The 144,179-nt window shown below is 40.9% G+C and overlaps 1 protein-coding gene and 1 long non-coding RNA gene across 2 annotated transcripts; both read left to right on the top strand.

The window, feature by feature from the left end:
• Positions 1-77,065: 77,065 nt before the first annotated feature.
• Positions 77,066-101,355, top strand: LOC140106534 (uncharacterized). Its single transcript, XR_011850802.1, has 3 exons — positions 77,066-77,140; positions 97,122-97,216; positions 100,794-101,355. It is a non-coding gene; the product is annotated as an uncharacterized lncRNA (long non-coding RNA).
• Positions 101,356-128,355: 27,000 nt separating this feature from the next.
• GHITM (growth hormone inducible transmembrane protein) lies at positions 128,356-137,661 on the top strand. The gene is made up of 9 exons (XM_072129462.1): positions 128,356-128,516; positions 131,768-131,937; positions 133,234-133,336; positions 133,454-133,565; positions 134,071-134,212; positions 135,433-135,541; positions 135,733-135,921; positions 136,428-136,599; positions 136,889-137,661. Exons 2-9 carry the CDS (start codon positions 131,809-131,811, stop codon positions 136,974-136,976), a joined length of 1,044 nt encoding a protein of 347 aa, XP_071985563.1. The 5' UTR covers positions 128,356-128,516; positions 131,768-131,808; the 3' UTR covers positions 136,977-137,661.
• The last annotated feature ends 6,518 nt before the right edge of the window (positions 137,662-144,179 follow it).

Here is a 144,179-nt window from a genome sequence, read left to right as displayed (position 1 = left end):
AAGAATAAATATAAACACATACCTTGGATACAAGAAGATGTTTTTCTTTCTTAGAAATTTTTTTTTCACTGCACTCCCATGGGAATCAACTAGAGATGAGCGAACATACTCGTCCGAGCTTGATGCTCGTTCGAGCATTAGCATACTCGAAACTGCTCGTTGCTCGGACGAATACTTCGCCCGCTCGAGAAAATGGCAGCTCCCGCCGTTTTGCTTTTTGGCGGCCAGAAGCAGAGCCAATCACAAGCCAGGAGACTCTGCACTCCACCCAGTATGACGTGGTACCCTTACACGTCGATAGCAGTGGTTGGCTGGCCAGATCAGGTGACCCTGGGATAGACTAGCCGCTGCCCGCGCTGCTCGGATCATTCTGTGTCTGGATGCCGCTAGGGAGAGAGCTGCTGCTGGTCAGGGAAAGCGTTAGGGTGTTCTATTAGAATAGTGTTAGGCAGGAGTGATTCAACAAGAACCCAACAGCCCTTCTTAGGGCTACAATAACGCTGTGTTTTGCGCTTAGTGACGCACATATCCATCGCAAAGACCGAAGTGGGAAAATTTATTAGGGGTTGGATTTCAATTAGGCAAAGTCTGCCATTTCCTTTTTTATTTTACGTTTATTTTTTTAATAACTCAGCGTCATCTCATCTGGCATAGCAGTGTGCTTTCATACTTGGCTAGAAAATAGCCATAGGAGAATCCAAACGGCTTACTTACGCCTACAGTAGCGTTATATATATATTTGATTTCTGGTTGATCTGCTGGTGGCTGAACTTGCTGCAGTGCATCTACTAGCAAATTGTGAGCAATTTGTAGTGAGAGTTGCGACCGCTGTGTTTTGCGCTTAGTGACGCACATATCCATCGCAAAGACCGAAGTGGGAAAATTTATTAGGGGTTGGATTTCAATTAGGCACAGTCTGCCATTTCCTTTTTTATTTTACGTTTATTTTTTTAATAACTCAGCGTCACCTCATCTGGCATAGCAGTGTGCTTTCATACTTGGCTAGAAAATAGCCATAGGAGAATCCAAACGGCTTACTTACGCCTACAGTAGCGTTATATATATATTTGATTTCTGGTTGATCTGCTGGTGGCTGTACTTGCTGCAGTGCATCTACTAGCAAATTGTGAGCAATTTGTAGTGAGACTTGCGACCGCTGTGTTTTGCGCTTAGTGACGCACATATCCATCGCAAAGACCGAAGTGGGAAAATTTATTAGGGGTTGGATTTCAATTAGGCAAAGTCTGCCATTTCCTTTTTTATTTTACGTTTATTTTTTTAATAACTCAGCGTCATCTCATCTGGCATAGTAGTGTGCTTTCATACTTGGCTAGAAAATAGCCATAGGAGAATCCAAACGGCTTACTTACGCCTACAGTAGCGTTATATATATTTGATTTCTGGTTGATCTGCTGGTGGCTGTACTTGCTGCAGTGCATCTACTAGCAAATTGTGAGCAATTTGTAGTGAGACTTGCGACCGCTGTGTTTTGCGCTTAGTGACGCACATATCCATCGCAAAGACCGAAGTGGGAAAATTTATTAGGGGTTGGATTTCAATTAGGCACAGTCTGCCATTTCCTTTTTTATTTTACGTTTATTTTTTTAATAACTCAGCGTCATCTCATCTGGCATAGTAGTGTGCTTTCATACTTGGCTAGAAAATAGCCATAGGAGAATCCAAACGGCTTACTTACGCCTACAGTAGCGTTATATATATTTGATTTCTGGTTGATCTGCTGGTGGCTGTACTTGCTGCAGTGCATCTACTAGCAAATTGTGAGCAATTTGTAGTGAGACTTGCGACCGCTGTGTTTTGCGCTTAGTGACGCACATATCCATCGCAAAGACCGAAGTGGGAAAATTTATTAGGGGTTGGATTTCAATTAGGCAAAGTCTGCCATTTCCTTTTTTATTTTACGTTTATTTTTTTAATAACTCAGCGTCATCTCATCTGGCATAGTAGTGTGCTTTCATACTTGGCTAGAAAATAGCCATAGCAATAGGATAGCATCGTTTGGTTTTAAAAACTAAAAAACACAAAAAAAAGTTAAAAAAAAATTAAAGTTATAACTCTCATTTTCAAAATGTTTAACCCGAGGGCTAGGGGTAGAGGACGAGGGCGGGGACGTGGGCGTCCAACTACTGCAGGGGTCAGAGGCCGTGGTCCTGGGCGGGGTGAGACACCACCTGCTTATGAGGGAGCAGGGGAACGCCGCAGAGCTACACTCCCTAGGTTCATGTCTGAAGTTACTGGGACTCGTGGTAGAGCACTGTTGAGGCCAGAACAGTGCGAACAGGTGATGTCGTGGATTGCCGACAATGCTTCGAGCAATTTGTCCACCAGTCAGTCTTTCACGCAGTCCACCCATGTCACCGAAATCGCCACTCCTCCAGCTCCTGCACCTCAGCCTCCTCCCCCCCAGTCTGCCCCCTCCCAGGAAAATTTGGCATTTGAACCGGCATACTCTGAGGAACTGTTTTCTGGACCCTTCCCACACTCACAAACCACTTGTCCGGTTGCTGCTGAGCAATTTTCCGATGCCCAGGTTTTCCACCAGTCACAGTCTGTGGGTGATGATGACCTTCTTGACGTAGTGGAAGAAGTGTGTAAAGAGGTGTCCGACGATGAGAAGACACGGTTGTCAGACAGTGGGGAAGTTGTTGTCAGGGCAGGAAGTCGGAGGGGGAGCAGACTGAGGGATCGGAGGATGATGAGGTGACAGACCCAAGCTAGGTTGATAGGCCGGGTGAACATAGTGCTTCTGAGACGGAGGAGAGTCCTCGACCAGAACAGGTTGGAAGAGGCAGTGGTGGGGCCAGACGGAGAGGCAGCGCCAAATGTGTCAACTAGTGAAGCTCCCGTGGCGAGGGCTCCTGCGGCGAGGGCTAGATTTTCAGAAGTCTGGAGGTTCTTTAAGGAAAGACCGGATGACCGACGGACTGTGGTGTGCAACATTTGCCAAACCAGGATCAGCAGGGGTTCCACCACTAATAGCTTAACTACCACCAGTATGCGCAGGCATATGAATGCTAAACACCCCACTCAGTGGCAACAAGCCCATTCACCTCCGGCCGTGCACACCACTGCTCCTTCCCCTGTGTCAGCTGATAGTCAGCCCCCTGCCCAGGACCCTGCCACAAAAACCCCATCGTCGCCTCCACGATCCTCCACAGCATCCACCAGCGTTCAGCTCTCCATACCCCAGACGCTGGAGCGGAAACGCAAATATAGTGCAACCCACCCGCACGCCCAAGCCCTTAATGTCCACATCTCCAGATTGCTTAGCCTGGAGATACTGGCCTTTAGGCTAGTAGAGACCGAGGCCTTTCGCAACCTCATGGCGGCGGCCGCCCCTCAGTATTCGGTCCCCAGCCGCCACTACTTTTCCCGATGTGCCGTCCCAGCCCTGCACCAGCACGTGTCAGACAACATCATCCGTGCCGTGACCAACGCCGTTTCTGACAAGGTCCACCTGACCACGGACACGTGGACGAGTGCTGCCGGGCAGGGCCACTATATATCGCTGACGGCACATTGGGTTAACTTGGTGGAGGCTGGGACCGAGTCTGACCCTGCGGCTGGTCATATACTGCCGACGCCGAGGATTGCGGGGCCTACCTCGGTCCAGGTGTTTCAGGCCTACTATGCCTCCTCCTCCTCCCACCCCTCCTCCACCTCCTCCTCCGAACTACCATCCGTGGGCATGGCGCCATCAGTCGGTAGCTCTAGGCACAGCAGCAGTGCCGTCGCTAAGCGACAGCAGGCGGTGCTCAAACTGCTGAGCCTAGGCGATAAAAGGCACACCGCCCAAGAACTATTACAGGGCATCACGGCGCAGACTGATCTGTGGCTGGCACCGCTGAACCTGAAGCCAGGCATGGTTGTGTGTGACAACGGCCGTAACCTGGTGGCGGCTCTGCAACTCGGCAGACTGACACATGTGCCATGCCTGGCCCATGTGTTAAATCTGATAGTTCAGCGTTTCCTCAAGACATACCCCAATCTGTCTGATTTGCTCATGAAGGTGCGCCGCATCTGTGCGCATTTCAGGAAGTCCAGCACAGATGCTGCCACTCTCAGGGCAGCGCAGCGCCGCCTCCAACTGCCCGCTCACCGATTGTAGACTGCCAGATGTCAACTTCCACCAGAACTGGTAGTCAGGTCAGTCAGCTTCCTCAAGTCTACAATGAGGAGTGGACGTGGATGTCTGATATCTGTCAGGTGCTGAGTAACTTTGAGGAGTCAACACAGATGGTCAGTGGCGATGCCGCCATCATCAGCCTCACCATCCTGCTGCTTGGCCTGTTGAAAAACGCTCTGATCAGCATGAAGTCGGAAGCTTTGCGCTCGTCACAAGAGACGGGGGAAGAAGATTCCCTTGTTGATAGCCAAAGCACCCTTAGGTCTGTTTCACTGTTCAGCGTGTATGGGCAGAAGAAGAGGAGTTGGAGGAGGAGGAAATGGACAGTCAGGCCAGTGAGGGGAGTGAATTCTTATGCGTTGGTACTCTGGCGCATATGGCAGATTTCATGCTAGGCTGCCTATCCCGTGACCCTCGCGTTCAAAGAATTTATTCCAGCACCGATTACTGGGTGTTCACTCTCCTGGACCCACGGTACAAGCAAAATCTTTCCACTCTCATCCCTGGAGAGGAAAGGAGTGTGAGAATGCATGAATACCAGCAGGCCCTGGTGCACAAGCTGAAACAGTATTTCCCTTCTGACAGCGCTAGCGGCAGAGTGCGTAGTTCTGCGGGACAAGTAGCGAGGGAGAGTAGGCGAGCAGGCAGCTTGTCCAGCACTGGCAAGGGTACGCTTTACAAGGCATTTGCCAGCTTTATGTCACCCCAGCAAGACACTGTCACCTGTCCCCAGTCTCGGCAGAGTAGGGATGATCTTTACAGAAAGATGGTGAGGGAGTACGTAGCTGACCATACCATCGTCCTAAATGATCACACAGCTCCCTACAACTACTGGGTTTCAAAGCTGGACATGTGGCACGAACTGGCGCTGTACGCCTTGGAGGTTCTTGCCTGCCCTGCCGCTAGCGTCTTGTCCGAGCGGGTTTTCAGTGCAGCTGGTGGCATCATCACCGATAAGCGTACACGCCTGTCGAATGACAGCGCTGACAGGCTGACGCTTATTAAGATGAATAAAGCCTGGATTTCTCATAATTTCCAATCTCCACCAGGTGAAGGAAGCTCAACCTGAATAATTTATCCACTCCTCCTCCTCCTCATTTTCCTCCTTCTCCTCCTCTTTGTACAGTAAAGCAGAGGAAACTGGCTATTTTTTGACAGGGCCCACTGGCTCTAGCTATAGTACTTTATGCATTTAATTTTTCTGGAGGGCCACCGACCCGGTCCTCTGTTTTAAACAATTTTTGGGAGTGCCACATACAGGCACTCAATCTATTCAATTTTTCTGGAGGGCCACCTACCTGCTCCTCTGGTTTGAAAACGTTTTTGGACTGCCACATACAGGCACTCAATCTATTCCATTTTTCTGGAGGGCCACCTACCTGCTCCTCTGGTTTGAAAACTTTTTTGGACTGCCACATACAGGCACTCAATCTATTCAATTTTTCTGGAGGGCCACCTACCTGCTCCTCTGGTTTGAAAACTTTTTTGGACTGCCACATACAGGCACTCAATCTATTTAATTTTTCTGGAGGGCCACCTACCTGCTCCTCTGGTTTGAAAACTTTTTTGGACTGCCACATACAGGCACTATCCAAATTAAATTGTCTCCATAGCAGCCTCCACACGTTGTCTCCATTGCTACCTCCAAAAGTCGTCCATATAGCTGCCTCCATACATCGTCCCCTTATCAAACGAGGTGTGTCAGGCAGAAATTTGGGTTGTTTTCATGGATTCCACATCAAAGTTGTTAACTTTGTCGCCACCCTGCTGTGTTATCCACAAAATATACTGGCAAACTTTTATCATTTACCAATATTATTTCAGCGCTTCTTGCGCATCTGTTTACATTCCCCTCACCCGCCATATCCCAAACTTATAAGTACGCTACTACACTTAACTTGGTGCAGGCTGGGACCGAGTCTGACCCTGGGGCTGGTCATATACTGCCGACGCAGAGAATTGCGGGGCCTACCTCTGTCCAGGTCTCAAAGGCCTAGTATACCTCCTCCTCCTCCCACCCCTCCTCCACCTCCTCCGAATTACCATCCGTGGCCATGGCGCCATCAGTCGGTAGCTCTAGGCACAGCAGCAGTGCCGTCGCTAAGCGACAGCAGGCGGTGCTCAAACTGCTGAGCCTAGGCGATAAAAGGCACACCGCCCAAGAGCTATTACAGGGCATTCCACATCAAACTTGTTAACTTTGTCGACACCCTGCTGTGTAATCCACAAAATATACTGGCAAACTTTTATCATTTACCGATATTATTTCAGTGCTTCTTGCGCATCTGTTTACATTCCCCTCACCCGCCATATCCCAAACTTATAAGAACGCTACTACACTTGATCTTATACAAAAGGTTCTTAGAAGTGCTGTTTGGGGAGTAGCCTAGAGACAGGGGCTTGGATTGGCGAAAGCTCACCTGGCAGCAGAGCGCCAGCTCCATGCGCATCATGCGCTTCTTGCGCATCTGTTTACATTCCCCTCACCCGCCATATCCCAAACTTATAAGAACGCTACTACACCTGATCTTATACAAAAGGTTCTTAGAAGTGCTGTTTGGGGAGTAGCCTAGAGACAGGGGCTTGGATTGGCGAAAGCTCGCCTGGCAGCGGAGCGCCAGCTCCATGCCAAGATCCAACTAACATTGTTTTAACTGCAGCACCTTTAATCTACTACTAGTTCACTGCCTCCATACATGGTCCCCTTATCAAACGAGCTGTGTCAGGCAGAATTTTGGGTTGTTTTCATGGCTTCCATGTTAACTTTGTCGCCACCCTGCTGTGTAATCCACAAAATATACTGGCAAACTTTTATCATGTACCTATATTATTTGAGCGCTTCTTGCTCACCTCCTTTGGTTCCTCTCTGCCACCCATTGGTTTGAAGCCTGAGTCCATTTAGGGTATGTCGCCATGCCACTCTCTAGCCTGCCGCTGCTGCCGCTGCCTCTGCATGCCGTCTCCTATAGTGTCAGGGTCAATTATTGGATGTTTTAGATGCTATCTAGCTTCATTCTGTCACTCTGTCATGGCCATGCTGTTGCCCATAATTTTGGCATAATGGTGCGATTAAGCAGCCTCAGAGGCATCCATGCATGCTGCCCCTGCTGTTTCCTGTCCATTTCCGTGGTGTTTCCATCCTTTTCTGAGGTTCCCAGGTGTTTGGCCAAGCTTCCCTGTGCAGAGCCTTGGTCCCCTTGAAAAATGCTCGAGTCTCCCATTGACTTCAATGGGGCTCGTTATTCGAGACGAGCACTCGAGCATCGGGAAAAGTTTGTCTCGAATAACGAGTACCCGAGCATTTTAGTGCTCGCTCATCTCTAGAATCAACACTAGACTGGTCACTAATATTGGGAGCTGATAATAATTCAGATGCTTCATCAGACACAGGGCTTGGAGCTAAGGATGTGGTGGCTCTTGGCAAACTGCCAGTGGTTGCTGAAGGTGTAGACGTCCTTGTATTTGGGGTACGCTTTGCAATTGATGGTCTCCTCATCGTTTGGCAACAGGTTTCTGCTCATGTGATAGCTTGAGTGAGATTTAACACTTGCACCTTATAGTTTGCAGTGCCAAGGCATGCTGGGAATCACAAGTGGTTCATATGACCATTAGAAGCTACTCATCACAGATGGTTTGAGCTTGTGATAATTCGGGCGCAACAATGCGCCAAAAAAATGGTGCAGTAAATATACTTAGGGCGCGTTCACATGTTGCGCTTTAGTTGCGTTTTCATTGCGTTTTAATCGCATGCGTTTGTAAACGCATCCTTTATTTTACAAACGCAAACGCATGCACTCATTAGTTCATTATTTCAAACAGCTGTTTAGCCAATATATTAGTGCAAACGCACCTCCTGTATTTTTTGCTGGATGCGTCTGGTCCTGCTACTGTGTGCTCTTAAAGGAGAAGTGTCTTATTGAAAATTGTTTGTTCATTTTGTGCGTGACTTTTTGAATTGTCAATATTTCGCATTATCTTTTGATGTCCGCCATGCATCCCTTATTTATGGGTGGAGTGGCTATTCTTATGGGAATGGCGTCAAGGAGAAGGAGAATTCTGCAGGTATTTATTTTCCCATTTTGTTTAAAGTTTTTTGTTCTTAATCTGCTATTTGTACCAACTATTGTGTAAATGTTTTTTTTTATTTTTTTTTAAATGTAGAAAAAGCATTTGCAGCGTCTCCAGCCAAAACGATTATGGATCCACCCTCTGCTCCAGATAAGGGATACGCATGGTCATTTTTGTAAAATATTTTCTGAGCTGCGAAGGTAATTTTTTTTTTTTATTTAAAAACATAGATCTTAATCTCAATTTTTTGGCTTAATACAGGTATCCTCTTAAATTCAAGGCATTCTGTCGGCTAAATCTCATGCAGTTTGACCTTTTACTTCAGTTGTGCTCTTCTGATTTATCCAAGCAAGAAACTGTAATGCGTTGTCCTATTTCTGCAACGGAGCGTTTATTAGTTACTTTGCGGTAGGTTTTGCTTTTGGTTTTTAATGTGTTTAAAAAGTAGTAATTCCTTAAAATTATGTGCCCTTCTTAATTTTGCTTATTGTTTATTTTCAGGTTCCTTGCAACTGGCGAAAGCTATGGCTCCCTGCATCTGCAGTTGCTAATCGGGAAAAGCACAATATCCTATATTGTTAAAGAAACTGCCGGTGTCATCTGGCAAAAGCTTCAGCCCATATTTATGCCCTTTCCCGATGTGCAGGCATTTGATTTAATTTCATCTAACTTTTTGGCTAAAACCGACTTTCCCAATTGTATTGGGGCTCTCAATGGCAAGCACATACGTGTCATCCAGCCCCCCAATTCTGGATCCCAATTTTTTAATTATAAAAAGTTTTTCTCCGTTGTCCTGCTTGCATTGGCTGATGCTGACTCAAATTTCATAGCAATTGAGATGGGGTCATATGACAGCACCAATGACTCGCGCATTTCGGAGACCAGTGCAATGGGGAAACAATTAATAGGGAATCACCAGTCTGCCTTTGGTGTTTATTGGGGATGAAGCTTTTGGCCTTTCATCCCATTTGGTTCGTCCATTTTGTAACAGAGGAATTAAAAATCGTAAGCGCATCCTTAATGCCAGACTAGCCAGAGCACGCAAAGTTATCGAATGTGCATTTGGGATCCTGGCTGATCAGTGGCGCATTTTTCGTGGTTCACTTTGTGTTCATGTGGATAATGTGGATATTTATGCAAAAGCCTGCTGCGTTCTTCATAACTTCATACGTCACCCCAATTTTGAAGCTATGATGCAAGTGCGTAGAGAGGAACCTTTAAGAGAAACCACCAGGAACATTTGTAATTGCCATATTGTTTCGGGGTGGCTTGTTCGTGATGAATTAACAAATTAATTTTGTAGTGATGCAGGTGCAGTAACCTGGCAGTATAGCCAACTTTAGTTGTTTTTTTTTCTTTATATTTGTGTTCTTGCATATTTTTATGTATTTTTGTTCAAATAAACTGGATTTTGTGTTAGTTTTGTTTATTTAAAAATATATGTATTTCAAATAGATTTGTTATTTTTCTACCTCGGTGCACATGTTTTTTATACTTCTTTCCTGCGGCTACATACTTATCTTCTGCCTATCCCAGGTGACATTGCGCACTTACACCAATGATCGGAGGTTACTCTGTTTTCACCTTCTATGTTTCACTGTAAACTGTCTGCACATGCTCTGCATGTTCCGACATTTTTCACTGCTCTACAATGTACAATTATTGGAGAGCAGTGTATTGGACTTTAACCAGCGTTTTGAGTCGTTATTTTTGAAGTTTAAATATTTTAAATACAAAAAAAGTTTCAAAATATAAATACAAAATTTTTGTTTTTTAAAAATAAAAAAAAAATTAAAAACAAATTAGGTTACAATACATGGATATCTTAGTGTGTTCCAAAGCTATCCTAAAATTATAGTGATACAGGCCAGATTTGGAAAATGGTGCCACCTTAAGGTCAAAAGAGTCCCGTAGCGCGAAAAGTTCCTACATTTGTTACATTTCTCTAATTTTCTCGTCAAATTTTTTTAATGTTCATTTATCCCAAATTTTTAATATGAATTTGTTTAAAAAAAAAGTAATTGTACAAAGAAATTCAAACAATAACAGCATTTATTCAAGTTTGATAGTAAACATATTCAAAATTGTATGTTCCCTCACACATATTTTTCACGGCTAAGATTTATATTTGTAATTTCAATACAATCTCAAATGTGGGCTATAAAAAAATAGTCTTAAAGAGGCTTCAATATTCTTTACAATGACAAGTATGTACACAACATTATTCCTTTTTCACTTTGATATGGTCAAATAAATAATGTACACATGATCATGGTACAGATATTGATGAAAGGACAAAATTACTGACCAAACATAATTTAAAGAGAACCCGTCATGCAAAATGACCCCCTAATCTAAATATATTTTCATAAACTGCCATTAGAGAGCATTGCCTCTATCCCTACATTGTCCCTCTACATGCCTGTAAACCAAAGCAATGAGGTCCTAAAGCTGTATGCAAATGACCTGTGAAAAGTCCAATGAGTCATTAGCATATTCAAGCTGTTTGGCTTATTCATTAGTGGAAGGCACAACCACACCCCCAGCGCTTGACTGATAGCCTGTGTAATGATGTGAGGCTGTATAATGATGTGATGGCTGCTCCATGTGCTTGCTGCTGGCCACATCCCCTGCTGCCTGTGTGTGTATAGGAGAGATACAACAGCTCCAGGGTGCAGCCATGTCAGGTACTTGTGTAGCTGATGTCTGTGTCCCACAGGAGGATGCAGCATGTCAGCAGATGCAGCACACAAACTATGCTTTACTATACATTACACACAGACATAGAGGAGAGGGGAGGAGAGGGGAGGGGTAACAGGGGTGACATCACTGCCTCTGACCATGTGACCAGACTCATTTGCATAATAAAGAATAGATGATTTTATAATGATTCATGTATGAAATAACTAGATAAAGGCTGGGATGGGATCCTTGTGAGCTGCTCCAACAGGTAGTAGTGACAGGAATAGTGACACAGACCTGATGACAGGTGTCCTTTAAGACCTTAATGTTGATTATAATAACAGAAGTGACAAAGCAACGTATTACAAAATATAATTTATGACATAAAACCTAATACATTTTGTGAGATGGATAATTTATGAAGCACATCCAGTTTATTAAGTGCTCAAAAAACCATAGATAATGGTTTCCTCTGACCATGGGGCTCACAATTAAATCAGCCTCCCAGTATGTTTAGAAGTGTGAGAGGAAACTGGAGGAAACTGGAGGATCCAGAGGAAACCCAGGCAAACACGGAGAGAACATCAAAATTAGTAGCAATATATGACATTCCTTCATCAGGACCTTTTTGCCTGGTCCAGCAAACCTGGGTCATCGGCTCAAAAAACACTATTAAAAAACAATTAAAGTTAGACTGTCACCATGGTGCACAAGATAAGTTGTAAGTTAAAGATCAACATCATATTGTAATGACAGTGCTTAATCTAGTCAAAATGTGAAATGTCAAATTTCAAAGTAGAATGTAGAAATTGGTTTTCCTTGATAATGAATTCCATAATGACAGGCTTAATTTAAAATTATTATTTCGTTAATGCATTATTGTCAATCAGATATGTAATTAACTGTGATTTGTAAAGCTTGCATGTTGTTTAAAATGTACCTTTTAAAATGTACCTAGCGGAGGTGAAATGTGAAACAGATAGTCAAGGGAGATATGTCCTAATTCACTGCCTTGTTTACAGTCAACCATACACTATCCTGAATATATATGCTCCGAACCGGGGACAGAAAAAATTTATAAAAACTGTTCTCAGCAAATTAAATAACACACACAAAAGAAATATTATTGTGGGAGGGGACTTCAACGCAATAATAAACACATGTTTAGACTCCACAAACAAAGGCCCCGGAATCAAGAGGAGACCATGTATTGAGAAACTTATAAAAGAAATAGACTTACATGACGTATGGAGATACGAACATGGAGAAAAAAGAGACTTCACGTTCTTTTCCAACCCACATCAGAGCTACTCAAGGATAGATTACTTTTTAGTGAACAGACCATTAATAAACAAGACAGTGAAAGCAGACATTATGCCAATGACTTTTTCGGATCACTCTCCAATAAAACTGAGGATATCCGTTGAAGGTACGTCGGTGCTCGGTAGAACTTGGAGACTGAACTATACAGTTCTTAAAAAATTTAAAAAAAGGATAGAGGCGGATTTAAAAAACTTTTTTGAAAAAAATATAGTCGGATGTAACTCACCAACGCTTTTGTGGTGCGTCCATAAGGCATTCTTCAGGGGGCATCTCAAAATGCTAAATTCCTATATGAGGAAAGAAGAATCAAAAAAACGGGACGCACTCATAAAACGTATTCAAACATTAGAAAAATGTCAGAAGATAAATCCAATCAAAAGTACAGCAGATATAATCACATTCTTAAGGCAAAAAATTAAGGTACTATCTCTTCAAAATTATAGAGAAGCATTACGTAAACAGAAGCTACATAAATTTGAACTAGATGGCAATAGAAATAAACTACTGACTGATAAACTTAAAAAAGAAACAACGGACATCAAATTAGAAAAGATTATAACACCAGATGGATCTGTAACCTATGACCCGCAAAAAATAGTAGCCAGTTTTCAAAACTTCTACTCGGGTCTATATAATTTGGAGACGAAGGGCGAGGTATCTAAACCAGACACACACGCTATCGAGGCGTTTTTTAAGCCATTACTTCTACCAAGCATAAACCAACAGCAAGCACAAGAACTAGAAGGGGATATCACCTTACATGAAGTTAAATCCACAATAAAGAGACTTAGAAGGGCGAAAGCACCAGGCCCAGATGGCCTAATTAATGAGTACTATTGCCAGTTTACAGATATACTATCCCCATATTTAGTGGAGATGTTTAATGAAATAAAACGTACTGCAGAAATACCAGAGGAAATGCTAATAGCCAAAATAATAACCATCCCGAAAGCCAAGAAAGATAGCTCAAAGGTAGAAAACCATAGGCCCATATCTCTTTTAAATGGAGATATTAAAATTTTTTCAACAATATTGGCAACAAGGCTAGCAAAAATCATCCCAGGTATAATCTCAAACGATCAATCAGGGTTCATGCCCGGCAGTCAAACCAGAGATGCGTGTCGCAGAATAATTGATTTGATACAGGTCGCAGAGATGGAAGGGACCCCCTGTGCAATCCTGTCGATTGATGCAGAAAAAGCCTTCGACAGGGTGCACTGGGGCTTCCTGAAAGCGACAATGGAAAAATTTAACTTTCCGGAGGGCTTTATTAATACAGTCTTCAGTTTATATGGCCGTCCCTCAGCTTTTATCAGCGGGCTAGGGTTCTGTTCTAAAAAATTCACAATAACCAACGGAGTACGCCAGGGATGCCCGCTCTCCCCTCTTTTATTTAATATCTTTATCGAGCCTCTCGCTGAAGCGATTCGATCGAGTAAAGAAATAAAGGGGATAGGTATACAAAAGTCGGAATACGTAATTGCTCTATATGCCGACGACATAATTTTAACGTGCGTAAACCCGATTAGCTCATTAACGGCCTTCAAATCACTTGTCGAAAAATTTGCGTACGTATCGTATTACAAAATAAATGAAAGCAAAAGCAAAGTAATGCTATTAAACGGGAACAAAAATAGTGAAAGGGAGATACGAGAGAAGTTTAAGTATGTATGGTCTGCTGATGGATTTCAATACCTCGGCATACAACTGGCTGACACACCCAAAAACATTATTTCAAAAAACGTGGCGGAACTAAGCTTAAAAATAAACAATATTATAAACTATCTGCAAAAACATCATCTGACATGGCTAAATAAAATAGCAGCAGTCAAAAGAAACATAACTCCAACCATCTTCTACTATTTCAGATGTATCCCTTTAATATTCCCCAAAGTAGTAATAAACAGGCTACAAAAATATATTGATAGGTATGTCTGGAAAGGGAAACCCCCGAGGCTTCCCAAAAATACACTCTTTGCCCCTAGATCTTTGGGAGGAACAGCTCACCCAAATCTTGAGCAATACTACAACGCAATACGTATAGAGCCTTTAAAACTCATTTGGGAAAATTTAAAGAGCAAAAAATGGATATCTATAGAAGAGGATGTGTTAAGAAGAACTTCCTTAAAAAGCTTGATAATTGGTGACTGGCTGGGAGGTAAAACGAATCTGTCAGCACTAGATTCCACAAAAGCAATGCTGACGGCATGGCACCTTTACCATACAAAAAGGAAATCAACCCCCCTGAGGAGGCAAGAGATCAGATTAGAAGTTCTAAGTTTATGCATTCCAGATATGTCATTGACGAAATGGGAACAAGGGAATATTCACCTGATAGACGATATCTTTAAAGAAGACACATTAATGTCTTTTGAAGAGATCCTCTATAAATATAACATCCCAAAGAGTGAATTTCTCAACTATAAAAAAATAGAAGCTTTTTTAGATTCAGATATTATACAATATAAATTACACCTGGATAACTCAAATCTGCCAAATTTCATAAAATATCTGAACACAGGAAACAAAAACAAAGGGGGAATTTCAATAGCTTATAGGGACATATCTATCGCTAGTTATTCCAACAGCAAATTAACCTATATGTCAAAATGGGAAGCAGACATAAGGAAAGCCCTCCCATTAAAAGCCTGGCTATCCTCACTAAATGAAGTATTTAAAAATTTATACTGTCTTAATCATAGTGAAGGCTTTTATAAGACGATTTCTAGATGGCACTTGCCCCCTAATAGGTTATCAAGGATTTATGATACTTACTCCAACTTATGCTGGAGAGGGTGTGGGGAACCGGCGGATCTCTTACATCTATTATGGAGCTGTCCATTTATTAAAAACTTATGGAGGCAAATGGCTAGTCTGTTTGAAGGGCTGTGTAAAAATAAACTGCCCCTTGAACCGGAGATATTCCTTCTTAACATTTTAGGGGAAGATATCTTAACTACCAAGGAGCACAGAGAAATTTTCTTTAGATTATGCGCAATAGTTCGCACTGAAATTTTCAAGAATTGGAAAAACAATTCTATACCTATGGTAGAAGATGTTATTCAGATGATGAATAAACTAAAGGAATGTGAATTGTTTATGTATAATGGGGACGTAACAGATAAAAAGAAGCCACCTAAATGTTGGGTACTGTGGTCCAGACATGAGTGACGAGCCAATCTTTTTCTTTTTCTTTTTTCAATCTTTTTCCTTTTTTTATGTATATCAGAGATAAAATGCATTGTAGCCTAAATGTTTTTACTGAAATGTATTGACTAATTTTGTATGAATTGATTCTTATATATGTTCTCTTTTTTGCTGGATACAAATAAAAAAATTAAAAAAAAAAAATAAAAAATAAAATGTACCTTTGTCTATCTCCTGATGTATGCCAGGGTTTCCGGTTCACGGACTTTAAGGTCGCTATACCTTTTTTGCAATTGTCGTGGTGATATATTGGTCCCATACTTCACATTTAAATGTAGTGAGATTTTTTCCCAAATTTTTGTTTTTAATCCTCTTTACTCCTTTATTTCCTTCTTCATAAGTATGTTCATCCATCATTCGAATCATGTTCTTTATGATTTTTGTATGCATCGGCTTAGCTCTTTTTTTTTTAACAATCGATTCTATAAAGCAACACGTTTGCATTTTAAATACATACAAATCCTCAAAAATGTTTTTTTTATACTCGTAATATAACATTGTATGTGACCTTGATATTTTTATCATGTATTCTGGTTGTAGAACTATGACAATTTGAACTTACATTACTGTACTTATGAACTAGTGTATGCTTGACAAAATGGTTTGTGTGTCCTTTTCCTTATGCAGCGATTGGTGTTGTTCTTTTTCTCTTTTTTCTCTTATTCTCTTTATGCATGATCACTCTTACAACAAGATTATGTTTATGTCTCATTAAATGTTTCTAGCACAAAAATGTTTGTGATGATGTTTTTCGGAGTAATTTCAAAGACCTGAGGACCAAGCAAATCTTTACAAAGTTTTGTTGTTGTGGGTTGTGGCTGTTGTGGTGGGGCTAGAATATTCAAGCTAGTTACGCAGAAATATTAACCTCTTAACGCTCAGCGTCCGATATATCGGACGCTGAGCGCAGTGACTTAGCGCTCAGCGTCCGATATATCGGACGCTGAGCTGATGCCGGTTCAGCTCAAGATCTGATCCGAACCGGCAACGGGAAAGACGGGGTGCCGGCTGTGACTGATAGCCGGCACCCCAGTGTAACACCCGCGATCGGAGTTGTCTCCGATCGCGGGTGCTTAACCCGTTAAATGCCGCGGTCAGCGCGACCGCGGCATCTAACATGTATCTGGGGGATCTTTCCCCCACGATCGGCCCCCCCGAACCGTTTTCGGGGTGCGCCGATCGTTGCTATAGTAACTCTGGGGTCCGATCTGGACCCCAGAGTTACCTGCAAGAATTGCCAGTAAGATGGCGTCTGTGACGTCATCTTACTGGCACAGTGCCAGCCTATGCAAGTGCATAGGCTGACACTGATAATACTCTGCAATACATGAGTATTGCAGAATATTATCATGAAGAAGCAATCAGATGATTGCTTCTTCATGTCCCATGGTATAAAAGTGAAAAAGTAAAAAAAAAAGTTATTCAATAAAAAAATAAAGTCATAAATCACTAAAAATGCCCCAAACCCCCAAAACATATAAAGAGACATATAACTCAAAAAAAAGTCTAAATCATAACACAAACCCCAAATATATAGTATCACCACGTCCGTAACAACCCGTAGAATAAAAGTAAATCATTATTGAACCCGCACGATAAACGCCGTAAAAAAAAACTGTTATAAACCCTCCAAAAATTATGATTTTTACCTTTTCAATCCCACAAAAAATGCTATAAAATGTGATCAAAAAACCATATGTACTGCGACATGATACTGGTGCAATGTACAACATGTCCCGCAAAAAACAAGCCATCAACCAGCTCCGTAGCCAAAAAAGTAACAAAGTTATGCCACTTGGAAGACGGCAATACATAAATGATAGATTTTTCCCCACATTAGGGTTTTGTTTGACAAATTTAGTAAAACGTAAGAAAATATATTCATGTTTGGTATCCCCGTAATCGTATCGACCCATAGAATAAAGATAACATGATTATTAGTCTATACGGTGAACACCAAAAAAAAAAGAAGTAAAAAATCCAGTACAGAATTGATGCTTTTCTACTCCTGTCCTCAAAAAACGTTCCTAAATTTTCAACAATAGGTGATACAAACCCCAAAATGGTAACATTGGAAAAAGCATCTCATCCCGCAAAAAAAATGGCATCACATGGCCCCAATAACGAAAAAGCGAAAATTTTATAGCCTTCAAAAGGGGCCAATGAGGAAACTAAAATCCTGGCAGCTGCAACGCCCTCCTTCCCTTCTGCGCCTCGCTGTGCCCCCATAACACAAGTCACAGCCACATGTGGGGGGTCTTTGTACTCAGGAGAAATTGCAGAACAAATTGTATGGTGGGTTTTCTCTTTTTATCTTTTGGAAATGTGTAAATTTTAGGGCTAAATGAACGTATAAGGGAACAATATGACCATTCTAAATTTCACCTCCATTTTGATTCAATTACTATGAAGATCTCAAGGGGTTAACAATCTTCGTAAAAGCTGTTTCTGATAGCTTGAGGGGTGCAGATTTGAAAATGGGTTGGTTATATAGGGGGTTTTGATGCTAAATATGTAAAATTTCACTCAAAACTGTATTTATCCCCAAAATAGTCAATTCTGAAAATACGGAAAAGCGCTATTCTACTTGCAAGCCGCGTGACATCAAAATAAATTATCCAGACATTTCAGAAATTATGAAAATGTAAAGTAGACAAATGGGAAATGTTATTCAGCAACTTATTTAGGTGGTAAATCGATCTGCCTGAAAACGCAATGATTTTGAATTTCGAAAATGGCAAATTTTTCCAAAAATTTATCATATTTTCTTTTTTTTTGTAAATAAATGCAAAACTTATCTGCCAAAATTTACCACTAAAATGAAGTACAACATGTGGGGAAAAAACAATCTCAGAATCGCTTTGATAAGTAACAGTGTTCAAAAGTTATAACCGTATAAAGAGACGCAAGTCAGAATCCAAAAAATCGGGCTGAGCCTTAAGCTACAAAATGGCTGCGTCCTTAAGGGGTTAAAAACTTAAAAAGGAAAGTGTCACCAGCCACACAGACTGAATAGTCAGGGTTCGAATATACACTCACCGGCCACTTTATTAGGTACACCTGTCCAACTGCTCGTTAACACTTAATTTCTAATCAGCCAATCACACGGTGGCAACTCAGTGCATTCAGGCATGTAGACATGGTCAAGACAATCTCCTGCAGTTCAAAAATATAAATCTGACGGGTCACCTGAGGCTTTCAATACTTACAAAAAACTTACCAAAATCTGTAAAAAGGAAATCAAATCAGCCAAAATACAAAATGAAAGACAGTTGGCTAAAGATAGCAAAACAAATCCCAAGAAATTTTTTAGGTATATCAATGCAAAAAAATGGGTCACAACAGGTTGGACCCCTTTATTCTGAAAATGGGGCATCGGTGACTGGAGACCAAGAGAAGGCGGAGATACTTAATAGGTTTTTTAGCTCCGTTTATACAATAGAAGAGAGAACTTCTGACTTGGGTGGTGGCAGTGCGGGTCATGCACCCTGTAATATAGTAGACTCGCTGAATGTAGGCATTATCCAATCTAAGCTCAATAAAATCAATGTGTACAAAGCTCCTGGACCAGATGGGTTACACCCCAGAGTTCTGTTATTGCTGTACCACTGTCTAAAATCCTCAGGGATTCCGTAATTTCTGGTGTGGTGCCAAGTGACTGGCGCAAGGCAAATGTGGTGCCAATATATAAAAAGGGCTCTAGAACTTTGCCAGGCAATTACAGGCCTGTAAGCTTAACTTCCATTGTGGGGAAAGTGTTGTAAGGGTTAGTAAAAGACTACATACTGGAGTATGTGACATCAAATAGAATAATAAGTGATAGACAGCATGGGTTTACTAAGAATAGAAGTTGTGAAACTAACCTTATCTGCTTCTATGAAGAGGTGAGCAGGTGCCTGGATGGAGGAGCAGCTGTGGATATTGTGTTCTTGGACTTTGCAAAGGCATTTGACACTGTCCCTCATAGACGCCTACTGGGTAAAATTAGGGCTATTGGTTTGGCAGAAATCATTTGCAATTGGATTGAAAACTGGTTGAAGGATCGTATCCAGAGAGTTGTGGTCAATGATTCCTACTCGGAATGGTCACCAGTTATGAGTGGTGTACCTCAGGATTCTGTGCTTGGCCCACTACTATTTAATATATTTATTAATGATATAGAGGTAGGAATTAATAGCACTGTGTCTATTTTTACAGATGACACCAAACTGTGTAGTGTAATACAGTCTATGGAGGATGTTCATAGGCTGCAGGGTGACTTGGACAAACTAAATGTTTGGTCATCCACTTGGCAAATGAGGTTTAATATGGATAAATGTAATGTTATGCACCTGGGGGCCAATAATCCAATAATGCTTGTTGAGAAGGACCTGGGGGTACTAGTAGATCATAAATTGAATAACAGCATGCAATGTCAATCAGCTGCCTCTAAAGCTAGTAGGATCATGTCATGTATCAAAAGTGGAATGGACTCTCGTGATAGGGATGTAATATTACCACTATACAAGGCACTGGTTCGGCCACACCTGGAATATGCTGTCCAGTTCTGGGCACCGGTCCATAAAAAGGATGCCCTGGAGCTGGAGAGGGTTCAACGTAGAGCCACAAAACTGATAAGGGATATGGAGGGTCTTAGGTATGAGGAAAGATTAAAACAACTAGATTTATTTAGTCTGGAAAAGAGACGACTACGAGGGGACATGATTAATTTATATAAATATATGAATGGACCATACAAAAAATATGGTGGTAAGTTGTTCCAGATTAAATCAAATCAAAAGACGAGGGGGCACTGTCTCCGTTTGGAGAAACCAAGGTTTAATCACCAGAGGCGACAGGGCTTTTTTACTATGAGAACTGTCAATCTGTGGAATAGCCTGCCTCAGGGGCTGGTCACAGCACGGACAGCGGAGAGCTTCAAGAAGGGTCTAGATGCCTTTTTAAACCTAAATAACATTGATTGTTATGCTATATAGGATTGTTTCCCCTAAATCCCTTCCTCATCCAATCCCTACCCTTCCTTGGTTGAACTTGATGGACAAGTGTCTTTTTTCAACCGTATACTATGAAACTATGAAACCGAGCATCAGTATGGGGAAGAAAGGTGATTTGAGTGCCTTTGAACGTGGCATGGTTGTTGGTGCCAGAAGGACTTGTCTGAGTATTTCAGAAACTGCTGATCTACTGGGATTTTCACGCACAACCATCTCTAGGGTTTACAGAGAATGAGAAGAAAATTCAGGCTCGCTCACCACCAGGTGCTCAATCCAAAAGAGGGTCTCCACTCTTGTAGCAGATAGTAAGAGGAAAAAGGAGTAAATCGGCACTCACTGGGTCCGTTTAAAATTCTTCAGTAGTTTTTATTTATCCGAGATAAGGACAATACACATAACGGCAGGTACAAAGATAAGGTGCTGTACACAGGTTACATGTTACGCGTTTCAGACCATTAGGTCCTTAGACATAGATATCTATGACTGGATTACCAATTCTGAACGGTGAACATGATGTTAGAGGCTGATGCTGCAAATTTTTAGAAAACCAAAAAGATAAGCCAAATGTGGATCTTTGGGTGTTCCATTGGAAAAAATTCCGCCATTCACATATCTTCCATGGATGAAACCTTTCACAAATGACCATTGAGTGTCACATAGGGTATCCCTTCAACATCTTACAGGCAAAACTCGTTTTCCTTTTTGTCCGTGGCTCTTATGTGCAAGCTAGGGGACTAGGTGGCAAGAGGCAAGATTTATTCCAGCCACCTACAGCCACGAATGTATGCTGATGTCCATTTTTTTTTGGTCTGTGATGATTTGAATGTTTTTTCGATTGTGTTTAATAAATATATAATTGGACTTACCTTCCATACTTTGACTTTCATCACTCGTAGTCTGCATTTGTAAAGATATTTGTCTAATGCTGTTGTCTTCGCCTGACGTTCTATTTAGAAATTATTTAGAAAAGTGACAATATTTTGGTGTTAAATTGTTTACAAGTGTGCATGTTTTTTTTTTTTTTGCTTTGTACAGACCTGTTTAGACCTCTACAGTTTCTGACATTTCTCCTATTGTTTTTCTGGTTAAAACTGATCACATTAAACCTTCTGTGTGTTTAATTTGTCTAAATCTGATTCCCCAAGTGTGTATGTTATTTTGCAAAGTGTCTCTCACAATAATCTTTAGCTTACCTGAATTTGTCTGTGCAGAGTGTCTCCTGTGCGCTCTTTCTCTGTCTCTTGCGTTGTTCATTGTGCGCCTAATGTATAAAGTTTTTGATGTCACTTGATCGCTATTTCGTCTTTCATGTGCGCCAATCCTGCGCCGTGCAGGCGCCTTTTTATTATTACTGATGCACTTAGCGTGTAAACGCCTTGGTGACTCAAAATTTTGAGTCTATTGAGTTAAACTTCCATTAAAATTCGATGTCAATTTTATTAAGTTAATAATTTTTCTATTTTTAGTTACTTTCGACAATGGCTTTGCGCAAGTTTAATTCAGGCGCACAATGGGCGCATAAACAGCGCAATAGACAAAAAAAATACCACAAACCAACCAAAAAAGGGACACTCCCTAAAAAAAATAAATAAAACCAGCACATGGAGTTGAAAACGCGGCATAGGACAATACAGAAGAGTGCCTGGAAAAAAATAAAAGGTAAGATTACACTATTAACACACATCAAAACATGTAGAATAATAATAATTTAGTAAAATATTTAAATTCACATAATGTGATTGACATGTTTTTTAGACACCAAATTATTCAAAAAAACAGAAAAAAAGGATATCACATTCCCACTGATGTTTGTACATCAACAGCAGCAAAATGAGGAACGGCCAAGAGAGTATGTTTTGACTCGTATGCGTAGAGAACGCATCTTCAAGCCAAGACTATTGGTATCTACACTAACCAATGATGAGCTGATACAATCATGTCGCCTATCTTACAGTGCGATATTGGAACTCTACCAAAAAATAAAACCTTACATTAAACCCCAAACTAAATGTACTCAGGCTATACTGGGAAAATTAAAATTAATCGCTGTACTCCATTACCTGGCTACTGGTTCCTTTCAGCATAGTGTAGCTGCAAGGTATGACTTCTCACAGCCTACATTAAGCACCATGATCCACAAGGTTGTGAATGCTATAAATGACATCAGCATACAATACAATGCTTTTCCCGAAACTGAGACCCAGGTAAGGAACAACAAGGAAGCCTATTTTTTGCAATTTGGATTTCCCAATGTATTATGTTTGTTGGACTGCACTCATGTGGCATTAGTGCCCCCCAAAGATACCGAGAATTTATATAGAAATCGGAAAATGTACCATTCCATTAATATTCAAGTGGCCTGTGGACCATGGCTTAATATTGTTGATGTGGTGGCCAAATACCCTGGAAGCTGTCATGATGCTTTCATCCTGGACAATAGTCACTTGGGACAAGCATTGTCAGAAGGAAGCTATGGAAACAGAGTGATACTGGGTAAGTCACCATTTTAACAGCTATAACCCTTTACTCATATTTTATTTTTTTAAATGTAATGACGTTCAAATTGTTGTTTGCAGCAGATAATCGCTACTCACTCAAGAAGTGGTTGATGACACCGTATAAGAACCCAGTGAGTTTGGCGAAAAAAAATATAATAAATGTCATCGTAAGACAAGATCCAACATTGAGCGCCTCTTTGGTTTACTCAAGTCCCGCTTCCGTTGTCTGGATATTTCCGGTGGTGCGTTGCTTTACAAACCCGAGTTTGTTTTCAAAATTATAATCACATGTTGTGTTCTACATAACATTGCGGTAAAGCATCACATCCCCATTACCCTAGCTGAAGATCTGCGGGAACAGGTGAAGAAGACACCATTATCACAAGGTGAAGAAGACACCATTATCAGTGTGGATGGGCAGCATGTTACAGTGTAGGAGACCTGTTAAAGAAGGAGAGACGGGTCACTAAGGGGAAGGGGGGAGGGGGTGGTGTGGGGGCATGGCCACTGGTGGGGTGGTTTTTTTTTCTCTTTTTTCTAACTTTTTTTCTTTTATTTTTTAAATGGAAACCAGAATTTTAACCTGGAACGTCAGAGGCTAGTGACTTTGAGGTAAAGGAGTCTTGGATAGATAAAAATGGTAAATTTATATTTCTATATGGTGTGTTAAAGGGCCTGGAAGTTATACTTGCTTTTGTTTATATCCCCCCCCAGCCTCATTAGAAGTGATTTATTCCCTTATAAAATGTATTGGTCCTAGAGTACATTGTCCCCTATTAATATCAGGGGACTTTAACATTGTCATGGACGAAGGGAGGGACAGGATTAGATTACCTCAGACTACGGTAGTGGGAAATGTGGTAACAGGGAAATTAGCCCGGCTATGTGAAAATCTAGGCTGGATAGATATTTGGCGGAAGCTGTATGGCAACCGAAAAGCCTTTTGAGTCGCACATATCAAACATTATCCCGTATTGACATATGCCTGTCTAATTTTGCTTTCTTTAATCTAATCCGTAAAATGGTATATGAAAATATTATAACATCTGACCATGCTCCAGTCATGATTATTTTGAAAGCAGGGGCCCAAAATCACAGGAGATTCAAGCTGAACCCTTATTGGATTGGTATCCTTAAGGGTATGCTTGATATTAAAGAAGCTGTGCAACAGTTTTGGGAATTAAATATTAACTCGGCAAATAAAGGTTCAATATGGGATGCCCTAAAACTACATCTAGGCAGTAAGTATAGGAGGGAAATTAAACAGGCAAAGATTCAGTTTAATCAGCAGGAATGCAATTTGGAACAAGAATTAAGTAATGCTAAAGATACATTTTTTGAGACGCGGTCAAAGTTCTGGCATGTACACAGGCCCTAAAAGACTTTATGAGCGAAAAGGCCCAACATAAAGCCTTTTTTTTGCTCTCAAACTCAGTTTATAGAAGGTGGGAAACCTGGCAAACATTTAGCTAAATTAATTCAGGATACTGGTGGTAAGAACTTTATAACGGCCATAAGGCGAGAGGATGGTAAAGTGACTAACAAACAGGAGGAGATAGTCCAAACGGTGAGGAATTTCTATCAAGAATTATATAAATCGGAAGTGACATTGGATATAAATGAAATTAAAAAATACCTAGGGGGGATACAATTCCCCAAAATTTCAGAATCCCAAAACCAAATGCTAAATGGCCCTATTACACTATCAGAAATAAATACTGCTCTGGAGTCCTTTGGCAGGGATACTTCACCAGGCCCGGATGGTTTTCCCTTCAGTTTTTATAAACAATATGGGGAGACCTTATTGCCTAGACTTTTAGAGTTCTTCGAAGAAATAGTAGAAGAAGGAAAAGTTACCAGGTTGATGGCTGAGGCAGGGATAGTCCTGATCCCAAAGAAGGATAAAGACCTAGTGGATATGCAATCATATCGACCCATTTCACTGTTAAATACGGATATCAAGATTTTCTCCAAAATACTGGCAATCAGATTGCAAAACATCATTAAAGATATCATTCACGGGGATCAAAATAGATTTATTCCGGGCAGAAGCACCGTAGACTGTATTCAGAGACTCTACCCGGCCGTCGACCTGGGTGAGGGGGGGCTCCCTCCATCCTGTCATTGTATGTACAGCACCCCAACAGCAAGAATACGGATAGGCAATAGTGAGTCAGAATCATTTTATCTTACCCGAGGAACCAGACAGGGGTGCCCATTGTCACCCCTGTTATTTGCAATATATATAGAACCCCTTGCCATTAAAATTAGAGAGGAAATAAAGATACCCGGAGGGGGTTGCGGGGGTTTAGATGATAAGATCTGCCTATATGTGGATGACTTAGCCCTGTTCCTACGTGATTCTCCCACCTCGATCCCAATTGTCATAGAGACAGTGGAGGAGTTTGGCAGACTCTCAGGTCTTAAAATAAATTGGGGAAAATCCATGATACTGGCTTTAGATCCACTGGTAGAAAGTTGGGCAGCTGAAAACACTATCCTACCCTGCGCTAAGCAATTTCGGTATTTGGGAGTAGAAGTATCTAATAAGTCGGAAGAATTCTATTGTTTAAATCCTGCACCGTTAGTGGGCACAATGAGTAAAAGAATTGATGGATGGAATAAACTCCCACTCTCCAAAGCGGATAAGATAGGGCTCATTAAGATGGTGATTCTACCACAGGTGCTATACTTCCTGGCCGCTTTGCCATTTTGGATCGAAGAATCTTTCTTCAAAATGGTTGAAACAATGTTAAACAGTCTGATCTGCGGTAGGAAGAGGGTAAGGCTGAAGATAGACTTTTTTTTACAAACCAATAAGTGATAGGGGATTGGGCCTTCCCTTTTTTCGGGGCTATTATCTAGCAGCACAGCTCGGTCGCTTAATCTTTTTCTCCTTTTAAACTGATACCATAACATGTTCACCTGTTTTGTGTTATGAACGCACTGCTGTTATGTGATAATTTGTCTTTTGTAATAAGGTTGAAATAAATAAATATTTTGTTTAAAAAAAAAAAAAACAACCAGAATTTTCTTTTCAAGAAAAATGGAAAAAAGACTTGAATAAGCATTTCACAGATAAATAATAATCCCTTGTATTTGCACTTTCCAAAACTACACCAAGATATATTAACAATTGAAAAATGTTGTATAGGTGGTAATATACACATAATACAACACAAATAGAGATGAGCGAGCACTAAAATGCTCGGGTACTCGTTATTCGAGACGAACTTTTCCTGATGCTCGAGTGCTCGTCTCGAATAACGAGCCCCATTGAATTCAATGGGAGACTCGAGCATTTTTCAAAGGAACCATGGTTCGGGAATAAAATGTGTTATTTAATTGAAAAAGAATGTCTTATTCTTCACTGTTCCGCGCGTATATTATCTCCCGACAAGTTAGCAGATGTGAAGAACAGTGAAGAATAGAATAAAAACAGTGAACACAGGATCATTTAAGTGAAAAATGCAGTGAAAAACACAGTGAAGAATAGATTGCAGATGTTCGGCACATCTGCTTACTTGTCGGGAGATACGCTGTCCCGGGATCCGCTCCTCTTCTTCCACTGAGGTCTCCCCGATCTCTCTGCCCTTCCCTATTTACACAGCTGAAACCCATTCAACTGGAGACCCCATAAAAAAGATAAAACTTGCTTTCCTTTTATAAGCTGATTGCTACCACCACACTTCTGACCATCAGACCCAGGTCCTTCTTCCTCTTCCTTGTCCTACCATGAAATATGAATTAGATTGTAGGAATCTTGTGCAAGTTTGATCCCTGTTCATGCAGCTTGACTTGCATCCAGAGTAGGCTGCAACATGCTACAAGTGCTGCCAGGGAAGAATGCAGGTATCCAAGTATGTCCATGGTTACCCGCAATCTTCATTGATTTTGTTTCTTGTAGCGCGGGCAGCAGCTTCAGCGCTGTCTCCCTTTGCAAGCTGCTGCCATACGCGATCGTGAATATCCACGGACGCTTGTGATGGTGAGCTCGCAATCTTTTAGAGTTTATTCTTCTACTCAAGCAGTCAACAGCTTCAGCTCTGTATCCTCCATCAAGCAGCTGCCACACGAGTATCCAAGGACGCTTGTGCCCTTGGTTACCCACAAAATCTTTATAGCTTTTCTTTCTTTAGCACAGACAGTGGCTTCAGCGCTGTATCCTCCTGCAAGTGATCGCGGGTATCCAAGGACGCTTGCGCTGGTAACATCATGTTTACCCGCGATCGCATATGGCAGCAGCTTGCAGGAGGATACAGTGCTGAAGCCGCTGCCTGTGCTAGAAGAAAGAAAAGCTATAAAGATTGCCCCTCAGTACTGTCACTTCTTTGTTACTGTCACTACAGTATTCCTCTGCAAGCCGCTGCCTCTGTTAATTATTGCAGCATCTTCATTATGCTCCTGAAAGCCGCTGCTATGTGCGATCCCAGGTATCCAAGGACGCGTGCGCGATATATCTAGCACAAGTGTTACTCTCTATCTATACTATCTTCGGCTTATCTTTATCTACCTTATCCTCTACCCATCTTTGAATAGGCTCCCGCCACCAGTTGCAGGTGGGATTCATTTATATGTGCTGCTCCCCGATGTCTTTGTGCTGCTCCCCGACATCTCTGTGCTGCTCCCCGGTGTCTCTGTCCTGCTCCCCGATGTCTCTGTCCTGCTCCCCGATGTCTCTGTCCTGTTCCCCGATGTCTCTGTCCTGTTCCCCGTGTTCTTCACATACTATTTTGTTCGCACCGTTCTGCGCGTATCTCCCGACAAGTAAGCAGATGTGCCGCACATCTGTAATCTATTCTTCACTGTGTTTTTCGCTGTGTTTTTCACTTAAATGATCCTGTGGTCACTGTGTTCACTGTTTTTATTCTATTCTTCACTGTTCTTCACTGTGTTTTTTTAATTAAATGCTCGATCTCGAGCAGGGGAAATACTCGTCCGAGCAACGAGCCGTTTCGAGTACCTTAATACTCGAACGAGCATCAAGCTCGGACGAGTATACTCGCTCATCTCTAAACACAAATATTACACAAAAAATATATTGGCTTCAAGCTTATATACTTCTTAACCCGTTGACGCCAAAGCCATTTTTCATCTTCCTGACACGGCCCATTTTTTCAAATCTGACATGTGTCACTATAAGTGGTTATAACTTTGTAACACTTTTTAATAATTTTGAGATCTTGTTTTTGTGACACATTGTACTTCATGTTAGTTGAAAAACTTGGGTGATATGTTAGGCTTTTTTAATGAAAATAAACAATATTTGGCCAAAATTTAGATAAATTCTCGATTTTCAAAAAAAAAAAAATCAGCTTTTTCGACACATAATCATAACAGCAAAATAACTAAATTTTAACAAACATTAACTAACATTTACCGAATGTCTGCTTTATGTTGACAGGGTTTTATATGCGTATTCTCATTCCTGTAGCTTTAGGTGCAATTTTTCACATTTTCATAAAATCTTGCTATTGAGGGACCTATACAAAATTGTAGAAAATAGCGCTCGGCACAATCCAATTTCACCGATCGTGGTGCAAATCAGTCATACAGCACCGTTATATCACTGTAGCGGATTCCGATGATACAATCTTTTTACTTATTGGCACTGCTGGTGGTGCTCAGCTAAATAGACAAAAGTCCAATGGATATTCAAATGCAACAGAAAAGGAAAGCGGCACTCACCATTGCTGTGAACGAAGTATATTTCTTTATTTCGGGTGCATAGTACAGGGAGGAGCGGGACCGTGGCGACGAGTCGTTTCGCGCCTACTGGCGCATCATCAAGCCAATGACGTCACACACTCGCGCGGCGCTTCTTATGTGCGCGGCTGCCGGTGTGTGTCGCCATAGGAACAGTATACAAATAACAAGAAACATGTGTGAAAACATGGTGAGTATAAAAACAACAATACAACAGTTTTCTTTTTTTTAAAAACATAACAGGATATTATGCATGTATATTCATGCTGATACGTGGCAGAGAAAATCGCAATCATCATTTGTTTTTGAGTGTAATTTCACATTTTTTGTGTCTGCGCTCGGCCATAGATCTAATCATATCTGGCAGCAGCAATTTAATTTTTTGGGAGGGTATATAAGCATTATAGCGGGATTATTTCATAGGAACACACTATAGTCATTCATTTCATTCAATTCTAGAGCACCAGTGGCGTTAAAGGCAATGATCTGCCTGCTTTCCTCTCTCAATAGACTTAAGTTCCTATTTCCTCCGGAGGGGTTAATTTTAACCTGTGTGATGCCTGCAAATCTCAAGATTTCAGGGTTGCCATCATGGCACTTTCTGACATGCCCTATGAGTCGAGGACAACCATTCCCTGTGGTAATTGATTTAAAGTGCTCTCTAAATCTAACATACAGTTTACGTATAGTTTTTCCAATATAAAACCGTTTACACGGACAAAAAATGAGATAAGCAATGTATGTAGATTTGCATGTGATGAAGGAATCAACCCCCCGGGATATACCTCCAAATTCTATTGATTTTAACTGACTGTTGAAAGTGCAAAATTTGCATGAGCCACATTTATGATTGCCTTTTGGAATACTTTTTTCTAACCATGTTGGTTGTGTGGTGGAAAATCTACTTTTTACCAATGCTTGCTTAATCGTGGGGCAGCGTCTAAATGCTACCACGGGATGTGTGGATGTGATATCTTGAAGTTGGGGATCTTGTCTTAAAATGTTCCAATTTTTTCGAATTGCCTGTCGTATGATACCTTCACATGGACTGTATTCAAAAGAGAAAGCAATTTTTTTCTCGTTTTTTTTATTTCTTTGGTGACCACTGTTTTTTCTCCGTCCCCTACCGTCAGACAGTACGGCTTCCTGGGAAAGATTACTAACCTTTTGATATGCTTCTTTTAACACTTCACTAGGATATCCTCTATCTAACAAACGTTTAGTTAGATCTTTTGCCTGATTGATAAATTGAGTCTCCGTGCTATTAATTTTTCTAAGGTGGAGGAACTGACTATATGGAAGACTAGTTTTAGTGTGGATGGGGTGAAAACTGTTAAAGTGTAGCATGGAGTTGGTGGCTGTGGTTTTTCTAAAGGCAGATGTACATAGCTCTTCTCCCATCTCTTTTACTTTTACATCTAAAAAGTCCAATTCTTTTTCTCCATATACAGCTGTGAATCGCATGTTCATTTGGTTAGTGATGTTCAGATATTCGACAAAATTAAAAAATTGGGTGCGGGTGCCTTCCCAAACTATGAAAATATCGTCCACATATCGTAAAAATACCTTTGTGTTCGTGACAAATGGATTGTCCAGAGAAAAGACACAGCGGCTTTCAAAACAAGCCAAAAATAAGTTAGCAAAGGTACAGGCAACAGGAGTGCCCATAGCTGTGCCCGTTCTCTGGACAAACCATCTGTCATCGAACACGAAGGCATTATGGGACAACACAAATTGCAGACTGGAACACACAAAATCAATATATTGTGGGCTTTTTTGAGCATTTGTAAGTATATCATGAATGCACTGTACTCCCAATTCTTGGGGAATGCGGGTATATAAACTTTCGACGTCAATAGACGCCAGTGTGTAAGTATTGCTCCAGTGTATGTCCCTGATGGCCTTCAAAAAAGAATTGGTATCCTTTAAATAAGACGGTATGTCTGTAAGTAAGGGGCGGAGAAGCCTATCTAGATATTGGGACAATGGCTCGGTTAAAGACCCGATCCCAGCTATGATGGGTCGTCCTGGAGGTGCCGACATTGATTTGTATACTTTTGGTAAGAAGTACCATGCCGGATACTTTGGGCACTCTGGTAGTAGTTTTTTGGCCATGTGTTCTGAAAGAATCCCATTTTCAACACTCCTCCTCAAAAAAGTCCGAAGTCGGGCTTGATATTTAAAGGTGGGGTTACCTTCAAGAGGAGTATATGTCTTTAAGTCCTCCAATTGCCTGGAGGCTTCAGACCTGTAATACTCTGTGGTCATAATAACCACGTTTCCCCCCTTGTCTGCCTGTTTTATGACAATATCCCTACGGGATTTAAGCCATTGCAGAGCCTTACTCTCATCGGTGGTTAAATTCTTTTGTTCAGTAGGATATATGAGGGCTTTGACATCCTCTTTTACACGTTGGCAAAATATATGGAGGGGAGAACCGGCAGACAAGGGGGGACAGAACGTGGATTTAACACCTTTTTTAAATGTTTCTACTTTTAGAGTATTCTCCTCTACAGGAGGGGAAGCAGGATCATCAAAATTAAGGAGACATTCAATAAGGGGAATATCTAGTTGTGTGGGTATCCCCGGGGGGAGAAACCCAGGGGACCCACAGTCACTGGTATTTCACCTTCTTTTCTAATGGGATCATAATTATCCCGATCATGAAAAAATTTTTGAAGATTCAACTTCCTTACACCTTTTTGTAGATCGATATCAAATTGGATTGGATTTAAGCCTTTTGACAATAATGATAAACATGCATCAGACAGTATTAGATCAGTAAGATTAATAACATTATTCATGCAATCATTGGATGTCGGAGAGTCAGCCACCGATAGATCTGCATTGGGAACACGTTTTTTTTTATATGGTTAGTGTGGTTAGAGGTTCTAACTAGAGATGAGCGAACATGCTCGTCCGAGCTTGATGCTCGGTCGAGCATTAGGGTACTCGAAACTGCTCGTTGCTCGGACGAATACTTCGCCCGCTCGAGAAAATGGCAGCTCCCGCCGTTTTGCTTTTTGGCGGCCAGAAACAGAGCCAATCACAAGCCAGGAGACTCTGCACTCCACCCAGCATGACGTGGTACCCTTACACGTCGATAGCAGTGGTTGGCTGGCCAGATCAGGTGACCCTGGGATAGACTAGCCGCTGCCCGCGCTGCTCGGATCATTCTGTGTCTGGATGCCGCTAGGGAGAGAGCTGCTGCTGGTCAGGGAAAGCGTTAGGGTGTTCTATTAGCTTACTGTTAGGCAGGAGTGATTCTCAAAGAACCCAACAGCCCTTCTTAGGGCTACAATAACGTTCTACTTTTTTTATTTTAATTTGCATCTAGTACCATTTTGTGAGGAATTAGCAGGGGGACTTGCTACCGTTGTGTTTAGCTCTTAGTGGCACACATATCCATAGCAAAGACCGAAGTGGGAAAATTTAGTAGGGGTTGGATTTCAATTAGGCACTAACTCAGTGTCATCTCATCTGGCATAGTAGTGTGCTTTGATACTTGGCTAGAAAATAGCCATAGGAGAATACAAAGAGCTTACTTACGCATACAGTAGCGTTCTATATATTTGATTTCTGGTTGATCTGCTGGTGGCTGTACTTTCTGCAGTGCATGTACTAGCCAATTCTGAGCAATTTGTAGTGAGACTTGCGACCGCTGTGTTCTGCGCTTAGTGACGCACATATCCATAGCAAAGACCGAAGTGGGAAAATTTAGTAGGGGTTGGATTTCAATTAGGCACTAACTCAGTGTCATCTCATCTGGCATAGTAGTGTGCTTTGATACTTGGCTAGAAAATAGCCATAGGAGAATACAAAGAGCTTACTTACGCATACAGTAGCGTTCTATATATTTGATTTCTGGTTGATCTGCTGGTGGCTGTACTTTCTGCAGTGCATGTACTAGCCAATTCTGAGCAATTTGTAGTGAGACTTGCGACCGCTGTGTTCTGCGCTTAGTGACGCACATATCCATAGCAAAGACCGAAGTGGGAAAATTTAGTAGGGGTTGGATTTCAATTAGGCACTAACTCAGTGTCATCTCATCTGGCATAGTAGTGTGCTTTGATACTTGGCTAGAAAATAGCCATAGGAGAATACAAAGAGCTTACTTACGCATACAGTAGCGTTCTATATATTTGATTTCTGGTTGATCTGCTGGTGGCTGTACTTTCTGCAGTGCATGTACTAGCCAATTCTGAGCAATTTGTAGTGAGACTTGCGACCGCTGTGTTCTGCGCTTAGTGACGCACATATCCATAGCAAAGACCGAAGTGGGAAAATTTAGTAGGGGTTGGATTTCAATTAGGCACTAACTCAGTGTCATCTCATCTGGCATAGTAGTGTGCTTTGATACTTGGCTAGAAAATAGCCATAGGAGAATACAAAGAGCTTACTTACGCATACAGTAGCGTTCTATATATTTGATTTCTGGTTGATCTGCTGGTGGCTGTACTTTCTGCAGTGCATGTACTAGCCAATTCTGAGCAATTTGTAGTGAGACTTGCGACCGCTGTGTTCTGCGCTTAGTGACGCACATATCCATAGCAAAGACCGAAGTGGGAAAATTTAGTAGGGGTTGGATTTCAATTAGGCACTAACTCAGTGTCATCTCATCTGGCATAGTAGTGTGCTTTGATACTTGGCTAGAAAATAGCCATAGGAGAATACAAAGAGCTTACTTACGCATACAGTAGCGTTCTATATATTTGATTTCTGGTTGATCTGCTGGTGGCTGTACTTTCTGCAGTGCATGTACTAGCCAATTCTGAGCAATTTGTAGTGAGACTTGCGACCGCTGTGTTCTGCGCTTAGTGACGCACATATCCATAGCAAAGACCGAAGTGGGAAAATTTAGTAGGGGTTGGATTTCAATTAGGCACTAACTCAGTGTCATCTCATCAGGCATAGTAGTGTGCTTTGATACTTGGCTAGAAAATAGCCATAGGAGAATACAAAGAGCTTACTTACGCATACAGTAGCGTTCTATATATTTGATTTCTGGTTGATCTGCTGGTGGCTGTACTTTCTGCAGTGCATGTACTAGCCAATTCTGAGCAATTTGTAGTGAGACTTGCGACCGCTGTGTTCTGCGCTTAGTGACGCACATATCCATAGCAAAGACCGAAGTGGGAAAATTTAGTAGGGGTTGGATTTCAATTAGGCACTAACTCAGTGTCATCTCATCTGGCATAGTAGTGTGCTTTGATACTTGGCTAGAAAATAGCCATAGCAATAGGATAGCATTGTTTGGTTTTAAAAACTCAAAAAAAAACAAAAAACACAAAAAAAAAAAAAAAAACACAAAAAAAAAAAAAAAAAAAGTAAAAAAAAAAATAAAGTTATAACTCTCATTTTAAAAATGTTTAACCCGAGGGCTAGGGGTAGAGGACGAGGGCGGGGACGTGGGCGTCCAACTACTGCAGGGGTCAGAGGCCGTGGTCCTGGGCGGGGTGAGACACCACCTGCTGATGAGGGAGCAGGGGAACGCCGCAGAGCTACACTCCCTAGGTTCATGTCTGAAGTTACTGGGACTCGTGGTAGAGCACTGTTGAGGCCAGAACAGTGCGAACAGGTGATGTCGTGGATTGCTGACAATGCTTCGAGCAATTTGTCCACCACCAGTCAGTCTTCCACGCAGTCCACCCATGTCACCGAAATCGCCACTCCTCCAGCTCCTGCACCTCAGCCTCCTCCCCCCCAGTCTGCCCCCTCCCAGGAAAATTTGGCATTTGAACCGGCATACTCTGAGGAACTGTTTTCTGGACCCTTCCCACAGTCACAAACCACTTGTCCAGTTGCTGCTGAGCAATTTTCCGATGCCCAGGTTTTCCAACAGTCACAGTCTGTGGGTGATGATGACCTTCTTGACGTAGTGGAAGTGTGTAAAGAGGTGTCCGACGATGAGGAGACACGGTTGTCAGACAGTGGGGAAGTTGTTGTCAGGGCAGGAAGTCCGAGGGGGGAGCAGACTGAGGGATCGGAGGATGATGAGGTGACAGACCCAAGCTGGGTTGAGAGGCCGGGTGAACACAGTGCTTCTGAGACGGAGGAGAGTCCTCGACCAGAACAGGTTGGAAGAGGCAGTGGTGGGGCCAGACGGAGAGGCAGGGCCAGAGCTGGTGCATCAGCGCCAAATGTGTCAACTAGTGAAGCTCCCGTGGCGAGGGCTCCTGCGGCGAGGGCTAGATCTTCAGAAGTCTGGAGGTTCTTTAAGGAAACACCGGATGACCAACGGACTGTGGTGTGCAACATTTGCCAAACCAGGCTCAGCAGGGGTTCCACCACTACTAGCTTAACTACCACCAGTATGCGCAGGCATATGAATGCTAAACACCCCACTCAGTGGCAACAAGCCCGTTCACCTCCGGCCGTGCACACCACTGCTCCTTCCCCTGTGTCAGCTGCTAGTCAGCCCCCTGCCCAGGACCCTGCCACAAAAACCCCATCGTCGCCTCCACGATCCTCCACAGCATCCACCAGCGTTCAGCTCTCCATACCCCAGACGCTGGAGCGGAAACGCAAATATAGTGCAACCCACCCGCACGCCCAAGCCCTTAATGTGCACATCTCCAGATTGCTTAGCCTGGAGATGCTGCCCTATAGGCTAGTAGAGACCGAGGCCTTTCGCAACCTCATGGCGGCGGCTGCCCCTCGGTATTCGGTCCCCAGCCGCCACTACTTTTCCCGATGTGCCGTCCCAGCCCTGCACCAGCACGTGTCAGACAACATCATCCGTGCCCTGACCAACGCCGTTTCTGACAAGGTCCACCTGACCACGGACACGTGGACGAGTGCTGCCGGGCAGGGCCACTATATATCGCTGACGGCACATTGGGTTAACTTGGTGGAGGCTGGGACCGAGTCTGACACTGGGGCTGCTCATATACTGCCGACGCCGAGGATTGCGGGGCCTACCTCGGTCCAGGTGTTTCAGGCCTACTATGCCTCCTCCCACCCCTCCTCCACCTCCTCCTCCGAACTACCATCCGTGGGCACGGCGCCATCAGTCGGTAGCTCTAGGCACAGCAGCAGTGCCGTCGCTAAGCGACAGCAGGCGGTGCTCAAACTGCTGAGCCTAGGCGACAAAAGGCACACCGCCCAAGAGCTATTACAGGGCATCACGGCGCAGACTGATCTGTGGCTGGCACCGCTGAACCTCAAGCCGGGAATGGTTGTGTGTGACAACGGCCGTAACCTGGTGGCGGCTCTGCAACTCGGCAGACTGACACATGTGCCATGCCTGGCCCATGTGTTAAATCTGATAGTTCAGCGTTTCCTCAAGACATACCCCAATCTGTCTGATTTGCTCACGAAGGTGCGCCGCATCTGTGCGCATTTCAGGAAGTCCAGCCCAGATGCTGCCACTCTCAGGGCAGCGCAGCGCCGCCTCCAACTGCCCGCTCACCGACTGTTGTGCGACGTGCCCACGAGGTGGAATTCAACACTGACCATGTTATCCAGAGTTTACCAGCAGCGCCGAGCGATTGTAGACTGCCAGATGTCAACTTCCACCAGAACTGGTAGTCAGGTCAGTCAGCTTCCTCAAGTCTACAATGAGGAGTGGACGTGGATGTCTGATATCTGTCAGGTGCTGAGTAACTTTGAGGAGTCAACACAGATGGTCAGTGGCGATGCCGCCATCATCAGCCTCACCATCCAGCTGCTTGGCCTGTTGAAAAACTCTCTGGTCAGCATGAAGTCGGAAGCTTTGCGCTCGTCACAAGAGACAGGGGAAGAATATTCCCTTGTTGATAGCCAAAGCACCCTCAGGTCTGTTTCTCAGCGCATATCGGAGGAGGTGGAGGTGGAGGAGGATGAGGAGGAAGAGGAGGAGAATGTTGGTGAGACACAAGAGGGGACCATTGTTGAGTCCTTTACTGTTCAGCGTGTATGGGCAGAAGAAGAGGAGTTGGAGGAGTTGGAGGAGGAGGAAATGGACAGTCAGGCCAGTGAGGGGAGTGAATTCTTACGCGTTGGTACTCTGGCGCATATGGCAGATTTCATGCTAGGCTGCCTATCCCGTGACCCTCGCGTTCAAAGAATTTATTCCAGCACCGATTACTGGGTGTTCACTCTCCTGGACCCACGGTACAAGCAAAATCTTTCCACTCTCATCCCTGCAGAGGAAAGGAGTGTGAGAATGCATGAATACCAGCAGGCCCTGGTGCACAAGCTGAAACAGTATTTCCCTTCTGACAGCGCTAGCGGCAGAGTGCGTAGTTCTGCGGGACAAGTAGCGAGGGAGAGTAGGCGAGCAGGCAGCTTGTCCAGCACTGGCAAGGGTACGCTTTACAAGGCTTTTGCCAGCTTTATGTCACCCCAGCAAGACACTGTCACCTGTCCCCAGTCTCGGCAGAGTAGGGCTGATCTTTACAGAAAGATGGTGAGGGAGTACGTAGCTGACCATACCATCGTCCTAAATGATCACACAGCTCCCTACAACTACTGGGTTTCAAAGCTGGACATGTGGCACGAACTGGCGCTGTACGCCTTGGAGGTTCTTGCCTGCCCTGCCGCTAGCGTCTTGTCCGAGCGGGTTTTCAGTGCAGCTGGTGGCATCATCACCGATAAGCGTACATGCCTGTCGCCTGACAGCGCTGACAGGCTGACGCTTATTAAAATGAATAAAGGCTGGATTTCTCAGAATTTCCAATCTCCACCAGGTGAAGGAAGCTCAACCTGAATAATTGATCCACTCCTCCTCCTCCTCATTTTCCTCCTTCTCCTCCTCTTTGTACAGTAAAGCGGAGGAAAATGGCTATTTTTTGACAGGGCCCACTGGCTCTTGCTATAGTACTTCATGCATTTAATTTTTCTGGAGGGCCACCTACCCGGTCCTCTGTTTGAAACAATTTTTGTGAGTGCCACATACAGGCACTCAATCTATTCCATTTTACTGCAGGGCCACCTACCTGCTCCTCTGGTTTGAAACATTTTTGGGACTGCCACATACAGGCACTCAATCTATTCCATTTTACTGCAGGGCCACCTACCTGCTCCTCTGGTTTGAAACATTTTTGGGACTGCCACATACAGGCACTCAATCTATTCCATTTTACTGCAGGGCCACCTACCTGCTCCTCTGGTTTGAAACATTTTTGGGACTGCCACATACAGGCACTCAATCTATTCCATTTTACTGGAGGGCCACCTACCTGCTCCTCTGGTTTGAAAAATGTTTGGGACTGCCACATACAGGCACTATCCAAATTAAATTGTCTCCATAGCAGCCTCCACACGTTGTCTCCATTGCTACCTCCAAAAGTCGTCCATATAGCTGCCTCCATACATCGTCCCTTTATCAAACGAGGTGTGTCAGGCAGAAATTTGGGTTGTTTTCATGGATTCCACATCAAAGTTGTTAACTTTGTCGCCACCCTGCTGTGTTATCCACAAAATATACTGGCAAACTTTTACCATTTAGGGATATTATTTCAGCGCTTCTTGCGCATCTGTTTACATTCCCCTCACCCGGCATATCCTAAACTTATAAGAACGCTACTACACTTGATCTTATACAAAAGGTTCTTAGAAGTGCTGTTTGGGGAGTAGCCTAGAGACAGGGGCTTGAATTGGCGAAAGCTCGCCTGGCAGCGGAGCGCCAGCTCCATGCGCATCATGCGCTTCTTGCGCATCTGTTTACATTCCCCTCACCCGGCATATCCTAAACTTATAAGAACGCTACTACACTTGATCTTATACAAAAGGTTCTTAGAAGTGCTGTTTGGGGAGTAGCCTAGAGACAGGGGCTTGAATTGGCGAAAGCTCGCCTGGCAGCGGAGCGCCAGCTCCATGCGCATCATGCGCTTCTTGCGCATCTGTTTACATTCCCCTCACCCGGCATATCCTAAACTTATAAGAACGCTACTACACTTGATCTTATACAAAAGGTTCTTAGAAGTGCTGTTTGGGGAGTAGCCTAGAGACAGGGGCTTGAATTGGCGAAAGCTCGCCTGGCAGCGGAGCGCCAGCTCCATGCGCATCATGCGCTTCTTGCGCATCTGTTTACATTCCCCTCACCCGCCATATCCCAAACTTATAAGAACGCTACTACACTTAACTTGGTGCAGGCTGGGACCGAGTCTGACCCTGGGGCTGGTCATATACTGCCGACGCAGAGAATTGCGGGGCCTACCTCGGTCCAGGTCTCAAAGGCCTACTATACCTCCTCCCACCCCTCCTCCACCTCCTCCTCCTCCGAATTACCATCCGTGGGCATGGCGCCATCAGTCGGTAGCTCTAGGCACAGCAGCAGTGCCGTCGCTAAGCGACAGCAGGCGGTGCTGAAACTGCTGAGCCTAGGCGATAAAAGGCACACCGCCCAAGAGCTATTACAGGGCATTCCACATCAAAGTTGTTAACTTTGTCGCCACCCTGCTGTGTAATCCACAAAATATACTTGCAAACTTTTACCATTTAGGGATATTATTTCAGCGCTTCTTGCGCATCTGTTTACATTCCCCTCACCCGCCATATCCTAAACTTATAAGAACGCTACTACACTTGATCTTATACAAAAGGTTCTTAGAAGTGCTGTTTGGGGAGTAGCCTAGAGACAGGGGCTTGGATTGGCAAAAGCTCGCCTGGCTGCAGAGCGCCAGCTCCATCCCAAGATCCAACTAACATAGTTGCAGCACCTTTAATCTACTACTAGTTCACTGCCTCCATAATAATAATAATAATAATCTTTATTTATATAGCGCCATCATATTCCGTAGCGCTTTACAAATCATAGGAAACAAATACAAATGTATTGTAACAGAGCACAACATTTGTATGGAACAACAGGAGTGAGGTCCCTGCTCGCCAGAGCTTACGGTTTATGAAGATGATGGGGTAACACGAGGTAAAAGAATATTTAACGGTCAAGCCATTCTTCTTAGGGAATAGAACAAAATATAATAAATGGAATTGCTGTCGCTTGAACCACTCAGCCGTCATCTTATATACCAGGTCCAGGGTGAATGGGACTGCAGAGAAGTCTGGTGCCTGTTGGTTGCTGGATAACAGATGGGAGGACGACACAGGACGGGTTAGTAGAAGAGTTAAAACTTCATGCAGTTAATGAGTGTTATAGGCTTGCCTAAAGAAATGGGTTTTAAGAGCACGTTTGAAACTTTGGAGGTTAGGTATTAGTCTGATAGTCCAGGGCAGAGCATTCCATAGAATTGGTGCAGCTCTAGAGAAGTCTTGGAGACGCGAGTGGGAGGTCCGCACTAGGGTAGAGGTTAATCTAAGATCACTGGCGGATCTAAGAGCACGGGTTGGGCGATAGACTGAGATAAGAGAGGAGAGGTAGGGGGGTGCAGCATTATACAGAGCTTTATGGATGAGGGTTATTATTATTTTAAACTGTATTCGAAAGGAGACTGGCAGCCAGTGCAGCGACTGGCATGAACTGTAAGCTGTGTCAGGCAGAATTTTGGGTTGTTTTCATGGCTTCCATGTTAACTTTGTCGCCACCCTGCTGTGTAATCCACAAAATATACTGGCAAACTTTTATCATGTACCGATATTATTTGAGCGCTTCTTGCTCACCTCCTTTGGTTCCTCTCTGACACCCATTGGTTTGAAGCCTGAGTCCAATTAGGGTATGTCGCCATGCCACTCTCTAGCCTGCTGCCGCTGCCTCTGCCTCTGCATGCCGTCCCCTATAGTGTCAGGGTCAATTATTGGATGTTTTACATGCTATCTAGCTTCATTCTGTCACTCTGTCATGGCCATGCTGTTGCCCATAATTTCGGCATAATGGTGCGATTAAGCAGCCTCAGAGGCATCCATGCATGCTGCCCCTGCTGTTTCCTGTCCATTTCCGTGGTGTTTCCATCCTTTTCTGAGGTTCCCAGGTGTTTGGCCAAGCTTCCCTGTGCAGAGCCTTGGTCCCCTTGAAAAATGCTCGAGTCTCCCATTGACTTCAATGGGGTTCGTTATTCGAGACGAGCACTCGAGCATCGGGAAAAGTTCGTCTCGAATAACGAGTACCCGAGCATTTTAGTGTTCGCTCATCTCTAGTTCTAACCAATCAGAGTCATAATCAGTGTGGTTAGTGTCATTTTGGCAGTCCTGTCTAGGAAGGTTAGTAGGGTTACATATGGAAGCGCAAGCACTTATCTGTCCCGACGCCAGGAGACTTGTTTCCTTTTGCGATTCTGGTACCATGTTCTTCTTCCTCCGTCTCCCCCTCCTGATGCGTTTTCTAAAGGGGCCACAGTTGGAGTCGTTGGGGTATTCATTACATTCCTATGGAGGGAGGAATTGTCTTCTTTTTTTTCCTTACGTGCATCCTCTTTGTTTTTCTGGGAATCCTCTGATGCACTGGAATCAGATTCAGTGGTCCAGAAATCTGTATTTTTTGGGCGTTTTCCTTTAGGATGTTTACCTCCTTTTCTGTAGTTATATTTCTTGATAGGTCCCCATTCAAAAATAGTACCTTGTTCAAAATCCATTTTGTCTCTGACGAACTTATCTCTCTTTTTTTCTTTGACCTCCATTTGTGTCAACACAAGTTTTTTCTCCAGTTTTTTTTATAAATATAGTGAATTGATCTTCTCCCAATCTAGTTTTTAATTCAATTTTTGCTCTGCAGAGTTCATCCGTTATTTTTGAGTATTCCATCTCATTTCTGCTCATGACCAATCGCATTAAATTAAGTGAGTGTTGTAGATGTAGTTCCTTCCATCTAGCAGTAAATATTTGGTCATCCTGATATTGGGCAGGTGTTTTAAAAACTCTTAGACCTCTTGGTACGCGATTGTTATCGCTATATGATTTCAAGGAGTGGTTTGTCCAGAATAAACGGATTTCTTTGTCTGCTAATGATGATACCCGATGTTCTAGGGTCTTCGTGCTCATCATCTGCAAGTTATCTTTGATGTTACACTGTTCAAAGAAGGCTCCCGCATCCTCCCTCCCAGTACTCAAAAGCAGATTTGCTCAGATTTGAAATCACTTTGAGAGGCCTAAATAATAGTAAAACTCCATAAATGACACTATTTTAGAATCTACATTCCTCAACGTATGTAAAACAACTTTTAAGAAGTTTGTTATCCTTTTAATGTTATACAGGGGTTAAAACAAAATTGTGTACAATTTTGAAATGCAGATTTTTTTTTTTGCTAAATGAATGTGTTTTTCAAAAAATATACAACTTTAACTATTTAAATTTATTACCATCTTTTGGGGAATTTTTATAGTGGATTGTGTATTAACCCCTTAAAGGAAACCTACCACTTGAAGTGACAGGTTTCAGAGCTGGTGCCGGAGCTTATTTTTGTTAGTGTTTTAAACCGCTGTATTGCGGTTTAAAACACTTTTTAAACTTTAACAAAAATAAACTCCGGCACCAGCTCACCCTGAGCTGTTGCTTGGTATTTCCATCTGAAACCTGCCACTTCAAGTGGTAGGTTTCCTTTAACGACGCAGGTTTTTTTTCACTCATTTCTTGCTCTCCACCTTCAAAAATCCATAACATTTTAATTTTTCCGAGTACAGAGCTTTGTGCAAAACAAATTTTACTTTCCCGCGATGTCATTTATTATTCCATGCCATTCACTGGGAAGTAGGAAAATTGAAAAAAAAAAACGCATGTGGTCACGTTCTTGTGGGCTCAGTTTTTACGACTTTCACTCTGCGCTCCAAATAACACCTCTACTTTATTCTTTGGTTTGGTACAATCACGGTGATACCAAATTTATTCAGGTTTTATTGTGTTTTAATACATTTTCAAAAATTAATTGAATGTGTACGAAAAAGGAAAAAAAATTGCCATCTTCTGACTTTTTCATACTTTGGTGTACAGAGCTGTGTGATGTGTCATTTTTTGCGAAACGAGACAACGTTTTCATTGCTACCATTTTGAGGACTGTGCGACATTTTGATCACTTTTCATTAAATTTTTTATGACATGTAAAAAGGTGTAAAAAGGTGTAAAAGTCGCATTTCGGACATTTGGGCGCCATTTCTGGTCTCTGAGGTCAACGCCGGTTATAACCGTCTTATACCGTTTATAACCGGTTTATATTTTGATAGATCGGGCATTTTGGGATGCGGGGATACCTAAATGTGTTGGTGTTTTGTACTGTTTAGTATACTTTATATGAGTTCTAGGGAAAGGGGGGTGATTTGAATTTTTAATATTTTATAAATTTTTTTAACTTTGTTTTTTTCACAATTTCTTAGACCCTCTAGGATCGTTCCTACCATATACTGCAATACAACGTCATTGCAGTATATGGAGTTTTTGCATGTGGCTCATTGTAACGAATCTTCTGAAACCATTCAGCCTCGGGACTGATAAAGACCCGAGGCTGTCATAGCAACCGATTGCCGCCCCCCAATGACGACGATAAGTGTCGCCCTCTACTTTGCCAGCGACAAAGGAGAGCTTAACAAGAGTTTAAGAAGAGGTGCAAGCCTCGACCACGGGTGATAGCGATGGGTCTTTGCTGCAATATGCAGCAAAGCCCATCTCTGTATGGAGAGGGCTCAGCCCGTGAGCCCTCTTCATACACCCTTCATAGCTCTGCGGAGGATATATCCGTCACAGAGCGTGAAGGGGTTAATGCTGTATCATCTGTGTTGACAATTAAGAACTATCCCCACCCCTGGGACCTTCTTGGTGGGACTTTGCATTAATGCTATACCAACTGTGTTAGATAACACAACCCTATTTTTTTACTTTGGGTTTCTGATTAGATTGTATAGTATCTGCCTTTGTTATTCTCCACTTCCCAGAATATGAATTGTTCTTATACAGTTTTTGTATAGAATTGAAATTTTGTATCCTTATAAAGAGGAGGTTGATGGAAGGAGGGAGAGGGGAGGAGAGGAGAAGGAAAGATGCCACCTAAAGGTAGTTCAAGAAAATCCTTGGGGTCCAGCTCACCCAGGGATAAAGATAAAAACTCCATCAAACTAGATAAGTATTTAAAATCTCCTCCCAATAAGAACACTAAGACTGGTAAAGAAGTTGAAGCAGGAGCTAGGTTCAATGTTCTACAGAATGATAACGAAGATGAGAGAGAAACTAGCAACCCAGCAAAATGGGAGGAGATTCTGGCTGCGGTAAAAAAAAAACTTAACAATTGAAGGTATACAGGATAAGATAACCATAACAAGGAATGACATTTGGCTTATTAGAGAGGACTTTAGTCAGATACACGGTCGCGTACGAGAACAGAAGGATAGAATTAGTAAGATAGAAAAAGTGACTGAGTCTAATAGGAAGGATATTGCCAAAATAGAAATGGAAAATAACATATTACAGGAGAAAATCTTCAATCTAGAGGACAGATCTAGACGTGCTAACGTCAGATTAGTTGGTTTTCAGAAAGGTGTCGAACAGAAGGATATTGTCCAGTTCGTTCATACATGGCTTATAGAAACTCTGGGTAAAGAACATTTCCCACAGGGACAATTGAGAGAGCCCACCGATTGGCTGGACGTAAACCAATTCCGGGATCTCACCCTCACATGATTTTGGTTAAAATGTTATCCTCACGGGATAAGGACTTGATCCTCTCTGAACTTTGTAAGCGGGAGGAGACTCTATATTACAACTCTAAAATAGCAGCATATCCCAACTTTTCAATAGCTACAGTGCAAAAAAGAAAAAGCTTTTCAAATTTGAAAAAGAGACTGGCACAACATAATATATCATATTCTTTATTACAGTATATCCAACTAAACTCTGGTCAATTTATCAGGATAAAAAACTATATTTTTTACTTCCCCAGAGGAGGGATTAAGTTTGAGATTTGACATTGCCAGGAGGTAAGATTGATGCAGACATATCTGCACACAGGAGGTTTTTGGGGTGGGAACTGCCAAGGGGGGGGGGGGTTATTCTTCTTACTTTCTCTCCCTCTCCCCTTTCCACACACATAATAGAGTAGAATGTTAATATGGTGCAAATTATTACATGGAATGTGTGGGGATTAGGAGAGAGGGAAAAAAGATGTGTCGTATTTGATTTAGTGCAGCGTCATCTCCCTGCTATAGTGTGCCTTCTGGAGACTCATCTCACCAAGGACACACTTAAATTGGTAAAGAAGAGATGGTCCCTCATTGAGTTTCATGCTACATTTTCAACCTACTCTTGTGGAGTTAGTGTATTTATTTTGTTCTCATCTAAAATCGACTCGAGTGGAAGATATGTCTTCTTGTATGGGAAATTGTGTGGGGTAGTATGTATACTTGCCTTTCTTTACATTCCTCCTCCCTTCTCTTTACATGTCCTAAAAACATTATTGACATTTATGGAACAAGAAAACAATTGCTCAGTATGGGCATTTGAAGATTACAACTGTGTTATGGATATGTCATGAGATAAGATTACCAAGGGACATGGCAGAGCAGCAATACGGAACCCCACTATCAAAGCTTTGCAGCGAAATTGGACTCCATGATTTGTGGAGAAAGAAGTATGGGGATAGAAGGGCTTTTTCATGCTTTTCAAGTTCAACAGGGTCTATGTCTTGGATTAATATCATACTGGCTACAGAGAATTCATTGTCTTATGTCAAAAGCATGAAATACGAGGTGGCCAGTATGTCTGACCACTCGATGAATGCTCTGACACTGGATATGGAAGTTAAGGGTTTGAAAAGGCTCCCTAAACTTAACCCTCATTGGTAAGTTATATTAGAAAAGGATGAACAAACCAAAATGGAGATGCTGAGATTTTGGCAGGAGAATATCAATTCTACGCAAATCATATCATGCACTTAAAATCCATACTAGAGCATGGTGGTTGAGGGAAATAAATCTCTGCAGGAAGGAAAGTAATTTGGAAACAATTGAAGCTCGCAAAAAGGGAGTATGCTAAATTTATGGAAAATAAGGCACAACAGAGAATTTTCTTTAGAGGACAGAAGTATTTCTGTGAATCTGGTAAAGCTGGGAAGCTCTTAGCTAGTGTCGTACATCATCAACAAGGGTATCACAGAATAGAGTGCATACAGAAAGAGGAAGGTGCCTTAATGGGTACCACTGATGCTATTCTGAAGACCTTCGTAAAAAAATTTTCTACCTTATACACAACCCAACATAGAATTAGCAAAAAGTCTCTAAATAAATATGTCTCTCACATCCCGCTGTCTGTACTCTCCATTTCAGAAATTGAAATACTGGAACAACCGTTGACACTGGACGAAGTTAATGGGGCAGTTAAATCCTTATCCAGAAATACTAGTCCAGGAATGGATGGATCCCGATTCGAAATATATCGAAGGTTTGGTGATGTCTTGCTACCAATGTTGTGTTCAACAGCGGTTTACGAACAGGAACATTGAGCAGGTCGATGAGAGAGGCCTTAATAGTAATAATCCCAAAAAAAGGGAAGAACCCTCAGGAGAGAGAATCTTATAGGCCTATATTGTGTTGACCACCGATATTAAGATTCTGGCTAAGGCACTATCATTGAGGCTTCAGGGAGTGGTGAGCGAACTTATCCACTCGGACCAAAGTGGGTTTGTCCCGGGCAGACTTCTGTCGTCTAATTTAGAATGACATTTTATGAATATTCAGTTTAGCCAGGCGATTGGAAGCCGCTCAATCCTGTCGTTGGATTCGGTGAAAGCCTTCGACAGGGTGGAGTCACCCTTCTCATGGACAGTTATGCATCGCATGGGCTTTGGGTTAAACTGCTTTATAGTTGTCCTATGGCAAGGGTGATGGTAAATGGTAGTGTCTCGGAAGGCTTTCAACTTACTAGAGGCACACGTCAAGGATGTCCATTGTCCCCACTCTTGTTCAATCTATTCATAGAACCTTTGGCATGTTAAATTAGGTCGGATCCCTAATATAATAGGTTGCAATTGTGATGGGAAGGCAGATAAAATATTACTTTATGCGGACAACATTTTATTATGTTTGGGAGAATCCAACAAATCCATTCCTAGGGCCATTTAAGTAATACAGGATTTTGGGATCAACTCAGGGCTAGAAATTAACTGGGCTAAGACGGTGTTGCTTCCGTTAGATAGAACTAAGGTTGATAGGAGAAACAATCTTTTAGTCCTGGAACATTCACTGAGATCAATCTCATCCCCCTAATCACTAAGATTAGATCTAAAATATCTATTTGGGTAAAACTACCCTTATCAAAAATGGATAGAATTGGCTTAGTGAAAATGGTGATATTGCCCCAATTATTGTATGTTCTTTGCGCATCCCCGGTGTGGATAGAAGATAAGCTCTTCCGACTGATAGAGAGACTATTAAACAAACTGATATGGGGCAGGAAACATGTTCGAATTAAGATTAAATATTTATATAAAGGAAGTAAAGAAGGGGGTCTTGCTATACCTAATTTTAAATTATATTTCCTTGCGGCCAAAATTCTCTTTATAAATAGATGGAGGAATTCTGATGCGGTGTGTAAAAACATGAAGCTGGAGCAGAAAATGTCCTTCTTTGAGATAATAGAAGCCGGGTTACTGGGCACTAGAGGACTTAGGAGAACACCAATGTATCATTTAGTAAACTAGAGTTGGAAATTCATCAGGAAGATTAGTATTAGAGCAAGCGCGTTAGTCTGTACACCGATTTGGCATAACCACAATATACAATATCGAGGAGTTTTTTTAAATTATAGATACACAGATTTGGGAGCTCTTGGGTATCACTAAAGTCAAACAGTTATTTAAGAATGGAGCACTAATTCCTCTGCACAAATTACAAAGTAGATATCCTATGGGGAACAGGTTTGCTTTTCACTATATGCAAGTATTGGATGCATAGAAAAAGTCCAAGGATAAAATACGATTTATTGTTTCCTTTGACAATATTTTTGATAAACCTTTTTTTGATTGTAAAGATAATCTCACTGTTTCTAAAGTATATAAAATATTGAACACATTTCATTTAATGTAGAAAAACAATGGGAAAGGGACACTACCTATAATACGGTTATTCACTGGTCAGAAGTATATCGTAATATTGCTTACTCCTCTCTAAATATGAACCACAGGATGATACAGTTCAACTATGTTCACAGACTCTATCTTACCCCTGGTCGTCTGGTTAAGATGGGTTATAGTTCAGAATGTCCTAAGTGTAATGAAAGGCAAGCTGATTTCAAGCACATGAGTTGGGGTTGTCCAGCTCTTGAAAATTTTTGGTTTGAGGTACATGTTTCAATAACTAATATTTTGGGTATTGTGTTACCATGCTTCTTTGAGGTATTAGTGATAAATGATAAATGATCAAAATCCATTGCGGAGTGTAGGGCTCTGACGGGAAGAATTAGGAACTATGAAAAAATATACTATGATAAAATGGGGTCCACGGATAGATGGGGGGAAATTTGGAGAATAGTTGGGCAATACTGTTGACTTAAAAAAAAAAAAAAGACACTAACAGCGGGTCGATTATTATAATTTTTTTTCTTCCCCCTTGGCAGATTGGGGGTTGGGCAGATGGATTTCATATGATGTTTTAGACAGATGGATGTAGGTGTTTGTAGAATATTAATAGATATTGTCTATTGTTCTGTGTATTGTTAAATGTAACTTGATACAAATAACTATACTTGGTGTCAAAGTGATTATTCCCCAAATACGTCACTCAAGGGACACCAGACGGACTTGATGATACTTATAAAAAGTGATCTTTATTGGCGTCATCCAGGTTGCAGAATACAGGATACAAGATACTTGCACAGGTTATCAGTCTCATGTCCATGTCAGTCAGTGTATCAGTGAGAGTATGTTCTGGAGATGGCCGGGAGGCTTCCATCTCTTTCGTAGCTCTTCATATGTTGTTAAACATTATACCTGTTGTCTCTTCTCCATGTGTCCAAGATGTGAGAGCACAAGAGGATGTAACAGCCTCTCGGTATCAGCCGCCATGACACTGTCTGTCTGTCCGTCATATATAGTCATAGTAGAGGTGGGTCTTGTAGTGTTGGACGTTCTGTGTTCCTATATATTGTATTCATATATATTGAGGCTGGATGTAATGTACATCCCTAATTGTGTATGTCACAGCTCGTGTATGGCCATCAGTTTAACTCTTCATGGTCTAACACTGATGAATTTGTGATAAATAATTATTTAACAGTGTTCAGTCAAGTTCTTTTCTTTACAAGGTATAAAATGTGAAAATGGAAAATTGGAAAACTCTATGTTATTTATGTCATCTATGTAAGAAAAATAATTAAAAAAAATGTACAAATTGTTAGTGGCTAAAATACCAAAACGCTCCACAAAGTTAACTGTATTGACACGCGCCATGGCATTGAAGGGAAGGTGCGCCATTCAGAGCAGATTTGCATTGTTACTTTGTAATGGTTATACAATCTTTTTTATAGGACATATAAGGGATTATGTTCTGCCTGATTAGATGCACGTTACAAATACTTAATTTTACTAGGTCTTTAGGTTTTGATGAGATTTTATTAACTCTTGAATGTATGGAGGAAAAGAAAACCATCAATTCTGATTTAATATTTCTTGCATTATTTGGGAACCATACCATGAAAATAATATCCTTTCTTTACTCTATAGATCACTAAAATTACTGTGTTATGTATTTGCATAGTTTTTCATATATTTGTACAATTTTACTGAAGAAAAACTAATCTAGAAAAAATCTCATATTTTCGTATCAACATCTTTTCAGAGACATAGGGGCTTTACTAAGTTACATTTGTTGTGCAGTGCACCTTCTTCGGGGCTTAAATGGCTTGCACAGGTATTTAAGAAGTGTGTGCGCTGGGATTGTGGTGCACGTGACCCTTTTTGTGGCGCAGCTCCGCTGGCTTCCATGCGACACAAATTGTGGGGGGGGGGGGAGGCGCGCCGTCGGACAGCCCAACTTGTTTGGACAGAGCCTGGTATTTAACTTATAAATTGTGTTGCACGCCTAAAGTTAAAGGTGAACCACAAAAAAGATGGTGAACTCTGTCAGACCTGAGTGGGAAAGCAACACATGATTTCAGGCGCACAATCTTAGTGAATCCCCACTTGCTGCATTATAGACAGACAATGCACTTTCATTCAACTCCAGTGACCTAGTAAGTAAATGTGCCCCATAAATGTAATATTTTTGGTTGACAAAGCTGGTTTAGGGCTTATTTCTGGTTTAGGGCTTATTTTTTACATGCTGAGTTTTCTTTTAGGTGGTACCTTTTAGGTGGTACCAGAACATTTTTGTGAAGGGATTTTAAAAAATTTTTTTTGTGATTTTGTGGTTTTTGTTCTTTATTAGATATGTATAGACTTTTATGTTTTTTAATTAATTATTTTTATTAAAAGAAACTTTATTTAATGTTGAAAAAGGAAGAATTGAAATACTGATCCCCTAATACACTCACTGATGTTCCCTACCAAAAAACAAATTCTTATTTGAGGGTAAAAAGGGAAAGAAGAGAAAGGTCTAAAATGTAAACTTGATTAGAAAAGTAGTATTTTGTGATGTATTTCACATAAAAGTCTTCACATTGGTTTCTTGTACCACTTTTTGAGACTTTTTTGTCTCAATTGAGCCATGGGAGGGCTATAAAACAATAAAACATTTTAAAACCACTTTCAGTACTCCCTTGTCCTGCAGTGCCATTTGTCACTCCCGTGCCCTTGCGCGATTACAAAAGTACAGGCTTCCATCTAAACAATGCCCTGCTACTAATACAGCATCAATTTCAATCTGTAAGAGGCACACGTAACTAGTCGGGAAGGAACCGCCTTTCTCTGTAACCAGACATGGCTCAGCAATGCTTGTATTGTGGGAGGAGATACATTTCTATTATTTTTACAGATCCCTTAGGCCAGTGGTGGCGAACCTATGGCACGCGTGCCAGAGAGGCCACGTAGAGCCCTCTCTGCAGGCACGTGTACCATCTCCTGAGTGTCTCATCAAAGTCGGAGCTCTGGCCAGGATTTATCTATTGCAGCCCAAAGCTGATCGGCTCTGCTCTCACTAGTGATGCCTTAGTGAGACAGTAGCAGCTGATCAGTGCCTGCCCCTCCTCCTCTTCAGCCCGGGAAGACAAGTACAGAACGAGGAGTGAGAGTCCACAGAAGGAAGCATGCAGCATCAGAGAAGAAGATAAGAGGCCAGGTGCTGCTGGGGCTGATGTGTGTGCTTTTCACATCAGTAGTTCAGTTTTAGAGCTGCAACTGCCTTCAGAGGTTCTGTCAGGTGGCTTTGGGACATTAAACCGACTATAGATAACTGTGATTTAGTGTCCCAAATCGCACAGTATCACAGCTGTGTGTTGGCACATATGTACTGGTCTGTGTCTGAAGCACTCATCACTTGCATCAGACAGCCAATGAAGCCAGCATAGCTTCACAGCAGGCAGCACATGCACAATGTAACCGGGTGCTATGCTGCATCACTGGCCACACAGTGCATGTGATGAGGCAAGTATGTATGTGGCCACAGACAGCTTTCATACGTGTGATCCCAAATCCACCTGTGCTCACACCTTCCACCCCACAACAACCACCACTACCCTACAGATCCCCTGCCAAATTGGATTCCCTAAACTTTAACCCCATAACTAAAAATAGCGCCAAAAGATTAAAATACCACTTTTTAGCCATTTTGCAACATGTAATAAAAAGTGATCAAAAGGGTCCTCAAAATGGTAGCATTAAAAACATCTGGTCATCTCGGAAATAATTACACTACACACAGCTCCGTACACTGAAGTATGAAAAAGGGTTTTTTTTGTACAGGTGGTTTCAAACATATTTAAGTTTAGTATCCCCGTGATCGCACTGACCTAAAGAATATATGAGACATGTCATTTGTGGTGCACACTGAATACTGTAAAATCCAAGCCTTTTTCAATTTTGCTGCATTATGCAGAAAACAAACCCTAACAAAGCTCTTTGTATGGAAAAATAAAGTAAGATTTTTGAAAGTGGGGAGTGAAAAATGAAAATGCAAAAACAAAGAAGGGGTTAAGATGGTCCGTAAGCAGGCTAACTTATAGTCCCCCAGTCCCTTCCTCTAGTCAGGACTGCTGTCACTGTATGGGGGTAATATTAATCAGTATATGACGGTAATACAGTATTCATCACTATATTAGTTTCTAGTATAGTGTTATTATTGGTAATGTTGGCCTTTCTATAGTGATCTTTATAACCAGAATTATGCTATTTATGTGGTTGTAATGGTGGCGTCATGAAGTCAAAGTGTTATTTGTCTCTTGTATAGTGGTATTGTGTGTTGGCACCTTGCAATAGAAACGTCGGCTTTGGTTTGCAGTTTGGGCACTCGGTCTCTTACTGCCTTAGGCCTAATATACATTCAATCCCAGACAACGCCTTTAAAGGGGGAGTGATTTTAATTTTTTTTAATTTTAAAGTACCTTTTTAGTTTTCTTTCCCTACTCCAATACCTGGAAAGGATTGAATGTAATTATTAAAACACTTATACCATAGACAATGCAATATACCGTATTTTCTGGACCATAAGACGCAATTTGTGATGGAAAATGGGGAAAAAACAGTGGTGCATCTTATAGTCTGGATGTAGCTACAGGAGGGAATGGAGGTCACCCAGCTGCGCTCTGCCAGCTAATGCTGGCAGTAAGCCCAGCACTTCACAGTAATGCGCAGCGGCTGTGCTGAGTGTCGCTGCGCTCCTCTCCTCTCAGCCCTCCACTGCTGGAGGGGATGGATGGCAGCACCCCACTGCCCTCTGCTAGCTCTGCCATCCTCAGGGCAATGATATTCATGATAATTATGACAGAGCAGCAGCAGGAGCGCAGCAACAGTGGAGAGAGAGAGAGGGGGAGGAGAAACTCACTGACTCTGGCCAATTCCCGCTTGGCTTGTAAGTAGCCCGGGAGGCTAGGAATGAAGACTGAAGGCTGCCGACAGTGTGTGAAGAGAAGCCTGTACAGTGCTGCAGTGTCTGACCTGTAACTTCTCTCCCAGCACAGGATCAGATAAGTCATAAGCGCTCCCTTCCCCCAGGCCTCTGCTCTCCCTCTCCCACTTGTTGCCTGGTTTGTGGCTGCTGTCCCCCTGGTAGATTGTAAGCTCTTGTGATCATTGTACAAGCACTGTCACCACCTGTGTCCCCTCCTTCTCATAGATTGTAAGCTCTTGTGACCATTGTACAAGCACTGTCACCTCCTGTGTCCTCCCCCTTGTAGATTGTAAGCTCTTGTGACCATTGTACAAGGACTGTCACCTCCTGTGTCCCCCTCCTCCTCATAGATTGTAAGCTCTTGTGGCCATTGTACAAGCAATGTCACCTCCTCTGTCCACCTCCTCCTCATAGATTGTAAGTTCTTGTGACCATTGTCACATACACTCATACCTATTTAGCCCTGGTAACTACGAGACCCCCTGACTACATGCCAGCATAATTCTATCTAAAGATAGACGACGGTGCCCGGGAGAGGAGTAGGGGGTGAGCGCTGCTCGCCCTTGCCCCTCTCCAAAGAGAAACATGGCTGCACCGCCCAGTTACTTTATTTGGGGAAAAAAACATTTTTCTTATTTTTTTCTCCTCTAAAACCTAGGTGCGTCTTATGGTCCAGTGCGTCTTATAGTCCGAAAAATTTTCTTTGCAGTGTCTTGGGAAATAACAGTTTTATTAATCCACCATGCCACAAGGATTGGCAAACCTGGATGCTTTCATTTCAACCTCTTCAATCTCCTTATGGGGGTGCAGTTTCATTGCTTTTACTTTTAATGAAAATGAAAACAACCTCTCAGATGCTGTGGTCGCATTTGAGTGGCAATTCTTGCGCATCAGTGGTCAGCATCTGCAGGTGGACATTTGCGAATGAAGTAGAGCCAACCGCCCAGTCTCCTTATCCATCTGTGTGCGCTGACCTATGCCTGGTGTTGCTAAGCAGTTAATCGGGCATCCAACTGGCTATGGAGTATGCATACCTCCTGGTGCATTACTGCCTAGCAACACCATGCTCAGACAGATGCAAAGACGGGGGCAGCCAGCTTCAAATCATCTGCACATGTTGACCATGCAGGCATGAGAATTGCTTAACGTGGTTGAGTAGAAGAGGACAAAGGGGCGAGCGGATAGGTATTTTTAAAATTTGAAATAGATGAATGAAGGTGTGGTTTCCCGACAGTGAGATGAACCCCTTCTCACTGGATACTCCTATGGGTACGGGACACTGTTCTGCAGAGAGAAAGGTAAACGTTCATCCAACTTTTATTTTTATTGGAAACAGCCATTTTAATTCTAAAAATACTTGGCAATGTGCAGAATACTCTCTATGGGGACATGCTGGAGCCAGAAAAAGGGCTCCTGATGACAGGTTCCCTTTAAACATGGGATAATATGGAAGTTACAGGAACAGTAAAAGGGGGCACTTAAATGAGAACACAACCAAAAGCATCCTACAAATGAACATTGTTTTAGGACATGGGCTAGCATTTTTTTCTAGAACTAGTACACATCCCCATTTATTTCTGGTATGTAGACACTCTCTGTAATAACGGTCAAAGGGAAGAGGGCACCGTTAGGAATTTTGCCCTGAGCCAAGAGGACTTTAGTTAATCCACTGCCTAATAGCCCCATAAAGACAAATTAATGCAAATAATGAAGAGTAAATACCTTATAATCTGCTCTCAGAATTCACTTCAACATCTAAAGGATTAAACAGCTTATATCCTTGTTATTAGAGATGGGCGAATTTGTTAAAATTTGGTTTGTCCCGATTCGCCGAATTAATTGAAAAAAATCAATTCGACCTGAATCATGACGAATCATGTTAAAAAACAGGTATAGCATGGAGGTGGTGTCAGCAGCAGCAGCAGGAGCCCACAGAGTGGCACAATTATATAGTGTGGAGGTGGCGTCAGCAACAGCAGCAGGACCCCACAGAGTGGCACAATGATATAGTGTGTAAAGTGGAGGACAATTCCAGTCCCTGGTAAAGATTGTAGGAGGCAGATAGAGCAACTGGCAGCAGATGTGTGGCATCACGCGGGTGGCAGCACCAGAATAGTGGCTGAGACAGGTAGTTAGAACCCAGCCTCATTTCTAAACGTTTTAGGGAGGCGTCATGGCTGATCTAATCTGATGTATAAGGCATTGGTGCATTGAAATTCTGGCCGATCCAAGCATGATTCATCTAGACAAAGGTCAGTCTCTCCACATTACGGGTGGACAAGCAGGTTCTCCTTGGGGCAACAATGGCCCCTGCCACACTGAACACCCGCTCTGATGCCACAATACTGGCCGGGACGGAGTTTTCTTTACTGCAAACTCCGCAAGTTGCGGCCACACATCAAGTTTGGCAGCCCAGTAGTTCATGGGATCCTCCACCTGAGGTGGTAAAGTGCTGTCCAAGTAGGCCACCACCTGCTGGTGCAGGATCTGCTCCATGTCCTGCTTCTGCTGGTGGTGCTGCTACTGCTCCTACACCCCCAGCTCCCCACAGCAGACGTGGCAGTAGTACGTGAGTGACAGCCAAGAATCTCCTGAGGTTGGACAATGGCGCACAAAGGCAGCGGCCAACTGCGTGCACAATATTTCTCTATAGTATGCCAGTTGTTCCACCCTCTCAGCAGCTGGAAAAGGGTCCAAGAGGGTGGAGAGCAAAAAGTCATCGCTATGCCAGATGTTGACTATTCATCTGTCACTAGTTAGGCAAAGCAGCATGCTGCGGGCCATCTGCGCAAGTGACTTTGAGGGACTCCCGGCCTCCACCTCCACTGTATACTACCACCGTGCTTCTGGGTCATCTGCCTCATCTTCTACCTCCTCCGGATGCTCCTGGACCTCCTCTCTTGTCACCGGAGTGGAAAAACCATTGTGCTCCAATGTCCTCCTCCAGTTCAGCCCCCACCGGACGCATGTGGCCATGAGATGTAGTCTACACTTCTCCGACGATGATGAATCCCTTGTTATACCCGGCTCCCAAGTGCAATCGGCTACATCATTGTCAATTTGCGTTTCCCTGTCACTGGTACTCTCCTCAATGGTGTCATTATGCACAGCCTGCCTACTGCACGATGTCTGCCCCATCTCTTCACTGTCAAGCAGCTGCTAACTGCCCTCAAACACTTAGTCCTCGCTGAATAGTGGCGCTGAGCCCAGAACACCTAGTAGCTTTCTGGCTGAGGGAAATGAACAGGACAGAGGCTGGTTGGGGACAGGTGAGGTCAGCTGACCTGCTCCTGGGCCATGCCAACTAATCATTGTATCTGACGAACCCACGGACTCCTGGCTGGGGTTGTCAGATGTTATATTTGAGGAATTGGGTGAGTTAGTGAACCAATCAACAACCTAGGTTGTTGATCAACACACTGCCGCTAGATGACAATGGCAGTTCTGGCCTCACAGAGTCACCCCTGCTGCGACGTCCCCTTACTGTGCTGCGACCTCTGCTTGCTCCACCTGCCACCTGTCTGACATAGTGGTTAATCAACTACGTGGATTTGACACTTAATTGTTGCTCTGAACTTTAGCAACAAAAAGTATTGGAATTTGCATTATATAGCTACCCCACAAAGGACACCCTGTAATTGGTTCGAAAATCACTCCATGAAGTACATGAATTTGACACGTATTTGTTGCTCTGAACTTTAGCAACAAAAAGTATTGGAATTTGCGTTATACAGATACCCCACAACGCACAACCTGGGAGAGGAGCAGAAATCACTCTATAAACCAGGTAGATGTGACATGTATTACTTGCTCTCAACTTTAGCAACAAAAAAATATTGTAGTTTGCGTTATACAGATGCCCCAAAACGCACACCCTGAGAGTGGTCCACAAATCATTACAGCAGCAGTGTGGATATGAAACAGATTTCTTCCTATTGGATTCAGTAACTATAAAGAATTGCTATTTGGGGTATACAGATCCCCCTAGACGCTACAGACAACACATGCAGTGTGAAGTGCCGAGATTGAAAATGGTTGGTTTATATAGGGCTTTGTGACATCACATAAGCCTGCCGGTCGCTGATTGGCTTACAGGTCTGCAGATGTCATTGAGGGTGTTCATTTCTCCTTCCCAGAGTTCTCTGCCCCATGCAACACATTGTGCTTGCGCCCATTTAACTAAAAAAGAAAGGAAAAAATAACTTTGTCCCCACAAGGCAGCGTTAATTTTGGGTTCGTGGCGAATTAAATCTTCTGTGAAATTCGTATCGAATTCCACTTCGTTCGTCTCTAATTGTTATCATTGACAGTTTAACCAGGAGCTTAGCTGTCAGTCTCAACTGGGTCTTTGTGGTCATGATGCAGGCAAAACTTCTGTGGAGGTTTCGGCAAACAGAGATTCTGAAGTGACTCCTTATCTTACAAGATTTGTTTGTTCAGAGTTCAGTCCTACTGCTATACAACAATATGTTTTTTGTAGCACTAACCATCTTTCACCTGTGTCAGATTCTCTACGCTCTCTCTGACCACACTAGCATGCATCAAACTGGTATCAGTTATTTTACATGCTCTCGTAGAATTCTTGTCACATTTGCATCAAAGTAATAAATGTTCTATTTTGTACACATTGCAACTCACACACACAGGGAAACAAAAAATGCATGTCTGTACTGTCTAGAGTTTAGTTCAATACGATGACAATTCACATTTGACGGGAGTGTGAAAATCGCACATGGGCAAGAGGTCTAAGTGTATTAAGGTGAAAAAAGGTCAAGACTAAACCTTGTTATGTTGTCTATTTGTTTACTGAAGACTATTTTTAAATAAATGAAATCTATTTAAAATATTGCAGCTTATTTTTTTTTTCAGGAAAAGGGTAATTAAAAAGAGATTTGCATAGTCAAATCCCCAAATAAATGCAGACAGGCTTGTGCTAACAAGAAGCGTTTGCTGAAAAGAACTCTATTCTATAGTCTACTATTCTTGCAACTTGCTTCACTGATAATATATTGATCTGGTTGTAAAGTTTTCTACATTCCAAGTAGGTGAATTTACTTTGAAAATTCACCTTGTATTAGCTCTTTCTATGGAGATAAATGTTCCCTATAATCTGTGCTTCTACTGCTTTGCTTTTCAGCTGGATTGCTGGGCAGTAAGTTAACTATATGCAAAAAATATCTTATTTTTCTAGAATATAAAGTTTTCTAATGTCAGATTAAATGTGCTTTAAAAATAAGACTAGTGAATGTTGTAAACAGTTTTATACAGATTTTTGGTAAACAAAGTCAGAAAATAGCCAGTTGAAAACATCTCACTCAAAGGGGCACATGTATCATAGTTTTGTCTCTCTGAGGTGAATTTTTTTTTGCACCTTATGTATGATCCTATCTTTTTACTTGTGATTAGAGATGAGCGAGCACTAAAATGCTCGGGTGCTCGTTATTCGAGACAAACTTTTCCCGATGGTCGAATGCTCGTCTCAAATAACGAACCCCATTGAAGTCAATGGGAGACTCGAGCATTTTTCAAGGGGACCAAGGGTCTGCACAGGGAAGCTTGGCCAAACACCTGGAAACCTCAGAAAATGATGGAAACACCACGGAAATGGACAGGAAACAGCAGGGGCAGCATGCATGGATGCCTCTGAGGCTGCTTAATCGCACCATTACGCCAAAATTATGGGCAACAGCATGGCGATGACAGAGTGACAGAATGAGGCTAGATAGCATCTAAAACATCCAATAATTGACCCTGACACTATAGAAGACGGCATGCAGAGGCAGCGACAGCAGCGGCAGGCTAGAGAGTGGCATGGCGACATACTCCAAATGGACTCAGGCTTCAAACCAATGGGTGGCAAAGAGGAACCAAAGGAGGTGAGCAAGAAGCGCTGAAATGATTTCCTATGTGAACAAACGGTTGACGGTATATTTAGTCGATAACACAGCATGGTAGCGACATAGTGACCAAGTTCCATAACGTATCTGGTGAAACACCCAGTCGTTTGATAAGGGGACGACATGTGGAGGCAGCCATGGAGATGACTTCCATGATTAAGAGCGACAGTATGGGGCATCCATATTGCGCTGCTAAGATTGCAACTTCAGGTCTCCAGCATGGCGGCGACAGATGGACCGAGTTCCATTATGTATCTGGTGAAACACCCGAAAATGCTGCCTGACACAGCTCGTTTGCTAAGGGGATGATGTGCTGTATATCCTCTCGCGCTCCAGCGTCTGGGGTATAGAGAGTTGAAAGTTGCGCATGGAGACATTGGTGGACGTTGTGGAGGATCGTGGAGGCGAAATGGACAGGAAACAGCAGGGGCAGTATGCATGGATGCCTCTGAGGCTGCCTAATCTTGGGATGGAGCTGGCAGTCCGCTGCCAGGCGAGCTTTCACCTGTCCAAGCCCCTGTCTCTCGGCTTCTCCCCACCCAAAATGGGCCTGGGGACCAGAAGCATTTACTTTGAAAAAATTATAATTTTAAAAGCAGGTGGGGGCTACAAACAGCACTTTTAAGAACCTTTTGTATAAGATCAAGTGTAGTACTGTTCTTATAAGTAATTGGCTTGGTTATGGCGGGTGAGGTGAATGTAAACAGATGCGCAATAAGCGCTGAAATAATATCGGTAAATGATAAAAGTTTGCCAGTATATTTTGTGCATAACACAGCAGGGTGGCGACAAAGTTAACAAGTTTGATGTGGAAGCCATGAAAACAACCCAAAATTCTGCCTGACACAGCTCGTTTGATAAGGGGACGATGTATGGAGGCAGCTATATGGCAGCTATAGAGATGATGTGTGGAGGTAGCAACGGAGACAACGTGTGGAGGCAGCTATAAAGACGACGTGTGGAGGCTGCTATGGAGACAATTAAATTTGGATAGTGCCTGTATGTGGCAGTCCAAAAAAGTTTTCAAACCAGAGGAGCAAGTAGGTGGTCCTCCAGAAAAATTAAATAGATTAAGTGCCTGTATGTGGCACTCCCAAAAATTGTTTAAAACAGAGGACCGGGTAAGTGGCCCTACAGAAAAATTAAATACATAGAGTACTATAGCTAGAGCCAGTTGGCCCTGGAAAAAAATAGCCAGTTTTCTCTGCTTTAGTGTAGAAAGAGAAGGAGAAGGAGGAAAATGAGGAGGAGGAGTGCATACATTATTCAGGTTGAGCTTCTTTCACCTGGTGGAGAATGGAAATCCTGAGAAATCCAGGCTTTATTCATCTTGATAAGCGTCAGCCTGTCAGCGCTGTCAGTCGACAAGCTTATACGTTTATCAGTGATGATGCCACCAGCTACACTGAAAACCCGCTCAGACAACACGCTAGCGGCAGGGCAGGAAAGAACCTCCAAGGCGTTCAGCGTCAGTTCATGCCACATGTCCAGCTTTGAAACCCAGTAGTTGTAGGAAGCTGTGTGATCATTTAGGACGATGGTATGGTCAGCTACGTACTCCCTCACCATCTTTCTGTAAAGATCAGCCCTACTCTGCCAAGACTGGGGACAGGTGACAGTGTCTTGCTGGGGTGACATAAAACTGTCAAAGGCCTTGTAAAGCGTACCCTTGCCAGTGCTGGACAAGCTGCCTGCTTGCCTACTCTCCCTCGCTACTTGTCCCGCAGAAGTACGCCTTCTGCCGCTAGCACTGTCAGAAGGGAAATACTGTTTCAGCTTGTGCACCAGGGCCTGCTGGTATTCATGCATTCTCACACTCCTTTCCTCTCCAGGGATGAAAGTGGAAAGATTTTGCTTGTACCGTGGGTCCAGGAGAGTGAACACCCAGTAATCGGTGCTGGAATAAATTCTTTGAACACGAGGGTCACGCGATAGGCAGCCTAGCATGAAATTTGCCATATGCGAGTCCCAACGCGCAAGAATTCACTCCCCTCACTGTCCATTTCCTCCTCCTCCAACTCCTCTTCTTCTGCCCATACACGCTGAACAGTGAAGGACTGAACAATGGTCCCCTCTTCTGTCTCGCCAACATTCTCCTCCTCCTCCTCCTCCTCCGATATGCACTGAGAAACAGACCTGAGGGTGCTTTGGCTATCAACAAGGGAATCTTCTCCCCCCCGTCTCTTGTGATGAGCGCAAAGCTTCCGACTTCATGCTGACCAGAGAGTTTTTCAGCAGGCCAAGCAGCGGGATGGTGAGGCTGATGATGGCGGCATCGCCGCTGACCATCTGTGTTGACTCAGCACCTGACGGATATCAGACATCCACGTCCACTCCTCATTATAGACTTGAGGAAGCTGACTGACCTGACTACCAATTCTGGTGTTGAAATCTGGCATCTGGTGTTGACATCTGGCAGTCTACAATCGCTCTGCGCTGCTGGTAAACTCTGGATAACATGGTTAATGTTGAATTCCACCTCGTGGGCACGTCACACAACAGTCGGTGAGCGGGCAGTTGGAGGCGGCGCTGCGCTGCCCTGAGAGTGGCAGCATCTGTGCTGGACTTCCTGAATCGCGCACAGATGCGGCGCACCCTCGTGAGCAAATCAGACAGATTGGGGTATGTCTTGAGGAACTGCTGAACTATGAGATTTAACACATGGGCCAGGCATGGCACATGTGTCAGTCTGCTGAGTTGCAGAGCCGCCACCAGGTTACGGCCGTTGTCACACACAGCCATGCCTGGCTTCAGGTTCAGCGGTGCCAGCCACAGATCAGTCTGCGCTGCTCTTGGGCGGTGTGCCTTTTATTGCCTAGGCTCAGCAGTTTGAGCACCACCTGCTGTCGCTTAGCGACGGCACTGCTGCTGTGCCTAGAGCTACCGACTTATGGCGTCATGCCCACGGATGGTAATTCGGAGGAGGAGGTGGAGGAGGTTTGGGAGGAGAAAGAGGCATAGTAGGCCTTTGAGACCTGGACCGAGGTAGCCCCCGCAATAGTCGGTGTCAGCATTATATGACCAGCCCCAGGGTCAGACTCGGTCCCAGCCTCCACCAAGTTAACCCAATGTGCCGTCAGCGATACATGGTGGCCCAGGCACAGATGATGTTGTCTGACGTGCTGGTGCAGGGCTGGGACGGCACATCGGGAAAAGTAGTGGCGGCTGGGGACCGAATACTGAGGGGCGGCCGCCGCCATGAGGTTGCGAAAGGCCTCGGTCTCTACCAAGCTAAGTAGTTTGGAGATGTGGACGTTGAGGGCTTGGGCGTGTGGGTGGGTTGCACTGTACTTCCTCTTGAGCTCCAGCGTCTGGGGTATGGAGAGCTGAACGCTGCGCATGGAGACATTGGTGGATGCTGTGGAGGATCGTGGAGGTGAAGGTGTGGTTTTCGCACGTTAGGTGTTTGGGCCGGGGTCCTGGGCAGGGGGCTGACAAGCAGAGGCAGCAGGTGACACAGGGGAAGGAGCAGTGGTGTGCCCGGCCGGAGGTGAACGGCCTTGGTTCCATTGAGTGGGGTGTTTAGCATTCATATGCCTGCGCATACTAGTGGTGGTTAAGCTGGTAGTGGTGGAACCCCTGCTGATCCTGGTGTGGCACAGGTTGCACACCACAGTCCATCGGCCATCCGGTATTTCTTTAAAGAACCTCCAGACTTCCGAAAATCTAGCCCTTGCCATGTGAACTTCACTACCTGAAACATTTGGCGCTGATGCACCAGCTCTGGCCCTGCCTCTCCGTCTGGCCCCACCACTGCCTCTTCCAACCTGTTCTCGTCGAGGACTCGCCTCCGTCTCACAAGCACTTTGTTCACCCGGCCTATCAACCCAGCTTGGGTCTGTCACCTCATCATCCTCCGATCCCTCAGTCTGCTCCCCCCTCGGACTTCCTGCCCTGACAACAACTTCACCACTGTCTGACAACTGTGTCTCCTCATCATCCGACATCTCTTTACACACTTCTTCCACTTCGTCAACAATGTCATCATCACCCACACTACGCGTTTCGGGAACGAACCGTTCCCTTCATCAGGTCCGATAATATATTCTGAAAGAATATTTAACATAAAATTGCATAAGAACAACGGTTCAATACGTACATAGTATTAAAAATAGTATAAAGTACATATATTATAATAATAAAAAATGGAGGGTTAAATGGATGCTTAAAATATTATTATGATGTTAATTTATATACAAATAGATAAAAGTGTGGCCACGTAATTATGACATGAAACACAAGTAAAATGCATCAGGTTCATGGAGAATAAAAGTGGCAGTAGAGAAGTTACATTCGGTTCTTAATTAGGAAGCGGAAATACATTCATAGGTAGTAATAGTAGTTAAATTCATAGGGGACAGTAAAAAATATATAAATTCATTCAGAAGGGATAGCGAAAAAATGAGATTGTAGTCACCCACCCTACAGTGTAGTAGACGTCAAAGTGGTAGACAATTCTTGTCCCAATGTTTGAATGAAGGGTAGTAGCAGCTGTAGATAATTGAAATGGATGTGTAAATACATTATGGAGGGTGTATAAAGCGTCTAATCAAAGGGGCAGGGTGCTATTACCTGCCTACTTCAGAGTTCTGATGTCGTCTATGTAAGTAGAGGATACCTGAAATGTGCATAGAGAGGATTAGGTGATGGTAGATATTGCCATCAGGAGGGATGGCAAACTGAAAGTGTAGGTACTTACGGCGCGTGGTGGAGAGGAAGGTGCGCGGTGATCCAGCTAGAACGCTGTATGTGGCGCTCACGCTGACAGCCTGGAGTTAAATGCCGGCGGGTGGCTGGATTGCGCATGCGCCAAAATTTGGCGCGTGTGCCAAAAAAAAAAAAAATTTTTTTTTTCCCTTTTTTTTTTTCCCTTTTTTTTTTTCTTCTTTATATAGATAAGATTGCAATGATGGTAAAAGCTGTGGTAGGAAGTTTATTCTAGCAGGGGTGAAGGATTGATAATATTAGTGATAAGTACATAAAGTTTGGAAATATTAAAATGAGGTGAAAGTATGTCATGGGAAGAATGTACTCGATATTGGAGCTGAGGGGAGAAACGGGTCAATTTGGGATCCTGATGTGGTAAAAGTGTATATGTATACATGGATATTGGCTATTATACACGTTCCAGCGATTCATTAAGCCCATATGGGCACATGGTGTTTAGTTTAAAAATCCAAAAATTTTCTCTTTTGATGAGTTGGGATAGACGGTCAGGGTGATCATTAGGAATTCTTTCAATGGGAATTAGGCTTAAAGAACCTATATCATTATTATGATGTTGGTGGCAATGCCGGGATACGCTATGTAGTTGATAGCCACTCTTAATCTTGCACCTGTGCGTATTGATTCTTTCCCTAAGGGTTTGGGTTGTCCTACCTACATATTGAAGCGGACAGGGACATTGAAAAAGATAAACGACAAAGTCAGATGAGCAGTTCATAAAGGTAGAAATGTGAAATATTTCACCCGTGGCTGAGGAACGAAAGTCTCGGACACGGTGTGAGATGAGGTCGCATGTCATTCAGCGGCTGTTGTTGCATCTATAGCTTCCTTTGAGATTTGGAAATAGAGAGGTAGTGGGACAGGGAGTTTTCTTGGCTTTCTGACGCAGCCTTGTTGGGGCTAATATCGTTTTTAGGGTCGGGGCTCTTCTATACGTAATCTGAGGTTTGGTTGGAAGAATTTTCTCCAGGTGAGGGTCTTTGAGGAGGATGGCCCAATGTTTGTTAAGTATGGTTTTTATGGTGTTATGATCCGCCGTGTAGGTGGTAATGAAATTGGGTGCTTTTTCGTTCGATGTGTCGTTTTTCTTTTTGGGTAACAAACACTCCTTCTGGGACAGGCTCTTGGTTTTCTTGTAAGCATCCTTAAGGATGTTCTGGGGATATCCTTTTTCTCGGAACCGTTTTTGGAGAATTAGGGATTTTTCTTTAAAGGTGTTATCGCTAGTACAGTTGCGTCGGATGCATTTAAATTGACTGTAGGGGACGTTTGTGAGCCAGCTTTTGAAGTGAGCACTATCAAACTCCAAAAAACTGTTCACGTCCACTTTCTTGAAGTAGGTGCAGGTAGAGAGGCCATTCCCCTGTTCGTTAACTGATATCAACAGATCTAGGAATTCGATCTGGATAGGGGAGGAGTTCAGAGTGAAGGTGATACCCCAGGAGTTGGAGTTGATGTCCTAGACAAAATCAGAAATATCTTGCTCGTGGCCGTCCCAAATGATAAAGAGATCGTCTATTTATCTCCTGAACATTTTGATCTTATCGGCGTATTTGGAAATGCTGGTGAAAAGGCAGCCTCGAATTCGCCCATATAGATGTTCGCATAACTGGGTGCGAATCGGGTGCCCATTGCCGTCCCGCGTATTTTATGGAATAATTCTTTTTGGAATGAAAATACATTGTGTTCAAGGATGAAAGAAATGGACTGTAGGAGGAAGTTTCTCTGTAGTAGTGGAAGGTTTGGGTCACGTTCTAGAGTCTTCCGGACGGCTTCGACTCCAAGTCTATGCGTGATATTGGTGTAAAGAGAGGTCACGTCAAGGGTAAGGAGTTTCATAGAGGGCTCCCAAACAAAGCCATCTAGTTTTTTAATGAGTTGAGAGGAATCTCTCAAATATGTTGGTAGACTCTTCACATAAGGCTGAAGGAAGACGTCTACATATTCTGACAGATTGCATGTCAGGGAGTTGACTCCCGAAATGATGGGTCGGCCTGGTGGGTGGATAGGGTTCTTATGTACCTTTGGGAGGTAATAGAAAAGGGCCATTCTTGGGTTGGTTGGGAGGATGAAATCCCTTTCTTGATTCGTTAGAATGCCTTTTCTAGAGGCCTCCATAACAAAAGTTTTTAAAGACTCCCGGTGTTGTGGGCTGGGATCTGCGGTCAGTGGTTGGTAATATTCCTGGTCGGACAATATTCTGTTGCTCTCTTTAAGGTAATCATTTTTGTTCAGTATTACCGTCCCTCCGCCTTTATCTGCGGGTTTTATGGTGAGATCTTCGTAAGTACCTACACTTCCAGTTTGCCATCCCTCCTGATGGCAATATCTACCATCACCTAATCCTCTCTATGCACATTTCAGGTATCCTCTACTTACATAGACGACATCAGAACTCTGAAGTAGGCAGGTAATAGCACCCTGCCCCTTTGATTAGACGCTTTATACACCCTCCATAATGTATTTACACATCCATTTCAATTATCTACAGCTGCTACTACCCTTCATTCAAACATTGGGATAAGAATTGTCTACCACTTTGACGTCTACTACACTGTAGGGTGGGTGACTACAATCTCATTTTTTTGCTATCCCTTCTGAATGAATTTATTTATTTATATATTTTTTACTGTCCCCTATGAATTTAACTACTATTACTATCTATGAATGTATTTCCGCTTCCTAATTAAGAACCGAATGTAACTTCTCTACTGCCACTTTTATTCTCCATGAACCTGATGCATTTTACTTGTGTTTCATGTCATAATTACGTGGCCACACTTTTATCTATTTGTATATAAATTAACATCATAATAATATTTTAAGCATCCATTTAACCCTCCATTTTTTATTATTATAATATATGTACTTTATACTATTTTTAATACTATGTACGTATTGAACCGTTGTTCTTATGCAATTTTATGTTAAATATTCTTTCAGAATATATTATCGGACCTGATGAAGGGAACGGTTCGTTCCCGAAACGCGTAGTCCACCCTGTATTTGTCTTTGAAAAATAAAAAAGAATTTGAATTTACCAAGCAGCGCAATTCAAGACCTTATCGTTTTTTCATCTCTTCCATGAACATATTTATCCGACACCTGCCAGTCTCGGTTTAAAGGTCAATTGCAGCAGCACAGCTAAGATATTTCTATGTACAAACCACTTCTGTAACCAGATTATCTCTTCTTATAACTATTGAATTGTATACATTGCCGGCGCTGTGTGCTCTTTTTCCCCTTTTTGGACATCATCACCCACAGACTGCGACTGGTGGAAAATCTGGTCATCGGAAAAGAGCTCAGCAGCAACCGGACAAGTGGTTTGTGAGTCTGGGAAGGGTCCAGAAAACAGTTCCTCAAAGTATGCCGGTTCAAATGCCAAATTTTCCTGGGAGGGGGCAGACTGGGGGGAAGGAGGCTGAGGTAAAGGAGCTGGAGGAGTGCTGATTTCGGTGACATGGGTGGACTGCGTGGAAGACTGACTGGTGGACAAATGACTAGAAGCATTGTCCGCAATCCACGACATCACCTGTTCTCACTGTTCTGGCCTCAACAGTGCTCTACCACGAGTCCCAGTAACTTGAGACATGAACCTAGGGAGTGTAGCTCTGCGGCGGCCCCTGCTACCTCATCAGCAGGTGGTGTCTCACCCTGCCCAGGACCACGGCCTCTGACCCCTGCAGTAGTTGGACGCCCACCCCCACACCCTCTACCCCTAGCCCTCGGGTTCAACATTTTCAAAATTAAAGTGTAAACTGTAAATTTTGTGTGTGTTTTTTTGTGTTTTTGTTTTTTTAACAAAACGATGCTATCCTATTGCTATGGCTAGTTTCTAGCCTACACTGACAGCACACAACTAGATTTTGTGCTGTGCCTGATGACTTCGAGTTATAAAAAAAAATAAAAGTAAAAAAAAAAAAAGTGAGACTGTGCCTAATTCAATCAAACCCCTAATAAATTGTCCCACTTAGGTGTTTGAGATGGATGTGTGTCACTAAGAGCTAAATATAACGTTCGCAAGTCTCCCTGCAAATTCGTCACAATATGGTACTAGCTGCACTACTAGTGCCAGCAAGGCCAGCCACAAGCAAATCAACAAAAAATATATATAACGCTATTGTAGCCCTAAGAAAGCCGGTTGGATTCTTGTATGCCTTGTTTCTAACCTACACTGACAGCACACAACTGGATTTAAAGTCACTTTAAGTTTTGAAAAAAAAAAAAAAAAATCGTCAGACTGTGCCTAATTCAATCAAACCCCCAATAAATTGTCCCACTTATAGAATGTTCCCAAGTCTCCCTGCAAATTCCTCACAATATGGTTCTAGCTGCACTACTAGTGCCAGCAAGCCCAGCCACAAGCAAATAAAAAAAATATATATATAACGCTATTCTAGCCCTAACAAGGGCTGTTGGGTTCTTGTAGATTCACTCCTGCCTAACACTAAGCTAATATAACACCCTAACGCTATCCCTGACCAGCAGCAGCTCTCTCCCTAACGGCATCCAGACAGAGAATGATGCGAGCAGCGCGGGCAGGGGCTAGTCTATTCCAGGGTCACCTGATCAGGCCAGCCAACCACTGCTATCGACGTGTAAGTGTACCACGTCATGCTGGGTGAAGTGCAGAGTCTCCTGGCTTGTGATTGGCTCTGTTTCTGGCCGCCAAAAATCAAAAGGCGGGAGATGCCATTTTCTCGAGCTGGCGAAGTATTTGTCCGAGCAACAAGCAGTTACGAGTCCGCTAATGCTCAGACAAGTGTGTTCGCTCATCTCTACTTGTGATACATGTTCAGTTTTTCCTATCCTGTCAGGTGTAAACTTTGGCTTCTTTTGAGACTTTTGTCTCAAATCCACATGTTAGTTCAGCCCCGACACCCCCTGAGGACGCCAGACTGTGGCGAAACATGTCGGGGGGGCTGATCGAGCGACATATATTTTAATCTTGTGATGAAAAGTAGTGGACAACTTTAGAGTCTATATGTGTCGGACTGCAGCGACATATAATTAGGCTTAGATTAGATTCACATCTCTACTTACCTTAGACATAGGGAGACAACTAGATACTAGTGTGGATGTAAGTGTGATACCAGTGTGGATGCAAATGTGAGTGCGTGAAAACTCCTATAATACCCCTCCCTTGCGAGCATGTGTGAATGCGGGCAAAGAGAGGACTAATAACATACCACCAAATAGTGGATTCCCTCTGTTGGCATTGGAGATTGCTTGGAGCACCACGGGAACCTCACAAAAGCCTAGCGGCATTCATAATTGAAGAATTAATTCTTATCTCCTAATTGAGGCAAAAAGAATCCACACGGACACACACCCCATGGTTATAGACCTGAACGGTCTCCCTTTATGGTAGTATAACATTTATAAACATCTAATGGAGAAAGAAGAAGAAAGAGCATGCACCTATATGGCAACAATTATATATAGCAAATTTTATTGAATCTAGAACAGGATATACATGCTAACAGACACAAGACAATTAAAAACAATTAAAACACTGTGCTACACAGAGCACAAGCAACCCTCCTTTTTTAAGGGTATGGGAAAGAATTCCCAACCCCGGGGAAACCCACAGCCGTCCAACAATCCCCCACCTGAAAAATGAACCCCCACAATTGAACAAAGTATAGCAGTGTAAACCAGGTCAGGAGAGCCTGACTATGATTAAATACAATACCTCCTACCAATGGGTAAGCATGAAGCGGAGTAGGCAGATATGACGGGGGAGGGGTGGATCGGCTGTGGGCCAGGAGACCCCACGCGTTGCGTCACGCTTACGTGACTTCCTCAGGGGTAGTCACAACGCGTGGGGTCTCCTGGCCCACAGCCGATCCACCCCTCCCTCCCCCGTCATATCTGCCTACTTCGCTTCATGCTTACCCATTGGTAGGAGGTATTGTATTTGATCATAGTCAGGCTCTCCTGACCTGGTTTACACTGCTATACTTTGTTCAATTGTGGGGGTTCATTTTTCAGGTGGGGGATTGTTGGACGGCTGTGGATTTCCCCGGGGTTGGGAATTCTTTCCCATACCCTTAAAAAAGGGGGGTTGCTTGTGCTCTGTGTAGCACAGTGTTTTAATTGTCTTTAATTGTCTTGTGTCTGTTAGCATGTATATCCTGTTCTAGATTCAATAAAATTTGCTATATATAATTGTTGCCATATAGGTGCATGCTCTTTCTTCTTCTTTCTCCATTGCATTAGTCCATTTTGCACCTTGGCTCTTGTTTATACCTTGGCAGTGCCGTTCCCCCATCTTTGTTGAATTTATAAACATCTACCCACTACCATCACAAAAATCTTTTAAACATTTTTCGGCTCAGTACACCTATTTCAAATAAGAGACAAATACAGACTGAGTTCTGCTTTATTTACTAAATGAATATAAATAAAAGTTACATTTTATACATATCTTTTTCACTTTATTTCTTGGTCAAAAGACTAAGTCATGGGGGGGGGGGTTATATACAGCAGTATATATTTTATTTTAGTTTCAATGATCCTTTGTCCGTGGAAAAAATTATGAAACATGTCCTATTTTGTTCACTGATGCGGATCGCGGAAGGCAAGAGAAGTCTCAGGATTTGCCAAAAAAAGGATAAAAGATCATTTTTTTTCAACCGAGAAGGCTGAAAAACAAGTTTTGAGTTCAAAGTTTTTTTGCAATCATGGAGACAAAACGGATACATTACGGAGACAACGGAAGCAAAAGGGAGACAGCACAACAGATGCGCAACTGAAGATGAGCACTAAGGGCAATGTGAAAGAGCTCTAATAGTAGCACCAACAGATGGCATACCAAGTGTTTAGAAGAACGACTTCAACACCAATCAGAAACCAGTTAAAGCAAACCCTACAGCAACTACGCCTGGCACATGCCAGGAAACACATTTGAGGATTACTGTATTGGTATAAAGGTATCTGTTACCGGGGTCCAGGAGAGTGATAGGTTGTGCTTAAGCGATGGGGAGTATAAGTGGGTGAGGTAATGAGACCCTTAATAACCCACAAATGGGCAGCATGGTGGCTTAGTGGTTAGCACTACAGCCTTGCAGCCTGGGTCCAAGTCAACATCTGTGAAGAGTTAGTATGTTCCCTCCGTGTTTGCGTGGGTTTACTCCATAACATACTGGTAGGTTAATTAGATTTTGAGCTCCATGGGGACAGGGACTAATTTGGCAAGCACTGTGCAGCGGTACGTAAACTGTGCTCCCAGAGGTGAACCGAGTGACCAATATGTAAATGGAGCTTTGTGCAGAGTCGGCCAAAGCTAATCATATTCGTTAAATGTTTTAGGTACCACTTTGTGTTTAATTTAAAAATCCAGATTTTTGCAAAAGTTTACTGTCTGCAGTGAAAATAATCATTAAAAGTGCCTCCTTAAAAAAATATTAATGATAATTATTTGAATTAACAAAATTAAAGTGAATGATCAAATGAGAAATGTAAATGAAATCCATATTTGGTGTTAACACTCTGATCGCTTGTTCAAGCTATTCTTCACCTAATACAGTGTAATACAGATGTATTACACTGTATTATGTGACACAGAAGGCACGACCCGGCTCTGGAAGAAGATCGCGCTGCCCCAGGGGGGGGGTCCGATTCCGGTAAAATGCCCCTGACATGCCGCGGTCATCGCGACCGCGGCGTGTTAGGGGTTAACACCCGCGATCGGAGAAATCTCCAATTGCGGGTGTTAGAGGCAGGTGTCGGCTATCATATACTGCCGACACACGCAGCTTCTTAACGGAGCCGGTGCTAGAAGCATGACGTTGTATTTTTGCATGTTGCGGGAATGCACGTTCCGCCATGCAGTAATACTACGTCAAATGTCAAGAAGGGGTTAATGTTGAATATAATTCTTGAAGGGAGTTCCCATTTCAGCAAATAAATATTATTATGCGTATAATGAAATCAATTCACGGTTTTCTAGATCCCTGCTTGCTGTCATTCTTTAGAAAGCTTCTATGTTTACTTCCAGTTGACAGAAGTCTGACCATGGTCACGTGATGTCACACAGGTGCACAACTCGCAATATCACACAAGATTTGTGAGTGAATGACAGCAAGCAGATCTACAAAACCATGAGGAATAGATACAGAAAATATAATGGAACATGTAAACAGTTTTCATTATAAAAAAAAATTATGCAGAAATGAATATTATTTAATGCTGTATGTTTGGGCTCAATGTCCTTCTACAGGAAGAAATGTTTACACTTCTATCAACACTTCTATTTATACTATGTATTCTCACTTTGAATGTTTTTTACACCTGCCTAAAACATTTGCACAGTATTGCAGATCATGATGGGAAAATTCGAACATCCTTCTATTAGGCCCAAAACCACATAACTGTTCAATAGGTAAGGCTGATCTAAGTAATTGGTATTGTCACAGCAACTAGAACATTTCAAAATGAAAGCATCTTGGGCAAAAATCACGATGCAAGATGTTCTATATTTTTCTATATTGTCCCATTTCTATTGGCATGGAATTTCTATACATACTGCACAAATCAGACATTGTCATGATGATAAAGTAGAGTGAAATAGATTGGGTTCAATAGCTGTTATTGTGCATGTAACTCCTCTTCTTCCAGATGGAATAATAAATCTTCAATACAGACAAAAATTCTGTATATCAATTTGACAGCAGATTCCTTATTCTAATGCAAAACTGACAGCAAGTGCTACACAGTTAGATAGAATAACAGGCTCTGCATGTCATCTGTTAGAGCTAATTCATACTAGACTGATTCCATAGCTAAAATAAACTCATAGGACTTCATTATAGCCACTCATAAATGGGGCTTGTGAGTGGCAAATGCAATAAACACTTACAGATTACTAAACAATCCCTTACGTGCAATTCCTGTTTAGGTCCATTGAGAGGTAGAATGCTTTACAGTACATGCAGTTTGTTGGTTTTGCTCTGTTGATGAGGTTCTCCCTGGAAACAAGCATCTGACAAATCACAGCTAATTTAGTGCCCTTTTATTTGCTTCTTTACACGTTCCTATTTGTAGCAAGAGCTTTGCCAGTGTAGTGATAAAGAAACAGAGGTAATATAAGAAAAAGGGCACATGGGTGATGCTGTGTTGTGCATGAACAATGAGGTTCTGATTCAAGTAAGCAACATGGCTGGTGCTCCGTGTAATCCATTGAGACAAAAAAATAACAGAATGTGAAAACGCAAAATAGGAAGTTAGCACTGCAATAACAAGATTGAGATAACGAAAACACAGAACTTCCAGGGGTAGTACTTCTGCACAAGAACAAAAGGTTAAAGAGAACTTGACTTGTGTGTTTTACAAAAAATTGTATTCCCTGGGAAATAACTCTGCTACTTCTGTTTTTGTTACTTGATGTTCTTCCGTTCATTTCTTACCAATTGAGGCGGTGTCTCTGCAAATTTTGATTATGGTTGCACTCAGAAGTCAGCATTAGGCCTCTTACATACAAACAATTTTGTCTTCCATTTCCTAGCCCCTGTATATGCAGGTACCTTACATCCACATGTGTTCCTAAGGGCTTATACACACATCTGACGATTTCACAACCCCTTGTAGGAGCCTAGAGTCCCTGTGAAAAAACAAAGGGCTTGTCCTAATTCCTGAATTCTGAATGTGTTTGTGGCTCTGAAACAGTTTTAGGCAGTGGGAGTGGAAACTGCTGATCCTTATCAGAATGTACATTTGAAGCCCAGCTGTTGCTGCTGAAGGAGCATTTTGCAGCAGTAAAATGTTAAACAATTAGGGTAATTTGATATTTTTATAGCAGCACCTTTCATGGTGAAAAAAGCGTATTTTGATAAAAGACATGGCAATCTCTGTAAAAAACGGTGTATTATAGGTAATTGAAGGGGTTCAAATTATAACCCCCTAGTGACGTTTACACAATAAAGATCAATTTTATGATACACTTTTATTTAGTCTTTGAACATTCTGCTAGTATTTGACAATTGGAAAAAAAATGAGAGATCAGAAATGAGAGATGATGAGATGTATGAGATGGGTGTAACACACAATGACACTTTATCTGTAGCTTGTAAAGTAAGTCTGTGAATGCTGCTTGTGGTCAGGAAGTGTCTGAGTGTTAGCCCGTCTTGTAATGGAGGGGAAAGAGCATAGATCACACTGCTGGGAGCAGACAGGAGAAGCAATTCATGAGAAGAATCTGTCCTGTCCGATCACAAAAGTCAGACGATTTACCGTGGGAACCCGGGGCAACCAAAATTGTGCACACCAGGACTGATAGAGAAAAGTTGGAATTATATCTGTGAAATGCTGTATGTTTCTAAGTAACAATGAATTACAAAATGTGTTATTTAGTTATACTGAGTATATTTAAGAATCTTGTCTTGGTGGAAATAACATTTTAAGTGGCTCAAGAGCTGGTGTAAGCAGAAGGGTTTCAGGTTCCTGGAGAACTGGATCAAATTTGCTGTCTGCTACAAGCTATACAGTTGGGACAGGTTGAATCTCAATGGGGAGAGTACAGCTCTGTTGGAGGGGAGGACGTGGCTAGATGATTTAACCAGCAAGTACAACCCACTCTTACCACCATATTAAATTGTGTCATATTTTTCCTTTTATTTAGTAATTCCATGTGCTCATGTTAAATTGCTCTTAAAATGTATGTCACTTTAATTTAATAAAAAATTTACTGATCAGAGGACCACCTGAAAGTTCAATTACATTTACCTGCACCACAGACCACAGTTAGTCTATTTCAATATCCCAAATTGGGTTACTGATATTGGCATCTCCACTGGCTGTCCCTGGAGGACTGTTTCTTAGTTCACATACCAAACGCATAGTATGGTTGTGACTCTTTTACAACCCAAAATAGTTGAGCACCTACCTAATGGAGTTTGGGATCTTTTTCTATATAACTCCTGAAATATTAAACCACATTTGTGCTTGTCACTTTTTTCATTTTCTTTTCTTTCATTAAATATTTTTACTAGTGCCAATGAAGGAGAGTGACTCTGTGTGTAAGGGAATGTTTGGAGAGACAGTTTTACCATTATCAGACACAAGGATTCTTTATTATACAAGCAGTGAAACTATGGAGCTCTCTGCCACAGGATGTTGTGATGGTTGAAATGCTGGACATGTTCAAGATGAGCCTGGTTGCCTTTCTTTCAAGGAAAAGTATTGCATGTTATGGTAACTAGGAATATTGGTAATTCTGTATATATTCGAGTATAAGCCGACCCGCGTATAACCCGAGACTCCTAATTTTATCACCAAAACTGGGAAAAACTACTGACTCGAGTATAAGCCGAGGGTGGGAAATGCATTGGTCACAGTCCCCCTCCCCAGTATATAGCCAGCAAGCCCCCAGTAGTATATAGTCAGCCAGCTCCCAGTAGCATTCAGTATTCAGCCTGGCGGCCCCTAGTAGTATACAGCCACCAGCCCCCAGTAGTATACAGCTAGCCAGCTCCTAGCAGCATACAGCCAGCTCCTAGCAGCATACAGCCAACCCCCAGCAGCATACAGCCAGCCAGCCCCCAGTAGTATACAGCCAGCCTGCCCCCAGTAGTATACAGCCAGCCCCCATGTAGTACACAGCCACCCTGCCCCATGTAGTATACAGCCAGCCTGCCCCCAGTAGTATACAGCCACCCTGCCCCAATGTAGTATACAGCCAGCCTGCCCCCATGTAGTATACAGCCAGCCTGCCCCCATGTAGTATACAGCCAGTCTGCCCCCATGTAGTATACAGCCAGTCTGCCTCCATGTAGTATACAGCCAGTCTGCCCCATGTAGTATACAGCCAGCCCCCAGTAGTATACAGCCAGCCAGCCCCCAGTAGTATACAGCCAGCCAACGCCCAGTAGTATACAGCCTGCCAGCCCCCAGTAGTATACAGCCAGCCCCTAGTAGTATACAGCCAGCCTCCATGTAGTATATAGCCAGCCCCTACTAGTATAGAGCCAGCCCCTTGTAGTATACAGCCTGCCAGTCGCCAGTAGTATACAGCCAGCCCGTAGTAGTATACAGGCTGCCCCCCCCCCAGCACTTAAAAAAGACATTGGCTCCGGCTCCTCTTCCGGCTCCTTCTTCTCTCATGAACGCGGCCTTGTTTTCTTCCAGCAGGCCAAGAAAACATGGCCGCGTCCATGGGAGAAGAAAGAAGAGGAGCCGCGCCGACATCGGAGGGTGAGTATATAAGTTTATTTTGTTTTAAGTAGGTTATTTTTTAAGTGGGTTTTGTTATAAACCTCGCCGAGGCGACGTTTTTCAGCACATTTTTTGTGCTGAAAAACTCGGCTTATACACAAGTATATACGGTACTTCTTTGGTTCTGATCACACATCAGTTTTATATCATACCAGATAGATTATATACATAATTCAACAGACCATAGGAAAAAGATCATGAATATACACGCTAGTCACATTTGTAAATGCTTTTAACCTATTTTACTGCTAAAGAAAGAGGAATTTTGCTGTATGAACAAACTGCGCCAGCAACTTTTCAAATATATTAAAAATAATCATGGTTTTTACTGCATGTAATGCAAAAGAATTGTACTTTTATATGAAAATCCTGGTCTGGCCCAATATTAGTATTAATATTCCATTATCTCCCAGGGTTTCACATAAAAATGTACTAAAAACAATCAAGTACCATAAACATGAGGTGTCTCTTGTGACACAACCCCTATAGGCACATACATAAGGGGACCTTAAGTAAATTAAAAAAATAACACAGTTTAATATAGGTACCTTAGTGATAGTGAACCCATGGATGTGTTTTCCCATTTGAACTATGTATAATAATATAAAATGCTGAATATAATTTCATTACATTATACAGTATATGGAGGGATGACACACATAGCATAAACGCTTTGCATTCGTAGCAGTCAATATTGTTGGGGAGACACTACCTCTAACTATACAGTTTTCATCCATTTGCTGTTTGATGTATCTTATTCTTTTGCAAGTGTCAATGTTACATAATAATTAAAGCTATTTACATTGAGTCGCTATAAAACTGCAGCCTCTGTTTATTTGCATGTTTAATTTTTCTGGATCATTGTTGTATTTAGCATTAGTCCTTACATGTCATCTCCCTCAATGCTCCAATCCTGATTTTGTCTTTAAATCTACTATCAAGATCAAGCATGTAAAACCAGGGACACTTACTCATAGATCCAGACACCATGGCTAAGGGCATCATATTTTTCTTATCAATGGCCTCATTCCTACTGAAATCAACTGTTAAAATTACGCTAATGAGCTACACTGGCTAATGGTGTGTTACAGAAGCCCTCTGTATTCTGGCTTTACTTGCTGCTATTAGTGCCCCCTGCATTTGCTGTAAGCTCAGCAGCTTAGCGCACAGTAACAGCCTGTGAATCTGCAACACAGAAAGTCTCTGGAAACAAGCCCATAGCCTTTTTGGCTCATTAGCATAATTGTAAATGTTGATATTAGAAGGAAGGAGGCCACCGATAACAAATATAATAAGATTACAACAGTAATGGTGTTGGCTTGATTTTTTTATGGTAGATTACGTTTAAAACTACATGGAAACATGAACAAACCTGCACTAACAAAGGCACCACTTATTGAAGTATAAAACCTGGAAGTAATTTTTGGGTGATAATTTTTTTTTAAATTATAAATAATTTCTGGGTGGAAATACTGTAAGTAACAAAATAGGAAAGGAAGAATATATGGTAACTTGATGGATACATACGGTATATATTGTATATGCAGGTAATAAATGATGGCTTGTTATTCTTGTCCTTTAAAATCACAACATCATTTCATTGATGAATTACTTGTATTTTATAGCTCCATACAATGCCTCTGTGATACAAGATATCACATAGACATATACAAATGCTAAGCCAAGGGTGGCGCAATACAGCATACAATAATGTTTCTTCTTGACAAAGATCCATAGTGCTTTGCTTTTGCCATGAACAATAGAGCATTGTGTAGAAAAGCTAAGAATTACATTGTGCCCTGGTCCCCCTCCTCTTCGCAACAAAGCAAATGCTTGTACGCCTAAGAGGTAGGAAAATATTTTTCACCAAGCTCTACACCTTTAAAAAGGATAATACCCTTCTCAGTGTGTCAGATGTTTGGAAGTGATAAGGACAGTGATGAATACCTTCTGAGAAATTGTAAGCAGGGGGTGCCAGCCTGGCAGTTTGATATGAAGGCTACGGCGGAGTTTGAAGAGCGCTCATAGTGCCAGAATAGCAGCTTGTCCCTTGATGATAGCTCAGCCAGGAAGATCCAGACATCACTAGCATATTAACAGTGTTCTGCTGCACTATAAATTTGGTCTGCTCAGTTCTTGGCTCATGTTGTGTTTTCTTGTATTCTCTGGCTGTAGAAGACTCAGCAGAGAGATTTCAAGGAACGGATGTCTCTTAACTCTTTCTCTGTGGCATACGTGATTCCGTAATGTAATTGAAATGCATCTTATAATATCACATACTACTATATTTCACAGACATTGCATATTTACAACAAGCAATAAAGCTTTATTTAATCTGAAACACAATATGGTTCAAGTTTTAAGAATCAGTTTCTTTTTAAGCACACTCTAATAATTTTCCATTTAGAAATAAACAGCGAAATAATGTACTTTCGAAAAATATGTTTGGATCACATTCTTTAGTTAAGTTATACTACAATTATAACCTTTCTTGCTACATAGAAATAAGGATCTCCCACAAAAATTGAATATCTCCCACAAAAATTGAATATTGCCCCTATGCTCTTCATAGGGGCAAAACATCTATCATCAAAGTGTAACTGTAAAGTTCCTAATAAAAAATAGTTTTAGCACACCTGGCAAGAGCCTTTGATAACTATTCCAACAATACCTGTAACATGCTGCAGGCTATCTGGTATATCAGGTATATTTAACACTAGATTCAGATTAAGCTATTCCTTATGGTAGGTGGGCGACTTTCAGGTTGTAACATTAACTCAGGTCAATGAAGCCAAACTAGGACAGCAAGTTTGTAATTGGCCGATCTGAAAAATGTGTTGAGTCACATGCTTGTGACATCACTGAAGGTCCTTGCCATCACATTAAGTATTTTCAAATGATGCAGGACAGCTTATTTGTAATTGGACGACCTGAAGCATTTGATCAGTCACATACTTGTAAGATCAATAAAAGGTCCTAGCGGGCCCCCCCCCCCAAACTATACACAATGGATCTGTAGGGACAAGGACAGCTCATGACGTGGCTATATGCTTCCATTCATGGTAACAACAGACTGCAATCAGGTTCGTTAGAAAGATCTTGAGTAGACCGTGTTAAATTGTAAAGTACCGCTTCTTTATTTGAAAAATAAACACTTCTCAGTAGGAAAAGAGGAGACTATTTCATGATCATATGGCATGAATAGTCTAAGCAGAATAGGGAAAAAAATACAACGTCATTGGCGAGGAGTAACCAAGCCTCAATTCATGAATTGGAGTTGGTAAAATGCCACATAGTCCAGAATGTGAGATAAGGTATGATGGTAACATGTGTGTTGGAGTTCTTGAGGCACAGACAACAGTGCAAAGACCTGCAAAGGGATGTATAGATACTATACTTGATAGTACTGCAATGCCAGTTTGGTGAAAGGATGACTTCAGTATTTCTATGGAATAAATTGACAAACTATAAAAAATGAATACATTTCTCATTATACGGAATATCCCATAAATATTTATTTGCTAAAATATACTGTCACTTATAAAAGGTTTCCTTCAGCTTCTGTCATTGACTTATGTTGTTCATGGTAAGCACCATTCTATAGTCATATACTACTCAACTGTGAAAAATCTCTTTGGCCTTTTTATTTAAAAGTCATAAACACATAGGCCTCACATACAGCCACCATATACTTACATAGCCATATCATTCAAAGAATATGCTTGTTTTTAATGTAAGGTCTTTTTATTCAAGTAGGAAAATCCCCTCATACTTATTGCATTTCCAGGCAGATTTTTTTTTCATAGATGAAATAGAATCTTGAATATTTGATCAAAAACACTAAATGCTTTTGCTGCCAGGCTGGATCACTCACATAATTTATTCAGCAGATTACTAATGTTGATGCCTCTGTTTATGAGTCTTCATCAAGCTCTTTATAAATACATAAATGCATAAAACACGGGGCCTTCTTTAGCAATGTCATATGATTATAGTTCACTTTACCTCGCAGCAAGACTATGCAAATCTTGTTGACTTGTCTTCTACAATGGAGATGAAAAATTATTATAATTTTGCCGGCTGCTGCTTCCATCTTCGGTCTGAGTGGATTGAGCACTCAAAATTCATTTCTTTTGTCCAAGTATCACCGGAAAAGATGACAGAAGGAAGCCATCAGCATTATAAATAATTCTGGGAATTAAAAACAAGTCTTGGTGAGCACATTGACCGGCCCAAGCTGAAGATGAAGTGTGTTTTTCAAATCACTCAAACAATTCATAAGAAGGATGTTTTGTTGGGAAAAAAAAACTTGGTTTCTCCTGATGATATTTTAAAATCATTGTGGAAAATAATTTTTTAATAATAAAAAAAAAATCATAGTATTTTAACAGCACGGCTATGAAAGTCAATGCAACCCTAGATGTGTATTCTATAGGTAACAGACAAGACATTTCACTAACCTAACTGGAATTCAGCTCTATTTATGCATTTTTAAGCATGCAGTATCTTTGATATCATTGGGATTTTCTGCCGGGTCTATATATGAGGAATCCCTCCTTATTGACCATTAAATGTATCTCCAGTTTTTACCCTCGGCAGAAAACACCTACTTTTAAATATTCCCCATGTTTAAGAAAAGATACTGATCCCCTATGCAATAGCATCAACAGCAAAGTAAATATTACTTATCTATACTGCACTGAGCAGTGTAGCCGACTGCACTAGCTAATTTAAAAACTCTTAAAAGGATTGTCCAGGTTTAATATATGCAGCATATACTTGCCTCTCTCCCCGTTCCTGTTCTCCCATGGTAACCCTGTCACAGTCAGGTCTCTGTTTGTATACAGAAGCTGGAAGTGACATCACAACTACAGCCTGAAACTAAACTGTATAAGGTGTACCGTGGTAGTTGGGACGGAACTGCTGGCCTGTGTATACAAACTGGAAGCTGTGGGAGAACAAATGTATATTTTATTTATGTATATGTGTGTATATATTATTTTTTAAGAAACCCAACCCACCCCAAACATATATAAAAAAAAATCTTTAAACCTGTACAACCACTTCAAGTGTTGTAAATAACCCAGTGCCCAGTACAGTACAGCTAAGTAACATGTTATTGTCTATTGCTACTACTGCATAGAGGATACATATCTTTTCTTTTCAACATTTTTACAACCCCTGAAATCCTTCATACATTCACAAGCTAAATATAATTTCTCTAAAATGGCAGATACCAGATAAATGTATACCGGAAAAGCTTATAAAATACAATATAAAATGCTGTTTTAATTTATGGGGTAATTTGAGACCAGGTAGTTTTCCCCCTTCCACTAAATGATTTGATATTGATCATCTTTCCTAAGGACAGATCATCCAGCGTTTAATCTTGGGAAAACCTGTTCTCTCTGTATTTTGAATTATGGAAAGATGTAGGGAACCTTTTTATCTGTAGTGCAACTTACTGATCTAATATAAAGATTGCCATCTATAAGCATAAGCCACACTCTAGAAATATGCACTAACATCTATGAGTCTGTAAAACAATTTTCCACACTTCACTGGAATGCTTTTTTTTTATTAACCTGGATTCTATTTTCATGGAAATAAATTGAGCTCCTTGTTACTTGCCGCTTTCAAATGCTTTCATTGCTTCAGGTCATTTATATGCTACAAAGAAGGACTTGTATGGCCTGGGGACAGGTACTGCACTGCACGATCTTAACTGCTTGCTAATTCTAATAACATCGTTTGGCCTTAAGCATTTCAAGGATATCTACCTCCAGGGGTTGACATGACCACATAAGAGAAATCTTAGTCACTAAAAGTAATGAAACTTGCTCCAAACTAAATGTGAATTTATACTAGCAGTTTATTGGTTATGCCATGTAAGTGTGATACCAAATTTCAATGCAGAAGTATATATATACCATGCAATATACAGACCTATGCCAATCAGGGTGATGGCCCAGGTGGCGTTTTGAACACAATTTTGGCCCGTTTTAAAGCAGTCTGTCAAAAAATGTATGCGTTTCAATTAAGATATTTGGTCAAACCTGTCAAAAACGAATGCGTTTTCAAAAAATGCATCTGTTTTTTGACGGGCAGCTTAAAAACGGGCCAAAAACATGTTCAGGACACCACATGTGCCATAACCCTTAGAGGTGTAACAACTGCAGTCGTAGGGGGGTGCGACTGGGAATGGAGGGGGCCAGAAAAACAATTACGAGAATGCAGAGACATCTATGAACACTGGGGCTTATTTACTAAGGTTCCGCAGCCACACTTTTGTTGTATTTTCCGTCGTTTTCGGGATTTGCGCCGCTGTGACGGGTATTTAACTGGGGATTGTGTCGCGCGCGATCGGATTGTGTAGAGGCTGCGCTGGCTTTCATGCAACAGAAATCGGGGACGGGCCGTCGGACGATCCGACTGATTTGGACTGAGCGCTGGATTTAACTTTCAAATTGTGTCGCAAGATCAAGCACTTACATGCACCAGGAAGAAGGTGAACTCCGGAGGACCTGAGCGGGGAAGTGACACATGCAGGATATCGGGCGCACAATCTTAGTGAATCGTGGCATAGTGCATTAGCCTCGGACAATGCACTTTCGTGCAACGCGTCAGGAAAGGTAAGTAAACGTGCCCCAATGTGTCTGCATAGAGTTGAAGCTGAAGTTTTCTCCCTCCACTAAATGATCTGATATTGATCAACTATCCCAAGGACATATCATCCAGCATTTAATCTTGGGAAAACCTGTTCTGGTGAAGTTGATGAAGTCGCAGTGATCACCAGAGGCAATTACTGAGTTTTATGGTTTTATTTTGGGGCCCTGTGGGATATTTTTATTACTGAAGGGATGAGGCTGCTGGGCATTTAATTAATGAAGGAAGGTTGCTGGAAATGTAAGTAGTAATGGGAGGCTCCTGGGTATTTCATTACTGACGGAAGGATGCTGGGCATTTCATCATTAAATTGGTTTTCCCAAAACTCAAAGTTAGGCCCTATCCACAGGATAAGGGTCAATGCACATGAATGGATATCCGGCACACACTTTGCGGCCAGATATCCACCCCATATGTGACAGGGACAGTAGCAAAAAGGTTTAACAGATAAAATATGTTTGTAAGAATTAATTTTTTGGATTATGTTGTAATACACCGCAGTTCATACTTTGCTTATAGTATAATCTCAACAATATCAAACATATAAGATATAAAGAAAAAAAATGAATAACTTTAACAATATCCCACTTATTTTTTGTCAACCTATTTGAGGTCTGTAATGTATTCGCCACTTATTAAGCTGTTGCTTATGTTGCTTAATATATGGTGAATAAGTTACCAAATACGTTACACAATACATTCCCTTAGAAGCGAGATTGGATGCCTTGGATGCCTGCTGGAGTGATTGCAATTAGAAACAAATTGGTGTTGCATATGAAATGGACAGAAATTACTACCTACAGCTGTCCTGTGGTAATAGTGCAATAGCACATGTGTGCAATAGTGCAGGGGTGGTCATATCCAAGGACAGCTGCCTCGTTTCTAAGAGACAATATGGCTACATTTATGGAAAATTATATTCACACAGATACATTTCTTTTAATAACTTTTAGTTGAAGAAATGCAATCATACGGCAGATTAATTAAATTAAATGTAAATGCCCAGGTGGGTATACCCCTTTAAGGACCTAGCATTTATTTTATTTTTTTCATCCTTGCTATCCAGGAGACATCATTTTCTTCACAATTATGCATACATTTAGAACCAGAACAAGCCAAAACAATAGCTACTCCTATTATCTTTTTAACTGAATTAAATGTGTTCTAGAAAATTAAATGGCTGTAGCTTTTACATTTTTTAACCCCTAAACAAATAGTTTTTTCACTGATTTCTCGCTCTCCACCTTCAAAAATCCATAACATTTAAATGTTTCCGTGTACAGAGCTGTGTAAGTGCTTATTTTGTTTATAACAAATTATACTTCTCTGTCACATTATTTATTATTCCATGCCGTTTGCTGGAAAAAAGTTCCAAATGTGGGAAAATTTGAAAAAAAAAAATCATGTTTGTGTCACACTCTTGTGGGCTCAGTTTTTACGACTTTACAAGGTCTTTGCTCCATTTTGGTCCCTTTTTATTCCATTTTATGTGATTTAAAATGGTTTAAAAGTCGCGTTTCAGATATTTGGGCTCTATTTTCCGTTATGTGGTTCACCACCGGCAATAACCGTTTTTTATATTTTGATATATTGGGCATTTTGGGACGTGGCGATACCAATTGTGTCTGTGACTTTTACTGTTTATTACGTTTTATATTAGTTCTAGGGAAAGGGGGGGGGGATTTGAACTTTTAGGCTTTTAACATTTTTTATTATTTTTAAAACTTTTTTGAAACTTTTTTTTACTATTTCTTAGACCCTCTAGGGTACATTAACTCTAGATGGTCTGATTGTTCCTAACATATACTGCACTACTACTATATTACAGTATATGGCATTTCTGCACAGTATACTCACAGACAGCATGGGGTCTGATGAAGACCAGAGGCTGTCATGGCAACCGATCGTTGCCTCCAATGTCTTTCAAGAGAGCGACAATCCCATCCGTCTTTTAAAAGCCTGTAGCAGCTTTCCGGTGGCATCGGAGGAATTAATGGCCTGAATAATGGCGAGAAGCCCATGAGCCCTATTCATACACCCCTCGCACCTCTGCGCCGTACAACTACAGCACAGAGCGTAAAGGGGTTAAAGGACGTACAACATATTAAATAGAAAAAAACACCTTTACCAAGTTTTACTTACTACAGTACAATGGAATTTTTATATTTTTCTTGAAACTGATAAATACTGCTGTGAACTTCTTGTCCGTCAGTTTATGTATCACCTTATGTAAAAACATGAAGCTGGAAGCAATTTAAAAGATGAGCTGAATACTAATAAACTGACAGTAGTATAATTTTCCTGAAGACATTAAGATCTCTATTTTCAGAGCTGCTTTGGGTTTAAACTTCAGAAAATACATCAAATGAAAGTGATAACTGTTATCATTTAGGTGATGCAATTTAAAGGCTATGTCCACTTTCGACTTAAAATTGTATTGCTCTATGCAGCTAAAATAGAAACCTAAGAAATGGAGTGCCTTAGATGATTGCGTTAAGCTGTAAATAAAGTATTCTGGGAACAAGGAAATTTGACTTTTTAACCCCTTAATGCTGAAGCCACTTTTCACCTTCCTGAAACGGCCCATTTTTTAAAAATATGACATGTGTCACTATAAGTGGTTATAATTTTGGAACACTTTAACATATCCAAGTGATTTTGAAATTGTTTTCTCGTGACACTATGTACTTCATGTTAGTTACAAAATTTTGGGGTGTATGTTTTGCATTTATTTATGAAAAATACAGATATTTGGTAAAAATTTGGAAAAATTCACAATTTTCGAAATTCAAAATGTTCTATTTTTTCCATACATGGTTATAACAGCAAAAAAACTTAATAACCAACATTCACCGAATGTCTTCTTTATGTGGACATGGTTTTTATGCACTCTCATTTTTGTAGGATGTTATGGGGCTTTGAACGTTACGGGCGTTTTTTTTTACTTTTGCATAAAAAATACAAATTCCTGCTATTGTGTATTCTGCTCAGGTTTCAAGTCACTTTAAGAGGCCTAAATAAAAGTAAAACCCCATAAATTACCCCATTATAGAAACTACACTCCTCAATGTACGTAAAAACAATGTTTATGAAGTTTGTTTATCCTTTAATTGTTTTACAGGGGTTAAAACAAAATCGAATGCAATTTTGACATTAAAATTTTTTGGCTAAATGAATGTTTTTTTCATAAAATGTACAAATTCCAGTGGATAAAATAGCAAAACGCTTCACAAAGTTTCATACCCAATCTCCGGACTACAACAATATACACACACCAGGGCATCAAAGGGAAGCTGCGCCATTCAGAGCAGATTATGCATTGTCACTTTTTATTGGCTATACAATCTTTACTTTTTTGTCAATTTGAACGTATAAGGGCTTATTTTTACGACGAGAGATGCACTTTACAAATACTTCATTTTGGTGGGTCTGTAGCTTATTGATGAGATTTTATTAACTCTTAAATGGAAAAGAAAATTGTCAATTTTGGTTTCCTTTCTGTTTGCTCTTTTGAGGGTTGTACACCGTACACTAAAAATAGTATATTATCTTAATTGTATAGATCACTCCGATTACGGTGAAACCTCATTTATATAGTTTTTCATATATTAATATATTTTTACAATTTTACTGGATAAAAACTAATATAAAGAAAATCTCATTAGTTTTTGTATTGCCATCTTTTCGGAGATATAACTTTAATATTTTTTGGCTGACAGAGCTGCTTTAGGGCTTTTTTTTACATGTTGAGTTATTCTTTTCATTGGTACCATTTTGGCGCACATAATTTTTTTTTAATCATTTTTTGGAACAATTTTTTGAAGGGATTTTATGAAAAATGTACATTTTTGGCGTGTTGTTTGGGTTTCGTTCTAATGGCGTTCACTGAGCAGGTCCAATAATGTTTCTGGGTTATTGTACAGATTGTTAAGGACGCTGTGATACCGAATATGTGGGGTTTTGTGGTGATTAAGTGTTTTTTTTTACTTTCTTAGATGTGTATAGGGAATGTTTGTGTTTAGGGGACTTTTACTTTAATTAATTATTTTTATTAGAAAAAATTTTAATTTCTCTTTTTTTTACTTTTATTTTTTACTTTAACAGGTTGGCTTGAACAAGCGATGCTCTGATCCCTTGTTCAAGTCTTCATTCATATAACACAGTGTATTACAGATGTATTACACTTTGTTATGTAACACACTGAGCATGCCGGGCATGCTCAGTGTGTTACAGCCGGGTCCTGCTGGTCCACCTCCCGCCATGCAGTCCTATTACGTTAAATGTCGGGAAGGGGTTGTTAAAGGATACATAACCTTCTTTAGCTAAGCACTGTGGGGGTGATTTACAAAAAAAATGTCAGTATGGGGTTAGACTACACTGTTGCATTCTGCACCAGGTAAATTGTGCTGGATGATGTATCTGGAATAGTTTAAGACAGAGGAGTTTACTTTAGACCAGATATTTATTAGGCTAGCTTCCAATTGAATTTTCTGGCACGTGAATCGTGAATATTCTAGAGCACAAACTAGACCATGTCTCTTTTGCAGAGGCCACACTCCTTAGTGGGCAAGTTGGAAAACTGCCCGAAAATTATCTAAAACGCGTAGTAAATGTGCATTTCAGGTGCAGAATTCTGGTGTAGACAGAATGATAAATCTCCCTTAGTATGTCTCTGGCCCAAACTGCAACAAAAGCACAACTTTCTGCTATGGCATCTGATCAAGGTAAACTTCCTCTCATTGTCTGTATCAACCATGATAGAGCCTGTGGCTCATTGTAATGTATAGTGAGCAGAAATGCCATATACTGCGATACAGTAGTATTGCAGTATATGGCAGGAGCGATCAGACCATCTAGGGTTAATGTACCCTAGAGGGTCTAAGAAATAGTGGGAAAAAAAAGAAAAAAAAAGTTTAAAAAATGTAAAAAAAATAATAAAATATTAAAAGTTCAAATCACCCCCCTTTCCCTAGAACTGATATAAAATATAATAAATAGTAAAAATCACAGACACATTAGGTATCGCCGCGTCCCAAAATGCCCGATCTATCAAAATATAAAAATGGTTATTGACGGCGGTGACCTCCGGAACGGCAAATGGCGCCCAAATGTCCAAAACGCGACTTTTACACCTTTTTAGATGTAATAAAAAATAAAAATGTAATAAAAAATTATTAAAATGTCGCACAGTCCTCAAAACAGTAGCAATGAGAACGTCGGCTCATTTCGCAAAAAATGACACCTCACACAGCTCCATGCGCCAAAGTATGAAAAAGTTATTCGCGTCAGAAGATGGCAAAATTTTTTTTTTCTTTTTTGTACACATTCGTTTAATTTTTGAAAATGTATTAAAACGCAATAAAACCTGTATAAATTTGGTATCACCGCGATCGTACCAAACCAAAGAATAAAGTAGAGGTGTTATTTGGAGCGCAGAGTGAAAGTCGTAAAAACTGAGCCCACAAGAACATGACGCACATGCAGTTTTTTTCAATTTTTCCACATTTGGAATTTTTTTGTGGCTTCCCACTACATGGCATGGAATAATAAATAACATCATGGGAAAGTAAAATTTGTTACGCACAAAATAAGCCCTCACACAAGTCTGTACACGGAAAAATTAAAAAGTTATGGATTTTTGAAGATGGAGAGCGAGAAATTAGCGAAAATACCCTGCGTCCTTAAGGACTGAAAACACGTGTTTGTGTATGTTTACCATGCCTTTGGCTGGTTTTAATGTGTTTCTCAGCTGCCTACACTTCTAGAAATGAAGAAAAACAGGTTCAAACCAGCATAACGCATGGTAAACATTCAAAAACGCATGCTTGTGTCTTATAGTCTTATGGTCACTTACTATACAATATAGAAGCAGAGCAGTAACAAGTAACACGGCATGACCCATATCTAAGGAATGAGTAGTAAGTCAGAAAATAGTATTAACAGCTGAAAAATGTAATCACTGGCGTCATGAGACATAGCAAAGTAATAGGTAACTTGTACCCAATGCTGGAATGCACTGAGACTAAACGGCGAATTACACCCAAGGATAATGTACACAAAAAAGTTAGTCAAAAAATTCGTAGTATCCATAATGGTAAATAAAATCTGGATAAAGATAAGGTACATGAAAACAGACCACTGCAATGTTATGCCTGGAATGCTGCGGTGTATGGTGCGACAAGCGCTGTGAAGTACTGGCAACAAGTGTTGGCAAACAGATATCAAGAAGCACTAGCGAGTATGAGAAATGGAATGAATTAATAAATATGCAGATGAAAGGGACCGGAAATGTAACTGACAAGTAGGAGGTGTTAGAAATGTACATAGATAAAAGATGGCATAAAGTAACAAGATGTACAAATAAAAACTCATATGTAACAACATTAATCACGGTATGGGTAAAAATTACGCCAACCAGACCATGCTTAAACAAGCAACAGTCTCAAATGAAGACTGTTTTGATCAATGCCATAATCCTTCTTCATACATTCTCGAGGGTCGAAGCAGCAATCTTCCTGCTTGTTCAACAAAGTTTTTGTGTTATTCTGCAAGTTTTTTTTCCCTAAAATACAGTTTGCCCATCATTAAATTCATATCTTTTCAGCAGTCATCTTTATCAGCAGATAATTTAGCTGAAAAAAAGGATAATTTTGTATTTGTTAAATCATCTGTCTATTTGCAATTTTGGATTTAATTTTATCAGTGAATGTCACAAGACTTGGTTTCACATTTTTATTAAAATAGATCTTTAAAAAATACAAAAGTATAAACTCCAATAAAAGCGGAGGATTTTAAGTCCTCCCCCTAAAAATTAAAACAAATGTACAAAAATAAGCTTAGGGTATTTAATGCATTGATGCCAGCCCCCTCCACCGAGTATATATCCAGCCCCCGCCCCCCAGTATATAGCCAACCTGTCCATGCCCACTAGTATATAGCCAGCCAGGCCATGCCCGGTAAGCGGTGGCGAACTCACCCTGCAACGTCCCTGCGGGCTAAGGCCCTGCTTAAAGCAGATAAACCACCCTGAAAAGGGTTAAACCACTATCAGGAACCTGACGGTCCCTGAGCGACCCTACAAGATGACATTGAAAACTTACTTCGTCTGGCAGTTGCTGGATGATGGAGCGGACGTGTAACCTGAATACAGGAATAGACCAGTGTTCACACTGGTGCACAGAATACTAACACAGGAGATGGAGATAATTATATTTTATGCATATTATGTTCTATGCCCATCTGCTGCTTAGCTGTGGATATTATACTTGAGTCATTTTGTGGTGTTGCACTTGGGTGCCTCGTTTACAGGTGTACTGGTCATTGTCAGGTGCCAGTAGCCCGTTGTGACTTCTGTATAGGGCTGCAGTTGGTCTGAATCACTTAATTGTTTTTATACTTGTCTATTTCATGTTTCTTTTCTTTGTGTGTGTATATATTTCATTAATAAAAATTGGATTTGGTTTCTGCTACATGATACGTGTTTCTTGCTAGTTTTTCATGATTTTTCATGTGTGTATCGTCATTACGATCATTTGATGGGACAGGGTTCCATTTTTCTAGATGTACAGAATACTAACACAGGTCTGAGACAGAGAAAGTGGGAAAACACTAGGAGGTATGAGGGACAAACAACATTATATACAGGTCTTCAGGCGGGATATACACAGGTCAGGTCAAGATCAAGCGGGTATATACAGGTTAGGTCCAGATACAGACAGACAAGCGGAGACAGGTCAAGATCAAGATGGCTGCAATGGTACAAAATCAGATACAAAACACAAAATACCAATGGGAATAGGCAGGTATATAAGGCATTTCCCGGACACGCCTCCAGCAGCACACTGGGGAAACTGTCAGGCTAGTAACCCTTGCTGGGCAGGACTGAAATGCAAGGAGGAGGGTGTGGCTCAGTTAATCCAAACACAAACGCTAAGCCACAGTTCACACACAAATAAACGTCATCTATTCTGCCAAGCGCAACCGTTTGGCATGGACGTTACACAACCCTTAGTGTTCACCACTTATGTTTTCAGAATGCCCAAATCTAAATTAGCCACAACCTTGGGGTCAGCTTTATAGGCTGAAATAACCTGAGGGTGGGAAAGATTGCAGAACTCATTGTGTTACCTTCCCCACCTTTACTGTTCACCACTCATGGTTTCAAAAGGGCCAAATTTAAGTTAGCCACAACCTTGGGGTCAGCTATCCAGCCTTGGTGTGTACATCTCCTGGGTTCACTTGGTCAACTTCCATTTAACCAAATACTAATTTCAATGTGGTGCAATAAGACCTGTACATAGCTGACATGGGTCTAGCAAGCATTGAGGCACTTAATTGCAGAAGGCCTAGATCTGGGTTAGCCAAGAACTTAATGCATTTTATTACAACATAATGAGGACATTAATATATTAATATCTCTATCTTTAAATGTGTGTGTAGCAGTGTGTAATTTTTCTGGTGTTGTGCATTCTCATGTATAAACACAACATGGAAGTGCTTATATTGAAAAGTCAAGAACAAAATGGTAAGGCAACATAGCAGTTTATTAAATCATCAAAAAACTGTTAAAAAAGTATACAACCAAACAGTTTAATGAATAACATGTTAAATTCAACCTTTAGTTCAACCAAAAGTTTAGTTAAGTACCAAGTTTATTTTAGAACAAAAAAATAAAGCATGTTGGGTTGCTCTAGCCTAAAACTGTAATTTATTGTAGATAAATCATTATAAAGAATTAAAGCAGTTGAAAGAGAAGAGAAATACATAAAAAATACCTATCACGTAAACAGTATTCCTTGTACAGTACTGTCTACAAACCTAAGTTTAAAACTATGCCCCTGATTTTAAATTGTCCTATCAGAAGTAAACCAACTTATCTTTATCTAAGTGTATGTTCACAAATGCCAGAAGTATCACAGGCAAAATGCATGAGCTTGAGGCTCTGGTATTAGAGGAACAGTTAGATGTAGTTGGTGTAACAGAGACATGGCTCGATGCAACACATGATTGGGGTGTTAATATTCAAGGTTTTACACTCTTTTGGAAAGACAGGGCAAATAGGAGGGGAGGTGGTGTATGTCTGTATGTCATAAGGGACTTGAAAGCGATTGTGAATGAGACAGTGGTGTGTGAAGAGGCTGAAACTTTCTGGGTTGAAATTCAAAGCCAGGAGAGTTTTGAGAAAATAATTTTTTTGTGTAATTTATAGAACCCCTAATATCTCTGAGGAAATAGACGGTCACCTATATAAACAGATAGAGCAGGCTGCACAGGAGGGGACCGTAGTCATAATGGGAAACTTTAACTTTCCAAATACTAATTGGGGTCAGGGCTTGTAGAAGATCAATGCGGAGCCCTCTCCATAGCCGATAAGTCTTTGCTACATATTGCTAGCACCGATCGCGGATGTTTTTCCACCAAACGCTGCCGGCAGCTTCAAAAGGATGGGGGCCCATGGACGCCGCCATTTTACCGAGGATCATCGTTCCCCGTGACATCATCGGGGAGCGGCAATCCGTCGCCATGGCTGAGTATGGCCGTAGTATGGCAATATATGATAGGATTGATCTGACAAAACATAGGGTTAAAGTACCCTAGGTAGTCTGAAAAATAGTAAAAGTAAAAATAAAATATAGTTTAAAAAAAATTATAACAAAAAAAAATAAAAATTCAAATCCCCCCCTTTCCCTAGAACTCCAGAGCTATGAAGGGTGTATGAAGAGGGCTCATGGGCTGATTGCAGCAAAGACCCATCACTATCACCCGCGGTTGGTGCTTGCACTAATCACGGGTGTTAACCTCTTCCTTGCCGCCAAGTCAGATCTTGAGCTGAACCGGCATGAGCTCAGCGTCCGATATATTGGACACTGAGCGCTAAGTCACCGAGCTCAGCGCCCGATATATCGGATGCTGAGCGTCAAGAGGTTAATAACTTGATTACATGACTTGCATTGTTTCTGTTGTGATGTCATGCCTCCTTTTGCTCCCACCTCGGTAGGCACAAAGCCAACTTTTATACACTCTCTCTGTAGACAATACACACCCTTTTCTCCTCCTTCTGTAGACACACCTCCTTTTCTCTTCCCTCCGTAGACACCTCACCCCCTTATCTCTACCCTCTGTAGACCTCATTATATTCTCCTCTGTAGACATTACACCCCTTATCGCCTCCCTCTGTATACACCACACCCTTTATCTCCTCCCTCTGTAGACACCACACCCCATTATCTCCTCCTTCTGTAGACATCACACCTCATTATCTTCTCTTCTGTAGACAGCACACCTCTTTATGTCCTCCCTCAGTAGACTCTACTCCTTTTTCTCTCCTCCCTCACTGTTCTCTGCCCCTTGGTTTCTCCAGTTTGCAAATTCTCTGCCTCACACTTCTGCTTCATCTCTTTTTCTATACCATTATGGTCATCAGTGCCTGCTGTGACCTCTCAGTATGTGCTCTTCTCCCTTTTACAGTCCATCGCTTGCTGTGAAATTTCCCTCCTTTAGTGTCTCCCGTGCTCCTATGATTTCTCTCCCTCATAAGCTTGTTTCTACCTGTGATCTTTCAGCTTCCTGCCTCCTCTTTTCCTATGCAACCTCCTCAATGTAAAACAGTGAAGGAAGGTGCCAGTGATGGGGGAGTTGTGAAGAGAGCAGTGAGATCCTGCACTGCTGTGTGAGGATATGGAGATAAAATAAAGGAGATAGAAGGAGAAGAAATGGAGCAAAGAGACCAGAAGGATATAGAGGAGGTAGAAAAGTATGTAATGGAGAGAACTATAAATATAGAACTAAAAGAGAAACGCAGTCATCAATATATGTCACTCAGATGTGCTCTGGAATGACCTGTGTGTCAGATTGGTAAAACAATCAAAGAAAATGTATGCAATATATTCCTGGCAAAATCCTCCACACCAAAAGAGCCTTACATTTCAGGTAAATAGTTATTTTATTATTCTAAAACTGCTAACCAATAGCAATGTAACAGTAAAAATATATAACAATGAACATGTAAAATAGGCACATACAAAATAGGTGGGAAAATTTAGGATTGCAAACCTAGTGCAGGCCTCTTAACACAATAAAATATTTACTAAATTGATATTATATTGCATGTAAAAAATGGTTAAAAATATTATAAAAAAAAGAGTTGATGCACAATAATAGACTAGCAAATGTGATGAAACAAAATGAGCTTGAATGTGTGCTCCCACTATGCCTAGCTTAGGTCCTGACTAGTAGATGATCTAGTAGATGAAACAGGTCAGAACTGACGGACATAAATGTAGTCTTCTCTGACTATGGTAATTCAATGTCTCTCAAATGTGCTATATATGTATTAGCATGGACTGAATGATCCAAAAAAAAAAAACTCTGCTCTTTATTTTTTGTTAAAAGTTAACTTGTCCTAGTGATGCTGATTTTAAAATGCCTTTGAGGGGGGGTGGGAGCAGCTGCAACAGCCTGTGTCTCAGTCTACTCCATGCATTCCACCTCCCCTCCACACTCATGCAGCTCCCTCTGCCTCTCTTACTGTCATGTGCATTGAGCAGGCAGGGGATGAAGAATGCATGGAGGAGACTGAGACACAGGCTGCAGCTGCCCCCTCCCTGGAACTCACCACAGGCTGCTGGCAGAGAGCCAGAAAATGTCAAATAAAGTTTTAGATCTCTTTCACACAAATGTATGAAAACGGTTGTATGCTAGTCATACCATACTGTTTTCTTCCGGGTAGTAAATGGCAACATTCATTTCAATGGGCAATATGGCCGTACCGTGAGCAAGAATAATTGAGAAAAATATAGAGCATGTCCTACTGTTTACAGTATTTCTGTTCTGTATGCCCAAAAGAAGTCTAAGGGAATGTTTATTATACATATTGCATACGTACTGCATACAGTTGTACACCATTGGGAGGTGCATTCTGTCAGCCAGCCAATAGCCAGCCAGCCATCAGCCAGCCATATATACGGATTCATAGGGCAGAAATACAGAACTGGCGAAATCATATGTATTGGCTGTATTCAAAATTGTGACAAGGGCATTTTTAAAACCAGCATAGCATAGCCTATAACCTGTCACTAGCGCAAACAACAGACATTCCTGGTGACAGGTTTGCTTTAAGATGAAAAATACACCAGACTTATTGTGTTAAAGCAGACGAGAACATAAACCTTGGTACTTACAAGGGTTACTGCTTGAGCATGTCCATCTGACATACAACTATGTGTTGAACAGGATGAAATTAGCTGCCATATGAATTCTATAACCTGTAATTCTTTATCAACCACTGTTGTGCACTGAAAATGACACAGTACGCTTTACCATACATAAAAATTTGTTCCTTCATATTTGTTCCTTTCATATAAGCCAGATAAGTAAAGCTGTGAGGCATTTCAGACAGGCAGAAGATGCTTGTCATGTATAAACACATTATTTCTCCAGTTTCTTGCAGTAAAAATGAAAAGGCTGACAATGCCTTCTAGTGGCAGTTGTCTGTATCTGCAAATAACACTTTCTCAAATTCCTACATGTAACTTCTTAATTTTAGACACTTCTTGTGTACAGTACTTATTAAAGCTCTAAGTCTACAAACAGTCACAAATGGTAGTTGCTAAGTAAGATTAGCATTGACCTTTATGTAATGCATATTCTACTTTTTCTTATGACCTACAGCAAATATAGAAATATTCAGTACAAAATCACTTCACAACACTTCAATAAAAACACCATCACTTTTTAAGTTTCATACATATACAGTACAGACCCAAAGTTTGGACACACCTCATTCAAAGAGTTTTCTGTATTTTCATGACTATAAAAAATGTAGATTCACACTGAAGGCATCAAAACTATGAATTAACACATGTGGAATTATATACTTAACAAAAAAGTGTGAAACAACTGAAAATATGTAATATATTCTAGATTCTTCAAAGTAGCCACCTTTTGCTTTGATTACTGCTGTGCACACTCTATATAAAACAAAAAATAAAAGTTAACCCCTAAATGTGGTTACATCTATATGTGGGGTATTGAGATTAGTTTTCTCCATTTATCCTACATGAACATGTAAATTTTAGGGCTAAATAAACATTTTGTTCTTGTTTTCGTAGCTTGACTCCTTGAAGGCCAATGTTTTTTTTTAATTTTTTGAGTTTTCATTTTTCACTTCACTCCTTCCACAAAGTAGTCTTTGATTATTTTGTTAACAAAGCTATGCAAGGGCTTGTTATCAGCAACATATCATATTTTATTGTGGCACCATTTATTATTCTGTGCCATGTACTGGGAAACTGGAAAAATTCCAAATTCCTAAAGTTGGGTCATATTCTGATGGGCTTTATTTTTTTAAGGGGGCCAATGTGCGGTCAAGATGACACCGCTGCTTTATTGTTTGGATCAGTACAATTGCAGCAATACCAAATTTATATAGTTTGGTTAGGTCTTAATACCAAAAGTAAATTCAAAATCCCTGTATTAAAAGAAATGCTTTCCATCGCCATATTCTGAAACTGTTAACGTTTGTATACTTCAATATATGGAGCGGTGTCAGATGTCATTTTTTTGTGGGATGGGATGATGTTTTTAGCAATACCATTTTGATATATCTGACATTTTGGGAAGTGGAAATGTTATTTATTTTCCATATTTCTTAAAACCTTTTTTACTATTTTATTTCATCCCCCTAGGGCAGTGATGGCGAACCTTTTAGCGGCCGAGTGCCCAAACTGCAACCCAAAACCCCCCTTATGTATCGCGAGGTGCCAACCAAAAATTAAAGCAGTAACTTCTTGCTCCCTCTTCAACAACTTTCAATCATATTGGCCTCCTGAGGACAGCAACACAATAGAAAGATGGAAAAGTTTCATCATTTTTGCTTCTTTCCAGTGTCCCTCTGTACAGAGAAAATTGTGGTCCATCAGGAGGGCCTCCATAGATAATTTGGCCCTGTCTACTCATTCTGCCTCTTCCTACAGTCCCAGGTAGCAAAGTAAATATCAAAATATGACTGAAAGAAGCCTCTTTTAAGTTGCTTGGAACTGCAGGAAGATTCTTTGAGTCCTGTCTGGTGTGCTGGGTGATGGCCTGGGTGCCCACAGAAAGGGCTCTGAGTGCCGCCTCTGGCACCCGTGCCATAGGTTCGCCATCACTGCCCTAGGGTACTCTCCTCATCAACCAGACATTTCTGACCATAAAATAGCTGCAGATGGAGGGCGATGTAATCTCTATCTGTCCATGAGCATTTGCCCTGCCAGGACCTTATAATGGATACTATCATAAGGTCCTGGAAGGTCTTTTCATGGACAGATAAGATAACATGACCCTCCATCTGCAGCCATGTTATGGACAGGAACGTCTAGCTGATGAGGTGAAAGACAGGAGGCTTCACTTTACATATCGCGGAAGCAGAAGAGCAGAACTATAAATAGATGAATACTGGTAAATTGATTAATAGACAAATTACACATATTACAAAAAACATGAGGTAAAGTGGCCAACCCCTTTAAAGTATCACGAAAGAAGAAATGTCATGAAGAATACAAAGTAAAAATTGTTATAATTTGTAAAACATTTACAGAGATATCAGAATTTAAAGAAGCTCATAGCAGAACGCCAAAAATTGACCTGGACATGTAGGCACTAATGACCATCAGTCACAAATGGTTCTTTCATGGTTATGGCTGTGTGTAATACAAAGCAAAGTGGTCCCAATGGTAAAGATATCCTTAAAAGACTAAATGAATACAGATGGTCTTTGACTAAGAGACACCCGAATTACAGACAACCTAGTACCAGATAGACCTTTCGGGCCACTGTGAAACTCTTTGGATACTTTACTTTAGTCCCAGGCTGCAATGATCAGCTGTAAGGCGATGTGATTTAGTTTTATTGATAATCCTTGTTCCCACGACAGCACAAATTTCAATAGTCAAAAGGAAAAAAAATGTAAATGTTATAAATGAATTACAATTATAAAATATATCTGTTCCCACTTACATCCAAATTCAACTTTTAAATGGCCATATGTGTGAGGAACCCTTTCCTTGGTAGCCTAGTAAATGCCAGGAACTACTGAAACCTTTTAGTGCTCAGATTTAACTTTTGAGAGGACCAAGAAGAGCTCTTTTAACATTTATATGAGAGGATTTTTCCTTTATTCTTTCAGTTCATCTAATATAAGAGGGGGATAAGGCCACATGCCTGCTACAGCACTTAAACTCACCAGCGGCCTTTGTAATCAAAACGGAAGCACGGAGAGAGGTGAGTATAAGACCTTTTTTCATTTTAAAGTGCCGCCATGAAAATTCTTATTCCCAGACAACCTTTAAATAATTTTGGTTAAATAAGAGGTTGTAAGGAAGGGTAAGTTGTTTAAGGGCAATTAAGGTATTAGTGGAGTAGTATAGTTTTCCTGGATTTCCAAGGAGACATAATTATCAATGATTACTGTTCTTTGACACTTGTTCTACTACTTACGTAATATGCTTGGTAGGAAGGAGAGAAACCTCTATGAAGTTTCAATAGGAACACCAACTAGGAATTTTGTTCATTAGCTGTAAAAGAGCCTTAAGTTAAAGTGATTGATTTCCATTCAGCTTGATTACTGACTGTTTCCACCATCATTATATGTAAAAGAATGAATCAAAGGAAAGGATCCAATTGAAATGGTGCTTCTGTTTTACTTGTATATTACTTCAAACTGCCATTTAATCGCTAAGCAATCTTTAATTTAACAAGCATGCTGTTGCTAACAAATTCTTCTCTGTATGTATAGAGCAAATAAATGATAATGTTCTTCTCTTTCAATTAGTTATATTTTATTGTCAGATAATACGTTTCCACTCTCTAAAATCCTCCAAAATGTAATTCTTTTCTGGTTATAGAAGAAATAAGCACTGAGTTAGTTTTACTTCTGGTAATTGTTACAAGCTGGGAGGTAAAAGTTCTTCTCAATAAATTAAAGTATTAGCAAAAAATTATTTTTTTTCACAAATTCAATTTAAAAAGTGAAACTCATATTATATTTACTCATTATTAACAGAGTGAACTTTTTCCAATGTTTATTTAGATGTTTATGGCTATGCCTTACCGCCAAGGAAAACCCAAAAGTCATTATGGGTAATTGTGCCAGTGTATGAGGATGGCCCCGTCCTCTGGCACTCGCCACAAGCACAAGCTACCCCTGACCAAAAGATAACACCAGAAGTGTCTTACCTGGGTCAAGGAGAAAAAGAACTGTACTGTTACTCAGTCGTCCAAGCTTTTGTTTTTTCATATGAAAGTAGCATTTAATTTGGAAATCAAGGTCCCAGAGTTTGGAGGTCCTCCTCCAGACTCTGGGGAGGCACAATCCAAGCTGCTTAAAGGTCTAGTTTGAAGTTTTCACAATCATAGTGATAGTTTGGGGAGCCATGTCATCTACTCGTGTAGGTTCACTGTGTTTTATCAAGACCAAAGTCAGCACATCTGTCTACCAGGAAATTTTAGAACGATTCATGCTTTTCTCTGCCAACAAGCTTTATAGAGATGGAATTTTAATTTTCCAAAAAGACTTATCACCTGTCCCCAATACCAAAAGTGCCAATACCTGGTTTAATAACCAGAGTATCCCTGTGCTTGATTGGCTAGCAAACTTGTCTGACCTGAACCCCATACAGAATATATATTTGCATACTTTATATGAATATATATTTACATACTTATTAAAGACTTTTTTCATAAAAACACAGGCATAAGAAGCTAAGAGAAGAGCAGATCCTGCCAGAGGGACATACACCAATATGTCAGCGTGCTTGGTTCACAATCCTTCATCTTGGTGGTAGATGTCCCTTACAATCGGAAATAGAAAGCTGTACATAAAAAATCAAAACATTTTAGTACAAACTTAAGGGTAGATATCTCTGGTTTTGTGAATCATCCATACACAATCAATATATCATATAAAAGAGGAGATCTCCTGTGTTTCTAGGTGCCAGGGTTAAGGAGATATAGCCGTTTGAAGTTAGCCACTGTCATGACATTTATAAACGTCCTTTCTGTACAGGGCATGTGCAAATAGGCCATTTATAGCCATATGGCTATTAAGGGGTTAAGAGAAGTAGAAACAAAGGAACTAACATCCTACCACATCTAAATGTGGCTGTATTACTGTATCAAACCTGCTCATTTCACATGAATACAGGTCATTACTTATATGTAGAGTTTTATATCCTGATAAGCAGATCTCATTTTCTTCTTGTGTTGTCTTTGGGAGACATGAAAGTTGGCCTAGCTAGCCTCCAACCACTCAGTCAAAATGAACTGAAAATGAAGTTTGTAGTTTGCAGAGCTGCTAGTACTAAAAAATAATACAAATACAATCATACAATGGCCAGAAACAGTGTTTGTCGTTGTTTTTCACATCCATGGTTCAGTGATGGCCTCACAAAGCCATTGATTTACACTCACCGGCCACCTCATTAGGTACACCATGCTAGTAACGGGTTGGACCCCCTTTTGCCTTCAGAACTGCCTCAATTCTTCGTGGCATAGATTCAACAAGGTGCTGGAAGCATTCCTCAGAGTTTTTGGTCCATATTGACATGATGGCATCACACAGTTGCCGCAGATTTGTCGGCTGCACATCCATAATGCGAATCTCCCGTTCCACCACATCCCAAAGATGCTCTATTGGATTGAGATCTGGTGACTGTGGAGGCCATTTGAGTACAGTGAACTCATTGTCATGTTCAAGAAACCGGTCTGAGATGATTCCAGCTTTATGACATGGCGCATTATCCTGCTGAAAGTAGCCATCAGATGTTGGGTACATTGTGGTCATAAAGGGATGGACATGGTCAGCAACAATACTCAGGTAGGCTGTGGCGTTGCAACGATGCTCAATTGGTACCAAGGGGCCTAAAGAGTGCCAAGAAAATATTCCCCACACCATGACACCACCACCACCAGCCTGAACCGTTGATACAAGGCAGGATGGATCCATGCTTTCATATTGTTGACGCCAAATTCTGACCCTACCATCCGAATGTCGCAGTAGAAATCGAGACTCATCAGACCATGCAACGTTTTTCCAATCTTCTACTGTCCAATTTTGATGAGCTTGTGCAAATTGTAGCCTCAGTTTCCTGTTCTTAGCTGAAAGGAGTGGCACCCGGTGTGGTCTTCTGCTGCTGTAGCCCATGTGCCTCAAAGTTTGACGTAATGTGCGTTCAGAGATGCTCTTCTGCCTACCTTGGTTGTAATGGGTGGCGATTTGAGTCACTGTTGCCTTTCTATCAGCTCGAACCAGTCTGCCCATTCTCCTCTGACCTCTGGCATCAACAAGGTATTTCCTCCCAAAGAACTGCCGCTCGCTGGATGTTTTTTCTTTTTCAGACCATTCTCTGTAAACCCTAGAGATGGTTGTGTGCGTGAAAATCCCAGTAGATCAGCAGTTTCTGAAATACTCAGACCAGCCCTTCTGGCACCAACAACCATGCCACGTTCAAAGGCACTCAAATCACCTTTCTTCCCCATACTGATTCTCGGTTTGAACTGCAGGAAATTGTCTTGACCATGTCTACATGCCTAAATGCACTGAGTTGCCACCATGTGATTGGCTGATTAGAAATTAAGTGTTAACGAGCGGTTGTACAGGTGTACCTAATAAAGTGGCCGGAAAGTGTATATTGGCGTTTTCACATTGGAACAAATGCAGATCACAGAGGGCAATAAAAGTCTATGGGTCCACAAAAAAAATGGATGAAACATCTGTTTTTTTTTCATGATGAGGCAAAAAAATTAGGTGTGATGTTTTCAAAGCAATGTTAAACCTTTTTTTTTTTTCTTGTAGAAACAGAGAAAAAACTGATGCATCATGGAGACAAAACGGAAAAAAACGTGGAAGAAAAACGTAGAAGTAAAAGAGACAAAACGCAACAGATGCGCTACTGAAGCTGGACATCAACACCAATGTGAAGGAGCCCTTATTTCTCTAGGTTTTCTTACTAAAAAAAACTTGGTGTCTGCTATTTAATACCATCCTTAAGTTTGTCAGCATGATTTAATAAGACTGCATGACTACTTTTTATGCCGAAAAGTTATTGTTATGCCACCAGATATTATTTCTTGCCAGGTATTTGTGATGCTGTTTACTTGTACTTTAATATTTTATTTGTTTAATTGCTCCCTAGAGAATGCACTAAAAAGGCATATGAATATATTTGCATGAGTAAACATGGTAATAGACCTCAGAAAATTTCTCTGTTAACCAGGTGGAAACCAATTTCTCTTAAGTGAAAGTGAAATGAGTATCAAAGTGCTCATTAAAATAAAAGAGTGCATTGAGACCTCTACAATTTAAGCTGAGGAAATGATCAGTTATGATGATGATGACATTGATACTAGATGAGGAATTCAAAAGTGTGAAATTGTGTTAATTGAGACATCCCAAATAAGTGATCTAGTCATGTCAGTTTCCTAGAGAATGACTTATTTGATGAGCTGCAGCTTTGCCATTAATACTTTATGATTCTGACTCTCCAGCTGTTTCCAAACTACCTTACCCATGATGCACAGCAAGACAAAAGCTGTCTGTTCCAGCCGAGCTCATGCTCACAGGAACTAATGTTCTTTGTGATAAAGCCTTTTGTTATAAACCATACAGACAAGATACAGGTCACGATTGCCTGGAGGTTTTAGGACGGGAAAGTCAAAGGTAAACTCCTCAAAGTATTCTCATAAGAGACACATTCACAAAAAATAAAACTACAAAAATAATTTCTAGTTTTGTTCCTAGAGGATTCAGCTGATAGCCCAATCTATCATACAGTTTTAAAATAATGTCAACAGAATTTTGGGTGTAATATCACCATTTACACATTCCAGGTGATGTTGATCACGTGTTGATGCAAACGTGTTACAAAATCACAATTTATTTAAAGATGGGGTAGGAATGATGATGTCATGATGATGTTGGTGATGTCACAGATGTTGTACCACATACAAACATATGCAGGTACCAATTTGTTTACATGACATCCATTAGATATTATGAATATCTGACAATTTGTGTGATTGAACAATCAAAAGACAACCCATGCACAGCCAAAGTAAATAACTCACCATTTCGGCGCCCCCCGCAGGTCTTCTGTGCAATCCGTCCAGCAGCAACAGGTCCGTGCGGCGCACAGCGCTGAGATCAGCAGCCGCTAACATCAGAGTGTATGCTGATAGCCATCATACACAATACTATTGCGGCTTATACTTGAGTATATACGGTACTTGGACTTTTTGAAAGTATAGTAAATGGGTGTGGTGCACTTGTTCTTAATACAGCCAGCAATATAAACCACAGTTCACACTCGGAATGCCAAGCAAAACACAAAGAGAAAATCAAGTCATCCAAAGTAGCATTGTGTGGACAGAGGACTGATGTTACAACATTTGCTTAAATGAAAAATTATATTTATTATCCTTTTGGTGTGAAACATTTTAAGACTTCATCCATGAACCACACCCTTGCCACTCAACATTTTCACATTCAATATTGCTTGAAGAACAACTTTAAAGCATAAAAATGTTTGTCTAACTCTGCGTTAAACGAAAATATGTAATTCTCTAATTTAATCTAATTAGCTATTTTTAGCTGTTTAGCAGGTAGTAGAGTTTTTACCTCGTCTCCCCAGGCTACTCTCCATTTGCCATGCTTTCTGGTAACCATAAGAAACAAGAGGAGGGGCTGTAGGATCTTTAGTGATGTCTCAGGTCGTCCAACTACAAACATGTCCTAAATCATGTGAAAGGCTTAGTGTACTGGCAAAGGACCTTTTTTAAAAAAATTCCTTTATTTATGCAAAAACATATCCAGGAAAAAAACAGAACTAACATACATCAAAATTTCATATTTTTCTACACCCGCCCTCCCAAACCTATTCCCTCCTGCCTAGTGAGAACTTTAGTTACCTTTACTTCATTACCCCATTAATTACTTCCAATAATTCGATCCAATATCCTCTCATCTTAATACAAGACCATAATAAATTATCAAAATCCACACTCTCTATATCACATTTCGGGCAACACAAGTGTTTAGTTTTATTCCATTGAGTTCTAGTGCTAACCACTGAGCCACCGTGCTGCCCCTATTGCAATTTCCCTCCAGGGCATTTACTTATAACCGTGTCTATAAGACTATAGGCCTCGTCCATATGAAGTACTTCTTTATCTTTAATTGATTGTATAGCATAGAATACCTTAATATAGTCATATATACTTGATTGCCAGATTGAAACCCTGCTTCAGGTTGTTCAATTACATGCTGTCCTGATTCATATGAATGCCTTCAATGATATTTCTTTAATTCCCTGAGCTGATGTCACAACCTGAAAGTCCCACCCACTGAGTGGATTTTGCAGATAGCCTCATATGTCTTTAACCCTTATTAATTCCATAGGTTGAAAAAAAACTGAAATCCAGCCTGCACTTCTCAACAATGACAAGTGTTTATCTTATAGACAATAACAAGCGGACTACGTGTTTCGGGGGCGGACAGCTCCTTTCTTCAGGTCCATATAGGTCTGTATAGTGTTCTATTAAAACAAAAGTAAATGCAGGATTTGGCCAATAAATACATGAATTGACCAATAAGTATATATAATTTAATTAGTACACACACATATATATATATATATATATATATATACACACACATACACACAAACATCATCAATGAATAGTTATATCTGTCAAATCATAATATTCTTCCCAGATGATATGTAGGTATAGAACTATGAACGACTTAATAGGCATTAAAAATCTATAAAATCATTTATGACATATATCAATGATAAATTGACATTGTGGTAAAAATGGATAGTAATAAATAGATGAATATAAATTATATACATATTAAAATAACTGACCTGGCGTTCCTAGACTCTCTGTGGGTTGTGGTGGGAAGTCAGGTATGGGGCATACAAGATCTGAGTCAGTGTAAAAGGAATAAATTAATTTAGTTTAGGGGAAAGGCTTCGTGGTATATGTATGGGTTACATAAAAACACTTAAAAACAGTTAAAAATCATGTAGTACACTTGGGTGTAGATATTAAAAGTGGGTACCTGCATTAGGGGATAGGAAAAAAACACCAGGACACGATTGGCTTGTAAACCTAAATAGATGTAATAAGGGAAATAACGTTACGAAGCCTGGACAGTCGGAGTTGCTGTGTACTAGCGTCTTCCACTGTCGTCTTGATTAAATAGACGCCTGCGCATGTGTGGAGGAGACTCCTTCAAGAGCCTACATGCGGTAGCTGAGGTGAGGCAACAGGCGGATGCAAGTGTCACGGTGGATCGTAATCGGGTAGGTATCGTGATTTTCAGTACCAAGACGGTACTTTGAAATATGAGGATCGTGCTGAATCGCGATTGGGTATGTGTCATGATTGACAGGACCAAGGACTCTGGAATGAGGGCAATATAAAAGAAAGAAAAAATTATTTAGAAGACTAAATATCGATATGAATATAGATTATAAGCGGACATTATGTAAGGAATGAGGATCATTAATCAGCTAATGACCAGAAGGTGGGTTAAATGATGGGTAATATAAATATCCTTTGTATGTAGATATAAATGTAGGGTCAGTGAACGTTATATGGTACATAAAATAAAAGGGAATACTCATAAGGATGTCCTATGATATTCTGTGGGTGCAGTATGAATTGTTACATTCTTTCTAGCGTCTCATTAAGGCCATAGGGACACATCCAGAAATTCTCTCTCTTAATCAGCTGATTAAATATGTCCGGGTGGTTTTTGGGGATTTGCTCTATTGGTATGAGGGTAAGGCAGTTGAAGTTGTGCTCGTGATATAGTGTCTGGACAGAATGTGTAATTGAATACCAGTCTTGATCTTATTGCGATGTGCGTCCATCCCCTCTTGAAGTGTTTGCACGGTCCTCCCTACATATTGCAATATACATGGGCATTGCAATAAATATATGACAAAATCCGAGGCACAGTTTAAAAAGGAACGAATTTCAAATTCTTTGCCAGTAGAGACTGATGTAAAAGCTATGGTACGATGTAGCATGATATCATAAGTCAGACATTTATTACTGCTACAGCAAAAGGCCCCCTTTAGGTCTGGGTCTTAACCCCTTCCCGACATTTGACGTAATAGTACTGCATCGCGGGAGGTGCGTTCCCGCAAAATGCAGTACTATTACGTCATGCTTCTGGCACCGGCTCCTGAACGGAGCCGACGCCAGAAGCTGCAGGTGTCAGCTATATATTATAGCCGACACCTGCCTCTAACACCCGCGATCGGAGATTTCTCCGATCGCGGGTGTTAACCCCTGACACGCCGCGGTCGCGCTGACCGCGGCGTGCAAGGGGCATTTCAGAAGAATCGGACCCCCCCGCGGCGCTCCGATCGCAGCCCCGGGACTGCCGTTGCCTGGGGCTGCGCGATCCTCCTTCCTGTAGCCGGGTCCCTGCCTCCTGACAGGACCCGGCTGTAACACACTGAGCATGCGCAGCATGCTCAGTGTGTTACATTACACAGTGTAATACATCTGCATTACACTGTGTAATGTGAAGAAGAGCTTGAACAAGTGATCAGTGGATCACTTGTTCAAGCTAACCTGTAAAAGTTAATAAAAATGTTAAAAACATAACATAAAATAATTTTTTAATAAAAATAATTAAATAAATAAAGTTAGAGTCCCCTAAACACAAATATTCCCTATACACATGCAATAAAGTGAAAAAAAACACAAAATCGCCAAAAAACCCCACATATTTGGTATCGCCGCATCCGTAACAATCCGTACAATAACTCAGAAACATTATTGGACCCGCTCGGTGAACGCCGTAAAAACAAAACCCGAAAAACACGCCAAAAATGTACATTTTTCATAAAATCTCTAAACAAAAATATTCTAAAAAGTGATCAAAAAAAGTTAGGTGCGTAAAAATGGTACCACTGAAAAGAACAACTCAACACGTAAAAAATAAGCCCTAAACTAGCTCTGTCAACCAAAAAATATTAAAGTTACGTCTCCGAAAAGATGGCGATGCAAAAACAAATGAGATTTCCTCTATATTAGTTTTTATCCAGTAAAATTGTAAAAATAAATGAAAAACTATATAAATGAGGTATCACCGTAATCGTAGTGACCTATAGAATGAAGATAATATAATATTTTTAGTGTACGGTGTACGACCCCCAAAAAATACGAAAAGAAAGTAAACCAAAATTGACAATTTTCTTTTCACCCATACATTCAAGAGTTAATAAAATCTCATCAATAAGCTATACCCACTAAAATGAAGTATTTGTAAAGTGCATCTCATGTCGCAGAAAATAAGCCCTTATATGTCCAAATTGCCAAAAAATAAAGATTGTATAGCCAATAAAAATTGACAATGCATAATCTGCTCTGAATGGCGCAGCTTCCCTTCGATGCCCTGGCGTGTGCCCATACAGCAGTCAACACCACATATGGGGTATTGTTATACACGGGAGAGATTGGGTATCAAATTTTGTGGAGCGTTTTGGTATTTTATCCACTGAGAATTTGTACATTTTTTGAAAAACATATTAATTTAGCCAAAAAAATTTTACTTTCAAAATTGCATCCGATTTTGTTTTAACCCCTGTAAAACAATTAAAGGGTTAACAAACTTCATAAAAGTTGTTTCACGTACGTTGAGGGGTGTAGTTTCTATAATGGGGTAATTTATGGGGTTTACTTTTATTTAGGTCTCTCAAAGTGATTTGAAATCTGAGCAGGTCCCTCAATAGCAGGATTTAGCGTTTTTTATGAAAATGTGAAAAATCGCACCTAACGTTCAAAGGCCCATAACATCCTACAAAAATAAGACTATGCATAAAAAACCATGACCACATAAATTAGACATTTAGTGAATGTTAGTTATTACGTTTTTTTGCGGTTATGATTATGTATGGAAAAAGTAGAACATTTTGAAGTTCAAAAATCAAAAATTTTTCCAAATTTTCACCAAATATCTGATTTTCTCATAAATAAATGCAAAACATACCACCAAAATTTTTCAAATAACCTGAAGTATGATGTGTCACGAGAAAACAATTTTAAAATCACTTGGATATGTTAAAGCGTTCCGAAGTTATAACCACTTATAGTGACACAGGGCAGATTTGAAAAAATGGGCCGTGTCAGGAAGGTGAAAAGTGGCTTCAGTGTTAAGGGGTTAATCCTTGGTTTCATCCTTCTCAGGTTTCGTAATTTTGTTGGTGCCAATATGATGTTCAATGTAGGTGCTTATCTGAAAGTTAGTTGGGGTCTGTCTGGAAAAGTTTTGACCAGATAAGGATTAATAGAATGGACCAATGTATGGCTAATACTGTCTTAACCATTTTATGATCTGAGATGAAGGTAGTGATGAAGTTGAGACTTCTATTGTCATCCGGGTCTGGTTTCCTTCTGGGAACTAAGCAGTCTTTCTGGGATAGTTCCTTGGTTTTCCATTTTCCCGAAAGCGTTTCAGTTGGACTTTCAACTGTTGGCAGAATGTGGCATCTTCCGTGCAATTCTACCTGATGCGTTTATATTGGCTATAAAGGGACATTTTTGAGCCAGCTTTTATAATGTGTGCTTGTATAATCCAAAATACTGTTGACATCAACTCATTTGAAAAAAGTTCTAGTGGATAAACCATTTTATCTGTATTCACTGATATTAACAGGTCAAGGAATTGTGTCCGTGTTCTGGAAAAATGTAAAGTCAGGAAAATCCCCCAGGGGTTTTTGTTAATTATGTCCAAAAAGTGTTGTAGTTCCTGTTCGCTCCCCGCCAGATGATGAAGAGGTCATCTATATATCTCTTGAATAAATTGATCTGAGGTATATTTGGGATTATTGTTGATGAAGTTGGATTCAAATTCGCCCATGAAAATATTGGCGTAGCTGGGTGCAAAGTAAGTACCCATCGCTGTACCTCTCTTTTGTTGGAACAAGTGGGTTTGAAGGCTAAATACATTTTGTTCAAGTATAAATCTTATACTGTGGATAAGGAAATTTACTTGGGATTTAGGTGGAAGGGGGTCTCTCTAGAGTGTTTTCTGGATTGCTATGACACCCAAAACATGATAGATATTGGTGTACAGGGCTGTTACATCCATAGTCAATAAATTCATTGAAGGTTCTCAATGGAACTCTTCTAGTTCCAGGATTAGAGTCCCAGTCATATTAACCTTTATGTCATGAATCCCCACACTAGAGTACAAGCATGGGGTGCCAGGGAAACCAAACACATCCGAATCCCAGACACTAAACACCATGCACTCACAGCCCAGGGAGCGCACAAACACACTATGTACCCCACTATGTACCCACTATGACTTACATGCCTATTCAGTCAGGCGCTTATTCCATACACCTCAATGCTGTCACCACTCACAATTATGGCTTACGAGATGCCCATAACCAGTTAACCTAGACACAGACTGTCTATATCTACTGCTAACACACAAACATACACAAGGTAACAAGACTTAGCGGTAATTAACCTCTCCAGAGTTTTGGGAGCACAAGGAAAAACATATTCAATGACAATTTTATATGCAAAATAGCCCAATGCTTAAAGGTTACAAAAATGCTGAAATAACAAATATAAAAGCAAAAACAGTAAAATCTTAAGTGGTAGAATTGACACCTTTGGACAGAGATGTGGGGGATGAAAAGAGCCCGCAGACTTGGAGTTTTTCCCTACAAAGTTAGACAAAGAGAATATCCTAGCTTCATAATTATGGGTCCCCTGTTAAACAGGACAGTTATGGGGTCTAGACACACTCCTGGAGCAAAAATCAGAATGTTGGAACCAGGGGAAGGCAGCCAATAGCAAAACACCCCTGATATTAGGTTTTTGGTTGATGGGAATAATGTACCCATTTGGTTGGAAACCATGGCACAATTGTGCCATCTTCCAATCAAAAGTTATGGGGTTTTGATAAAAAACCCAGACCCAAAAAGTACCTCACTGATGGGAGGGGGATAGAAAAAACTCCCCCTCACAGTGACATCACAGCCAGGGGTGGGGGTCAAAATTCCCCTGGGTTTAAATTAGTGAAACAGCCACATGGGGTCGTTCACTCTGGGTATTCTATGACAATAGAAGGCTGGATCGATGTCCATGCCCTGTCCTCGGGCCAAAGAATTTCTTCCTATTCCACTAGCAAGAATTTTTTGTTTTTTTTTCTTCCCCATTTGTAATTATTGTATGTGTATTGTTTTAATCCTTTTTTCATTTTATCTGACAATTTAATTCTTTGAGTGTACAGGCAGTCCTCGGGTTACATACAAGATAGGGTCTGTAGGTTTGTTTTTAAGTTGAATTTGGATGTAAGTCGGAACTGTATATTTTATCATTGTAATCCCAGCTAGAACTTTTTTGGTCTCTGTGACAGTTGGATTTTAAAAATGTTGTGTTGTCATAAGAATCAATATTAACACTAAAGCTTTTTTACAGACGCATTTGATAACTGTTACAGCTGATCATTGTAGCCTAGAACTAAAGTACAATAAATTACCAATATCCAGAGGTCTGTTTGCAACTAGGGGTCGTATGTAAGTCGAGTGTTCTTAAGTAGGGGACCGCCTGTATTGCATTTTTTATTTAAATTAAAAACTTTTAATTAGTCTCTGCTTGTAGCCTTAAAGAATCTGAGTCTCTGAAGGGAATCACGTTACCAGTGGTCATTGTTAGCATAATCCATGTAGTAAGTGATTGCATGTTCCGTGTGAATTTATAGTTGTAATATCGTATAAGTAGGGAGTGCATGTGCTGAGTTATCATCAGGGTGCATTGTCTGTGTGGTTGAGGTGCCTACGGGGTGCTGAGATTCTGTGGTGTAAATTTAGCACTAGGACGCCATTTTGTGGAAGTGGGCGGAGTTTAAGGGCTAAATTCTGGGACTCCATAGAGTAGGTATCCCCGTGTGTGAACTCCGGTGAGTCGGGTTCGTGACAGTTGGGGACATATTTCCTAATTATATCATATCATTTTCCATGGGTCTCCTGTGAAGAAGATATGCCCACCAAACTTGAACCCGACCAAACTTGAACCCGACCGCGGCACCTAACTTACCTTTACATGGGCGCCGCCATCTTGGATGCCCGATCACCGCCCCCTGGAACGTCATCGGAGGGCGGCGATTGTTTGCTATGGCAGCCGAGAGTCTCATTGAGACTTGTAGGCTTGCCAGCTGCAATGATTTCTAATAGCCACCAGAGGGCAGGCTATTAAAAATCATTGTAAAATAGCTATATACTGAAATACAGTAGTATTGCAGTATCTAGTATTAACAATCGGACCCTGCAGGGTTAAATTACCCTGGAGGATTTAAAATAATGGTAACAATATATTTTTTTAAAATATGAAAAAAATAGTAAAAAAAAGTAAAAGTTTAAATCACGCCCTTTTCCCTAGAACTGATATAAATATAAATAAATAGTAAAAATCATAAACACATTAGGTATCATCGTGTCCCAAAATGCCCGATCTATCAAAATATATTAGCGATTTTTCCCAGAGTTTAACCGCGTAACGGAAATTGGCGGCCAAAGTCAAAAAATGCCACTTTTTTGCCATTTTGAAAAATATAAAAAATTCTATAAAAAGTGATCAAAAGCCCATACAGTCCTAAAAATGATAGCATTAAAAACGTCATCAAAAGTCGCAAAAAATGACACCACCCACAGCTCCGTGCACTGAAGTTTGAAAAAGTTATTAGTGCCAGAACATGGCAAAATGAAGAATTTTTTTCTGTACAGAAGGTTTTATTTTTTTTAAATGTATGAAAACATTATAAAACCTGTACAAATTTGGTATCCTCGTGATTGTACCAAACCAAAGAATAAAGTAGACATGTGATTTTGGGCGCTCACTGAAAGCTGTAAAATCCAAGCCCACAAGAAAACGGCGCAAATTCGTTTTTTCATCATTTTCACTGCATTCTGATTTTTTTTCCCGCTTCCCAGTATACGCCATGGAATAATTAATACCATCACTAGTTCAATTTGTTACAAGGAAAACAAGCCCAAACAGAGCTCTTTCCATGGAAAAATAAAAAAGTTACAGATTTTTGAAGGTGGGGAGTGAAAAATGAAAATGCAAAAACAAAAAAGGGCCACGTCCCTAAGGGGTTAAAAGGTTGTACAGTCTGAGACATTTCCCTGCACCTTTTAGATAATCATAACTGATTCAACTCCCTTCACTGATTCAGTTTTTCAGCAATTCTAGGGAGTTTTAGAGATAATGTAATATAAGGTCACTAGGTGTTTATAGTCACATCTCCAGAGAAACGACAACTTCTCAGTCCCCAGTGCTGGCCGCGCATGCATGGTAGGCAGTCTTCATCATCCTATGTCCCTGCACATGTGCTACACACAGTAATTATCTGTGCAGCTTCCTTCCTTGTATGTACAGTGCCTGCCTCCGCCTCCTCTACAACACAAGCCCACAACACTATCAGCCAATCGCTGCTGTGCTGTGCATTCTGTGCAGGAGCACACTCTGGTTGATGGGAGAGAAGCATCATGGGACTTGTATTCCCAATGCAGAGTGTGGCGGCCATCTTGCTTCCTCGGTTCCTGCCTGCAGGAATAAAGAGGTAATTCTTTGTAAAATTAGCAATTACCACACAATTTAAGTGGAGGTTATTGTAGTAGATGGTGTAGAGGGTGTATTTATCACACCCAGGAGTTTGTTTTGGAGGTTCAGGGACTGTACAACCCCTTTAAGAAACCATTTTAAGACTCATGGCAAAGACTCATGCAAGCTGGAGTCATAAAACCTGGGTCAATTAACATTCTGTTCAAGGGCAGAGGAAACCAATTAACATTTCTACAGAAAAATCACAGAGGGGGCAAAGGTGATTTCCCCTCAACACATAACTGGCAAAGAGGGGCATTTTATTCCATAATTTATTGCTCCTTATATCTCAGGATTAAAGAAGCCAGCATCATGATACAGGTATCGTCGAAATTGTTGTCAAAGGCTCTCTCCAGCAGTGCTAAAACAATTTTTTGTCTGTAACTTAACAGTTGTTTTAATCTCAACGTTCATGTCCCAACTAAAAACAGTACTATTTTGCTGTAAGAAAAGTCTCATCTAGTTATCTTGTGACAATGCATATTTTATTATGTAGCATTTTACCCTGTGCGTGAGCAGACACCTTTGTGTGCGACACATTATTCAATGCCGTTAAGATATTTTTCTAATTCCTCATATTAGCAATGTCCCATGGAACTAGTACACCAGCATTATAATGATTATTCTTATGCTTGACAAAGACTCTGGTGCTTAAGCTATTATCAGCTATTTGTCATTCAGCTTACGCCTTGTATCTGCAAGAGTCTTTGGAGAAAACATGCATTTGGTAATGGAATTCTGGAGGAATTATCTAAATTAAAAATTAGTTTGGAATAGTTATTATTAGACATAATCTCAGCTTTGCTGTTGAGTAAAAAAGTGACATTGTTAGCTTAAGTGCTTTCAAGCGACATTACTTAAAGAGGACCTGCCACCCTGTATAAACCCTCTAGGAGCTGCTTACTTTAGTAAGCACTACCCCAGTAAAAGCAGTGTTAAATCATTAGCTTTATCGAAACATACCAATAAAGCTAGCAAACACTGCACTACATAGCTCTGCGAAAGCCAGACCGAGCTTACAGCGGTCCAGCTAAATCATGAGGGGGTAGTCTGAGCAGGCAGTCACCGCCAGCCTATGGTATGGGAGGGGGGAGAAGCAGAGGAGAGGGTAGCACCTCGGACCGCCCGCTCATGAGTTCGCCTTTTCCGATAATGCTACCGATTTAACACTGCTATTACTAGGGCTACTAGGGAACTACTTACTTTAGTGTGACAGGGTTTTTTTTTTAAATCTTTTTATTAGAGCCAGCAGAGGTACAATCAGAAACGATATACATCATTTTTTACAAGTAAATGAATGCATACATATTCAGCTCTGGTTTTATACAATTAGTAAACAGTAACAATAAAACAGTCAACTTGTACAGTAATCTCAAGGTACATTTAAATCCTATATGTTCTTGCGCTCAGGAAATTATTTTATTCTATTTGCCATAATCCAAATATTGTGATTCTAAAAACACATATTGTGGAGAAGCCTTGTAGTACATTGACTCCAGCCAGAGGTCCCAAATTTTCTAAAATTTATGTTGAAGGCCCTCATTGAAGGCTATGGATCTCTCCAACACACAATTATTATTCACTCTTCTAGTTAGCTTGGTAAAAGTCTGAATTTTTTCTGATTTCCACAATGCTGCAATTAAAGTGATTGCTTTAACGGTGATATGAAACACAATTTGTCTTTCATTTGGTGCTAGGGCTTCTAGGCCCACACCCAATAATGCCAAGGCAGGCGTAAGCGATATCAGGGTTTTTAAGATTATTCCTAGTAGCTTCTCAACCTGGTGCCAGAATTCAGTTAGGATCGGGCATTCCCAAAATACATGTATTAGCATCTAAATATAACTAAATGCATCACACAACGAGACAACTTGTTGGGAGCTTAAAATATAAAGTCCCACTCTTCCTTTTCTAAGTTAACATTTAAACCTTTCTCCCAATGTTTCACACACATCAGGTCCCCCTCATGTGTGAGTGTTTCTATTTCTTGATATGCTATAGATATCCCTTTGGTTCTCTTAAATGGATGGAAGGATTTTGTCTTGAATACGCCTTTTATTGCCCCGAAGGTTATTGGGTATCTCTCCGAAGAAATGTCTAATTCTTAAGTAATTATATAGATCATTTCTAGGTACTTTAAATTTGTCGCAAATATCTGAAAAAGCCATTAGGTGTTTTTTTTCCCCAGATGTCCTCTATTTTTGTTATCCCTAATTCAATCCAATTAGTTACACTTAGGTCCCCAACCATATGTGGAAGCAATGCACAAGGTAAATCTGTCACTTTTATAGAGAATAAGAGACTTTTGATAGCTGTTGACCAAAGCTTAAATGGGAGTAGAGAGGGGAAACCTCATTCTCTATTTGTACCCAGTGTTTAGGTTCTCCCGATGATAACCAATATCTAGTTTGGTCTAAGATAGTAGCCTCATAGTAACTGCTAATTCTTGGTAGTCCAAGCCCTCCTTTGTTTTGTGGCATATATAATACTTTGGCTGCTGTTCTTGGGCGTTTATTAAGCCAAACGTATTGATTTAACATTTTTTGCATCTTTACCATGAAATGATTTGGAACCGCTATGGGGACATTTCTGAATACATATGTTATTTTAGGAAGAATCATCATTTATAAAGCAGAAATTCTGCCTATCCAGGATACCCATAGTTTAGAGTATTCCTTCAATTCTTTTTCTATTTGGCTTAATAGCGGGAGGTAATTTAATTGGAATAGCTTATTACTGGGATATACCAATTGAATACCTAAGTATGTAATTTGCCCATCCGACCATACATACGGGTAATTATCTTGGAGATATTTTTTATCCACTTCAGGAATATTCATGCTTAAGATTAGAGATTTGCCGGCGTTTAATTTATAATAGGAAATTCTGCTAAATTGGTCTAGTAACAAAGTGACCGCCGCTAGAGACTTTAAAGGTTTAGGAAGCCCAATTATTACGTCGTCCGCGAATAAGCAGATTTTGTGATTTACTTTTCCTACTTTTATACCAGATATAGCTTTTGATGCCCTTATTGCTTCAGCAAGCAGCTCCATCACTAGTGTTAAAGTTAGAGGGGATAAAGGGCATCTCTGTCTAGTACCATTTGTGATTAAAAACAACTGAGAAGAATACCCTGACATCTATACACATGCTGAAGGGACTGTATATAAAGTCATAACACATTTTGCCGATTCTTTTGAAAACCCAAATTTTCCCAAAACAGCCTCCAAATATCCCCAATGAACCTGGTTGAACGCCTTCTCCACGTCCAATGAAAGGAGCAGAGAATGCGTCCGTCCCATCTCTACCACCTCCACCAGGTCCATAAATCTCCTGGTGCCATCTGAGGAGACCCTACACCTGACGAAGCCCAATTGATCTTGGTGTATGAGCCCTGGCAGAAGCAGCGCCATCCTATCAGCTATGATTTTAGAATAGATCTGTGTTTAGTAGCATTATTGGCCGGGAGTTAGCTGGCCTATCAGGAGTTTTACCCGGTTTAGGGAGGGTGACTAAATTGGCGGCTAACATTTCTTTAGGAATCTGCCCTGTGGATTGAATTTTGTTAAAAACTGTAACTAGGTGGGGGACAAGTAGAGAGGAATAGGCTTTATAGTAATCGTTTGTTAGCCCGTCTGGGCCCGGGGCTTTGTTATTTTTAAGGCCTTAATGGCTATTTTTATTTCCCCCGAGGTAATGAGGGAGGCTATTGTGTCTGATTGCTCTTTTGAGAGCAATGGCAAATTTACAGACTTCAGGAAATTTTAAATACCCTCCTCTGTTGGTTGTGTAGTACTATCGTCTTTTTTAAGGTTGTACAATGCCGAATAATATGATGCTAAGACCTCTGTTATATTTTTTCATTTTTGTTATTAAAGATAAATGGTAACCTACTTTGAACAGCTTTTTTTTAGTGTGTTGGCCAGTAGTTTACTTTGTTGCCCAGCGCATATTACTTCGCTTTTAGCCTTCTCAGTGCTTGTTCAAATTTATAAGAGTGTAGTTGTATTAATTGGTGTTGTACTATATCTATCATTTCTGCTCTATGTGGACAATAGGTGTTTTTATTGAGTATGCTTAATGCTGCCAAGCTGGACATTAAATGTATTCTAAGTTCATCATTTGCTTTCTTATTAGCGGCTTCTACACTTTTAAAGTGACCACTTATATACATTTTATGAGCACACCATATCTTAGACGTTTTTAATTCAGGGGAGTCATTTTGTGTCCAATCGCTGTATTTTGGTAGGTGCAGTATAAAATTCCTTAGTCTCCATGGAGTAGACCTCACTGCTGAGTAACTCTCTGCAAATTCTATATTGATCGAGGCATGGTCTGACCAGCTAATAGTATCAATTTTGGACTATGAGATCCTGCTAAAAAGAGATTGATCTGCTAGGAACATGTCAATCCTAGAGTACACTTTATATGGGTGGGAGAAAAAGGAAAAATCCTTTTCATTGGGATGCTGTAGTCTCCACACATCTAAGTAAGCTTCAATTGAGGGCCATTGGCATATTGTAGTCGCCTGCTATAAGGACTGATCCCTTCTTACATTCTCAAATTGTGATTACATAGCGCCCCATGGGGTTCTTTATAGCAATAATCACACCCCTTTTCTTATCTATAGCTGGAGCTGCGATTATAACAGGGAATTGTTTGTGGTGGAGACGGTAGATGTCCCATTGATTAAGATGCGTCTCTTGCACGCAAAAAATGTCTGCTTTAGAGCTGACCGCCTCTTTCCACATTCTGGACCTTTTGTAAGGGCTATTAAGGCCCTTTACATTAATAGAGGTGACCCTAATTACCATATTGCGATTTTAGGTTTTGCTTTACAAATGCTTTTGTTTTGTGGAATTGCTCTAGCGCCCCTGGTATACTATTAATTTTGTACCTTCATAGTATCATAGTATCATAGTATATAAGGCTGGAAGGAGACGCAAGTCCATCAAGTCCAACCTTCAAGAATTAAATAAATGTTTTATCCCCATAACCCGTGATATTTTTTCTCTCCAGAAAGTCATCCAGGCCTCTCTTGAACATGTACATAGAGTGGGCCATAACAACCTCCTGCGGCAGAGAGTTCCATAGTCTCACTGCTCTTACAGTAAAGAACCTTTGTCTATGGTGATGGTAAAATCGCCTCTCCTCTAGGCGTAGAGGATGCCCCCTTGTCCTGGTCACAGGCCTAGGTATAAAAAGATCTTTGGAGAGATCCTTGTACTGTCCGTTCAGGTATTTGTACATTGTAATGAGGTCTCCCCTCAGTCGTCTTTTTTCTAAACTGAATAATCCCAAATTTTGTAATCTGTCAGTGTATTCTAGTCCCCCCATTCCCCTAATAATCCTGGTTGCTCTCCTCTGCACCCGTTCCAGCTCTATTATATCCTTTTTATACACTGGTGCCCAAAACTGTACACAATATTCCATGTGTGGTCTGACCAGGGATTTGTATAAGGGCAAAACTATGTCTTTATCATGAGAATCTATTCCTCTCTTGATACATCCCATTATTTTATTTGCTTTAGCAGCAGCCGCCTGGCTCTGGTCACTAAAATTAAGTTTACCATCCACCAATACGCCCAAGTCCTTTTCAGCTTCAGTTTTACTAAGTAATTGACCGTTTAGAACATAATTATACTTTTTGTTTCCATGGCCCAAGTGCATAACTTTACATTTATCTACATTAAACCTCATCAACCATTTCTCTGCCCATCCCTCAAGCTTCCACAAATCCCTCTGTAATGCTAAACTATCGACCTCAGTATTTATTACTTTACACAGCTTAGTATCATCTGCAAATATTGAAACTTGACTGTGTAAACCCACTACAAGGTCATTAATAAAAATATTAAAAAGAAGTGGCCCCAATACTGACCCCTGTGGCACTCCACTGGTAACATCAACCCAATCTGAGAATGTGCCATTAATGACCACCCTCTGTTTTCTATCACTAAGCCAATTACTTACCCAGATACACAGATTTTCTCCTATTCCCAGCAGTCTCATTTTATATACCAACCTTTTATGTGGCACGGTGTCAAATGCCTTTGAGAAGTCCAGATATACAACATCCACAGCGTCCCCCAGATCCAGTCTTGAACTTACCTCCTCGTAGAAACCAATCAGATTAGTCTGACAGGACCGATCTCTCATAAACCCATGCTGACGCTGGGTTATAAGGTTGTGCACAGTGAGATACTCCAGGATAGCATCTCTAATAAACCCCTCAAATATTTTCCCCACCACAGCAGTTAGACTCAAGGGTCTGTAGTTTCCAGGATCGCTATTTGATCCTTTTTTATATATTGGTACCACATTTGCTATGCGCCATTCCTGTGGAACATAACCAGTCCTCAGTGAATCTTCAAATATTAAAAATAACGGTCTGTCTATCACGGTACATAATTCATGCAGAACCCGGGGGTGTATGCCATCTGGCCCAGGTGATTTATCTATCTTAGTGGTTGCGAGGCGGCGCCGTACCTCTTCCTGGGTTAAACTGTTGACATTATAAAAAGAATTAACATTATTCCTCATTGTGTCTTCCACCAGGGGATTTTCCTGGGTAAAGACAGTTGAGAAGGCGACATTCAGTAGATTGGCCCTTTCCTCATCTCCTTCCACCATGACCCCCATGTTATTTCTAAGGGGACCCACACTCTCTGTTTTTAGTTTCTTATCATTTATATACTTGAAAAATAATTTGGGATTATTTTTGCTCTCCCTGGCAATATTTCTCTCAGTCTCTATTTTTGCGGCCTTTATCTGCTTTTTACAGGATTTATTTTTCTCTCTATAATCCTGTAATGCCTCATCACTACCTTCACGTTTTAGCACCTTAAATGCTTTATCTTTCTCGCTTATTGCTTTCCTTACAAGACTAGTTAGCCACATAGGGTTTTTCTTGTTCCTTTTATGCTTTTTCCCATAAGGTATGTGTTTCTCACAGGACTTTTTCAGAATATATGAGAAAAAGTCCCATTTTTGGGGGGGGCTTTTGTCCTTGAGAGCATTATCCCAGTCTATGCCTTTAAGGTCTTCCCTTAGTTGCTGAAAATTTGCCCTCCTGAAGTTTAGAGTGTTGGTTGCCCCTTCACTAATGCTCTTAGTAAAGCGTAATACAAAATCAATGATATTATGATCACTATTCCCCAGGTTCCCCCCAACCTGTAGTTTTGATATCCTATCAGGTCTGTTGGTAAGGATAAGCAGCAGTGCCCCCCCTCTTGTTGGCTCCAGGACTAGTTGCGACAGGTAATTGTCTTTTGTTGTTGACAAGAACCTGCTACCTTTGAAGGACCTGCAGGTTTCTGCCCCCCAGTCAATATCTGGGTAATTGAAGTCCCCCATGATAAGTACTTCACCATGCTTTGAAGCCGCATCCATTTCACTTATCAGCATTTCCTCTGCTGCCTCCATTATATTTGGAGCCTTATAACAAACCCCTAGTAATATTTTATTATTCTTTTTCCCTCCTCTTATCTCCACCCATAGGGACTCCACATTTGCGTTACTGATGTCATCTCGCAGGACGGGCTTGAGGCAAGAATTCACATATAAACAAACCCCTCCCCCTTTTTTATTTATACGATCCTTTCTAAAAAGACTATAACCATCTATAGTAACAGCCCAGTCATAGCTACTGTCCAGCCATGTCTCGCTGATGCCCACTATATCATATTTCCGTTCCAACATCAAGAGTTCCAGTTCCTCCATTTTGTTTGTGAGGCTTCTGGCATTTGTGTACATACACTTTATATGGTTTTTCCTGTCCGTATTCCTTTTGTCCTTATTCCCCAATCTCATTCCAGCCCCCCTTCCTCCCCCATGGACTATGACTCTTCCCAGCTCTCTATGTACACCGTCTATTTGCCCTGCACAAGTGTAGTTGCCCTCCCCCCAGGTCTCTAGTTTAAACACTCCTCCAACCTTCTAGCCATTTTTTCCCCTAAAACAGCGGCCCCCTCCCCATTGAGGTGCAGCCCATCCCTACTGTAGAGCCTGTAGCCCACAGAAAAGTCATCCCAGTTCTCCATGAACCCAAACCCCTCCTTCCTACACCAACTTTTGAGCCACTTATTTACCTCCTTGATCTCCCGCTGCCTTTCTGGTGTGGCACGTGGTACAGGCAGTATTTCGGAGAAAATTACCTTTGAGGTCCTTGCCCTGAGCTTATGGCCTAAATCTCTGAAATCATTTTTAAGGACCTTCCACCTACCTGTTACTTTGTCATTAGTGCCAATGTGGACCATGACCGCTGGTTCCTCACCAGCCCCTCCCAGTAATCCGTCAACCCGATCCGCAACATGCCGAACCCGAGCACCCGGCAAACAACACACTGTTCGGTATGCACGGTCTTTGTGACAGATTGCCCTGTGTGTTCCCCTAATAATGGAATCTCCCACTACCAGCACCTGTCTGACCTTGCCTGTGCTCCCATTACCCTTCTTACTGGAACAGACATTCCCCTGGTTGCTAGCGGCCACGTCTTTCTGCAGCATTGCTACCCCAGAGCTGATATCCCCCTCATCCACCAGCCTGGCAAACTTATTGGGGTGCACCAGATCAGGACTAGACTCTCTACAACTCTTCCCTCTACCCCGCCTTCTACATGTTACCCAACTAGCTGCCCCCTCCCTCTGCACCTCCATACTTTCCTCCCCACAACCATCTTCCCCAGAGAGTTTGTGCTCCAGGAGCAGCAAACTTCGTTCCATATTATCAATTGCCCGCAGCCTTGAAACTTGCTCATTTAGATCCAGAATCTGGGCTTCCAGATGAGCAATTTTCACACACCCCACACAGCAGTATTCCCCCTCGAACGGCTGTTCAAGGAAAGCATACATGGCACAGGATGTACACCGTGTAGCAATGCCACTTATGGAGTCCATTATTCTAATGGGGATTACAATAGAAATATGCACAGAAAGAATTTACAGTCAAAGTAACACAAAACACAGAAGTTACCTACTAAAGCCCCTCAAACTTAAGTCCCTTAAACCTAAGTCACACTTATGACACTGCACACACTTGGGATCAGTGCACACTCGCTGCCAAGCTCATACACTCGCTTTGCTAATGCTTTTTTTAAAGTTATCGGCCACAAAAATCTGCAGAGCTCACTGCACAAGATCTGGCTGCAAAACCTTCTAGATGAGATTATTGTCTTAACCAGAAAACAATAAAAAAACATAACATAGAAAATAACAAGCATTGTAACAAGCTGCAACAAACATTGCAACAAATGTAACAAGCATTACAAAACTTACAAAGGGTTTAATCCTGCCAGAGGATCTACATGAGGGTATAGTTGTGAATGCCAGACACCTGCCTAGCATAGCACGGCAATCTGACCCCTCTTAACACATGTAAGAATTGCCCTCAGTGATCTTATTGCAAAATTAAAGGGAAGATATGTACAATGTCCCGTTCATGTGTTCTTCACTACTTGCCATTCTTCTTACAGACGAGTAATGATCTCGTTTCCCGTAGCGCCAGGAATTTCATTTGCGGTCAGCAGATTCCAGTCCTTTAAGAGCTGGTGTAGTTGGTTCGGAGAGGACACTACAATTTGTCTGCTCTCCCTCGTGACAATCATTTTGACTGGAAACCCCCATTTGTAAGGGATATTATGGGGGCGCAGAATTTTTGCTGCTTCTTGAACAATGTTCTCGCCAATGCTGTCGCAGACAGATCAGCTTACAGTGATATGTTTTTAAACCGTTCTGGTAGATCAATGTTTTCCTGGTTTCTTTCATAAGTTTCTGATTGAAGTGGAAGAAATGCAAGCGTGCTGGTGTTGATGTTGGGAGTGATTTGGCGTTGGGTAGCCAGGCAATACTGTCACAAAAAATGTCAATAATTCAGCAAGCATATCTTGCTTAATTGACTCTGCGATCCCGCGGAACCGCACATTGCTCCTACGGGAACGATCCTCCATGTCAGCAAGTTTTAACTCCCTCACCTCCTCCTCTAGGTTATTGCTTACGTCCACCAGCTCGTTGTGGGCCGCCGTGAACACCACCGTCTTAGATTCAACATGAGATGTGCGATCCCCTAGCGCAGTACACTCATTCTAATATGCCTGAAAAGCTACTTGAATGATTCTTTGCAGGGAGGTTGGCAAGTCCCCTAATAAAGCTTTTAACACATCCTCTGAAACTGCTACAGAAGCACGTTGTTGCCCTAGGTGTTGCTGACCCATCTGTGCATGTGTCGCTTGCATGGGGTTAAATACTCCTAGGCTGCATAGTGGGGAATTAAGCTCATCAGATGCTTGATTTTGGAAAACACTCAGGCTCTGTGCTGTGATTGCGGCTTGAGCTGGGGACGATCGTGTCGAAGATTGCTACGTCAGAACTGGAGACTCTGCCTGTTGTGAGGAGGAGGCCGGATCTCCCGTGCTGCTTCCGCCATTTTGTTATCTCGCGGAGGGGAAGAATTCTGTTAATTTTGTGGATCCTGCTCTTCATTTTGCTTTGCCCATGGTGCTCGAGAGGACCTAGGATGTCTCCCAGGTAAGGTGACGTCATCTTTCAGGCACAGTGTCAGACTATGCAAGTGCATAGGCTGACACTACTAATACCCTGCAATCCATTAGTATTGCAGAGTATTATCATAAACAAGCAATCAGATGATTGCTTGTTCATGTTCCATGGTGGAAAAGTAAACCAAAAAAGTTATTCAATAAAAAATAAATAAAAATAAATCAATAAAAATGCCCATAAGCCCCATTACATATAGAGACATATAACCCAAAAAAAAAGTCTAAATCATAACACAAACTCCACATATATAGTATCACGTGTCCGTAACAACCCCTGAAATAAAAGTAAATCATTATTGAACCCGCACAATGAACGCCGTTAAAAAAACTGTTAAACACCCGCCAAAAATGATCACTTTTACTTATTCAATCTTACAAAAAAAAGCAATAAAAAGTGATCAAAAAAACATATGTACTCCAAATACATGATACTGGTGCCAAGCACATGTCCCGCAACAAACAAGCCATCAACCAGATCCATAGCCAAAAAAAGTAAAAATATGATGCCACTTGGAAGACGGCAATGCAAAAATGATAGATTTTTCCCCACATTAGGGTTTTATTTGACAAATTTAATAAAACGTAAGAAAATATATTCAAGTCTGGTATCCCCGTAATTGTACTGACCCATAGAATATAGATGACATGATTATTATTATTATGATTATTATTATTATTACTAAACGGTGAACAGGAAAAAAAAAAAATGCCCTCAAAAAAATGTTCCTACATTCTCAACAATAGGGGATACCAACCCCAAAATGGCAACACTGGAAAAAGCATCTCATCCCGCAAAAAAAAAATGCCGTCACATGGCCCCAATAACGAAAAAGCAAAAATTTTATAGCCTACAAAAGGAGACAATGAGAAAACTAAAATCCTGGCAGTTGCAGGGCGCTTCTTCCCTTCTGCGCCTTGCTGGGCGCCCATTAAACAAGTAACGGCCACATGTGGGGGGGTCTCTGTACTTGTGTCTATTTTGATGGAAGAATCGCCTCTCCTCTAGGCGTAGAGGATGCCCCCTTGTTCTTGTCACAAGCCTAGGTATAAAAAGATCTTTGGAGAGAATCTTGTACTGCCCATTCAGATGTTTGTACAATGTAATGAGGTTTCCCCTCAACAGTCTTTTTCCTAAACTGAATAATCCCAAATTTTGTAATCTAGTCCCCCCATTCCCCTAATAATCTCGGTTGCTCTCCTCTGCATCGGTTCCAGTTCTACTATATCCTTTTTATACACTGGTGCCCAAAACTGTACACAATATTCCATGTGTATTCTGACCAGGGATTTGTATAAGGGCAAAACTATGTCTTTATCATGGGAATCTGTTTCTCTGTTGATGCATCCCATGATTTTATTTGCTTTAGCAGCAGCCGCCTGGCTCTGGTCACTAAAATTAAGTTTACCATCCACCAATACCCCCAAATCTTTTTCAGATGCAATTTTACCAAGTAATTGACTGTTTAGAACAGTTTTTATAATCGTACTTTGCGTTTCCAAGTGCCAAGTGAATAAACTTACATTTATCTATATTATTAATTTCTATAACTACAAATAATAATAACATTTTAATACACAATAAACATAACAGGCACTGTAGTGCGCAGGACATTTTCTTCCAGCTCTGTAGAGTCCCTGATAACAGCTGATCTTTGCAAGGTTCGAGTATTAGATCTTAACCGCTTTTTAAATAATTTGAAAATCATATCCCATAAAAAAACAGACAACACCCATGCTATGGTGGACCAAAAACGATATCAACTTCAAAATAGTACCAATAAAAAATAACATTAATCCTGTAAAGCATTGTGACTTACATGTATGCCTTAATGTGTTAAGGACGTACGAAGGGGACTTGCACCGATAACAGGTGTTAACCATTAAGATATAACCATAATATCTTAAAGTCAGCAGCGGCGCCAACACCTTGGGTAGAATTGTTGCTGGCCGTGACGTCATTGGGGATTTACAATCCACTTCAGCTATCATTGAGCTGGATCCATAACAGTGTGCTGGAGATACTGGAGATATCTAGAAAATTCTCCACATGCTTTTAGGCCTCTTTTACACCAGCGGAAAATGGAATGGTATTGCTAGCATATGTTAATTTTCATACGGGTAGCAGACTGCCATATTAATTTAAATAGGAAATACAGCTATCCATTTACATTGCCGAATTGTTCAGCGTAACGTACCAAGAGCAAATATAGAGCATGTTCAAATCACTTTATTATTTCCATTCTATATTCTCATAACGCTATGGGAACGCTTAAAATGTGTGTGCATACTCACCGCTTACAATTCTGCACTGTATGCTGCCGGATACTTACAGCATCTGGGGAGACCAGAACCAGTGGGAGGTGCATTCTGTCAGCCAGCCAATAGTCAACCATCCATCATTTACAAGCCCACTGTATTTTATATGAATGACGAACGGATACGATGACATGGGGATAGGGACTGATATGGCAAAAAGCTCTGTGAAGCGCTGCAGAATCAATTTTATTGTAATGCAAATGTTTAGAAATTCCAGAAAGATATATTTGCAATGCAGGTGTGATGGGGTTCTGCTACCTGTCTTTTGTGAAAATTAGGTCCCTGGTGACAGGTTCCTTTAATGCTGTATTATTTCAGTATATGGTAGGAATGTTCACACCCAAAGGGTTAAGGTAACTCTCTAAGTCAAAAAGTAGTAAATAAAAGTAAAAAAAACCTTAAAATACTAATCAAATTCCTTCCCTAGAACCCATATAAATTAAACTGGTAAGGTAAACCCGTTTGTTATAGATAAAACATAACCATTATTTGGATTTATTTTAGTATCAAAAATAAACAAAACGTGACTTATGTATATACATGTGAATATTAAAAACACAGCTGGAGTGGAGTGGAATGCATTTTTTGTCCTAAGTTATATATAATTGCTGAGAGGATATGGTTCTCCCTCTATTTTGTTTATTTATTGTCAGGTGAATAAACGGGTAACAACTTGTATATTCACATAGAATGTGTCTCCCTCTGTCTTTTGTTGATTCAACATTGTATCAATTGTCTGTGATAATCTTACCGTATATACACCCGTTTAAGCCAAGTTTTTCAGCCATCGCACACTATGATGCGAGGTGTCGCCGCTGATTACATCAGAGTGAGGCTGCACGGACGCGTCTCTGCGGGCTGTTACAGCAGAGACAAGAGATGCTGCGGGGATCGGAGCATCGGGGGCGCTGGAAGGTGAGCATGTACACTTATTTATTTATGTCCTGGCCAGGCAGGCTATATACGACAGGGGGCTTTCTGGCTATATACCACAGGGGACGGGCAGGCTATATAATACTTGGGGCTGGCTGGCTGGCTATATACTGGGAGGCTGTGACCAATGTATTTCTCACCCTGGGCTTATACTCGAGTCAAACTCGAGTTTTTTGTGGTAAAATTAGGGGCCTCAACTTACACTCAGGTCGGCTTATATTCAAGTATATACGGTATGTTGTTGCTTAACATCACAGCCCAAATTCTCACATTACAGAGATTGACATTAAATTCATCTACTGTGTCGCGTGGCGTTTGTATTGTACCCTACTATTCTATCTTCTCTGTAGCTAAACTGCTGCATATTGTTTTTCCCCCAGTACTTTTACACTTTCCTCTATCTACTGTACTGTATCTCAGGTACTTTACAATTGCTCCTTGTCTATCCTCTCCAATCCTAAATTGCTACTGATTATGATTCCTGTTCTCTGTTTTCTATCCCCCTTTTCACCCCTGCTCCTGAGATATCAGATTCAGAGATATCGGTATACTGTACACATTGGGGTTGTCAGTGTTGGGATCTTGTAAAATCCTGAAATAAATCTGTCCTCACTCAATATAATTTTATCATTTATGTATTTATAGATATATATATTTCCCTGATTTGTCCTGTGAGGGTGGTTATGTTTCTTTGCATACTTTCTTCACAGCTCTTAAAGTCTGTGTGACTGCTAAAATGTGTATATCCTTAAAGGGGTATTCCAGGAATCAGCATAATTCATATACAAATGGGTCCTTAAAATATAAGCTAATATGTAATTAGTTGTTATTTAAAATTTTGCTCCTCTTAGCAGAAAAATGCTGATGACATAGACTATAATGAAGAATTAAAATGCTACTGGCCCTTCAATCAGACCGTTAATTTCCTCTGCGCAATCTGTTGCGGAGCGGACACAGGACAGAAGATGGCCACTGGTCACATGTCCACATCACATGTCCTGCACCTACCTGGGCAGGTCATGTGATCACCACTGCATTTGGCTTTGGTTGCAGTGCATCCAGTCTTTGTGATGGCAGTTACACATCATTACTATGGTAACAGAGTAAGAAAACCTGTTATATCATCACTGGGAACAGAGCATAAGAACTAGGAGGAGTTACTGAGAACTAAAGGATCTTGGGACTTGTAGTTTCCAATGGCGGCCATCTTGGTGATAACTGCATACTTTAGAGAGGCCATAAAATTTTGTCAATCATAAAATCAAACTATTTAAGTTCCATTTTGTGACTAATGACATTGAGTTTTGTTACATTCATTTATAACATAAAGGGTTTTTGTATCAGACATTCATATTCCCAGAATACCCCTTTAATTTCTTTCTCAAGCTGATCTCAGACTTTTAAGAATTTTTTTTTTTCATATTCATCAAGATAGATTAGAAGGTGCAAGGAATTTTCAGTAAAAATCTGTTGCAACTCTCTTATAAATTTGGGATGCTCCTAATGGGGGTTCTGTATATGGAAACAATAGGCATTTAGGCAGACTGCCCTCTTTTTCCATAAATTTTCTCCGCTTACCCTATATACCTTGGAAGTATTTAAGAGCCAAGTACATTATTATATATACACAAAAAAATTGGACTTCCTCTGGTTCTTGAAAATGTAGAACAGAATGATACGGGAATCTTTTGTCTTGAATATCTTAATATATATGTACTTACCTAAATGTCCCTAAACTTATTATACCTCTGCACTTATAGAAGTACTGAACACTACAAAATCTGTATAAATCTTGATGCATGCGTAGATAGATATCCGACCGAAGGAAAAAAAAAAGTCTTCGCGCATGCTGAGTTTGGGAATCTTCACATTTACACAGATAGAAGTTCTATTACAGCCGGTTTGTATGAAGAAGCATGGAAAAGTAATTAAACCCATAGCGCTCAGCGCCATACTAGGCGGGCTCCTGCGATTAGCGCTACACTAGTATAGCGCTGAGCCGATTCGGCTCTGCACCGGAGCTGAAACGGCAGCGGTAGTCGTAGGGTGTCAGCGGAGATCTACCGCTGACAACATCAACTGACAACCATGGTCAGATGGGCTCCAATCGCGGTTGTTTAACCCGTTTAATGCCACGGTCAGTGCGACCACGGCATTTAACTTGCCTTTGGGGGGTTGTTTTCCCCATGATCACCCAAACCCCCCCCCCCCCGCCAATCGTTCCCATGGCAGCCATGAAATCTTATCAGGACCCCAGTTTGTGTATGATGCCGTCTATGACGTCATCTTAAAGTGCCACCTAATCGCTCACAGTACGGTACACTGGACAATTATGCCATGTAAATATATGATCATATTTCCCATTGTAGCGAATGTGGACGGTACCATACAGAACGGTACCATACAGGCAGCATATGGCCGGTTTCACTCATGACAGGGGCCTTAGGACCATTTCTCCTCCAAGACTTTATGAAAATGAACATTTCAGAGCTGAAGCAGAATTATACTTTACAAAATGTGTTAAAAGGTAACACTTGCAAAAAGTGACAAAATGTGGTATTATGTCAGCTTCGAATTAGCTAATTTTCATCACTTGAGCTTAAGGGAAAAAAAATGACGATAAATGCCCTCCCTAATTTAGGATAAAATGTCGCAGGAAAAGCTAAAGATTTAAACTTATTTGCATTTACTGCTGCCTGATTCTAACAAAACTCTCAACGTTCCTTCAACGGGGACCTACAGGTCGTTTAGTGTCAGCGATAACCAGACACATAAAAATGACGACACTCTGAGAAAAACATTCACACATCCGCGTCCACCGGTATTATATACAACGCGCCTTACGTAACCTGCTCGCCGTGACCTTCACATCGGAGAGTCACGCACGTCTCTCAGACTTATGGGACTTGGAGTTTTCCAGAAGTTTCGCCGTCGTACGACTCCTGGCCACTGCAGAACATTGAGGACTACATTTCCCGGCGTTCTTAGCGCGGTGACGTCAGAAGTCAGGAAGATTCGGGAAGGTTGCTGAGCGCTTACATCAGAGTGTTACAGAGAGTGTGAATTCTAGAAGCGGAGCGGGTGAGTGACCATTATGTTGCATCTACAGCTGCAGGATGTGTTATAGTACATTTATATTTATGGAGGGGATTTAGTAATCTGTCATTGTTAGTGCATGTATGTATATATTTATACTGTGTAAATACATGATATAAATGTTCTATCAATTTGTTTGTGTATATACTTCTATATAATATATGCATTTAGTTATAATTCTATTTGTTTTTTTTTATGTATGTTATTTTTATAGATCGTATTTGTTTCACTTTCAGATTTATTTGATCAGTAGAGTGTATTATTATAAAGTGATGATGATGCTGCTGTGTGCACATAATAACATGACCCATTTCCAAGACTCAGATACAGAACATCCTGTTCACAGTCCACGTTTTTCTTCCACTGTCATCCTATAATATGGCAGAGATACATGCGAAATTGCTTGTGTGTGCTTAAATGGCTGCGCTAAATGCAATAATTTTACCACATAAACGACAAGCCCTTAAAAGACTTTAACGACCAAGACATTTTCAACAAATTTCACCCCCACATGTTTTTCCGTCGGCCTAACCCAAGTTCTGCACGGGTCTCCAGTACAGGGAGGAGCAGTTCTTTGGCTGTCATATGGCGGCCTAGACCCTGCTCTAACAGTCCAGATTGAAATATGTGTTAACCCTTAACATATTTTAAACAATACATTTTTTTTAATAAATTTCCAAAATGCCCACTCTATAAAAAAAATATTCCCAGTGATGAACTCCACAACGTAAACATACAACCAGATGTCTGATTTGCCACTTTTGTGCATTTGCATCAGTTCCTCCCAGAAAAAGCCATCTCCGTACTCCTAAGGATGTAAAAGTTATTACAGTCAGATAATGCCAAAATGAAGACTTTTTTTTTTTTTTTTTGTACAAAAGGTTTTACATTTTTCACTTCCCAGTACACGGCATGGAATATAAAATAGCAGGAAGTACAATTTGTTATGCAGAAAACAAGCCCTCATACAGCTCTGCATGCGGAAAAATAAAGTTATTGATTTTTGAAAGTAGGGAACAATACACAGAAAGTAAAATGAAAAAACCCCATCAGTGGCAAGGGGTTAATATGCCCCCTATAGCACATGATAAAAAGTTTACATATTCTCTGGGATAAGGGGTTTGTTGTAACTGAGGCCACTTTCGCATGTGGCATTTTGGTTACATTTGGAGACGCAATCCAAAGGCTCTACTTGTGATCACATATTTTGATTACATTGTGTTTCCAACACATTAACTAAATGTGAAAGAAATGCAACATTGGGGACATGGAGCCATTTGACAAGCTGCATAATCTGTGTGCGCTATATAAATATAGGAATTATTATCTTACCTCAACGTGCGATCACAGGTGTATCCTTTGGATTGCGTTTCAAAATGCAACCAGAATACCACTTGTGAATGTGGCGTCAGGGGCTCTGGAAACATGTTATGGCACCTGAAAACTATTCAAAATCTGCCCTACAAAAGATAAGAAACGCTCCTTCCCTTCCACGCTTTGCCCTCTGCCCAGGCAGCAATTTACATCCACCACATCTTAATCGAAAGAAACTAAACATTATATTCGTAGATACATTTCTTACTTTTATTCACTTTATGTAAGTAAATTTTAAGGCTAAATGAATGTATTAATGATAAATATTAGTGAATTCCAAATCAAACCTTCATTTTGTCTGAAGTTCTGTAAAATACAGAAAGGGTTAACAAGCTTCCTACGTGATGTTTTGAATAGTTTGAAAGTCAAAGTTAAAAGAACGGGTCGATATGTGGGGGGTTTCTATTAACTGAACTTCCAAAACCCCTTTAGAAATAAAATGGTTCTGCAAATAATTGAATCAAAAATTTTCTTGAAATTTTCTTGAATGCTGTTCAATTTTGTAATAAAACAAAAGTACCGTGTATACTCGAGTATAAGCCGCGTTTTCAGCACATACTCAAGTATATAAAAAAGTAAAGTTAGTACTCCCCCTCGGCGCTGTTCCCCGGCATTCTTTTACCCGCAGCATGTCTTCGTGTTCCCGATTCCCAGATGCACTTCCATCCGATCTGCCAGCACAGAACTACCGTATGATATCAGTATAATGTAGCTAATTTTTCAAAATGTGTACCAAATTCACCTTTTTATAAATAAATGCTAAATATTTCAACCAAAATTTCCTCTAGAACCTCCTAAATTCTATTGGAAGTCATTGAGGGATTAAACATAATGGGCCACATTTACCAGGGCTTGTACAGTCCAAATCTGGTTTCAAAGCCCTGATATAGATTCCAGTGTATAATAAATGTGCCCTAAACTGTAACTGTTAAAATAAATGAGAATCAACAATATTAATTTATTTTTTTATGAATATTGTGGCGAACAAACCAAATAAAATAAGATTGTTTGGCACTCTGACACTTATGTGTTTGCAGATGAGTTGTTTCCAGCCACTGCCTCCATGTCCCCATAGAGAATTGTGTACACATTGCCAAAGAGTAGTTATAGTAAAACTGGCTTTTTAAAAAAAAAAAAAGTATACATTTCTGTATGCAGAGCTGTGTCCCAAGTCCCATGGGAGTGGCCAGTGAGGTTTTCCCCCTCCCCCACGGGAATCTGCTCTGTTATGCATCTCTCATGTCCCCCATAACTGCTCCCCCACGGGGCATCATACATGTCTGCCCCAATGTTCAGTGTTTACTCCCTTTGGACTAGGGACACTTAAAACATAAGTTTTCGTTTGCTAAATGTAAAATTACCTCTATGCAAAATGGAAAATCCTTCAGCTCAGTTTTAAAATGTAAAATTTCACAAGTAACGACTATCATTTTCTATAGGTTCATCTCTGTGAGTGATTAATGTCTTATTGAACAGATCTGATAATATTATGAGTCTCCATTTTCTGTAAATTATAATAAAAAAGGCGAAGACTCATTTTGAGCAAGATTTTTTTTTTTTTTTCACATATCTAACTTTTACGTTCCGTCACATTTTTTGTTTCTGATTCCATTATGAAATCTACTTTGTATGGTAAGAATTGGAGACAAATTAGGCGCGAATGAATCAGACATGCGAAAATTCCAAAACAAATTTACTAAGACAGAACTAGGTCCATCATAAATCACAAGCCAACAAAAGAACAAACCAGGAGCTAAAATAGTCGAACCTGAGACGCACTATGATGACCCCCGATGTTTGTTAGTGTAAGATACATATAATAAATCAATGTTGTAAAAAGTCTAAATATTTGCCATTCACAGGTTTATTCTTCTAAAGCCAATACACTAAGAATTTCTTCAAGATGTTTGCCGTAAGGCTATCCTGCCTTAAGAGCATTCCCACGCTGGTCCGCCCAGTGCTTATTCAGCCCTCGCCCACGATAAGGAGCTCTACTCTAAAGACAAATCTAGGGCTCTTGCAGCCTAACCAGGTGAGTATCCAAAATGATGAAACTGGGTGGTATGGGTGAAAATAGTCAAACTTTTACCACTCGTTATAAGCATAGACCACCCAAACTTGTCCAAAAAACATATCAAATACAAACAATGAAATCACAATCATTCTTATTAAATGGGTATTCTCATTACAGCAAATTAATGTCATGCTTTTTAATATAAAAATTTATACAATTTTCCAATATACTACTACTACTAGTGGACATAAATCTGACCATGGTCACACAGGTGCACGGCTCGTTATATCACACGGCTCTGATTATTCTCTATGATACTAACGAGCTGCACACCTGTGTGACCATGGTCAGATTTCTGTCCACTAGAAGTAAACCTAGAAGCTTTCCATAGAAGCAGAGATCTAGTAATCTGTGAAGAATTATTACATAAAGTATATTGGAAAATTGTATAAATTTATCATAAAAACAATAACAATTTTTTGCTGAAATAGGAATACACCTTTAATTCATTTAAGAAAATGTAGCATAGGGAAGAACAGCGAGTGTTCTCAAAGTGTGTGCCCAAATTCATATAATACAATGTGGGCCCCACGTGTATAGAGCATATACCACAGACAAGTTTTGATAAGTGTGATAATGTTTTGTAAAGGAAACTGACTTCTCTGCAGTTTTTGAGAACTCCTGCAGATGAAATCCAAAGTACATATCTACGCAGAGAACTATCACTGACTGTTGCACTACAACTTTTCATTGCCAATTTGAGCTTGGAAAATTCGCATAGTAATTGTGCATTAAGCTACAACATAAAAGAAGTGTATAAAAAAACCTCATATTTGGCTTTTTTCACTTCTCTTTTCTACCAAAATTTATCATCATTACTTTTAAAGGAAAAGCAAAGCAGGGCCAATTTGCAAAGCAGTTTTTGACACTAGAAGTATAAGGGCTTTTATTATTGCGAAGTTGACTTGCATTTTTAATTGGCCATAAAAAAAAATAATGTTTTAATTGTGACTCATCTTGCAGTATCATTAACAGTTTAAAGTGAATTTATCAAGTGAGCACCGTACACATTAACACCGTCTTATTCTCAGATCCTGCCATTGCCTTGTAAGATGTTCACAGGGTTATAGTAAAGCTTTATAGATGTCACTGCTACTGGGTCTGTGCTTTAGCAGCTCTTTTGTGTTTTCATGTGCTAATGCCATCGATAGGACCTCAAAATACAGTGCAGTGATAGTAAGTGCTTAAAATAGGATTTGATGTGTTGGTAGAGACTTGTATAGATTTCATATACTAAGTATTTTACTACAACAGGGCTATTCCACTAAAGCTAGATTTGGTATCCGTCGTGCTAGAAATGCACGTGAAGAGATCAAAGAAGCAGCATTTGAACCCTCCATGGGAACAGCAGCACGTTGTAAGTATGATGCAGTTTTTTGATTAATTAGATAAAGAGTTGGCTACAACATGGTACCTGAATATATAGAAACCAAGAACTTGTAAATAATATTCGCTCAACTTTTTTGTAACGCAGTTGATGCAACTGGGAGGCTAATTGTCGCTGGAAGTGCTGTGGTTGGTCTTGGAGCACTGTGTTACTATGGATTGGGAATGTCCAATGAAATTGGTGCCATTGAGAAAGCTGTGTAAGTTATTGTTCATTATTTATAACTTTAGCACATGTAAATTATAAAGGTGCCTCAAGTATAAGCCGAGGCACCTATTTTTGCCCCCAAAAAACAGGAGAAACTTATTGGCTTGAGTATAAACCTAGGATGGGAAATGCGACTACTCTTTTTAATAAATTGTTCAGCAGCCCCCTTTAAAAATAATAAACTTAGTACTCTCCCCAGCGCCCTCTTCTTGCCTAGCGCGTCTTCTCTGCTCTGCTGCGGTTTCCCAGCAGTGCGGGCAGAGGCACTTCTATGAAGAGAACATAGAAGTAAATGGTTTCCAAAACTGAACAATTCCATAGCTGCTCCCTAGTTATTATAGGGCAGCCTACAAAATAAAAATAACGTATAGCCTTTTAAACATAAAAATCCTGGTGAAATATTGGCCGCTTTTCCCACTTAAATATCAATATTCATTGTTTTATGTTTAAGAACAATGTGATGTACTAATATGTAGATAAACTGCTTTGTGTTTCAGTGTATGGCCCCAGTACGTGAAGGACAGAATAAGATCCACTTATTTGTATTTTGCTGGCAGCATTGGCCTGACAGCCCTATCTGCTGTTGCAGTCAGTAGGTCTCCTGCCCTTATGAGCCTGATGATGAGAGGATCCTGGCTGGTGAGTATTTGATTTTATTTGTATTTTTTTTTTTTTTTATGTTTGCCTGATCCTGAAAGCAAAATGGGCAATATCCTAAATCCATTTTGTTACTCGGTGTCCTATATGCTTTGTCATATATTTTCAGATGTCCTTTTTGGGTACACTAAATATATAGATGAGTTTTCTAGTTCAGTTTCTAATCAACCGTATCTAAGGAGGACATAACTCGCCTATAAATCACCTAGATGGCCTTTTTTTAGTGGGCAGCATGAAGAAAAAGCGAAGTGTTTTCATATAGACAGTTGTATGGTTTCGGTCAGGCTTGGGACCGATCATGCTCAAGAAAAGAGTAGGATGAGATTGTTGGCTTATCAGCTAATAAGCATGAGCTAGACCAGCATACTTAGTGGTAGACGGGGCTGCATTCTCATATACGTGGCATGCATCCTGTCACCATACCAATCCTGTGCCGGCTGATGCGATGTTGTCCTCAAGCAAGTCAACGCAGCAAGAGTGCCAGCATAGGATCGGGACGGGTGAAGGCTTCCCCTGTGCCAGCGATAACAGTATTTGGAGCTTGTTCTAGCTAACCTACAGCTGTAGGTCCTGAGGCTGCAGTGACAGCATTACATGGGGATTGTAAACTTCATTCTGTGTTCCTCTACAGCTAGTTGGTTGGGAAACTATTTAATAAAAGGAGATTTAGTATAGAAAGAGACTAGTAACAGAAATATGATCTATGAAACTTTGTTCAATTACATTTTTTTTTTATTTAAAGGGGTTGGCTTCTCTTTAACTTAAATTCCCCATGTCCCTTTACTGCCTTAATAATATGCCCTGAATGTTCACCAACTGATTCATCATCCCTGATGCTTCCTTTAGTGCTGTGTACAGAGCCTCTGGACTCTGTATAGACATGTAAACATAGAGAGTATGACATGTCCTGCTGCTACCACAAAATAAAACGCACTGTGGGCTGAAGGAAGGCATGAGAAACAGGAATTTGTGTATATAAACAGAGGGCAGCATGGGGAGAACAGGGCAAGGCTGAAGCTCTCACAGAAGGCAAAGACTTTGTTAGATATACATGCATTGACCTGCCTAGCGGAAGAGATTTATTGAAGTGTCCAACCCCTTCAATAAATGTAGATGTGCATAGATATTATCAAAGATGTTGTACTTGTGTAAATATACAATCATGCTCAATGCATTACTTAATCTTTATTGATTTCTTTTAGGCCATTGGTGCAACATTTGCAGCAATGATCGGTGCTGGCATGCTAGTTAGGTCAATACCCTATGATCAGAGTCCTGGAGCTAAGCATTTGGCTTGGATGTTGCATGCAGGTAAGATGAGATCCATATCCTTGTATGAAAAAAAAAAAAAAAAAAATACAGATGTGTGGTCAATAAGAAAGACATCCAGGATTTAACCCAATCATTTATTAGTTTTACATTTTACTTATTGATTGTAAAGAAGCAAAACAGTTTGAGCAACATCACATGAGACTAATTTCCTAATTCTCTTCCTTGTGCAGGTGTGATGGGAGCAGTTGTAGCTCCATTAACCTTACTTGGTGGTCCCCTTCTTATCCGAGCTGCATGGTACACAGCAGGTATTGTCGGTGGTCTCTCCACTGTAGCAATGTGTGCACCAAGTGAGAAGTTTTTGAACATGGGAGCCCCACTCGGCATCGGTCTGGGTTTGGTTCTTGTTTCTTCTATTGGTAAGTGCTTTATTTTGTTTAAATAGCAGCAGTTGGTTTATCCATTTGTATAGATGGTGTTAACGAGTAAAATGTGTGTATGGTATTTTCTTTCTTAAAAGAAAAGCTGGGTCTAAGGCACAGTTCACATCTTCATTAGGTCTACAGTTAATTCCTTCAGTTATTGTGATCCAAAACTAAGCGTGGCCAAACACATGTAAATCTCTACAACGATAATAAATAGGTAAGATATAATGGAAAGACTTGCACTTGTTCTGTGTTGATTAACTCCAGGTTTTGGCTCAAAATAACTGAAGACCTAACAGAGTATTTATGTCAAACTCTGAATGTGGAGACTACACGCACCTCCTTATAGCTCCATACAACTCATAATGTACTTAGCTGGTGAATAATCAAGCTGAAATAACAATACAAAATGTTGCTCCCTATTAAGGAAACAGTAGGTTGCATAGCACAGATACATTTTATCCTAATATTTATCTCACCAATTTTTTTTTTCCTTTTAGGCAGCTCATTTCTTCCTCCTACATCTGCATTTGGTGCTGGACTCTATTCAATTGCTATTTATGGTGGTTTAGTTCTTTTTGGCTTGTTTTTGTTGTATGACACACAGAAAGTCATAAAACGCGCAGAGACTACTCCCATGTATGGCATGGTGAAATATGACCCTATAAACGCGTAAGTACTTTAAGATGTTTCCAATTTCCATCCTACCATAAATCCAATCACTTAGTGTAAATATTCCGCTAATCGTCACTAAAATCCACATTGAAAACTGCTAGTGTTGCTATGAAAACCACACAAGGCCACCAAAACCATGGCCATATGTATGCGCCTATAGATATAAATGGGAACTTGATACTTGATTGTCCTACAGGCATTATACATTTGTTAAACAAGCCATCAATTGTATTGCATTTTATACAAGTGACTTACAAACTTCATTTTTGTTTTTGGTCCCTTGCAGGTGCATGGGAATTTACACTGACACTCTGAACATCTTTATCCGTGTGGCCATGATGCTGGCTGGCGGAGGCGGAAGCAGGAAGAAATAAATCGGTTCAGCTCTCATTATCCTGTATTGATTGCCCAGGGCACTTTACTTATCTGCCGGACCATAAATATATGCTAATGTATACATCATCAACAGGACTACGTTTATCTGTGCAATAGAGCCAGAATCGAGTTGATTGAATCTCCTCTAAAAAGCATTTACTCTGAATAAACACACAATTCATAAGAATAATTTAGGATAGGAACAAAGAATGCTATAGAGCTATTCATCTCTTCAGCAGTAACAAATAGCACAGGATGCAAGGAAAATGATTTCATATTCTGAAATTAAATTGCATGGTAAAACAGTACATCTTCCAGAAAGCCGACCATAAATGCAGAGGGTGGAGAGGTGAGAAGATTTGTTTGCAATTACCTATGTGCAACAAAATTCAATGAAGTCATGTCATATATTTTAAAGCATATTTACTGGAGCAAAAAGAGAGCATTTATACCAACCGCCGAATATAACATTTTACTTTGGGGGGAAAAAAAACAGGTAAAAATCTTTCATGCAGATTCAAAGCGTGAAATGATCCAAAATTCATTGTGGTTTTTCTTTCTGACTTGTAAAATAAAAAAATATTTAAAATTGTAAGTGTTTGACTATAGAGCGCTTGCTGCATCCAAGTGGAATTTTTATTTTTATAAAGAATGTGTTAAGTAAAATAAATCTATTGTGTCGAAGCTTGGTTTATGAGTGATTTTTATTATGCCAAATTTGAAAAAGTGCCATAAGACTTAGTTCATCATATGAAATGCAAATAAATGCTGTCCAGAAGTGCCTTACTTGTAGGTTTGGTTTTATTTGGGATGCACCCTATTCACAATGCTATTGATAATGGCTAACTTAAATAATTTTTCAGGCTCATAAACATGTCAAATGGATAAAACTTATGTAAAGAAAGACCAAATTTATGGGTTACCTTTGTGCTTCCAACTTAATCTGACCAAGAATGGTTAACAATCCCTCCTTGGCTAATCTCAAGCCACATCAGAAGCCCACCTCTGCTTGTAAATGATTGGGCAGGCAGTGAATTTTTTTTTTGGGGGGGGGGGGGGGTGGTCAGCTTATTTAGGACAGGAGTCAGAAGTGGAGGACAGTAGACCTCTAGACAAATTGAGAATTAGCTGATAATAGTAGTAGAACCAGTTCACACATTTATGGAATTCACTACAATAAAGGTATCTTGTCAACTTCCAGACATAGATTAAATGTTTACATGCAAAGAAAGTCCAATCCATCTCATTTTGATCCAGTGTAATGCTCTTTTATTCATATTTGCATAGTTGCAACATACTCGGCCAGCGCATGTAGGGCATGGTAGACACCCTTACTAATGGCTAAGATAGAACAAAGGAGAATGGGTTGGATTCTACCGACTAGTGAGACAGTTGTTAAAATTATAACGGGCTTGCTGAGCCAGTGAGAGTAAAGGCACATAAGCTGCTCCCACCCCTTACTCGCTATTGTTATGCACGTTATCTGAAAACTAGTTCAAAGGTGCATATGTCTGTGGCCAGAGATGGCAGTCCAGGTGGATGGATAAGAGAATATAAAAATGGTACAGGGTCCAGAGTATGAGAATGGGAATTTTATTGGTATTGTTTGACAACGTGTTTCAAAACCGTAACGGTGTCTTCATCAAGTCAGAGACAGTGATAGGATGAAACAAAACAAGGACATATGGAGTAGATTAGTAAATCCGTAATGAATAGCTATCCACGTTAGGCATGAATATAGGAAAATTTAATAAGTACATATATATGCGGGTAAAAGTAATATTTAATAGATAAATATAAATGCGGAGAAGAAGAGGCGGCACTCACCGATGCGTGCAAGATCCTTTATTGAGGTTCGGTACAACAACGGAGCGGGGCCTGGCGACGAGAATGTGCTAGACAAGCTCGAAACGGCCCAAACCAATTACGTCATCCTACGGATATACCCACGTAGGTGAGGGAGTCTTATGATAAAGCCGTTTCCAGATCGCAGAAGGTACTGCTACAGATGGGTCAAAGTGAGGGTGGAGCGAGCCGGGACCGAGAGGCAGAAAACCACAGAAGAACGGGTAATAGGAAGAAAAGTAAGTTTGCCTTCTCGTTGGAATTTAGCCCTTGCGAAAATGCAATACGGCAAGCCATCTGCAGAAATTGTGGAATCCTCAAGCAAGATTCATCATTAAATGAGATCACAAAAGAACGCCCATGCATTGCTTTCAGACTATGCCCCACAGTGAGAAAGGCTTTGGTACACAGTAACTTTTCCACATCACATTCCTCTCGGTTGGATAAGAGTATCCCAAAGGGGAGTTACAGATGTGGTTCGTGTAAATTTTGTGATCAAAATGGTCACCTTAAGCTCATCCAATTTGGAGGGGGCACACAAAGTCAATTCGTTCCTTTCCTGTAAATCTACGTACATTGTGTACATTTTTTTCTGCCCATCTAAATACTTTTATATCGGTAAAACGATTGGTAAATTATACGTAAGATTCAGGGAGCACTGTAATTCCATTAGTACAGGAAATGGATGTCCTCGCTTGATTAACCATGTGAGAGAGTGTCATGGGGGGAACCCTCAAGTCTTAAGGTTTGCTGGCATCGAACAGGTCAAAATTGATCCCCTTGGAGGAGATAGGAAAAAACATTTATTAAGGCAGGAGAGTAGGCATATCATGAGGTTTGGTGCTACAGGGGCAGTAGGACTTAATGACAGGAACGACCTGAATGTGTTTTTGTAATAATACAATGTGTTGCATCCCAGAAAATTGTACTGGTATGATTGTTGGTAATCTGTTAGATAGAGTACAAATTTGAGCTTTATGGCAACGCAATTTTTGAATTGTTGTCCGATATTTAAGTAATCTGCTTGTGTTTTTAATGTTTGACATAGGTCCTTCTATGTTTTTAACAGTCACTTTTTATGATATTTTGTAAGCACTGATTGTTGTATTGTTTTCCATGACAACATCCACCTGCGCCTGCGCATATATTGTGCGCGGCACCGTAGGATGAAATAATTGGCTTGAGAACGCGCTAGACAAGCGCGAAACGGCCTGTTGCCAGGTACCGCAGCGTTGTTGTACCGCACCTCAATAAAGGATCTTGCACGCATCGGTGAGTGCCTCCTCTTCTTCTCCGCATTTATGTTTTAAAGGCCTTACTGTGGGCCGAGCACCACCAGCAACGTGCATATTGAAAAGAGGCTGCTCCACTCCTGTGACGTCCTTGCCAGACACAGCTGAGAAACACCTATACGATATTGGATGGTGCCAGGAATTCTGTTCTATCTTGGATCTATTGATAGATAAATAGATAAAAAATACACTAAATTAAATACAATAAAAATATAATCCATGTCAATGATGCAAACGAGGTAAATGTAGGTAAGTATATACATATACACAGGAATGTAGGAAAAAACATATGCTTAAAATGGCGTGAAAGAACATTACTACAATGAGATGAAATGATATAAAATAGATATGAAATAAAGTAAAGTGGAGTCAAAAGATTGGGTGGATAAATTAGTAGGGGTGGAATGAGTTGCATTGGGTTAAAATAGAGGGATGAGTTAGGAGAAACTGAATTCATGAGGTACAATGAGCTCATTAAATTCATATAAAACATTTAAAAATTCATTAAAGACTGGAATCATGGGTTGCTAGATTAATAGATCAAAGATAGATAAATGATAAAAGTGTATGTGAGGTAGTTAGGGTATTGAGGGTAGACTGGATGGTGTAATGGAGAATGTACCTGCAGGAGGGGTGGAGGTTGCGGGGTCCTGACCAAACCTGAGGGAAAAGAAAAGCAAGAGGGGTGAGATAGGGTATCGGACGGGAGGTAATTGAACCTGGTGGAGAGAAGGGCTTACCGTTAAGTTCCAGTGCCGGAGGGATAGGACTGCGTGGCTGACAGTGGAGCGGTTTGGAATGAACGCGCGCCAGAAAGACACGCAGTTATATGACAGGTGATGGGATGAAAGTGCGCATGAGCAGTCGTGTGCGGCTGTGGCCGCGGGGAGATAGAAGGTCCGGGTTGAGAGGGGGAGGAATGTCAATGACAGTGTAGTGAACTGATGGACTGGTAGATCGTCTTGATGGTGATGAATGGGTAGTGTTGGGATGAGAATAGGGTTATGATTAAATAAATGAATAGATTAAATGATAAATTAAATGAATAATTCAATAGATAGATGGTTCCCTACTGGGCTACAGATCAGCCCAGCCCAGGATGATTCCTGCATAAATGGAGAGCTACAGTAGCAGGAGGGCACCTGCAGACGCACTTCACCCCTGGCCGCTGTATACAAATAGAAGCCTAAAGTGGAGGAAGAGAAGTAAGTATAAGTTCTTTTTTATTTTTGAAGCTGCAGCCATAAATCTTTTTATATTCCTGGAGAATCCCTTTAATGGCCGTGGGTTGATGTATTTTGAGGGTACTTAAAATTGACATTGTTCTACAAGTTGTACACTAACATAAAGAGTCATGCGGGGAAAAAAAACTCAAACTGGCAGAGATGGGACTTAATACAAATAACTGGTGGAGAAGGAATAGAAAGACCTACCCCCATTGAGTTTATGGTTTATCTGACAAGATTTTGGACTCTCTACTTGAGATTGTGTGTCCTCTTCTAGAACAAGTAGAGCAGCATCTGTTCTGTATTGAATCCCAGGGTTCTGATTTGTTTAGACACAAGGTGAAAACAATTATTGGCAATTAATTGGCAATTAAAACAAGGGTTGGTAAGGCCTCTAAAGTCCAAGATTGGGGCGTTGCAAGTGATATTAACCTCCAGCCTCTAAACGTGGATTATTACAGACATAGGGGAACATTTACTTACCCGGTCCTGTCGCGATCCCGCGGTGCGTTGTCCGATGAGGATTCGGGTCTGCCGGTATTCACTAAGGTCCGTGCGCTCAATATCCTGCATGTGTCACTGCTGTGCCGAGGTCCGCCGGAGTTCACCTTCTGTGTCCCGGTGCATGTAAGTGCTGATCTTTCGGTTTTTAAATTCCGCTGTTTTTCTGAATCCGTCGGGTTGACCAACTGCCATGCCCCCTGATTTCTGTCGTGTGAAAACGGGCGCCGATGCGCCACAATCCGATCGCGTGCGCCAAAATCCTGGGTTAATTCTGCACAAAACGGAAATATTCCAGAAACCCGACGAAAGTGCGGCGTTCGGACCCTTAGTAAATGAGCCCCATAGTGACTTTCTTCAGCTCTCCAATAAGAGAGGAGTTTTGCAATAAAAGGGTGAAGGCTCAGAAGAATATCTTATACACTACTATGTAAGTGGTGTAGAAGATGTTGAAAGGCTCCCTTTAAAAACTGTATGGTTCAAAAAGACTTTCACCTTATATTTTGTAAAATTATATGGCGTGCATTTACTCCAGAGATATCTCCAGATTGCATAGTATTTTCTTTAAATATATATAATATATTTTCCCATATCCTCTCAATGGCACTGATCTAGGAGGAGATGGAGATGAATGAAGATACAAGACTCACCCTGCCTGGTTATGAAGAATACTCAGCATGTAAACCTTGTGACTTCTGCATCTGTAGCATCTTTAGTCTGTGGGGGACATGTATCACTCCTATTCCTTTTTTGTGCAATTTTTGTGAGACTTTTTTCAGTTTGTGACTTTTTAGGTGCAGAATCAAGCAGCGTACCAAAGTTATATCTGCCTCCAGGATTTAATGCAGTGAGCCATATTTATCTTTGTAGCCCAGATGTTTGTTCAACTTGTGCGACTTTCAGGCTCTGAAATTGTCCATTCTAGCGGCTAATAGGTCCCAAAACAGAGCACGCTACAGTCATGGCCAAAAGTTTTGAGAATGATACAAATGTTAATTTTTACAAAGTCTACTGCATCAGGTTTTATAATGGCAATTTGCATATACTCCAGAATGTTATAAAGAGTGATCAGCTTAACAGCAAAGTAAGAATCACACCACTGGAAACTTTAAAAGGAGTCTGGTGCTTGGCATCATTGTTTCTCTTCTGTTAACCATGGTTATCTCTAAAGAAACACGTGCAATCATCATTGCACTGCACAAAACTGGCCTAACAGGGAAGAGTTTCGCAGCTCGAAAGATTGCACCTCAGTCAACAATCTATCGCATCATCAAGGAATTCAAGGAGAGAAGTTCCATTGTTGCCATAAAGGCTCCAGGGAGCCCAAGAAGGACCAGCAAGCGCCAGGACCATCACTTAAAAGTGTTTCAGCTTTGGAATCAAGCTACCAGCAATGCAGAGCTTGCTCAGGAATGGCAGCAGGGAGGTGTGAGTGCATCTGCATGCACTGTGAGGCGGAGGCTCTTGGAGCAGTGTCAAGGAGGGCAGCAAAGAAGTAATTTCTCTCCAGAAAAAACAGGGACAGACTGATATACTGCAAAAGGTACAGGGAGTGGACTGCTGAGGACTGGGGTAAAGTCATTTTCTCTGATGAATCCCCTTTCCAATTGTTTGGAACATCTAGAATACACTTTGTTCGGAGAAGACAAAGTGAGCGATACCATCAGTCTTGTCTCATGCCAACTGTAAAGCATCCTGCACCAGTCATGTGTGGGGTTGCTTCTTAGCCGAGGGAATCATCTCTCTCACAGTCTTGCCTAAAAACACATCCATGAATAAAGAATGGTACCAGAATGTCCTCCAAGAGCAACTTCTCCCAACCGTCCAAGAGCAGTTTGGTGATCAACAATGCGTTTTCCAGCATGATGGAGCACCTTGCCATAAAGCAAAGGTGATAACTCAATGGCTCAGGGAACAAAACATAGAGATTTTGGGTCCATGGCCTGGAAACTCCCCAGATCTTAATCCCATTGAGAACTTGTGGTCTTGTGGAATGGACTGCTATCAGTCAGGATTTGGTCCAGAAGTTGATTGAGAGCATGCCAGGGAGAATTGCAGAGTTCCTGAAGAAGAAGGGTCAACACTGAAAATATTGACTTGCTGCATTAACTCTTGGAGCAGTGTCACGGAGGGCAGCAAATAAGTAATTTTTCTCCTGAAAAAACATTAGGGACAGACTGATATTCTTCAAAAGGTACAGGGAGTGGACTGCTGAGGACTGGGGTAAAGTCATTTTCTCTAATGAATCCCCTTTCCAATTGTTTGGAACATCTAGAAAACAGCTTGTTCGGAGAAGACAAAGTGAGCGATACCACCAGTCTTGTCTCATGCCAACTGT

Source organism: Engystomops pustulosus, chromosome 11 (genome assembly GCF_040894005.1).
Source record: "Engystomops pustulosus chromosome 11, aEngPut4.maternal, whole genome shotgun sequence".
NCBI classification, from domain to species: Eukaryota; Metazoa; Chordata; class Amphibia; order Anura; family Leptodactylidae; genus Engystomops; species Engystomops pustulosus.
This window is presented reverse-complemented; position numbering and strand designations above follow the sequence as displayed.

Bases quoted from the DNA above. Each gene is read 5' to 3' on its own strand.
- GHITM (XM_072129462.1), top strand. From the start codon at position 131,809: ATGTTTGCCGTAAGGCTATCCTGCCTTAAGAGCATTCCCACGCTGGTC. The intron at 133,566-134,070 runs GTAAGTTATTGT...TTTGTGTTTCAG, and splicing joins GGTGCCATTGAGAAAGCTGT to TGTATGGCCCCAGTACGTGA. The intron at 135,922-136,427 runs GTAAGTGCTTTA...TTTTCCTTTTAG, and splicing joins GGTTCTTGTTTCTTCTATTG to GCAGCTCATTTCTTCCTCCT.